The sequence below is a fragment of the Dermacentor andersoni genome, chromosome 3 (genome assembly GCF_023375885.2).
Source record: "Dermacentor andersoni chromosome 3, qqDerAnde1_hic_scaffold, whole genome shotgun sequence".
Lineage (NCBI taxonomy): Eukaryota > Metazoa > Arthropoda > Arachnida > Ixodida > Ixodidae > Dermacentor > Dermacentor andersoni.
The window spans coordinates 154,270,080-154,394,862 of record NC_092816.1 but is presented as its reverse complement, the minus strand read 5'-3'; the positions used below and the strand labels follow the sequence as shown (position 1 = coordinate 154,394,862).

The following is a 124,783-nucleotide window of genomic DNA, read 5'->3' as shown; positions in this document are numbered from 1 at the left end:
ATGGTCAGTGCCACTGGGATTGAGCTGCCTCTTCAACGAAAAAAAGAAAATACCTTCAATTTCACCATTGCTGAACAGAGTCTATTCACACAGGCACCCACACGTCAACTTCGTGGCAGCACCACTAGATGGCGCGGCATGTTCAGTCGGAAGTGCAAGAGAGAAGCCCAGCTGCATAAATGCCTCGTATGTGACACATTTCGGTGGTGGCAGTACAGTGCGGCACTACATTGTTCCAATGCTAATCGCATTAAAATCGACAGTCATCCCGGGATGGTTTCTGACAAATTTCTTTTTAATTTAGACATTTTTCAATGCTGGTCAAGTACTATAAGCTACACCCCTGAACTTGGCAGGCGACAAGTTTTACCCCTGTAATAGCCGCTTGCCGATATTTTGTGCAAAAATTCGGAAAAGGAAATTTCGGTGACAATGGTGATACTCCCTAATGCGAATTTTGAGTACAGCTGTTTAGATGTTTTGAATTCGCAGTATATTGTGGCAAATAATTTGGTTCTGAAGGAGCAGGTGCTCTCGGCGGCAGCGCTGAGCCTCTGCTCGGGCAACTCGTTCAGCAGCTGTGGCAGACGAAGCATTTCCACCGGTTGCATCGCTCATTGTTCAGAAAGAAAGTGGGAACACGGGAATGCGTAGATCGCACGGAATGCATTCTCTAGCGGCGGCGCCTTGCAGGGGAAGTGGCGCATGTGCAGTGGGTCCGAAGCCCATGCCAGCACTTTGTTTCCATGCTGGTCACATGCCTGGTCGTGCGGCACTCCGCTTTCCCCCTCGCCCTTTTGCCATACCCTCCTCTGCTTTCCACCTCCTGGTTGAGCTGCACCCTCCTCTCCACTTTCCTTTTCATGTCTTTCATCCCTCCGCTGCGCTGTGCATTCGCTTTGATTTTTCGCCGTGCTTGTTCACTCGGTTGCGGCGACGCCGAGGCTCGCCGCAGGAACGGCCGCCTAAGAGCTGTGCTCTAAAATAAATATTTTATTGCGACCAGTGATTAGGCAACGTGGACAAGAAAGAACAACAAGGACGAGTGCCTGTCCTTGCCGTTCTTCCTTGTCCTTGTCGTTCTTCTTTGTGTGCATCACCTAAGCGCTATGGTCCCAATAACTATCAAAACAACTAGCCCGAAAGTCTGTAAACAAATCTGTCCACCTTACAATTCTGTATTGGCTATCGTTCAATTATTGCAGTAGATAGCTATAGATGTGGGCTTGAAGATAAGCTCATTAAGCTGAAAGAAAATAGCATACTTAAGCAGCCTCCAGTGCAACTCCTATTGCAACAGCAGTTACTCCACCAAAGCCCCAAACTTCGTACAAAGCTCGTGATGACCTCTGTGAATGCACTCAACTCTGTACAGCAACGACGATGATGGTGGTAAAATGACAGTCACAATTGCGATGGCAGAATGACAACATGCTGACGATGGTGGCATGACAATGACACTTAATTGACCGACATCTAAGACAGCAGAAAGCCAACCTTTGTCTGAGGAAATGTTGAGAATTAGTGCAGCGCTGGAAGGCTGTGCTGCATACAACTGCTGCGTCATTTGCTAGTCATGATGCATGTGTGGGTTGCCTGCTGTCGCTTCCGAAACACGTGCACAAATAGCGCATTACTGACTAGAACGTGTCTCTGCGGCACACGCTGCAAATCGCACACCAATTGCCAAGCAAAAAAGTTGCACAATAGCGCCGTGGTTTGCGGGCTGAGCTCCCAACCGCATGTTGCTAGAGTTCCATTACTTTTATCTCCAGCTGCGGTTGTGAACCAAGCTTTTTTTTTTTTTGCCATATGATGAGGGGGCGAGGAGGTGGTGTGACAATGGCAGTGTGAAGCATGGACAACAAACAACAAGAATTTACAACGTAACATCCAGACAGACGGATCAGACCCAGTTACAGGCTCTTCTCCGCATATCAAAGTGAAGTTTAGCCAGACAGGTCTTTTAACTGCAGCCAATCCCCTGCAAAGACTGCAAGTAAGTATCAGGTACGATACTGGCCTTGTAAATGTCTCCAAGGGCTATGCACTACATATTCCTGCATTGAAAGTCACATAAGCTTCAAGCAGGACATGCACGGAATGGCTCTGTGCACAATCCCAACGTAATACTTCTACCAACAACTGTGTCTAACAAGGTAACGTCAGGCTCCAGCCTTCTAGCCGCCTTTTAGACAAGTTGCATGATGCACAAGAGGCTTCAGACAAAATGATACAGACCAGCGCAAATACTTTGTAAAGCTTGGAGGTAAAATTCTGTGTGACTACACGTGTCTCCTATTTGCAAGACTGTCGTGGACACTTGCTAGCAAGCTTGAAACGATTTGCAGGGAAACTATTTGCGGGATACTTTCAACACACCTCGGGGCACACATAACGCTTAACAGTACGAAATCTGAATTTTGATGCAATTTGAAATGTCGGCATAAAAAGAAGATGCTGGGCGTACAGACAAAAGTGCTCTGTTTATTGTGCAATTTTTGCAGCACTTCTTTTTGAAGTCTAAAATCATGCATACAGTAAAAATGTCATGTCACATTTCCACACACTAATCATTGTGATATATTAACAAGAAATCACCCACCGTAGTTGCTAAGTGGCTTTAGTATTGTACTGCTAAGCACGAGGTCCTAGGATCAAATACCGGCCAAAAAATGCAAAAACACCTGTGTACTTAGATTTAAGTGCACGTTAAAGAACCCTAGCTGGTCAAAATTAATCCGGAGTCCCCCTATTACAGCGTGCCTCATAATCAAATTATGGTTTTGGAACATAAAACCCCATAATTTAATTTTTAATTTCACAATAAATCCTTAACCAATGTACAATAATAACTGCAGGTGAAATATAAAAAAAGGTTGAAAAAAGGAAGGCTGACAACAAAATCACATGAGAGTAATGGTGCTATGTCCTTGTAGTGACTTGGGATTATGATTTTCACAGAAAAGTTTCCATCCTGAAGAATCCTTTTATAGTACGATCCTTATTAAACCAAAGGCCATTTGTAAAATCCAGACTAAAAGCCCTACACATAAACTGCTACGCTGAAGACTTGCAGTAGCAACTTGAGGTCTCGCTTGCACACTGCAACGCTGACTCTCATGCCTTTGTTCATCAGTCACTGCTTCAGGTGCGTGTTGACGAACTCGCATTAGTGAAGCTTGGAGACTGTAAGGCCAAGGTGAGCTGTTTGCAGCAGAGTGATATTTGGTGCTTCTAGAACGCATATGGCGAATGTTTATCATTACTCTAAGGACATATTTCATGCATACCTTAGTGTTTTTTTCCACATTTTCTTGTGATGTGACATGACATTCGAGAGGCTTAAGATAAGATGACAAGAACCAGAGAAGCAACTTAGTAAAGCTTGCAAGCAGGATTTTGTATGGTTAGACTTCTCGGAAACACTTATGACACACTTAAGAGGCCTCAGATAGAAGGCTTCATGAAGCAGTGCAAACGTCGAGTATAAAAATTAATTGTGATGGTAGATAAGAGGGGAACAAACAATAATACAATTTGAGGACAAAACTAGCGTAATCTTCACATGTTTAAAGTAGTTGGCAATTTAAACTTAATCAGCCGGTTCCGCATAGTTCGTGCTTGTGCGCAGTGTAAGCAATATTGAACTCAACTGAACAAAGTTAAAATTTGAATGAAAGTGGAAGGGATTAATAGAGGGATACTGACATAGAAACATGACTATGCTTTTTTTTGGAATAGTGCATATAGACAGCAAAATGGCAAGAAGAAGAAAATAATTTATACCCGCCGTGGTTGTTTCGTGGCTTTGCTGTTGCGCTGCCAGCACGAGGTTGCGGGATCAATTTTGTTCTTTATTCTATGGCCGCATTATCGATAGGGGCGAAATGCAAAAACACCCGCGTACTTAGATTTATAGGTGCACCTTATATAACGTACCCCAGGAGGTCAAAATTAATCCGGAGTCCCCCACTATGGCGTGCCACATAATCAGATCGTGGTTTTGGCACGTAAAACCCCATAATGAATTTCTTCTAATTAAAAAAAAATGTATATGCGCACATGGCGCAGACAAACATCGGTACATTTTTGCTTAGAGTGCTCGAGCGACATAAAATTTGTACCGCGGGCGCTTGCTTAAAACACACAATGTGCGTCGTGTTAAAGGGGCCGTTATAGTGTAATGGACAGCTGTGAGGTACAAATGTCATTCACGCTCGTAGCAGCTGCTTAATGATATACGCTCGGAGGTCGCGAGATTGTGAAGCGGCCCGTATTGTGAACTCTACACTCGCCGCTTCATATTGTTATCGGTGGTTGACAAAGAGATCGACAGAAACACAAATACCACGCCGCCAAAATAGGACAAAAAATAGCACAGCACAAAAAGTAACTGACATCTGCGGTGAACGCATCAGCAAGGCAGCTACATTCCAACTGCGTGATGGCTGCGCGGACCTTGATGAGCCCCGGACAAATCCTGTCTACTTTGGCGAAGCTAGTCCAAGATAGGCAGGGCACTCAATTGGGACAAAACTGATGAACTTGCTTATCAACAATTCGCACATGGAGCCCGAGTCAGGCGAGCCTGAATATCTCTGTATGCGTATATACGCGTACCGTGCGGCGCGTGTTTCGGTTTCGCATGCGCGGAACAAATCCGCGAGATGACGCCAGTGACGCTTTCTTTCTCCCACATTTGACATCATCATCATCATTGGCGAGTGTTTCGTTTTCTTTGTTTTTGTGTTTTTCTTGCTCCAGCGCGCAGCGCGCGCTGTCGCCATGACAGAGTTGGTCTGTTTCTTTTTCTCCGTCAGATTGGCCGGGCGCGCAGGCGGCGGCGATTTATTTTTCCTCGTTCTCACCTAGGATGTGGTCGGGCCGGTGAGAGGGGAGCCCGTTGCAGTAGCAAGCGAAACATCAGCGGCGGAGCGCTGCGGCAGAGCCTGCTCTGTTTTAAGTATATATAACGGCTTAATTTTTCTTCCGAGCGGCGCGATGAGTGCGGTGAAGAATTCGAACGTGCCCAATCCGCCGAGCTCCAAGAAGCGCAGCGGAGGCTTTCTCCGCCAGGCCAAGTCTCGAAAGGACCACCCGGCCGACTTGGAGCCCATCACCGAAGAGGAACTCGCCAAAAAGGACTCCATCTCCCCGGAGGACGTTCTCAGACTACAGAAGATCACCGAAGGTAAGGGTACCCGTGCACGTTCCCTTGGCGAACAGCGTTCGAAGGTGTGAACGGCGGCGCCTCTTTCTCGCAATGTAGTACCGTTGCAAAGCGGTGGCGCCCTGCTGACTACCTGACGCCGCGCTCTCATCAGCTGTTTGTTACCGTTTTGCTGCTGCCGTGTGACGACGCGCGCTGTGACGCGTGCTCGTCTGCTAATAGCAGTGGCGCGTGTACTGTACGTGCTGGTGCTGCCGGCTCGCGCGTTTTATCAGTATTATTGATCTGGCATCGGCCTTTCTTTTTCTCTCCTTTATTTGTGGTCGCGGCGGCGCTCGCGAAGGTCGCCGTTCCCTCCTGCCGTCCTTCTCTTCGCAGAACGGGTGTTGCGGTCGGCGTTCTATGTATTCCATTTGCAGCGATCTATACATCTCGCCGGCGCGTCTACTCGTGTTCTCGTATTGTCTTGATTTAGCCGCTACGTTCAGGGCCCTAGTCCAAACATATGGCGCAGCGAGTCTTGAGCTGCGGCCTTAATTCTTTAATTATTGCGGGTCGCCTGCATAAATAATTGATTTGAACGCCTGTCATAATGGAGCACGATCTTGGGACGGATGCCACGGTAAAGGGAGCTGCCATCCGAAACTGCTGCGAAGAGAATGGCGTTCCGTGAAGCCTGTGAGCAGACGCGCGAGATGTGCTGCTGCGAAGCCTTCTGGAGGGTGAATGCGAAACCGCGAAGAGGCGCAAGGTTGAGCTTACGCATATGTTTCGTGTCGAGAGTTGGCATATGTGCGACGTTTGCATCTCTTGTTGGACCTGGCACGACTTCGCGATTGCGTCGATTACTTCCTTTATGAAGAGAGAGCTATAGCGTGTTGCGAGAGATCTATGCGGCAGGTCCGGACCTCGCGCATCCTTCGTGTTTTTTCGTGCTTTAGTCCACCGATTATGTCCTTTAATTAAACGAGCACGAGGTCGCGCTTTAGAGGCGCTTCTGTGTAACGGCCGCATCTTTCGTCACGGCTATGCAATAGCGTGCACACGCACTGTCATTAGAGAGTTTTAGAATAGGGGCCCCAATATTTTGGGGCCCCAAAGAGCTTTGCGGGTGTTAGCGTTGGGGCACGCAGGTGTGAAGAGTTTTAGAATAGGGCTTTGCGTTTGCAGATAGCGTCTTGCGCTGACAGCGCTACTACGGCGTCTAAGAAAAACGATTAAAAATAATTAAATAAAATATACCATCTTATGATATGAATAGTAATATTGACTTGCGTGTATTCGCGTTTAATTACAATTTAGAGGTTATTCTTCAAGCAGCAAACAATTAGTTGTGCTTAGTTTGGAGCAACAAAACCAACTTTACGTGCCTTCACCAGCCAAGCTTAGCCGTGTTAGGCCTACGAGCCATAAAATCCACACTCGAATTCGGAATCAGCGGCGTCTAATGAATCAATCTTCATAACACACGCTAGTTGAGAGAAAGCGATAACTGCAGTCACTTCTCTTAGCTTGCGAACTTCACGCATTACCGCGAATCGAACCCAGTTTGGTGCTAGGTTAGAGCCGTCGCTTCGATGGGTGCCGCCATGTTTGTTGACGCAAAGCTTTTGGGAACGCTATTTGAGCTCCCGCTAAATCGGTGAAATAGCGTTCCCAACGCAAAACCCAAACGCAGTTTGCGTCTCGCGCATGCGCAGTGGCTTCGACGCTATTTCTTTGGGGCCCCAAAACGTTTGGGGCCCCTATTCTAAAACTCTCTATTGTGTGGATGCGCTTGCCGACCCTAAAAACGTTGTGGTTTCGACACCACTGCAGCGACGACCGACACGGTCAAGTTTCGCAATGCGATGATGCACCTCTCTCGCGCTTGCTTGCGTTCACGACAGTTTACGCCGCGGGATGTGGTGTGCGGGAAGAATAGGATGAGGGGCGTGTGACCGACCCGCGCTTCACGACGTCAGCGGTCGTTTCCCGTCAAAGGAATTCGCCCACCGCAGCGGAAAGCAGATTATTGCAAGCCGTCTTGAACGCGCGCGTGTGTTTCGGTCGCCACACGGAAGTCTCAGGTCCTTGCTTTTGTGCCTTCGGAGCTGTGCGCAGTAGGACCTGGCGAACGTGCGCAGGCGCGGGGCACCCTATTATATGTACCGTACTACGTGCCGCGAGGGCTGAGGAATACGGTAGTAGTGCGAGGAAACGGATGCTGGCTGATATGCCGTCTGCGCTGTTGTCGGGCGCTAATAAACCACACGTCGTAGCGGTGATGCGTTGTTGCGGTCGGCACGCGGTACGTGTCGCATTACTTGGAAGTGGTTTGGAGCGTTGCGTTCGACTGAAATGGTATAGCGCTAGGATTGCAGCGCTGGGGCAGGCTAGGAACGCGAATATATATATATAAAAAAAAGAGGTTCACCCACGAATATGACGCTGCGGAGATAATCACGCAATCCTTGTTGAAATGTCTTAATTTATATCCTAAATGTAGATAGAAATGTGATCGTTCTCCACGAGGCTTTGTAACTTCAAGACAGTAATGAACGGGTAAACATGAACGCCGTAAACGTATGCGGAATAATTTTGGAACATTGATGATGCATTTAGATAAAGAACAAGCAGAGTGATGTCGAGTAAAGATTGGCACATGTGGCCTCTGAGTTACGTAATCGTAGATTACAATAGACATTAGGTAGAGTGAAAATGAAATGACATATAAAAACAGTAAAGTCGCATATGAACTGAAATAATATACAGTCTAACGCCTTTACAACGAAGTGCCGAAGGAAATAGAGGAAACGCCGACTCAAAAGGGATTTGTGAAGTTTTTGAAGACGTTTCGGCTTCCGCAAGGATGGTAGCCGAAACTTCCTAACAGCGTTTTGACTTATCCTTTTTGGTAGGCATTATCATTATATATTTAGTTCAACATGCGTCCTCCCGACCAGACGACATGTCGACAAATCATTCGCTATATTGGTCACTTCGTTGTAAAGGTCGCGCACCGTGCCGCTGGCAATATAGCAGGGTATACGCACGTTCAGCAAAAGAAAACCTTTGTTTAGCATGAATTCAATAGAGATTTAGTGAAGTAAGTGAGGTAATTTTAGTGATGCTAACCCTGTACCGATGTCGTAACCCATGCTAATAACCAATAATTGGCTTCTATAAGCTAAGAAGCTTTCTTTTATAGCTGCCGCCATTTTCATGCATGAGTGCACGTGGCCACTCGGGGAAGGTTTCAAAATGCGGAAACCACGGAAGAACTTGTTTTTCTGGCAACGAAAGCCTACAAGCACAGAGCCAGTGCTGGCACAACCTCGGCGACGTCTGGTACAGGTTTTATCGGGCCTAGCGAGTGTGAGACGCGTCGCCGTTCAACCTCTTTTGTTCCGCAACGGTTTATGGTGGGGTGGCGTGCGACTAATTTATATGCGCGGTTTACTAACCAGTATTCTGTTTTTCTTTTTTCTTTTTCTCGCGTCGAAAGTAAGCTGGGAGAATTTGTACGGCTGCAGCGAGGAAAGTAGACGCTGTGGTACTGCATCGCAGCCTGTGTGAGAGCCGCCAGCCTGCCAAGGCCTGTGCACTCCGTTCCATATGACGTCTCGCTACCTGTCCGGACTGCCGCGCAATGTAATGTGGATGCTGCCAAGTAAGCCGCGCGCGGTGATTTTGACGCCACCGCTTTCGTCACGCCGAGCTTGGCGACGAAAATTTCGGGCCTAGTAGCGCGACGTCATAAATGAGTGCGCGGGCCTCGTGGCATGACACTATGGCGGAGAGGGCACAGACCTAGTAGCATGACGTCATAAAGCATGAGTGCACAGGCCCGCCAGCCACGACCGCGTTCGAACGCAGCAACTGCTGGTGCTTTCCAGCGAAGCCGTGAGTCAGCAGACATACCAGGACCGGACCCATACCGGACCAGGACGAATTTTTCTTCAACTCTGAGGCTTTTCTTTCAAGGAACCCGTATGGGTTTCGTTTGTAGCAATTGCTACGAACAGGTGGATGTCTGATTGTCCCTTTATTAATTACTTCTCTCCACCTTGCGGGTTTCCGCAGAACTATACGTCAGACATACCCGTATAGTACTTCAGACAGGCGTGAGAACTCGCTCGTATGGACGGCGCTTTGATGCATCAGTGGTGAGATCGGCATACATGAATGCAGGTTTTTTTTTTTTAATGCGATAGCGTTGTATGTAGGTGGACCTCTCCTCTCGCACGATTTGTGGGTAACCGTCTAGCGTAAAATACGGGCCGATACCGAAGGCAGCGCAGTCACTGCAGTCTAACGCAGTGCCCCGGAGCACTGTAGCTGTCACGGGGGAAGAATGCGAGAAAAGGCTGGGCACACGCGCCACACGTTTCAAAGAGGCAGGCACCGTCAAACAAGAGAACTCGAGGCGTGCGGAGCGTACGCGATGGCGTCACAGTACGCGCGAAATCGCAAAATAGATGCGAGGTACGCACGGAAACGTCACTTTGATGGATGCGAATAACGTGCAAGGTGGCACCTCTGACGCACGCGCGCGCAGCTGTCGAGGGAGTCTAGGCGTGGGATACACAGAGAGTTAGCGGTGCTAATTTCTGGCCTAGTTTATTATTATTATTATTATTATTATTATTATTATTATTATTATTTGCTCCATTCTGTACGGCTTACTTTAATTGTCCATGTCGTCAAAATTATTTGCATCGCGAAACTGCACGATTGGCGGGTTCATACCCCTCACAGCGAGCGAACACTTTTTCTAAAACAGGTTTCAGTGCCTCATAGACGGTATCATTGGAGGAAGAGACAGTCCTGCGTTACAAATCGCACAAAACGTGACAGTGGTGGAGGGTGTAAGACTATACGTATAGACACGCTATCGTACGCAAGAAAAATTTTGCGCCATTTATAGGGATAATCTTGTCCTCGGGCTAAGAATCGATCGTCGTCTATCTTGTGTGTGTATAAGTTTCTTTAATTAGGGCTGAGCCCTCCCGGTAACTTTTGGGTCACGAACGGCATGCGCGTGCCAGCGTGAAATTGCATTCCTGACAGGAAAGTAGGCGAGATCATTGATGATCATCGTCGCTGGACAAACTAAGCCATACGGGGTGCAGAATTCATTAGGGTTTTATGCTCGTAGAGAAATTTTGTTTGTTTTGCCTGTGGTACGCTCCTGAAACATTCCGAACATTTCGGCGTGATCGTAGTTCTTGCGGACGCTTCCACGAACGCCGTCTGTCCGGTGCCTCCACGAACAATGCGCACCTCCGAGCGTTCCGTGGCCAGAAAGGGAACGTGGCTCTAGCCCGGTATTTCGGCTATTTCCGTACGTTTGTTGGTCTGAAAAGGCGCGCGGGCTATATTTAGCGGAGAAATATCCGAAGGGGGGATATTTGTCGGGTGATTTCCCGGCCCTTCAATGCGACGACGGGGTCGCAGTATTCGCGTATATATCCTTAATTTCCTTTTGCCGCGTGAAAGACTGTCATGTTTTCGTCTATTTTGAAAATATGATGTTTTTGTTAATATAGCTATAGTCGACGGTTGCTACCGCCAGTCCATGATACCACTAACAACTTCTGCAGCAGTTTAAAGGCAATTGACGCCGCCCTTATTTTGCTTTTGTTGTCGTGGCGTTTTGCTGCTCAGCATTATGTCGCGAGTTCGATACCTGGCCGCAGCGGCCGCGTTCTCTAAAGGGGCGGAGTGCAAAGGAAAAGAAATGCTGGTCCACTTCTTATTTCGGTGCATGTTAAAGAACTCCAGGTGGTCGAAATTAACGTGGAACACGTGTTCCCGATTTATGTACGGGGTGATCACTTGTATGTTTTACGAAATATTAAAAAAAAATGGTTGTGACAGGCATGTCATAATTCTAGTCCTTGAGCTGGATTAGTCGGAGTGGCGGACATTAGTGCAAGAGAAGTCGAAACACATACTCAACTAATTAAAACGTAACTAATTAACTTCCCAGTTCATTACTTTACCATATGTTGCAATTTACCAATTGCAACCGGTGAGTTTGAAAGGCGTATTCACTTCGAATGGATTTCCAGAATGACACCAGTTTGGAGATATCCGCCCTCAGTCTTGCCGTAAAAATGTACTGTTCCATTCACGGTTTTGACAGAACGATGTTGTTTTATGTGTTCAAGCACAAAAGTAACTGTAACACGCATATGCGTTTTGTCCCACACTTTGAGAAATATCTCGACACTGTTGTCCTCCTGGAAATTAATTTCAAGTGGATAAATCTTGCAAGATCACCGCGGCTACAATTCGTAAATTGCAATATGTGCCTTAATGTAATGAAGAAGTTAATTAGTACCTTTATGTTAATTAATTGAATATGTGTTTCGATTTCTCGGGCTAGTAATGTCCGCGTCTTCGAATAATCCAGCTTTAGGACAAGGATTACGCCATCTTGCTGAGGGGATTTTTTTTTAGTTTCGTAAAGCTTAAATATGATCACCCCGCAGATACCTTGACGCATTGTTCACAGGGTGGCGAACAAGAACTCTTGAATAGAAAAAAACACGAGCACCAAGTTTCTGGCTTACTTTATTATGTAACCTTGTAACCCGCAGTATGCCATATTGACCAGCCTGTCCCACACCCTTCGCGTGAAGTCATTTGCGAAACGGCATTACATTTCACGGCACTCATTTGTTCTTCTTCTTCTTCTTCTTCTTATTATTATTATTAGTCCGTATTTCTCAAACAGCGCTATGTAGACAATGAGTTTTCTAGCAAGACGTTGTTGCGCTTTGACGATTGGCTGACCTCAATTCTTCAATTGTATTCATACCGGCCATGTTTTACGATTATATCGTAAACTTACGATATTTGATTTGCGTGGGGTTTAGTAAACATTTCTTTTTTTTTTGAAAGAATGCGAATGCAGACCCCTGGAGATCTTCAGAGCCTAATTTTTCGGACCCTCCCGATTATTAGGGCCCACCCGCAGCACCGCCATCTATACTCCACCAAATAAAATTATAGTGGCTACTGAAATTTCGGCCGCCGTTGCGTGAATATTTCATGAATTAACATGAATATTTTCGTTTGTTTGTGACACAGATCATTATAGCTGCGACTTGAACAGAGGAGGGCCTCTTCAAAGCATCCGTTCAGAACAAATGCGGTGGATTACCTTAACAAACAATGAATATATTGAGTAATAAAACAATTTTAACGTTTCTGACCAATAAATTGGTTTAAAAATCTGACTTTAGTATTTTTCCAGTTTCAAGGTTGGCTTGCCTGCAATTTCGCTTGGTCTGCAAGCAAGATGGCTGAAGAAAAAAAACATTTGGAATGCGTGTAACGCTGATACAGAAAGTGACACCAGAGAAAAAAAAAATGTTGAGCAACGCCGAAGTGGTAGGTTCCTGCTCAAGGTGCAGGGGCTCCGGAACGTTTTCGGAAGGGGGGGGGGGGGGGGGGGGCAAGTATTGTCGACTTTGTATGTTGTTTGTTATTTAGTTTTTTCTCAATATTTGTCAGTTCTCATTTGTTTACATTACATTTTATTATTTTGATAATCAGTACAATTTTATGACATCAATTATTAATGTTTTAATTCATTTTAACCGTATTAAGTTTTACATATTTGCGTATCCTCGCTTATTCTGCATTGGTTTACGCTTTAAAAATGATGGGAAATTTCAGAAGTACTGAAAACTTGCGCAGACCGCGCTAATGACAAAACAGGTTCGAAAGCTGCGAAAAATCATTTTTAATATTTCTCCATTCGCTCCCGCAATGAAGCAAATGGGAACCGACGCAAGTACACAAATGTTATACAAGTAGACAAGAAAGTAGGCACTCGGTACAAAGCTGTTATAGCAGATTGACGAGCTTCATGGCTGGTACGACAAGAAGGCGTTGGGCAGGAGAGGTTGTCTAAGGAGGCCGAAGGTCGCTGTTCTTTCTGCCGTTCTAGACACGAACTCTTTCACAACGGCATCCAAGTGCCGTTCCGCAGTTCTCTTCTTGTTCACGTGGAGGAGGAGAACGTGTGTCAGCCTCCTCTGCGTCATTCGATTGCGTAAAAGTGTTTCTACTCGCCTCGGAGCACCGAAAGATCGCTCTCATGGAGCAGCTCACGCAGGCACACAAAACACGAGTTGCAGGTACCGGACAACCTGGTCCATCGTCTCACGCATATCTGCAGACTTCCCGTGCAGAATTTGTAGGAATGCGCTCCCTTGCGGCCGGACCCTCGTCACGCAGGAGCGTTGGGAGAAGCACGAGTTGCGCTGAAAGCCGGCCGATGTCAAAATCTGCAGCGTGTGCTCCTAAAAGCTCATTTAGGTCGTTTGCCGCGAAGTTTCGACCTTCAGCAGCGTCATTCGAAATGCGCTCGAGGCTATTCAGCTGCTCCATGCCAGACTCTTCAAGTCGCCGTCGGTTCCCGCTGGTAATACGATCGGTAGCGGCAAAAAAACTCATTTCTCTGTCACGACTTGCCGTCATGCGCTGCAGGCTCCTCAGGCTTGCATGTGAATTGAAGCCTTCTGAGCGGCTGCGAAACTTTGGGCACACGAGGTTCCTTAAAGGGACACTAAAGTGAAAAATGATTTCTTCTGCATCAGTAAATAACCGTTCTACAACACCAAAAACACCACTCTTACAACGATAAGACGTTTGGTAAGCCAGAAAAAGCTCAAGAACGAAATACGGGTGGCGACGCCTACTTAGGTTCCCGCACCTGGGGGCTGTGACGTCTTGGATTTTGATGGCATCTTCTAGGGCCTACGAATTATATATAGCGGTACAGCTTGACTATATTGTGTTCTAAAGGAACCGAATATTAAACATGGCAAGTTTCGGGAACCTTTATTCAGCCAACGCGGCCCAAATGCGAAAACATACTTTGGTATCCCTGACGTCACGCTGTCGTACCGGCGCTGGGGTTTCGGCGCGAAATTCAAATACTGATACTTGGACCTTCATTTTCTCATCTAATAATCAAACTATTTTTTTAAATGACTGCCTGCAGGGTTCTCAGGCAATGCTTCATTAGTCTAAACTGATTTATTGTTTCGCTTTAGTGTCCCTTTAACTCTGTTGCTCTTGAGTTCGTCTGCTGCCATAGGACGTCAAATCAGGCGTCAGGCGGAGAGCATTTGCTGCTTCTTCTGCTCCTGCAACGCAGGAGCGAAATTTCAGCGTAAACGGTAGGAACCCTGCCCCCTCTGGGAAAATGTTGGGATATAAGAAAAGGTTTTGCGAGTGGTTTGTTACCGTAGCCGGTGCAACTGTGCAACACTGTGCTGTCGCATGCACTATATGGTGTACCAGCACTGGCTGAAAATTCGAATACCTCGCTGAGGTCCGAGGCTGCGGAGATATTCAGCGCTTTTTTCTCAGATCTCGCGGTCCGTAAACTTGTGACATTGACCGTGTACGTGACGGCCTCTGCAGGAATGAATGTGGCATTCTCGTCCACACTCATTCAGAGGAACAGTACATAAACAGCACGACGTAAATTTCGAAAAGCGAAACATTCTTTTATTTATTACGGGAAAGAAAGTTTCCTTACCAGCGGTAGCTTTAAAGACGAAGTTTACCGTTGTGACTTTCGCGCACAAAGGGCATCACTCGTAAGTCATCATGGTCACGTGACAGGCTCGTCGCTCGGAAGCGTTTCGCGTGTCAGACCGCATTTGGTCGGAAGAAGTTTCCAGTTCTCGCCAGGTCGAGTCCTTCGTTCTTTTGGGATGCAACGCATTCATTGTTTATCGATTAACTGTAGTTCCGTGCAGAAGCTGTCAAAATCCATGACGTCACGCACAGCTAGAGCGCGAAATTCAAGGTGGCTTCGCAACCTGTCTTTCGTTTTTTGCGTTTTTTATGGCTTACTTAGATTATGCTCACGGTGTAAGACTGACGTATTTTTGCTAGTGCTTAAGTATAATTTGTGTCGTCTTGAACTGCGCGAACAAACTTTCAATTTTGACGTATACTTGTGTCGTTCGGCATCCGGGATACCTAGCTCTGCAACAAAGCTTTGAACATCTTTTTTTTTTTTTTTTTTTTTCAAACCACGCGGGCAGTTGACTTGGAACTATGCGGCAAATAGCGTCATCGACATAAAGTGGATGTCGCGTGACGTAAAAGATATCGTGTGACGTACACTGTATTGGCTGTGGTAGAGCTTTCGTGGCGTTCAGCGAGCATTACTGACCAGTGACGTCACAAGCGAGTGTTTGGACGCGCGCCTGCGTGCAGTTCGGCAGGCTCAGCATTCTGCGCCTCGAAAGTGCATCGCTTGCGCACTTTGTCACTGCGCGCGTTATTCGGCGCGCAGCAGCAACAAACGTGATTCTTTGTGTGCCCCGCACAATCCTACCAGGAACCGCCTAGACAATGGAGGAGCGGTGACGGAAGCGCTGAATAATAATTATTAATATGAGCGCAGGGGATGCCGATTATCTTGCTTGACGTGTACATTTTTTTGAGCCAATTTACACCATCAGCTTTTTTTTTTATTTCTTCGGTAATCGCTCATTATTGACAGACGAAGAGCAAAATCTGCACAATATCAAATGAGCTGTGCTCGGCCGTGACGATAGCGTTGTCCAAAAAAGATTAGACCTTTAACAAGTGTAAATTTTCAGTATTTGACCATGCAGCTCGCGCCTAGGCACAGGTTAACTGGTTCAACAGCACACACCGCCTTTGACACCTCCGTAGATATCGCGCAATTTTAGCCTCGCGCGCGGGCACGATCGCTCCAATAATGATTGTTTGCGTCGTTGGTCTTGCGGATAATAAACTTCCAGGTTGAGCGGACAGCGTGGTAGCATCGGCGATATCGAAGTTTTTTTTGGAGGTTTAAAAGGCAACTTCGAAGTGGCGCACCATAGACAACATCAGATACCGGATGTATGCAATGTCCGTGCCAGATAAACGTGCAAATGAACCGGCCGGGATCGGGCCAGCAACCATTATACGCAAAGCCGGATGCACGTGACAGTTGCTCAATGAAACGTGATGCGCATTATGTACTTGCTCGCATGCGCGTCGCCAACGACTCGATGCAGCGTGCGCTGGCGTCGACGCGATCTATATATATATAGCTGCGCCTTTAATTCATTCTTTGATTGACGTCTGGTCGCATGCACTGGCAAAACGACATGTGCGACACAGATGCGTGCAGCGTAGGACTGTCGCGTGATGCTGAACCTTTGGACAAATGTCACAGCGGCAGGAACCAAGAGGTCTTTAAACCTGTATAGCTCCTTGGACGGATCACACTGCGCGCGCGCCGTAGCACGCCATGCTTCCGGCGCGAGGGAGTTTTCGCCATGAATCATTCACCGCTGTAGCCGCAGCCACGCAGTCTAGACGTCGGCATAGAAAGTTTGGGCGACCGCGGCGGGGGTCGGAGAAAGGCGCGCTCGTCATAAATTAACCGTTAATGCACGCGTCCTGCAACCGTCTTGGCGCTGGCTTTATTTTGGTACGAAGGCTCTCCCTCCCGCGCGACATCCATAATACTCTGGGCGCGCTAAAACCGTGCAGTGTAGCGAGAGCCGCGATGCGGCGCCGCTACCGGAGGTGAAAGTAGTTCCGGGCATTCGACGCCTACTTCGAGGGCGCACGTGTGTTGCTGCAATGCCGTATTCTCAGTATTCACAAAAGCGGAGTCATACAGGGCAGTCATAAGATCACTCGGATCACGTTAGCATGCCGCCGCACATTTTGCACCGTCGTCTGCGTGCCGATCTGGAGAGCTGCATCCTTGGCGCCGCGGAGGTACACAACGCGCTCGCTTCAGCGCCCACCGCACACTGCACGGTTTTAGTGCGCGGAAGCTGCGGCAGTTCGGTGGCGCGGAAACAATGGCCAGCTAGCGGCGTGCAGACTCCTGCAGCCTTGCGTGCTACGCTGCGACGGCTCGGTGAAGATAAGGAGCCGCGCGCCCTTTCTCGATTCACCCTCCCCTTTCCCAGTCCACCTCCATCTGGGTCACGGCCTACATTTCCGAGGGCCAGCGCAGTGCCCGCGAATTTCTTTTGCCATCGCTCGGCGCTCTCGCGAGACGCCTGTAAAAACCTTTTCGAGGTGTCATTGATAACTTGCAGTGCTGCCGTCGTCACGGACGGACGCGTTTTCGTGTCTGCAGCGAAGGAGGTAAATGCGCGGCCCGACCTTTCCGGCTTGACACGATTCCCAACGTATTATTTCCTTGCGCTGACGCGGCGCCGTGAAGGTAAAGTGCGATCGTGATAGCTGAAGATAACCAACGGAGGTCAACGCCCGTGGGCCCATGCAGCCTGAAGGCTTGGCTGCTTGCTATCAGTGATGGATCGCCTGTGAGAGACCAACCCACGTTTCAGAATCTGACTGCAGGACTTTAAGTGGCTGTTTCGTGGGGTTTGGCATCCTGAGCTGCCATTTATTTTTAACAGGTGTAAACGTCCCAAATGTGCTCTGGGTTGTGAGAGTTCTCGCAGTTTAGTGGTGACGCATAAAGAACATTATGGGAGTTTCTGAATACTGCCCACATAGGATATGCAGTCGTCACAGGCATAAGTCGAACTCACAATCTCGTGCTTATGCTGAATGCAGTAGCAGCCTTGTGTCAAAGTGAAAATTTCGTGTATGTTTCGCTGTATTGTTGTCACGTGTAATATTCATAATTTTTCACTTTCATTCACTTTTCTTTGGCATATTGGATACCTAAAGCTTTGTCATTTGTGCCTACATTTTTGCACATGGTGCTCCTAAAAGATATACAGCCTACACTGCACATAAAGTTCCTTCTAAAGTGCACCAAAACATACACCTCAGAACGTTGAGTACTTCTTTCGCATGTTACTTTAAAATGAAATGGTAGATATATATGCACCAAGTTGTACCTGCAGTGATGTATAGTTATTGCATGACTGTCGCATGTTCATGTGTCATACTAGGGGTCAAATTGCTGCCTTAAAAACTAAAAAAAAGAAACGAAGAGAAAGCTACTCAGCCCTGTGCTGTTACAGCAAGCTATGAAGATAGTAATTAAAACTGTAAGCAATGTTAATTAGTTTCACGAGAAAGTGTGTGCCTAACCAAATAACCAAGCAGTCTTCGTTATTAAGTTCAAAAGCCATGTAGCCTACAACCTTGACTTGAATACGTTCACAAATGTTCTCTAGTAGTGGGTCTTAATGTGAACATTTTGGCTATGTTTAACAAAATTATACATGGTTGACATGCACCCATGTTGTCAAATAGATTGTGCATAGGAAACTAAGGAGACGTATGTCCAGCATGCAGATGCCATGCGTCAATGACTCGCCCCGTACATATGGCACTCAAGAGGGGCACATTCATTCGTTCAGAGCATTATCAACTAGGCGGAGCCCAGCCATCCGCCGAGGTCATCGAGCACTTTCATTCTTCAGGTCGTTAGGGAGTGCCTCTAGCTCCTGCCAGATGCATTGAATTAATTAGCAGCTAGAAGCAGACATGTGGTAAGCGGGCGGCCCAGCAGAGGGTAGACTCCTCCTGCTGAATAGCATAATAAACTAAACTGTTGCAGTTATGAATGTGTAGTCTGTTCTGTAATGACTGTTTTGTATTTTCCTTTTTGGTGAGAAGCCGAGGATCAGGTGAATGCCTTTCTGAATTGATGAAAGCCTCTGCATCAAAGATAGCTTGTTGTATCACGAGCAAGTTTGGTGTTGTTCTTTTCTGCTATGAATCAGCTGTGAGTGAAATAACTGCCACAAGCAGCTGGCAGAGTCGTAGACTGTTGGCTTATATGCATTCTGCAAGCTCGCCTTTCCTTGTAGTTTTGAAAAACTGTGTGTTCCAGTGTTTCGCATCGAGAAGCATTGAAATAGTGCGAGACCTAGTTACAACAAAGACATGAAATTGTGTCAATGTGTGTTGACAGTGACACATGAACAACACATCACATTGTCGTTAGACAGTGCTTCACATAGCACTATTTCCTACAGATGTGGGATTTGAGTTACTTTCTTAAAGATGGAGACATTCCTATCTGTCTGTTCAACTTGAAGACAGTTCATTGTGCCCTGTGGGAGAAATTTCCTTTTTTTTAACTTTTTACTGGCTATAGCCAGTCCTCCGCATGTGCTGGAAGTGTTTCATTGTCTTCAAAGACCATTGTCCTGGCCATGCACGTACATATTCCACCTGTTAGAGCAGGGGACGTTGTGTGCTTATGCCTGCGATAGTTCACTTCTAGCTAGCAACAGCTGGATCCACCCTAGCAGCCTGCAAGCGATGGCCCTTTGTTTCTATGTACTCACTTGAGTTGCTGAATTTTCGAATCTGGCATGCTCTGTGGATAGTGCACCTTTGAGGTTTTAGAGGACGATGGGAGTGTGAAAATGACAAAATATCCTCAATAATTCTCATTGCTGATTCCCCCCCCCCCCTTTCATTGCATTGTTTGTGCACGCACTGTACTCTGATGTGGCAGAAATTGGAAGCAAATTTTAGGGAATGCAGTGAAAGGCACATTTAGGCCTGAATAAAATGCAGATTTTATTGTGCTTCAACACCTGCCTCTGAGCACAATCTGGTGCCACTGTCCATGGCAGTTGGTGAATAGACGAAGCTGCCTGCTATATTGAAATGGATCACCCATGAATTTTGTATTTTAACATGAAACAAAGGAGACATTTTTTTACGTCATCTTGGTATCTTCACATGATGTCCAAGAGCATTTTTTTTTTCCTTTCGTGATACTAGTTAGCATTGAGGAAAAAACTATACAGGGGTACCGAGGGGTTTGAATTTTTTCATTATTATTATAAGCATACGAAAGCCAATGGCGAGGGCCATTGAGTTGGAATTGAGGTCTTGTTCACTGTCCTTTGCATGCGTACTTGTTTTCCTGCAATAAAGTTTTATCATGTTGTTTGAAATGTGCTTAGTGTAAGTATCAGTTGCTTTATACAAACTCTTTAGAGTATATGTGACAAATAAATGAATAATTTGTTTTTAACAGGCAGTATTCAGTATTATCTTTTAAAAAAGCTTTGACATTTGTAGAAAAAGTTATATTGATAAATGGTAATTAATGAAACAAAGAAACTCCCAGGTGTTCTTGGCTATCGCCTAAGAGACGCAAAGGTGAAAGCCTTGTAAAGCCTACTGTAATTCTCCTTAATCCACCTTAGTAATCCTAAGTCCACCTTAATCCTTCTTGATCCACTCTAATCCTCTTTAATTGACCTTGCCTTAATCCACCTTAATCCAATCACTAACCACTAATTAACTTTGCTAATCCTTAATCATCCCTTATACACGGCTGGACATGCTTTGGTTTACTTGTGGCCTTCCTTGGGTCATGGGATATTTTCTGTACCTCATAACACGACCTTGAAACATAGTGAAATTATAACAACCTGTGAAAGAGCAGACAAAAGTAATGGAAAACGGGGGGGAAACGATGTGCCTTTTAGAAACCGAGCGGTCGAATTAAATATAGAGGAGCAATAACTTTGCAGTAGCCTTCATATTCTCATTCAACAACAAGATAAATGAAAGTGGAAGAAAACACAACTTGCCGCTGGTGGGAGCTGAACCCACAACCTTTGCAGGACATGCTGTGCTGTACCAAATTCAGATATGGCTGTGATTGTCCTTCTCTCTAGCTTTATCATATTTAGTATATACATGTATTTATAACCTTTTCCTGGAAGTATTAATCATCGCCACTCGCGGCACGTGTGGAACATACACTAAACTTTAGGCATTGCGCACTCTATTTTACCTTTGGCTAATAAGGCCTCTGCATGCTGAAGACATCAGGGTTGCCAAAATTTAAACACGCTTACCATGTGAAAAGTTGGAAGCTTACTTCAAACTTAAACTTAATTCAGAATGGACTCTGCATTCCACTTTTGCAAAACTGCTTTCCTTGTCTGTTGCGTTCATATTGTCCCAACTGTGGCCCAAGTATTTTTGGCCGAAACTCCCAGCCGCTGTTAAACTTCGTCGGAAACTGCAGGGACAAACACGCTAGTCAGCAGGAACAGTAACAAGAACAGACTACCGTGCGATAGTCACTTCTTCTTTGTCTTATTCTTTGTTATGTTTCCTTTAAATGCTGATTTATCCTCTTATCGTCATCGTCTTTGCCGCACTACAGACAACAATATGGTTGTTGCAAGATATGGTGTCCCTTTGTTCCTTTTATTTCATCTTACTAAGGAGGTGGTTGAAGCACATTTCACAGATAGTCGATAATTTGTATAAAAGATAGGTCTTGTGAATTATCTTCAAGGCCAGTTTTCGTAGTAAAGGTCCCTCAGTTAGCTCATGAAGACCTTTCTTTCTTTCTTTAGTTGATTCTTTCTGAACAGGAACTGGAAAACTAGAGCAAAATATCTTTTGAGTCAATATGGTGGCATATAATGAATTTGTTGAATTTAACAGAGCTTGTGGATTAATGGCCCTTGTAGTACTACAGTAAAATAATGTTTGGCGAATAAAGACAACTAGAGATTTTGAGTCTAATTTACCTAATTGCACATGTTCTTTCTTGCCTTTCTTTTTCACCAGGATACCTCTGCTCCCCTGATGCCAATGTCTACGACATTGACTTCACACGCTTCAAGATCCGTGACATGGAGAGTGGCATGGTGCTGTTTGAAATCGCAAAGCCGCCGCCGCCGTCTACACCTGGTGAGGATGGATTCATGATTGATCGATTCATATCCAAACTGTGTTGGGCCTATGAGACACTGTAGTTAAGGGCTCTGAATTAATTTTGACCACTGGGAAGTTTCTTAACATGCTCCTATACCTAAGCACACGTGCATTTTTGCACTCTGCCTCCATCAGAATATAGCTTCCTTGATTGTGAATTAAACCCACGACCTTGTGCTCGGCAGTAGAGTGCTGTAGCACTTGGCCACTGTGATGGTTATGCTTTGTGAGGGAGGGCGAGTTTGCTGTGCGTGTTTTTGATCCTGGGCATTTGTGTGTCGGACTGGAAGTGAGTCCGCATTGTTACTTGCCCGGCGCAGATTTGAACTAACCTGCAGGCTTCTAACGAACGGGGTCAACCTAATGCTGTTTCTCAGATGCTTACAAATTTACCGGCTTTTGCAACAATGGCACCAAGCAGTGTTTTGCTGGCAGTTTGCAGCTTGTGCACTTAATTTATTTACTGTACTGATGTCTCACAACTGGTGAACTTTTTTTATTCCTGCCATTTATTTACATTCATTCACACACTAGGCAATCCTTTTGAGGCAGTATCTTTTACCAAGGTAAAACCTCACCCAGTCACTGCCAAAAGCTGTAATACAATTGACATGACTGCTGACAACCAATTGAGTCATTGCACTTGTGGCTGTCCATTTAAGTTTCCTTGTGCATGTCCCATAAATGCGCATCAAGTGCATAGGTTCTGCGCTGAAGCTACTTTGATTCTGATGCGCGAGTGCTACGATTCTTTTCATGGCTGAAGCTTTTGCCTCTTGCGCTTGGGCATGCACTCGCAGCTCTGACGCGTGCATTTCATCAAGTCTGGCTTGACAGAATGTGTTTTCTGGTTGCTGGCAAAGCAGATAGCGCATACTTACACAGTAACCACTTAGGCAATTTGCTTGCTCCACGATATGGCTACAGATACTGTACGGTGTCAGGTGCGGCATGAGCTGTAGACCACGCAACAGTGATTGCTGTAGCTGTATGATCAAATGAGCCTCACACTATCCAATGCTGCAAAAGACTGGTTTATAGTCTGCGAAGACTTGTAGTGATTTGCAGTGGGGCCTTTAACACTGGGATGCCCACACACAGCACTACATCAAGGGAAATCGTAATAACTTGTTCACCTTTACTTTGGGCCATGGAGAGTGCATTAGTACAACATAAAACAACTCTGAAATGTTATTTGAGTTACTTAGCACAGTACAGTACAGTACAGTACAGTAGTTATTGCATTAGTAAGTGGCTTGCTGAACTATCTACAACTGTAGAGGGACTTTCTGTAGCATATCAGAAAAACTACTATATGCTATGCATTACGATTCCTGTGCTTAAATCATGATTTTGAGGTATAAAAATGGCTTAGCATGTATGATACATTGGACATTAAAGGGTCAAACTTTTGATGCAGATGGCACTGTGGCTTATTTGCACCTATTCAAGGTTTCTTTGGTGCAGCAGCCAAGCTTTGCTATGGTGCGCCAATGCACAGGATACAGGTATGACTGTACCATGGCTGGAAATGCCATTGGGGTTACTGAGCTTGGGTCAACCAGCCATTTAGGTGCTACTGGATTACAGCAGCTGATTTATAATCCATTGGCTTTTGTCACTGTCAGGCACCAGCCACGTGTTCTTGGTTAAATAATACACATACATTGATATCAAAGGCAACAACGAATTGTATCCATAACATGCACTTGTAACATGCCACTGATTCTTGTGTAGCTTCTACTAATGTAATGTGCAGCCTCTACTTATCGCACATATTTTGGCTCAGTGGACAATATGACCTGAAGCTCTATTAAACGTCGCAGAAGCCAAGCCATTACATTGAATTTAAGTTGCAGCTCAGACAGGTTGCCACTCTTGTTCACTGGACAGTGTGACAGAGTGTAGAAAATTAGGTGCCATGGGACAACAGGTACAGTCACGTCCAGTGTGAGCTGCAACACAGTGCTTGTGGTCCAAGAGGCTCCAAGGCAGCGCGACGGGGCCAACATATGAAAAATTGGTTTCACAAATTTCAGTAATTCGAATGGCTTTCTTCAATTTGTCGCATGTACCGTATTTACTTGCATAATGATCGCACCCCTGAATTTTGTCGTCAAAATTCAATTTTTTTTCTTTCTCGTGTAATGATCGGACCCTGAACTTGTCACAGCGATATGTCGTGCGCTAAGTCTAGCTAATGAGGATCGCACTTACCATCTGTTGAATGCTGTCGAATGCTACACGAATGACTCTCGAAGACATACCAAGCAGTCTGCACGCACCAAACATACTTAAGCAGATGCCCCATTCCATTCCTCACTTTCCGCACTTCCATGAAAAAAAAGCTGCAACCGAACTTACCTTGGCTTTATTATTTGTAGGCTTCATAAGGGTTTTGGTCAAACAACAACAATGATTCTTGTCGTCTGCACTCGTGGGCACGCAAGAAATCGCGAGCGGCAACAATAGTGGCCACGTTTACACTGATACGTTAGAAGTGTACCCTATATGTATGCCGACTCTTGTAACACGGTTAAGATATTCCTCCACCCTTAATGGAAAAGTGCCATATCAGCATAGCAGTGAAAACAAATGCCGCAGTTTCCGCAACGTGCCCGCCATGTGTTTCTATGTCACTGGCAGCTATGTGCGCCCATCTCCGTTTCTGTCCCCTCAAAGGGGACATGGCTACATTATTATCGCAGACTTGCCAATATTAACGATATTATTCAATGCTGATACGAAAGAAACAGTTTCAATGTGCGTAATGTACTCACGAGAAGAAAAACAATTGCGTTGGGTGCATTTGGCTTGCTCTGCCGGCCGCTATTTTTGTTTTAGTGTCCCTCACTGTTACAGCAGAAGCCGCCTGTTTGTTGACCTGTCGTCCTCACGCAGCAAAGGCGGGATGAAAAAAAAAAATCTTTTTTGCAGGAAATTTAACCCGTGTAATGATCGCACCCCTGAGTTTGCTTCAAATTTTTTTTGATAAGATAGTGCGATCATTATGCGAGTAAATACGGCAAGTGCCACTGTGTGGTGCTGGTGCCCCCTCAACCATGGGGACCGTGTTGCAGTACACATTGGATGCGTCTGTACATAACGTAAGCCTGGTGGTACAGTTGAACTCCAATATAACAAACATAAATAGCATAGCGGATTATATATAATGAAGCAAATATAACATTTTTGTCACTGATAATAGTGTGTAACGAATATATGCTTATAATGAATGTTATGGAGGTATTTCTGTATTGGATGCAACTTTGTTATAACGAGGTCTGACAGTTGTGGTAGTGAAGAGGGGTCTGATTGAGGGCTGTTGTGGGCAGCGCTGCACGCACATTGTCACTGCGCTGAGCGACCATGAACAGGCGCGCGAGGAACATTCATTCCAGCATCATACAATGCAGCACTACTTTGCGTTTCCATGCTAATCATTTAAAAAGATGTCACGCTTACCGCTGCTTCATTTTTCCTCAAATTTCGTAGCAAGATTGCATATCTTAGGCCCCATCATTCGACAAAGTACTTGGTGTCATTGTTTGCATGGTTCTTCGGGTCTTCTAGTTACGAACATGCAACGAAAGCCAGTCCACGTTCCTATAGCAGCCTCCATTTCTCGTGGCAAGATGCATGTAGAACAGTGGTGTATAATTTTTTTCTTCAGCAACTGGACAAGCAGAGATGCCAAGTGTTTCGTTGAATGATGCAGACCAAGATGTACGACCTTGCTGCAAAATTTTAGGGAAGATGCAGCAGCAATAAGCACAGAACCTGCTTTTAAAATTGTTAGAAGAAAGACACAGTCCACTGTGCACAGTGCCTTTATGAAAAGGGACGCACAAGCACATGTCCCGCATTCGGCAGGGGCCTCTTATTGCGCCATCGCTGGATGACTGCAAGAAGCTTTACAGATGTTAGCAACAACAGGTGGTGCTTCGAGCTTTCATTGCTCAACTGTAGCTGCGGCTTCACATTCGTAGTTCTTCCTGGTGCTCATTGGTGGCTCTAGTAGCTGTCGAACCTGTCCTAGTTGCAATTTGGTGGTTCCTAGGAAGCCGACGTGTGCACAGTACATTCCCTTTCATAAAGTCATTGCACGTACTTGTGTGCAGCTGTGCTATGGTAACTGCTGTTGGATCAGGAGCACAAGCCCTTTTGCATGGCCATGTTGCTCTTATTCTTGGGACAGTGTTGCATTGGGATTTTTTGTATGGGGTTTCATCATTAATTAAGTAAAGCTCCTTTCATGCAACAAGCAGACCTTCCTTGCCATAGGGGGAAGTGCCTTTGTGACGCAGAATTGCAGTGGGTTGTGTCAAGCTGCAAAAGCGAACTCACGTTCACATCCCGCTCTTTGTGCAGAGCAAGGCTGCTGGCAACTCGTTTGCAAAGTGCACCCAAGGTTTTCATAGTTTTGGCTAACGAGGAAACCCTGGGCTGTGTGCATCAACTTTGCATCTTGTACGCTTACAGATGGGGACGACGCAGGCGAAGAGCAGCAGCTCGAAGGCGAGTGCCAGGACCCCAACGCAGGACGCTTTGTCCGGTACCAGTTCACTCCACAGTTCCTCAAGCTCAAGACGGTGGGGGCCACGTGAGTCTCTCTTTTAAACGTTTCCTCATTTAGCAAAGTCAGCATTTGGCAAAGTATAGTGGAACAGTTGCTTGACTGGCTTATGGTTTACAGTGTATAAGGTGCATCAGTATGAAGAGGAACACAACTTAGTAATGTATCGCAATCTTTCAGCTCTAAATCATGTCACTGGAACATGAAATAAACTGTATTGAATGGAATTGAAGTCTGCCCCTTCTACAGTGCCACAAAGACAGCACCGGCACCTTCTTAAATTGCTAGCTACTTTCTGTGGTGATGGGGCCAGCTGTACTTGTTTCATACACTTTAACAAAGGCCATAGTTCAAATGACTAGTAATTTAAAGAAACATAATTACTGCTCCATCATAGTAGCAGTTGAAAAAGGGGCCAAGTTGTTCCCAAAAAGTTGGATCACATTAGTAAACACTCTTGCTTTTACGCGCAAGCATAACTAGCCACCTCGTGAAATTGGTGGTGTCTGTCTGAAGCATCGAAGCAAGCGAACGAGGAAGGTGCCCAGAGGGGAAGAGAATTGCGCACCGAGGAAAGTACAAAAGAGGGCGCTGAGTGCGCGGCAAAGTAACCCCACCTAGATTAATGTGTTGCTAACATTGAACAAGGTGGGGATGGAGAAACGAGGCGAAGTGTCACGGAGGAGCAAGGTGCATGCTGGGTTTGCCCTTTAGGTTGACCTCCTCTGGCATTCGCTACAGGTTTTCTTTGCGATGCATATGTGCCAGGTTCGTCTCGTGATGACGTCATCCTTGCACGCCGTAAGCTGTGTGTGCGAGTGAACGTGTGTGACGGTGAGCCGACGATAGCGGCTCAGTCTCGCATGCGCCAGGGCGGGCAGCGCACCATATTTCATTGGGTGCATGGCACTGAGGGAAGAAGGGGGACGTTGTGTACAGGTTTTACCTTGAAAGCGATCTGCTTTAGGGGTGCAGTCTAGGTGGGCCGATGGCTCATAGCATTGCGTGCGCTGTGTTCTCTCCGATAAGTCTGCCTTGAAGCTATAGACAGCACGAAGGTCACTTTGCTCGCTGCTGTTGCTGCGATTCCTCATGCCAGTGTTCTGACAGTGAGTGTCTGCAGTCGTCAAGTGTGGAGTGTTCATGTTTGCCTGTGCGTGCCGACATGTTAAACAATTAAGACAGTAAGCGAATGCTTGCTATGAGGCGTTCTACTCCGGCGGCTGCTGCATACGGTGCAGTCGCGCAAGCCCTGTCTTGTATACGATCTGCGATGGAGACAGTGCAGGCATCTAGGCGCACCGAAGGCCGATAGCGTCGTGTGTGCTATAGCACCCATAGGCTTGCACATCACCCGTGTTTACATGCAACGTAACTAACTTTTCACTTAAGTTTTGGTAAGTCTATAAATTTTTCCAGTTATATTATTACTTGCCCAACTAGACTAATTTCTAAAAAAAATAATAATTCTAGGGTATTACTTGTCAAAACCATAATCTGATTATGAGGCAAGCTGCAGTGGGGCACTCCAGATTAATCTTGAAACTCTGGGGTTCTTTAACATGCACTCAATGCAAGGTGGGTGGGCGTTTCTGCATTCTGCCCCAATCGGACTATGGCCACTGCGGCAGGGATCGAACCCATGACCTCGAGCTCAGCAGCACAACACCGTAGCCACTGAGCTACCATGGCAGGTCAATGAATTTCCAACAGATGTTTACATTTAACACTAAATGCTTATGTTTAACACTGAATTTGCATTTAAATTCACACGTTTTTGCTGTTCCTGTGCTGAAATAAAAGGAAGTTCCATGAGATAGATTTTTCTACAAGAGAACTACTGCATGTACTCATGTGAGGTCCACAGTTTTTTTTTTCGAGATATTTAAAAGGTGCGGGATTTACACGAGGCTGGCTTATGATTACTCGCTGAAACATGAAATTGCGCCCTGACTGCTATGCAGAGCAACACGACCATTGGTGGCTGACAAGGAACCAACCAATGTTTCGGACACAAACTATGCAGTGAAAATGTCAGAAAAAATTGCAAATAGAATTGTTTGTTTTTAGTGTGCCAAGACAGTTGAAAATTGGTTTACAGACTTTTGTTTGGTGTTGCATTTCATTCAAATAAAATTTGCTTGGAATTTCATGATGGACAACTCTGCCGGTACAGTTCACCCATCATGTAGCCCAACGTGCCTTGGGGGTCGTTGGGAGTTGTAGATACTGTGGATACTCCAGTGTGACACTGCCAAAGCTTATGGTTTGCAAGTGGTTGTCTGATTGGAGCATTTTCGTGTTTTGCATGTAGTATTTGAGTAAGCAAATCACAGTTTGCCTTGAGCTTTGTTTTATTTAGTGCAGTAGACAGCCTGTTGGCCTGCGAGGTAACATGTACAGCAGGAGCCCGGGCTCTTGTCGCCCATATAACTGATCCTGGCAAGCGCGACGCATTTCGCTCGTTTGGAATAGCCTGCAGAAATCCATAAGGTTGAAAAAGTTTATTGAAAGGAAAAATTGTCATCCACCTGAGATCAGCATTGAGCCACAAAGGCAACCCAAATGGGTTTAAATGGGCACTGCAACAACTTTTTGAACAGGGTAAGAAAACATTCACGATTTTAGACACGGTTGCCATGAACATGTCTGCCAAATATTATTCTTCTATATGCAGCAGGGAGCCCATAATCTCGCATAAAAGATCACTCATTCTCTTCGGTGGCTTTCAAGACTCTCTTTATTGTGCCCTATCTATGACTTCATAGACCCATGCGACAGTCCATAGATGCCAGCCATGGAGTGAATGTTTGCGATCTAAAGTTAATCCCAAGCAAAAGCTTGCACCCATCCGTGCGCACCACTCCAATCTTCTAGCAAATGAGGAAGCAGCACTGTCAACATGTCATACCAATACCGCTTCTTTGTCACTCTTGAGCACCTTTGTCAGACATCAAACATTAAAGTTTACCATTAAGTCTACCACGAAAAGACAAAAACTAAGGAAGGAGCAATAAGCAGGGCATTGCTATCAGCGCTGCCCCAGCTGAGAGGAAACATTGTGTAGAGGAGGAATGGGGTCAGTAAGCGCTGCAGTCTTCAAATCTCTATTATTAGGTCCCTTTCCAAAAATTTCTGTGGGAACGTATTCATCGAAAGGCATTTTGCTCACTCCAGTTTGTCAGTTTTGAAAAAGGGTGTTGCAAGACCCCTTCAGGGCATTGGTCTCAGGTTTGATATCTGGACCAGGACGAATTTTTCTTGAACTGCTACACTTTCTTCCCAAAAAGCCAGTTTCGGGCTTCCTTTGTTGCTTTATGCCGCTCTCGAATGAATGGCAGTTTTCCCTTTCATATGTGGAATGTGCTGCGGTGCATACAATGCAAATGTGCCTGCTGCGTGGTGCCTGGCATTGCATTTCATTGCCCTCTCTCGTATTTTTATTCCTGGCCTTTCAGAGTGGAGTTCACAGTGGGGAGCAAGCCCGTGAGCAAGTTCCGCATGATTGAGCGGCATTTCTTCCGTGACAAGCTGCTCAAGACATTTGACTTTGAGTTTGGCTTCTGCATCCCCAACAGCAAGAACACGTGCGAGCACATCTACGAGTTCCCCTCCCTCTCCCAGGAGCTGTGTGAGTGCTGCATGTATAAGTGAACACTTGCCTGATTGGCTCGTGTCACACCCAGTCACGCAACAGTGGTAAAAAATGCGTCTCCCATAACCGTGTATCCTATAATCTCGTAGCATCGTTTGGTATACCATATACAGTACACAAATGCCACAATCCTTCTTTTTATCCAGTACTCCCATATGATCAAATGGGACACAATACAAAAGCCCCTGTGTCCCCATATGGGTATATGGGTTTTTTTAATATGAGAGTTAAGAGGAAGCTTTAGCTCGGCAGTTCCTATCTAAATACATAAGAACAGGGAAACGGATTTTCTCGGCAACCACTGCACAAGTCTTGCTAAGGTTTGTTGCATTTAAAAAAATAAGCTAAAGTTAGTCACTGTAGGCAGTGGATTTGTGCCAATAATTAAAAAAGCTTTCTTGGAAATTGCAAAATTTGAACAAACTCACGTTTCATTTTTGCAACTCTAACTCTTTTCTAACAACTGTAAATCAGCAATTCTGTAAACCGCATCTAATAGTACTTCTGTACAAAGTTCATATATACAAGCTCTGTAATATAGCACTAATCTGTGACTAGGACTTTTACGAAACCCTCGTAAACATAGTAACAATTTCACATACACGTTAAGCTCATATATGAGATTTGTCCCGTTTGAAATTTTCTAACAGATGCAGTTTATGGAACTCCAATGTATGTTATTGGTGCGGAGTTACAGATTTTGAAACTTCATGCTTCTGCTTTTGTGAAATTTACCCACCGTATTTACTCGAATCCAGGCCGGCCCCGACTCTAAGCTGACCCCTGAATGTCCGAAGTCTGAAACATTCTTTAAAAACTTACCTCGAATGTAAGCTGAACAAAAAAAGTGAGGACAGTGTTCACAAAATGAAAACAGTATTTATTTAATATGAACATACCGAGCTCATTCTACGTGATCATCGCTGTTAGCCTTGTACGCTTGCAAGCTCACATGCGTGGACAGTGCGGGACGGCTTGTACGCGTCGAAATGCAGCATGATCACGGTGAACAGCACCTCTCTGTTAGTGCGCGCTTATCTTCCTTATCGCTATCATCTCCTCATTGCAGCACGCGCAAAAGGCATCTCTTGTTGCCCCCTCCAACGACGGACAGTTTTCTCATCAATGCTAAAGTCCCAGCCAGCTTGAACGTTTGACGAGGCCTCTGCGGCTAGCACAACTTTTCGTTTGTGGCATTTGCCTGTTTGGTGCCATTACGATAACGCCATGCTTAAAGCCATTTTAGCCACGGTACCGATACGACCACGACCTACTGAACGCCAGACCTGCATAGATGACGAGAAGTTCATTTGAGGGATCGCGAGCCATTTGTGCACAGGTGCGAGTAATAGCAAGTGCGAGAGAGAAAATCTGGGGGCTTTTGCTCCTTAAATATATGACTGTGCCTAGGCACTGCGGAGGAGGTTTCCTAGTGTGCATTGTATGAGTTTGTCCCTAGGCATGCTGGCATAGTAGTAGGCGTAGTAGGGTCGAGTTTACGATCGGATGCTGGCTGCCGGTGCGGTGAAATAGGTGAAGTGGCGGGCACTGATGCCCCATTTGGTGACCGCTGTGTGGGACAGACTGTCTCACACCTGCGGCTCTCATGCTGAGTCACTTGTGCCGGACCATTGCTTTCCCGCACCTTACAGCAATATACCTTGAAAATAGCATCACAGATGTTTCCATGGGAGCAGTATGGACCTTAGTAGAGGCCAGGCTGCATATAATGAAAATCTGGAAGTCAGACCACCTTAGCAAAAGCGTTTGAACGCAAGTGGCTGAAAGGCCGCCGGTGACGCTCGACGCCCCTGCAACCGCTATGAGAATACGCCATGGTGCCCTAACGTCTCTTACGCTAACAGAACCTAACATTAACCTAAGCAAATGTGGCCAAGAAGAAAAGACAGTAATCCTCACGGCATAACCACTGTGAGAATATGTCGCGGTACCCTAATGCTTTTACGCTAACCTAACCTAACATTAACCTAACATAATGTGGCCGAAGACGCAAAGACAAAAATCCGCACGGCGTAACTGCTGTGAGAACATGCTGTGCCATATTAACACCTTTTACGGTAACGTAACCTAACCTAAGGTAACTTAAACCTAACCTAAACCTAAGCTAACCTAACCTAACCTAATCTAACGTGGGCGAGACGCAAAGCCCATAATCCTCACAGCGCTACATCAGTCAGTGGCGTTCAACCTTGTTTGCTAAGGTGCCGTGCATTTATTTCACTCTAAGGGGGCCACTAAAAAATGCTCCTGAAAAATCGCGGACAGGAGCATACGAAAAGCCTGCCAAGAGCGAAGGTACTGCACCAGGAGAGTAGGCCGGGCCTCTGCTAAGCCCCTACTGCTCCCCCGGAAAAATCAGTGATGTTTTTTTGAAGCTAGAGCACCGTAAGGGGCAAAAAAGGTTTAATCCGGCATGACTGACTCAGCACCAGTGCTGCAGGCACAAGAAAGCCTGGCCGATCAAAGCCTTGTGACATCACTGTCACTGTGCTTGCAAAAATCTTCAACTATGCATGCAGTTTGTTATGACACAACAGCCACTGTACTAATTACAACGCCATACCAGTCAACCGTAGAGTAGCAGACGAACAGGTTATAAAAGCGACACCAACGACCAACGGTTGAATGAGAGTGCATGCAAGTGGCTCCCATAGATGCCGGATATCTGTGCAGGCCTGGAGTTCTAGTAGGCCGTGGATATGACTCAGGTCAAAATGACGACGTCTAGCTTGTACTTCGTTTGGCTACTGGCATGGTTACTAGCGGCTGCGATACTCACTTTTCCAGATGGTGTTGGCTGTGCACCATATATATATCATTTTCAATTACAAGCTGGCGCGCTTTTTAAAATCCTGTAATCTAAGTCGACCATAGAGTTTGGTATATGATTATTCGAAAAAAACTATCGGCCTAGATTTGAATAAATACGGTATTATCGGAACTTTTTGTAAAATAATTGAGGTCCTAAATAAGAAAATTGCTGCCTACAATTGCTCAGCTTTGTCTGAAATACAACAAATTTAATTCAAATAATTTCAGTGGTTGTCTCGTAAAAGTATTTGTGTTTCACATGTATTTGCATAGGGAAATCGGAGCCTAAAGCATCCTCTTAACCTAAAGCATCCTCTTAAAGGGGCCCTGAAACACTTAAAACATAGTAAGCAAGTGTTGCAGATCTGTGAAAAAGGCTGCTGTGAACATGTGAGCCAAATATCACACTTCGTGCAGCAGGGAATTTGCAATCTCCCGTAAAAGACTGAAAAATTGCTTGCTCTCACTTCTGCAATGTCGTCATGCAGCATCTTTGCAAGCAGCTGGACCCACCATTGGCTGATTTCATGATTGCGAGAACATTTTCACTAATACATAATTGCTCATTTTTGGATAAATAAATCAAATGTATTGTCGCGTAGTAGTGACGGTGAAGAAAGCAGCAAAACTGGGAGTGACGAAACTAGTGTTCTATTGGGTGAACTTGTGCCCTCAAAAACAGGCTACACTAAAAAAATGGCGACAGTGATGAACACAGTCGGCAATCATCGAAAATGTCATCAGTGCGTCAAGCGTGTCAGCTTTTATACACCAGCCATCGAAATTTCCAGAGTAATCGCTCATGCCCGCATGTCTTCTAGAAAGTTCTACACAATTCACGTCGCACATGCAATCAGATTACACAAGCTTGGGTGACAACAGACAGCAGAAAGAACAATCAATAACATTAGAGAAATTTCCAATACATGCGGGCACGTCCCGTGCTGAGCGATAACATTTGTTAGGCGGTGAAAAGCGGTCACCCGGAAAAAATATACAAGTGCACGTGTCAATGGCCCCTCTCAAAAAGCATCGTCCCGATGCTATAACCATAACAGGAAAGCAAAAAAAACAAAAGGACACTTATTAAACAGTAACAAAACAACGAAGTAATAAAGTCCAAAAAAAAGGAATTCCAAAGTTCAGCTATGCAACGTCTCAAAGTTCGTTAGCACCATCGTATAACATGGGCTATTTCCGGTCGTGAGCGTCGCCGCTGTGATAGTGAAATGCCGTCTGGCATGACCTAATAGTCGAGTGTGCCAATGTGTCAGATGATATTGTAGGGTCAGAAACCTCCTATATGAACACAACAATCAAACCCCGGCCCTCAGTCCCCAGCAGCTGCGAAGCAACTGACCACGGCGGCGGTCAGACCTGCGACGCTGCAGAGGGTGCTAAGAATCCCTGGCTCCGGACAGGCTGCCATTGGAATATGAACCTGGCAACGTTTAACGCTAGAACGTTATCTAGTGAGGCGAGTCTAGCAGTGCTATTGAAGGAATTAGAGGGCAGTAAATGGGATATAATAGGGCTCAGTGAAGTTAGGAGGCCAAAAGAAGCATATACAGTGCTAAAAAAAAGCGGGCACGTCCTGTGCTACCGGGGCTTAGCAGAGAGACGAGAACTAGGAGTCGGATTCCTGATTAATAAGAACATAGCTGGTAACATACAGGAATTCTATAGCATTAACGAGAGGGTGGCAGGTCTTGTTGTGAAACTTAATAAGAGGTACAAAATGAAGGTTGTACAGGTCTACGCCCCTACATCTAGTCATGATGACCAGGAAGTCGAAAGCTTCTATGAAGACGTGGAATCGGCGATGGGTATCGGTGAAACAAAATACAGTATACTGATGGGCGATTTCAATGCCAAGGTAGGCAAGAAGCAGGCTGGAGACAAGGCAGTGGGGGAATATGGCATAGGCACTAGGAATAGCAGGGGAGAGTTATTAGTAGAGTTTGCGGAACAGAATAATATGCGGATAATGAATACCTTCTTCCGCAAGCGAGATAGCCGAAAGTGGACGTGGAGGAGCCCGAACGGCGAGACTAGAAATGAAATAGACTTCATACTCTGCGCTAACCCTGGCATCATACAAGATGTGGACGTGCTCAGCAAGGTGCGCTGCAGTGACCATAGGATGGTAAGAACTCGAATTAGCCTAGACCTGAGGAGGGAACGGAAGCACCTGGTACATAAGAAGCCGATCAATGAGTTAGCGGTAAGAGGGAAAATAGAAGAATTCCAGATCAAGCTACAGAACAGGTATTCGGCTTTGACTCAGGAAGAGGACCTTAGTGTTGAAGCAATGAACGACAATCTTGTGGGCATCATTAAGGAGTGTGCAATTGAAGTCGGTGGTAACTCCGTTAGACAGGATACCAGTAAGCTATCGCAGGAGCCGAAAGATCTGATCAAGAAACGCCAATGTATGAAAGCCTCTAACCCTACAGCTAGAATAGAACTGGCAGAACTTTCGAAGTTAATCAACATGCGTAAGACAGCTGATATAAGGAAGTATAATATGGATAGAATTGAACATGCTCTCAGGAACGGAGGAAGCCTAAAAGCAGTGAAGAAGAAACTAGGAATTGGCAAGAATCAGATGTATGCGTTAAGAGACAAAGCCGGCAATATCATTACTAATATGGATGAGATGTTCAAGTGGCTGAGGAGTTCTATAGAGATTTATACAGTACCAGTGGCACCCACGACGATAATGGAAAGGAGAATAGTCTAGAGGAATTCGAAATCCCACAAGTAACACCGGAAGAAGTAAAGAAAGCCTTGGGAGCTATGCAAAGGGGGAAGGCAGCTGGGGAGGATCAGGTAACAGCAGATTTGTTGAAGGATGGTGGGCAGATTGTTCTAGAGAAACTGGCCACCCTGTATACGCAATGCCTCATTACTTCGAGCGTACCGGAATCTTGGAAAAACGCTAACATAATCCTAATCCATAAGAAAGGGGACGCCAAAGACTTGAAAAATTATAGACCCATCAGTTTACTGTCCGTTGCCTACAAAGTATTTACTAAGGTAATTGCAAATAGAATCAGGAACACCTTAGACTTCCGTCTACCAAAGGACCAGGCAGGATTCCGTAAAGGCTGCTCAACAATAGACCATATTCACACTATCAATCAGGTGATAGAAAAATGTGCGGAATATAACCAACCTTTATATATAGCTTTCATTGATTACGAGAAAGCGTTTGATTCAGTCGAAACCTCAGCAGTCATGGAGGCATTGCGGAATCAGGGTGTAGACGAGCCGTATGTAAAGATACTGAAAGCTATCTATAGCGGCTCCACAGCCACCGTAGTCCTCCATAAGGAAAGCAACAAGATCCCAATAAAGAAAGGCGTCAGGCAGGGAGATACGATCTCTCCGATGCTATTCACAGCGTGTTTACAGGAGATATTCAGAGACCTGGATTGGGAAGAATTGGGGATAAGAGTTAATGGAGAATACCTTAGTAACTTGCGATTCGTTGTTGATATTGCCTTGCTTAGTAACTCAGGGGACCAACTGCAATGCATGCTCACTGATCTGGAGAAGCGAAGCCGAAGGGTGGGTCTAAAAATTAATCTGCAGAAAACTAAAGTAATGTTTAACAGCCTCGGAAGGGAACAGCAGTTTACAATAGGTAGTGAGGCACTGGAAGTGGTAAGGGAATACATCTACTTGGGACAGGTAGTGACTGCGGATCCAGATCATGAGACTGAAATAATCAGAAGAATAAAAATGGGCTGGGGTGCGTTTGGCAGGCATTCTCAGATCATGAACAGCAGGTTGCCATTATCCCTCAAGAGAAAAGTTTATAACACCTGTGTCTTACCAGTACTCACGTACGGTGCAGAAACCTGGACGCTTACGAAAAGGGTTCTACTTAAATAGCGGCGTATTGGGGTCCAAACCGAAACACGGTCACTGGGCTGGTACTCGAGGTAGTGTCGTCGAAGGTTGTAGTGTCGGCTGTCGGTTCTCTGCAGGTTCTTGATCTTCAGGCGGGCGAGCCGTCGGGCTTCATCGGCGTGCTGGAGATAGGTGGCAACGTGAAGATTCTCTTCGTCAGTGATATGCGGCAGCATGGTGTTGAGAGTTGTAGGGTTCCTGCCGTAAACCTGCTTGAACAGCAGGATCTGTGTTGTTTTTTGCACCACCGTGTTGTAAACAAATGTCATGTACAGCAGGATGGCATCCCAGGTCTTGTGTTCAACGTCGACGTACATTGCTAGCATGTCAGCGAGTGTCTTATTCAGGCGCTCTGTAAGACCATTCGTGTGCAAGTAGTAGGCAGTTGTCCTCCTGTGGCTTGTCTAGCTGTATTGCAGAATGGCTTGGGTGAGCTCCGCTGTAAAGGCCGTTACTCTGTCGGTGATGAGGACTTCTGGGGCACCATGTCGCAGCAGGATGTTCTCCACGAAGAATTTGCCACTTGCCGACTTGCGTCAGGAATTGTGCAACACTCGCAAGATCAGCCGGCTGTGCTACCTTTCGGCAGAGCTTTCGTTTCAGCGAAACGGATGAGGTAGTCCATTGCCACGACGATCCACTTATGTCTGGATATTGACGTCAGAAACGGTCCCAACAAATCCATCCCAATCTGCTAAAATAGTCGGCAAGGAGGTTCGATTGGCTGCAGTAATGCCGCCGGCCTTGTCGGTGGTGTCTTGCATAGCTGACAGTCTCGGCATGTCTTGACGTAAGGGGCGACGTCGGCAGTCAGGCGGGGCCAGTAATACTTCTCGTGTATCCTCGATAGTGTCCAGGAGAATCCGAGGTGCCCAGCGATCGGATCGTCATGTAGGGCGTGCAGTACTTCTGGACGCAGCGCTGAGGGAACAAGAAGGTAGTTGGTGCGGACTGGTGAGAAGTTCTTCTTTACGAGTAGGTTGTTTTGAAGCAAGAACAAAGACAATCCTCGCTTAAATGCCCTAGCGACGTCGGTGTTCCCTTCCAAATACTCGACGAGGATTTTTAGCTCCAGGTCTACTCATTGCTGTTCAGCAAAGTCTTCTGCGCTTATTATTCTAAGGAAAACGTCGTCATCTTCGTCATCTTGCGGTGGCGGGTCAATGGGGGGTGTGATTAGCAGTCGGCATCAGTGTTTCTGTCTGGACTTGTAGATTACAGTGATGTCATATTCTTACAATCTGAGACTTTACCGTGCCAAGCGTCCTGAAGGGTCCTTTAAATTCGCTAGCCAGCACAATGCATGATGGTTGCTGACGACCTTGAATGGCCTGCCATATATAGGTAAGGGTGGAATTTTGCTGTAGCCCAAATGATGGCAAGGCATTCCTTTTCGCTCATAGAATAATTGCCTTCCGCTTTTGACAGCGACTGGCTAGCATAAGCTATCACCCGTTCAAGTCCCTCTTTCCTCATGACTAGGACAGCACCAAGGCTTAGGCTACTGGCGTCAGTGTGGATTTCGGTATTGGCATCCTCGTCGAAGTGCGCAAATACCAGTGGCGACTGCATGCGTCATTTGACTTCTTGAAATGCGTCGGCCTGTGGCATTTCCCAATTGAACTCGGCATCACATTTAGTTAGATGTGTCAGCGGCTCAGCGATGTGTGAGAAGTCCTTGACAAAGCGCCTGTAATAGGCACACAGGCCAAGGAATCTACGCACTGCCTTGTTGTCGATGGGCTGTGGGAACTTTGCAATGGCAGCTGTCTTCTGCGAGTCGGGGCTGACTCCAGATTTCCTGATGATGTGGCCTAGGAACAGCAACTCATTGTAAGCGAAACGACACTTTTCTGGCTGGAGAGTAAGCCCTGATGACTTGATAACCTCTAGTACTGTCATAAGCCGCCTCACGTGATCGTCCAAATTTCCAGTGAAGACGACGTCATCCAAGTAAACAAGACAGGTGTGCCACTTCAATCCTGCTAACACCGTGTCCATCACATGCTGGAACATTGCCGGCGCTGAGCACAGTCCAAATGGCATAACCTTGAACTCATAGAGGCCGTCTGGCGGGATGAAGGCGGTTTTTTCACAATCTCTCTCGTTGACTTCTATTTGCCAGTAGCCAAACTTGAGGCTCATTGACGAGAAGTGTTTAGCGTTGCAGAGCCGATCCCACGCGTTGTCTGTCCGTGGGAGCGGTATATGTCCTTCTTCGTGATCTTGTTCAGTCGACGATAATCGACGCAGAAACGTAGGGTTCCGTCCTTTTTCTTCACCAAGACTACGGGAGATGCCCACAGACTTTTCGACGGCTGGATGGTGTCATCATGCAGCATTTCATCGACTTGTTGCCTGATAGCTTCGCATTCTCGCGTCAAAACTCGATAAGGGCTCTGGCGGAGTGGTCAAGCGCCCTCTTCGGTTAATGTGCAATGCCTTGCAACTGGTGTTTGTCAAATCCTCGATGACGTCGAAAAGCAGTCTTTGTATCGTCGGAGCAGACTTCTGAGCTGTTGCTGCTTGATCATGGGAGACTTTAATTTATGTCGAAGTCTGGTTCGGGAACTATGGTCGTCGGGGTAGATGCGTCAAAATCCGAGAGGACAAACGCATTGCTGGTTTCCAGAATTTCCTCGATGTGCGCGATCGTCGTGTCCTTGTTGATGTGCTTGAACTCCTGGCTGAAGTTTGTCGGCAACACTTTTGTTTTTCCTCCGTGCAGTCGAATGAACCCTCTTGCGACGCAAATTTCACAGTCGAGCAGTAGACGTTGGTCGCCCTCGATGACGCCTTCTACGTTTGCGGATGTTTCGCTGCTGATGGAGATGACAATGCTGGAGCGAGGCGGGATGCTGACTTGGCCCTCAGGTACACTCAGGGCATGGTGACTACGACCGCTATCCGGTGGTATCGCTTGATCTTCGGATAACGTTATTCACTTCGACTTCAGGTCAATGACTGTGCCGTGTTAGTTCAAGAAGTTCATGCCGAGAACAATGTCTCATGAACACTGTTGGAAGATAACGAAGTTGGCAGGGTAGGTCCCGTCATGAACGGTAGTTCTTGCCGTGCACATTCCAGTTGGCGTTAATAGGTGTCCTCCAGCGGTCCGAATTTCAGGGCCGTCCCATGCAGTCTTAACTTTCTTCAATTGGGCGGCAAGGGGTCCACTCATTACGGAGTAGTCTGCTCGTGTGTCCACTAAAGCGGTGACTGTGTGGCCATCGAAAAGCATGTCGAGGTTGGTGGTTCTTTGTCTTGCGTTGCAGTTAGGTCCTGACGTCGGATCATGGCTGCGTCGTGTTAACGTGTGGCTGGAATGAGGTCAGGTCTTCTTTTGTTGGTGTATTCTTTGCTTCTAGGCTTCGTCAGGATGGCAGCATCTCGTTGATATAGCGTCGAGAAAGACTTCGACGTCTTCATCGATGGCGGAGTACCTTTGTCCGGTCAATGAACAGCAACCGCACCTCCATCAGTTGCTGTTTTTAGTTTTCTGGATATGGGCTCATAGACCGGCCCCGGGCTGGGCCAGTGTATGGTCGGTGCTACGGCGACAGGTAGCGAGCGCCCGGTGAAGGCGAACGGGACGGTCGTCGAGGGCTCCGCTGAGTGGCGGCGAGGTAGTCGGCGATATCACGAGGTCATACGCCAAGGTCTGTAGTCGCGGTGCGTTAATGGCAAACCGTCGCAATCCCATCTCCAGGTATGGGCATCGGCAGGAGGTGAGACCCGCTTCTCCGCAGTGGTAGCAGAGTGGGCGGTAGTCGGGAGCACGCTAGACATTGGTCTTCCTTGGGCAGTTTCACTGGACGACCGGTGGGTGTAATGGCGGCAGCGGTGGACGACGGAATTGCATTGTTACAGGGCCCTGACGTGGTCGCGGAGGGGGACCTTGATGGCAGCCGACGGTGGCGTAGGTCATCGCTTCTAGCTGGGGCTGCGGTGATTATGGTTGCACCTCATGAACTTCAAGCGATCGCTGAACCTTTTCTTTGACGATGTCAGCGATTGAGGCCACCTGAGGCTGTGACTTTGGAAAGAGTCTTTCCGCTGCTTTTACCTCAGTATTAAAATTTGTTCTAAGCTGCATTTACTATTGATAATTTACAGAGGATACCTATGAGCTTGCAGCAATGAAATGTTCCAGTATCTTGAGCTAACATTTTTTTTTTGTCGGTATCCCTTTGCAGGGACAGACATCCGCGAATCGCGATAGCCCCGTCGATGGAAAGATTGCCTATCGCATGGGCTAAAACGAGCCCTGTTTTGCTCATTAAATGTAAATTTATGTGTTTTATTCTTCACTGAAAGTCTTGAAAAATTACCTTTGTTGCCCCACGCAGCAAAAACATGAACGTGCATAAGTGGCCTATCACATGACCTTCTTCTAGTGCAAGCGGTTCTTGGTCATTTTATTCATATTGAAATGCAATACACTTTTTTCTATTATAAGTTGTTCTAACTTACAATGTACAAATAAGCCTTGGTTTGTAATGGGTAAAGTGGCGCTGCCTTCACTTGACGTTTTCGGTGAGTTGGCTTGGCGCGTCTATCGACAGAATAACGATGCCGGGGGACAGCCAGTCATGACGTAGGCGTGTACTTGGGGAAAGATGTGGTACAAATGTAAGGAAAGTCCGTACAACAATGCAAACTTGTGTACCAGCCTGTTATTTTTATAAGTGGTTGAGAAGGTATAAGTGCAGGTGATTAACCACAGTTGCACTCACTCCTGTAAAAGCAGAATGATGGGCCACTTTCACAATACGCGAGGCGGGTTATCAGCATCACTCCCACTTCTCACCTTTGCTGGAGGAGGGACTCCTTCTTTTTTAGAGGCTGCATAGATCGAAAAATTCGGCTTACTAAATATCCACGCATTTTTGGAAGTAACCACTGCAGGTGTAAACACTACAGAGGGTGAGCTTTTCGTTGTGCCATAAAAAACTGCATCCTTAGAAATTGGGAGTTGGTCCCTTTAAGGTTCACATGAGGTTTTTGCATAGTATCCCACGTGATCATGTGGATTATTGAATATGGGTTAAGAGGCACATGTGTACAGTAACCAATATGATTTTGTGGGATCATTGGATGTGAGAGTTATGGAGCTATGATGCTTTTGTATAGTACCCTGTATGATCTTATGAATCTCATGATCTTATGACCTAATGAATGTCCATGGGCGTTAAGAGGCACATGAGGTACAGTACAGTTTTGTACAGTACTTCATGTGGGCACATGAGGCTTTTCTGTGTATCCTGTGGTACCTTGTGGGATTATTTGTTTGTGCTGCAATGTACGCTTACACACTCTCACTCACTTGTACATTTCACTGCAGGTGACGAGATGATCGCCAATCCATTTGAGACCCGGTCGGACAGCTTCTACTTCGTGGACGACAAGCTGATCATGCACAACAAGGCAGACTACGCCTACAACGGGGGTCTCCAGCACCAGTAGAAAGCCCGGTGGCGGCCCTTCTTTCCTCATTTTCTCCGCTCTGCTGCCAGGTTCACACACCACTTGGCTGGGATCACCGGGGGCCACACGGTGACACCTGCATCTCGCCTGCAGACTCCCCGCGCCCCATCTAGAACACAGCCCGCGCACGCACACACACACATGTACACACACTCCTCCGCGCCTGCCATTAGGTCATCGCCACACGCACACGGCTTTGTTGCCGCACGGGAGGACGGGCTTTCCTCCTTTCTTCTCCATTTCGTGCCGGAAGCGGCAGCACAGTTGTAGCTGTCGACCATAAAAAGATGTGTACAGTCCTCGCACAAAAGCACGTTGGCATGTCTTGGCTGAGTAGGAGTTTCTAAAGGTGGGCACAGATCATTTCTCGTGTTAGCCTGCCGGTCTGCGGCACATGCCTTCAGGAAAGAAGCTTGAGATGGGCGGCTGCAGTTGGAAAAAAACTAGAGTTGATATTGTGTACGCCATCTTTTAGTCAATGCCTCACTTTTCTTTTTCTGGGTCCGTCTTTTGTTTGTTTGTTTGCTTGTCAGCATGTTTCACAACAGTATTTTGCGGGGAGCTTCAGAAGAAAAAGAGTTGAGTGAGAAAACTGTTGTCAAGGGGGAGGGACAAATGGTGGAGAATAAGATATGAGGAGGAATAAACACCTCCCACAGGGTCACCAATCATTTCCCGCATTTCATCAATTGGGCAGTATTGACATCTTAAACATAACGTCACATGCCAGTGCGACATGAAAAATATACAATAAGCTGTATCTGTTATTGCAAGTTTACTGCAATGTAGGCAACTTGAATGCTTCTCTGGGGTGCTAAGCTTTACATGGTTAGGGTAGGTATGGTGGGAGGGAGGATAGCCTTTTTTTTTCTGTACGAGTGGTCTCGTTCAACGCTTGCTGTGTTGAGCCATGCATGACCACATTCACTAGTCTGGTGCTTGCTGGCAGAAGCGCTTGTCCGAAATGACTGCCAGCTCAAGATTTATTTAAGGAGCGTTTGGGGGGTTCTCAATGGTCCCTGCTAGGCAAGAAGCTTAAAACTCGAGCTCAGCAAGTATCGAGAGCTATACGGCACATGGCGTGCGTTTGCAAAACGAGGGAATATTTGTTTCCTTGCGCTTTTCTGGTGCGCCCACAGTTTGAAAAATGATTGTAGTGCTGGCAAATTTCAGTGCTACAGCTTTAACCAGTGGCACATTTTGTGCATCATTTCAGTTTGGTATATTAGGGAACTTGAAATACTTTATAGCATTGCTACGCACACTTTCTTTTTGTTTTCAGTACCTGGTTTTCGTGGTGACCTCTTTGAAGTAACAGTGGAGACGAGTGTCCTTCGACGTTCTTTCGCTGTACAGCTATGTTTAATGGCTGTGGTCTGCTTTGGAAGCAAACTCATTACGTAGTGTCACAGATGCGGTGGTAATAATGCAAGCTCAAAAATCATCCGAGCGTGGCCAGTTTAACCACATCACCATAGTCTTGTTTCTGTTTTGATTCTGCTATGCTACTTTCTTTTATAAGCTTTCCTCGGTTCAGGTATTGTCATTAAGGAAGAAAGTGTAACTAACTTTAAATCAAGTTGTGGTGGGTCACAGAGATTGCTTTTCACTGTCACATCATGTGAGAAAAGAATGTGGTTTTATTGCAGTGGACAAGCATCGCTACAACAAATGCGAGTACATATTGCAAACTCTTGTTTCTCTTTACTGTCAGTTCCGGTGAACAGAATTGTTCGTGTAACTTACGGGCCCAGTGTGCTGAAGTAGCCGTTGGTGCAAAATAAGCCAGCTTTTGCAATAATATGATGAACCATCACTATCAAGCATACATTTCTGTCTAATAGGACTTCTCTTACTATTTCCGCTGCAAGAACTGCTTGTGCTAATGTCAGAAAATGCTTCCTACCTCAGTTTGACTAATAAATTTGGAGCAAAATCAGCGTCACCACCTTTCAGCAGAAACACAGGTCACTGAAACAGCGTAAGCAGGGTGATTTTTGTTAAACTCTTTTTTAATTTTTCCGAAAGGAGGTTACAGTCTAGCAATAAAAGACAGTTATGGCATAAGAAACAAGCAGCATGACTGTTTGGTAATTGGTATGTTGCTAACACAGAGCATAAGCATGGTGTTAAAAGTAGTGCAGGGATGGAAGAATTACAATGTCTGCAAACCAGAAGAGTCATTGCTATAGCTGCCAATAGAGAATGGTTGGGAACATACTCTCAGCGGTCGAAGCTACCATTGAGTCGCACAAAACTGGTGGTTGGAGATGTATACAGTCCTCGCACAAGAGCACGTTGGCATGTGGCACAGGAAGTGTGCACATGCGCGCAACGTAACGAAATTGCGTAAATTCCTTCCTAATTGTTTATTTCTCTCCTGTATTTTGTATGTGGATATCGTTTTGCATTGTCTTAAAAGAACACCAGCTGCGACACCTGTTCTTCAGTTTTTTTGTCAGCGTTTATTTAATTGTCTCAAGTTGTGCTTTTGCTTTTCATACAATAAAGTTTTAAGTTGCCGTAAGCTTGGGGCTATTTTTATTGCTTAAAAAGAAGGGCGAGCTTTTCGCCTGCTCTCGGCTTCCGCAGGGCTTCACTTCTGTGGAGTGAAAGGCCTGCTCTGGCTTGCCGAGTGATGCCATGGTGGTGCGTGACTTGGCATATTGTAGGGAAATACTATCGCTGCAAAACTTGCGGCACAAACAACCAACTGTTCTATGTACATGCGCTCAAGGTGGTAGTCGCTAACATGACACAGTATATGCCAGTATGCAATCTCAAGGAAAAACAGATCTCGTAAAGTAATAATATATATGTAGTCTGACATGACTCATGGAGCCACGTTTGGCATAGTTTAATAGTCTTAAACGAAAGCACTTGAACTGAGGGCAAATAATACCTTTTGAAATGTCATGTGCATGCAAATGAAGCTTTTGCTGCAGACTGCTTTCATAAACTGCTTTTGAACAATATATGTATGTGTGTGTTTTTATGTAGAAAGAAAAGAAGCGAGTTCGATGCTGGAAATAGGCACGTAGCCAAAATTCTTGGGGGGGGGCTAAGGTTGCATTATTCTCATGCTTGGTGCATAATAATACAACTATTACCTTGGACGACAACTGGCCTGCTTGAAGGCATGTAGCATCCTGTAGTTTTCTAGGGCAGGCGTTCGAAGGATATGTGCTTTCGGAAAAATTTGGGGGAGGGGGGGGGTGCTGAAACCCCATAGCCCCCTTCCCCCCTTGCTACGCCACTGGCTGGGAACCGATTGTTTAATAACATGCAAAGCACTTGCACTTTGCATTGGTACATCTGTCGCCATGCAGGATTGCCAGGTTCCAAACATGAAAAGTAGCCTCGAAGTGTCTGAAAGTAGAAAAAAAAAGTGGCAAGTAGCCAGCTCAGCCGTAGGTGACAAAAGAATCGAGAAAGGTAGCCAGGGTATACTTAGAAACATTGATATGTGACAGTTGCACTGACCTTGACACTTGGATGTAACCTGGACTGGTGCCATAAATGGCATTGCAGAGGCACGGACAGAATCAGTTTCAACATTGTGGTGTGGTTGGGCTTTGCTCTCTTCAACCCAACTTTCTGCTTTCTTACACAATGCAAGTACAACTGCTGAATTTGCAAGTTGTCAGGGTATGCTAAATGCGCAGGTCACGCTGAGACAACTGCATCATCTGTTGCACAGAGGGTGAGAGAATGCGCTGTGAGGTGGATCAAAGAAACTGTGCACACCATGCTAAATCTGTATGCAAGTGATCTGTGCCTGTTTATTTGTTGTAGAGGCACTGCGTAGTGGTTTGAGCAGTTTCAATAGGAGTAATGGGAGGAAGATGATAATGCCTCGTAATTTGTGACAAAACTTGGCAGTGTGCAACTGCCTTGCTTTTGTTGCAGCCATCTCGCTTCCCTCTTGTCATGAGGTGTTGGAAGGGATGCAAACGCAGCATTAATTTGTGGCAGTTTCAAGTGTCCGTGGGCCTGATGATCAGTGACTCCTGAGTAGCCCCCTGTACAATGGTGTTGAGATGCACAAGCTTGTGTGATTAGGCTTAAGTTTGCATGCTTGGGTCATGTGTGATCTGCGTATGACTTTCAGAGATGCTCCTCCTCGCACAGCATTTTGGTGACTGTGCTTCATTGCTCACAGTTTTGTAGTTTCACACTGCCTCTTATGGTTTTGTTTGCAGCAGTGCAGATTGTGTGATATTAAAGAGAGAGTGTGGAAGCAAAATAGGCAGTATAGTTTGCATGGCGCAGGACTAATGCAAGTGGCAGGGTTACCAGATGTCAAAATCAAGAAGCAGCCAGACAAGCTTGTTGATAAGAATAGTAGCCAAGGAAGTAGCCAAGCTGCAACTGAATGGTCACCTCAGGCATTCATGCTCTGTGCCAGTAATTGAGGACGCCTTACACCGATAGCAAAGGAATGAGGGTGATACGTACTAACATTAGCCCTGGAAAGAGAAGTTACAATTGTAGGGTAGCACTGGGCATCCTGTTGGTCCAGTGCAAAACATAAATGTGTTATATATTGCAAACTAATGTCTGCCGAAGTACTTGATGGTGATTGATTTTATGTGGGTTGAGCGATTGATTAATTCATTTTAAGAAAACTAACCCAGCTAGTAAGCAGCTGAGCCAGTTTGGTGCAATGTAGCTGAAGCTGGCAACCCTGCCTGTCGTTGTGTGCAGTGTGATGAAAGTCCAGTGGCATGCTTTATTAGTTCAGTTTGCATCTCCACAGGATCTTATCCGTATTGATGCACTCCCTGTCAAGAGTTTGATGATGAAATTGCTCTTCCGTGTGTTTTGTCTTAATGCTTTACAAGCCTGAGATGTGACCAGAATGCTTGTTTGTTTGCCTCGCGTTGTACACTTTCCAAGCTGTGCCTTTTTTGAGGCTGCTTCGATACACTATCTGTCTCTGTTTAAGAGCATCATCTTCAAATGGTACTTGTATCAACACTAGATATTTTGCTTTAGTCATGTTTGAGGCATAATGCTGATAATTTTGCCACACACTGTTGTGTGATGCACATTCTACAGTGGTTTTATATTAAGCCATTTAGCCTGTAACATAACCAACATTCAGCTATAGTTTGTCTCAAAGTGTACATTTTTAAGATAGATTGTTTATGTATGTATTATAAGTGATGACAAGTCATTGCACCTACAATATTTTGGATCTATATTGTTGCCTTGCCATTTTCCTATTCTACAGAGTGCTGCAATCGCATGGTGAAAAGGAAAACACTGCAGCGTGATGGCGAAGTGGGGAGTAATGCATTCTCAATATTGTGGTTTTGGAATCCAGGGACAAATTTATATGTGGACAGCCACAGCTTGCGTTGCAGGATGACAAACGTGAGCAACAAGATTTGTTGGCACCAGGTATGCTCACAGCAAAGATGCAGTACGTCTTGTGACAGTTCTGACCGTACAAGTGTTTAGTCCCCTTCAGCCAGCTAGTCTCGACACAGCGTGAAATACGGGCTTGGGGAGTCTGGCTTGTGTGACGTCAATTGGAAAGCAAAAGCACCTACCTCTCTTATCTCTGCAGTTTTTGCTTTAGAGCAGATAAGTGCATCTTCCTGTTTGGAAGGCCTACCCTACCTTCTTGCCCTCCCTTCACTAGCTGCGCCTGTTTCTGATTAGCTTTGCAATATAGGGCAAAAGGACATGGTGGTGTTACAATAGCCTCTGCACACGACGTAGACATGCAATAGCACTTCAGCCACTGCAGGTAGTTGCTGTTCTTTTTGTTTTAGGTGTGGGGGCTTCACAACTGTGGGCTGAGAAATTAAGCTGGCAAGTGGGTAAAATGTACTTGTGGAATTTGTGGGTGTAGAATTTGATCAACGTGAAGCATTTTGATCAATGCAAAGGGATTTTAACCGTGGCATTAGACTGCGAGGCATGACTTGGCACAGGTCATTGTTGTGTGGAAGTAGTTTCTTTATTGCCTTGCCCTATACACGCACAGCTGTTTTAAGATGCATAGCACTTGAGGACTGCATTGTTTTTGTATAATGGATTAGCACCTTGAGTGCTGGCCTTGGAGCACAAGCGTTATTTCTGCTTGCGCTTTTGCGTTATGCAGAGGAGGAGAAGCGCTGCTGACAATGTGTGCCAATGCGGTATTTATGCCTATTGCTTCTGCCTGTTTTCTTGAATATGCAAATAGTCTATTAAATGAATTGCGAATCCACAACTGGCTTGTTCTGTACAATCTACTTTAGCTTTTTTTTCACAATACAACGACGCACACCCTTGTCCTTGCACTGCTAGTCCACAATGTACTTGTTCTAAGATGCCTGTGCTGAAGACCTGAGCGTGGATATGTGCACAGTGCAATGATGCAAAGATGAGAGAAATATTAGGAGGCTTTATTTTAGGTTTAGCAAGATCACATTCTTTTGTTACAGGTGTTTGTGTCTCGTAAATATGTTATCTATTTCTATGACCATATTTGCAACTTCTGTTTACAGTTTATTTTGTTGTCATTGAGCTCTCTTGGAATGACAAAGCAAAGTTTTGTAAGTTATGATTTGCACAGTGTGCCTTGCTGCATAGCTGCACACTGCCAAGATCAGAAGATGTTTCAGTACTTCCTGTTTCACCAAGGCAGCACTGCTGGCTCTGTTCTGTACAATGTACTTTGGCTGTTTTTTCACATTGTCATGATGCACACCCTTGTCCATGCACTGCTGGTTCATCCTGAGCAGTGCAAGGTGTAGTCATGGTGACGTGCTTAAAACCCTTCTCACAGATTAACTGTGTTGAGTACCTTTTGGTACCAGTCACTGCAACTCACCTGTATGCATGCATGGGTTAAATACTGCTCCGGTATACACTGCACCTCTTACTGTTGTTGTAGTGCTGCCAGACTGAGACATTGCTCTTGCAAAGGCTGCTGAATCAAGATGGCCATTGAAAAAGTTGTGTGCACACTTGCTGTCAGAAATTGTACAGCCTCCCTCCTCAAAAGCACATGAACCACATCACAAAGCCCCCAACCCTCTGCAAAACATTTCTAGCCTCTCCTTTGCTTACCCACTTGCTGATATAGTGACTGCTACATTCACATGGACTTGGCACACTTTGGGCACCTACGAAAGGCTGTATGCCAGTCCATTCGCGATTTCCCAAGTTGATGTTTTCAGCTAGATTTCTCTCGTGGGTGATTGCAGTTGTCCTATTTGTCACTTGTCCTCATGGTATTAAACGCTGGTCCTTGTTGTGAATTCAGAATGCCTGCAAACAAAACTACTGCATTGAGTGTGGTGCTGGTTGCATTGTGTTGCTCGCATACATGCGCACTTTAGTCATAAGCTGTACTCAAGCACGGAACACAAACCTCTATGTGAAGGGGCAAGAGAACAGGAGCAATGGTTCGTGACCAATGCTGTCATTTGGTACAGTGCCTGTGTGGCATATTTAAGAGTTTGCTTCTGAGAATTCACTGAAAGTGTTTCAGTGGTTTCTACCTTTCTACACTGTGATTGCGACTGTGGAGATTTGTTGGAGCAAAGCTAATCATTCTCGCTGGCATGTTTACTCTCTACCATGTTATATTACGAGAATAACCATTATATATTATATACCATACATGAAAGCAGCACTGTGAATAATGAATTAAAGGCCTATGCTTCACCTGAATGTGTTGTCATCATTGCAGCAATCTCGCTTGAAAAATTAATTTCTATGCCGAAGGCATAGACTAACGGGAATGTAAACTTTCTGCTGACAAGACTTTCTGATGAATATGTATTTGTTGAGAAGCCATTTCTTTCTTCTTTAAATGAAATGAACATCAGCAAAACTGTCAGCTTTGGGATTGGCTGCATGGGCCTCATGGATGGATAGATGTGAAGGTTTTTAAATGTAACTGCATAAAATAGCCACATGTTGTGAAGGCAATGGCGTAAACAGAAGTGTGGACACAAAATGTGGGCCGACTCCTCCCCCTCCCACAGAAACACTTTGTGGAAGAATTCCACATGCACCATCAAGAGCTTCCTCACTTCATGCAGTCTGCTCCGGTCCTGATGCCTGTGGAGGTGTGCAACTAATCAAAATTTCTTTGTGAGTAATGCTGTATAAATTGCAACCCGCCGACTTAGCGGCTATGGTGTTGCACTGCTAAGCACAACGTCGTGGCATTAAATCCAGGCCATGGTGGCCGCATTTCGATGGGGGCGAAATGCAAAAACGCAGGTGTTCCGTGCATTGGGGGCACATTAAAGATCCCCTGGTGATGAAAATTAATCCGGAGTCCCCCACTACGGCGTGCCTCATAATTCGTGGTTTTGGCACTTAAAACCCCATAATTCTGTAAAAATTGTGCAATGGTTATTCAGTGTTCCAGTTCCAGCTATAGGGTCTTGCAACATAAGGAGTACTCCTTATGTTCTATTTACGTGTATTATGGAGTATAACCTAAATTTCCATTCTAAGGAAGCGCTTTTGGACCGTAGCAGTTGAACGCTGTGCTGTTTTCAGCGTTTCTCAGTTCACAACCCTACCGGCCATGTTGGGAGCGCATTAACTCGGCGGAGGTGTCTAAACGGCGTACAAAAGCATCACCTCCGCATTCGATCCCTCATTATGGCATGGCTTCAACAATAACTACCAGCCTTTATTTTGAGAAAATTGGGCGTAATTTTTTCGGTCTTTAATTCCACCTAAAAAAATTTACTTTCAGTAAATGTATTTCTTTATGTGGAGTTTCACCTGCCTTTTGTTCACTAATTTTGTATGTAGGCGCTGAAATGCTCTGTATGATTACATATCGCAAGTCAACACAAGTCTTGTCTGACATACCGAACAAAGTTTTTGAGAAGCAGCCTAGCAAGGGTGCGACGCCGTGCAGTACGCATGACTACTTGTGAGCTAACGGTGAGTGAATATGACATTCGAACACTCATAGGATGAGACCTGCTGTGGCGGTGTAGTGGCACTAGACGTTGCGCTGCTAAGCACAACGGCGCGGGATCGAATCCTGGCCGTGGACGAGGCTGCATTTCGATGAGGGAGAAATGCAAAAACGCCCTTGTATGCACGTACATTGTGTGCACGTTAAAGATCCCCCGGTGGTCAAAATTAATCTGCGGTCTTCCACCACGGTGTGCCTCGTAATCTTATCGTATTTGTAAGACGCCAGAATTTAATTTTAATAGAATGATACTCTAAACACTATGCGAATACAGTTCGTGCTCCAACAAATAATACGAAAAAGTCTCAGTTCCGCCCGAAAAGCGAGGCGTTGATTGCCATAGCAAATTAGCCATAAAAAGTAAGGTTTGTGGTTCTATCAGCTGCATAAACTGCTGTAAACATTCACTTACTAGTTTAACAAAAGTGCTGTCACGCCCCTATTGACAAAGATGAACAGATCACAATCGTTGACCGCGGACACTCGCTGTCGGAGCGCTGGAGTGACGAAGAGCAGCAGCATCGGTGCGCGAATTCCCCTTCGTTCTGCCTCTCACCTCAATGCGAACTAGGCGTGCGAGAACACAGCACGAAGCCATCAGCTATCTCGGGCGGCCTAGCTAGCCTTCGAACCCATCGCAGATTGGCTCCAAGATAGGGAGGCGGGTGGCTGCGCTCAATTGCCGCAGCCAGAGTAGAAGAGGAGGTGCGCCACTGACCAGCCCACTCCCCACCTTCCTAGCGCACACGAGAAGACCGTGCATCCTCCCCACCTTCCTTCCTTGCGCGTCCGAGAGGATGCCGCCGCGTCAAGTCTAATCAAGCCACCATCCTTCCCTACTCACCCTCGCAAGCTTCCCCTAGCACCTACAGTATAGCCTCTACCTGCACCACACGCGGCGCGGCCTGGATGTTATCGCACTTTGACTTTATATGGAACATCATGGCGACGGGAGAAATTCGTCTGGAGTGTCCGTATAGCTGCAATTGCAATAATAAAAAGACAATGACAAGCAGCTACGCTACTCTAGCTGTCCCTACTGCGAAGCGTATAGTCTCCCACAATAATTGTATAGAACTTTATGCTGCGTTGTGAACTTGCCCAGTTCGTCCACTGCAATGGCCCATCCCCAATCATTTCTGCACCTCCCTCCCATCTCCGCTTCTCGTTTTCCATGCAGCAATAGGCAGAATGGAAACAAATAAGAAAGAAAATATGCAGAAACCATCGGCAATGATTGTTAACGTAAGCAAATAGCCAAACGCTTCTAGAGAGCTATTCACTTTATGAAAGTAATGATGTGCCTGCAGGCATGCATTTGTTGCAGAGAGGACATTTAGGTAGCAGTGTTGTTTCAATGCATAATTCTGTAAAGAAAACCCACACAATGTAGCAGTGCCGAAGCCGCAGCTGCCAGAGGAGCCCATTGACAAGAAAACAATGACGTCCTGTGGATATTGTATATGGACATTCACTGCAAGGACATGGATATTTTGGGGATGTGTTGAATACGTCCTGCGGACGTCATTTGGCCACACTTCCCGTGTCCTGCGGACATGCGTTGCATAACCACGAGGGACATCATGGGGGTATGCAGCGTGCATATTACAGACATATGCCAGGACCATTTGCACAGTGTTTGCTAGAATGTCTGACTATTCCGTTTGCAACACGCACTGTATGACAGATGCAACGGGCATAAAAAATATATGCACCGCGTGCTCAGTGCACACGTTAAAAACGCACGCACACGTTCGGAAGTGTAGTATACTCCTGATTCTTCTCGGCCTTCCACCACGCGCAAGCGGCTCATTGAACTAACTTAAGTTTACAAAGTAAATTGCATCAGAAAATTGGCAAAGCACGATGTGCAAACAAACCGCAGACATGATAGCTACATATTGTAATTCGAACACGCGAGAGTGAGTGTGTAAAGACTATTGAAAAACAAGGTATTGAGAAGTGACCTTGTGGTTAGGCAGCCACAAGCCCCTGGGCCCGGGCGGTTTCTTCAGCTCTCCTGACTTTGGCCTGCAGGTCAAGGTCAAAGCTGAACAACACAGTTTCCCACTGCTCAGTATTACTTATTTCGTGATTCGTGTGATATTCCGCTGGGCACGACCACATATATAATGTGAAGCAGATCTGCTTTTTTGCTTGCAATGGTTACAGATATTAGGGTATTGGTCCAGGTAGTAGTAGTGATAGGCTACGGGGCTGGAGTAGGTGTTTGAAGTCGCCTCCAAGCTACTTCCTGTCGCTTGTTAAAGGGAAGCTGAAGCGGTCTTTAATTTCCATGAATTGCTGGGGTTGGGAAGAACAGACCTAATAATTTACGGTTCTGAATTTTTTTTCTTCGTTTTGTTAACATAAGGGGCGGAAATCGCTTTCTAAAATCCCCCCCCCCCCCCCGCGTACACGCCCCCGTCGCTTCCCCGAGCGCCGGGTGAGGAGGCAGCCGGAGGAGAGAACCGGCGACAGTGACGTCATTTTCGGGGACCCTGCTGCCGGACCGGCGTGCTGGCATGTTTCTTTCCGTCCTAGTCCTGCGCGTTACTAAACGACGCTACTAGAGATCTGCCGCCTCTCGCGTTTGTTTTCTTTTGCGATTTTCGTAAACTGTTCTTCCTTTCTGTGCTGCGTGAGTGCCTGCGGCCAAGGGCGCCCAACATGCCCTCGTCCTGTGCAGCATTCGGCTGCGGGAACACCGGCGGGCGAGACGACGTTGTGTTTCACGTGTTCCCTAAGGACAAGAAGCTTGCAGCGCAGTGGGTCCGTGCGGTGAGGAGAGATAATTTCGTGCCGACGAAATCAACTGCGCTGTGCTCGGACCATTTCCGCGACAGTGATTATTATCGGAGCTTGACAACGATGCGGGCAATCGGTATGCCTGTTAAATCGTCGCGACTGAAGCCCGGCGTTGTTCCGTCTATATTCTCCCACAAGAGAAACACCTCGCCACCTCCAAGAGCGGCCTTCGCCAATAGGGGAAAGCGTGAGGTAAGGGTTTTAATGTGCACACGGGCAATTTTTTGACAGATGATCACCTGAATGTCGAACAAAGGGCCTTGCAGCTGCCTATGACGAAGCGAGTTGGAGGCACGGCGGAGTTCTGACTGGTGTAATTTAAGTTTGTTGCCAGCTTTGCGGGTCAATGTTGCCAGACTGCCTGCCAAATTTGACGGGGAAGAAACCGTCAAATGTAGCGAATGCAACGACGCTATAGTGCACTAGAATAATGACATTATTCTAGTACACTATAAACGACGCCGTTTCCGAAGCGCACAGAGTTACTAGATCACATGCGCGCGGGCTCCCAGCTCCCGGCAGTACTCACTGTGTGTGTTGTGGGCCTCTTCGATTTTCGGAGTTCTGGCAGCCAGCTAGTTCCGGTTCTGATAGGAAGTCACGTGGGCTGGGATGCCAAGACCACGACCTACTGGAACTCCAGACCTGCACAGATATCCGGCTTCTATGGGAGCAGCTTGTGCCCACTTTCGTTCAACCGACGGCCGTAGGTGGCGCTTTTATAACCTGTTCGTCGTTGAAGTTCGTTGAAGTTGGTCGTTGGTCGCCGTGGTGGTTGGTCGTGGCTCACGGACGCTCCTGTGGACGAGGCTTCAGCGACTTCGTTCGTAGCTAAGTACTCTTTTATCTTTATTAGCTAGTGTTTTGAAGTGTTTTCTTTTGCATGGAGTAGGGGCGCAAATTTTGAATTTTTGGTAGGAGTAGGAAACGTACCGGCTTTGTCTAGGTCTAGTCTAGTCTTTGTCTAGTCTAGTCTAGGTCTGGCGGCTCCCTCGTTAGGCCTAGGGGGTATTTCTTTCAGCTAGCTCTTCGGATTCTTACATGGAGTAGGGAGTGATAATTCTTCGTTTTTGTTTGGGATAGCGGTCGAGGTCGGGTTTGCGTGAGTGATTTGGCGAACTTGCTCGTTGGGCCTAGGGACGTAGGCCTAGCGATGAAATCGAAAAACGTGAAGGCCGCGGGGGACGGGGAGCAAGTGCAGTGCGACGAGTGCCTGCGCTGGTGCTTCCTCGACGAGACTAAATTCCAGAATTTAGCAGACGCGGTGGGGTCTAGCTTCACGTGCAGGTCGTGCGAGGGTGTCAGGGAAGCCGTCCAAAAACTGGAAGGGAATTGGGCGGCTAAGTTTGAAGAGCTTAAGGCAAACCTGAGGGAGGAGCAGGAGAAGCGGGTAGCACTGCAGGCGAAGGTTGAAAATTTCGTCAAGGTGGAGGCGGCCCAGGCAGCGCAGTTGGTGAGGACTGTGGCCGAGCTTGGGGAGGCGAAAGAAAGGAACGCCGAACTGCAAAGGCGGCTCGACGCTCTTGAGACTCGGGCAGCGGATAATGTCGGGTCAGGACACCAAAGCGAGGGCGAAGTGGGAGGCAGGGAGCCAAAGCAAGCGGTCGCCAGCTCGCCGCCGGTGAATCGGCGTAGCTATAGCGAAGCAGCGCAACACGCCCCGAGTGAGGCGACGCTGCAGCCACGGGAAGCCGGGAAGCAGGGAGAGGTAGGAGAGAGTGAAAGAGTGATTATCGCTGGCGACTCAAACATGGCTGGGTGCTCAAAAGCAATTGTGGAGAGGGTGAAAGGCGACAAAAGAGTGGCGGTAGGGACATTTCCAGGGCAGACACTGGGTTCTGTCATGGAGCGAGCAAAAGAAAAGCTCACGGAAAATGCCCACGTGCGCAACCTTGTCGTAGTAGCAGGTGGGCTAAATGACGTCCTGAACAGGAAAGGGCCAGGACTAGCCCAGCGCTTGGCGAAGGGGGTGGACGACTTGCGCGAGCTATCCCCTCAGGTGCAGATCGTGGTTTGCACGGTGCCGGAGGTGCCTGTGCGTGACAGTCACGTACAAAGAGCCGTAATGGCTGCCAATGAGGCAATATGGAAAATGAGCCGAGAGAAAGGCTTTGAGTTTGTCGAAGTAAACAGGGAAGTGAGAAGTTGTGGTGGTTTTAAACGAGATGGGATCCACTTCAATTACAGGCTAGCACGAGAAGTGGGCTGGCGACTTGCGGGTCGCGCTGTTGCTTTTTTAGGCGGCCCGCGGGCGCTCAGGAGGTCAGAGTAGGTAGTAATAAAGAAGGTCCCCTAGGGGAACATCAGAAGAGCATCGCCGTCGATAACAGAAAAAGGAGGAAAGCAAGAACAAGAGCTCGCCATGCAATAGGCTACATAAACATGCAGGGCGGCAGAAGAAAGGAAAAGTGGGCAGAGATTGAGGAGCAGTTACATAGAGAACAAATAGGGGCGTATGCGGTTACAGAAACGCACCTTAGAGACTCAGAAGAGCCGCCAGTTATTGAGAATTATGTATGGGAAGGGTGCAACAGAACTAAGTCGGAAAGAAAGGGAGGGGGAGTCGGAATGCTCATCCATCAGGGAGCCAAATGGAAAAGAGTAAATTCACAATGTCAAGAGCATCTTTGGTTATCAGGTACAATGAGTGGGAAAGAAACTTGGGTTGGAGTTACGTAGTTGTGGACCGGAATAAATTGCACAGAGAATAAAGAGTTAGTGGAATGCATAAGCGCTGATATTAGGGGTTTCGGGAATGGTGCTGAGATAGTCCTATTAGGTGACATGAATGCCCACATACAGGATTTAGATGGCTATACCGACAATAACGGGAAGTCAATGCTAGACCTTTGCGAGCAACATAACCTCGTGATCGTGAATACAGGGCCTAAGTGTGAAGGACAGATCACGTGGGAAGTGGGAAACCGGCAATCGACCATTGATTACTGTCTGATGACAGAAGGAATTCATGATAAGTTGAGAGAAATGGTCATCGATGAGGAAGGGTTTAGCAGCATAGGGAGTGACCATAAACGCATCATTTTGAAAATGGGATATGTAGTTGGGAAAGAGAGCAACGAAAGCAAAATGGCCAGTCCAAATTTGAACGCTGAACAAATAGCAAATATAGTCACTAGAGTGGAGGAAGAAATTGGCAAGTCGCCAAGTAAGGGGTGGGAATATGGTGAGCTTCTAAGTGTAGTAACGACAGAAATACGGAAAGAGAAACAACATGTTCATTGGAAAGGAAAAAAGAAACCGAAAAGCTGGTGGAACAAGGAGATACGAGAAGCCATCGCCGAACGACAGAAAGCATCTCGAGAGCACAGGCAGGCAAAGAAGGCGCAGTTGCCACAGGATGAAGTAACCAGTAAATGGGAAATATACCGGGAGAAAAAGTCTATGGTTCAAATACTGGTGCAAGCAAAATTAAAAGGTGAAAGTGAACGTTGGTTGTCAGAAATACGTGAGAAAAAGAAGGCCGCACCTAGAATATTTTGGAATCACATAAAATTATTAGGCAGGAAGGCAACAACAATACAACAACATATCCTAGACGAAGATGAAAACAGACTGGAAGGAGAAGCAGCAATAAATTACATCCAAAAAGTAACAGCCGAATCTTTCCAAGGCAAGGACAAGGTTGTATTTGAAGAAAAAAAGAGCATGAAAGAGACCCAAGGGGGAAAGGAGCTGGTGCTTACAAATTTAAACTGGAAGAAAGCGGAAGAGAAAATTCCTAAGCGCACAGCCACAGGGCTAGACGAGGTTCCCGTTAGGCTGATAAATGAACTGGGACCAAAAAGTAAGGAAGCTCTCGTGAAAGCAGTTGAAAAAACTTTAAAAGATAGACGAATACCAGACAGTTGGCGACAAAGTAGAATGAATTTAATTTATAAAGGTAAGGGGGAGAAAGACAGAATTCACTCGTATAGACCGTTGGCCATTACATCGGTAATATACAGGCTAGCAATGCAGGCAATCAAATTAAAGCTTCAAGCATGGGCAGAAAATAATGGCATTTTGGGAGAGCTTCAGAATGGCTTTAGAATAGGTAGGCGTTTGGATGATAACTTGTTTGTTCATACACAGTGTATTGAAATACCAAAAGCAGAAAGCAGACCGTTGTATGTGGCCTTTTTGGACATTACAGGAGCATACGACAACGTAGACCGCAGCATTTTGTGGGATATTCTGGAAGGGGAAGGCTTAGGTAACGATTGTATACAGCTTTTGAGAGAGATTTACCGAGAAAATACTGTTTGCGTTGAATGGGAAGGGATGAGGAGCGCGGAGAAAGTTCATATCAACAAGGGACTGAGGCAGGGGTGCCCTTTATCCCCGCTGCTGTTTATGATGTACATGGTGAGGATGGAGAGGGCGCTAGAAGGAAGTAATATCGGGTTTAATCTCTCATACAAACAGGCAGGTACAGTAATAGAGCAGCAACTCCCAGGTTTATTTTATGCGGTCGACATTGTGTTGCTCGCAAACAAGCAAAGTGATTTGCAACGTCTGGCTAATATCTGTGGACAGGAAGGCAACAATTTAGGTTTGAAATTTAGTGTTAGAAAATCAGGTGTTATTGTATTCAATGAAAACAGTGAACAGACAGTGGAGATACAGGGCCAAGAAATACCTCGGGTAACAGAATATAAATACCTTGGTATATGGATAAACGAAGGCAACGGATATATGGAAACACAGGAAAAAACCATAGGTCAAGGGGAAGAGAAATGCAGCCATAATGAAGCACAGAGCGCTATGGGGATACAATAGGTACGAGGTCCTCCGAGGTATGTGGAAAGGGGTAATGGTTCCAGGACTTACTTTTGGAAATGCGGTCGTTTGCTTTAAATCAGGGGTACAATCAGGACTCGACGGGAACCAAAGGTCAGTGGGTCGCCTCGCATTGGGCGCGCACGGGAAAACTACAAATGAAGCTGTGCAAGGGGATATGGGCTGGACTAGTTTTGAAGTGAGGGAAGCTCGCAGTAAAATTGAGTATGAAGAACGGCTGAGGAATATGGAGGAAAGTAAATGGGCTGGGAGAGTGTTCAGGTATCTGTACAGGCAAAACATTGATTCACAGTGGAGGAAAAGAACTAGGAAGCTTACCAGCAAGTATGTGGCCTGTGGGGTGGGCAACACAGCAACAAAGGTCAAGCGGAAAGTGAGAGAGGCTGAATTAATCTCATGGGTGGCGGCAATGGAAAAGAAACCTGCCATGAGTAACTACTTAAGGGGAAAAAACGAAATTAGGAAAGAAACCATTTATGATAACTCAAAGGGAAGCTCATTACTTTTCGAAGCGAGATCGGGATGCTTTAGAACACGCACCTATAAAGCGAGATATAAGAAGGAAGAAGAAGCATGTGCTTGCTGCGGTAAAGCTAGGGAAACGACGGAGCATATTTTATTAGAATGTGAAGACGTCTATCCAGCGGTCGATTTAGGCACTGGCCTCCTTGAAGCCCTTGGGTTCAGCGGGAGCAGTGATAAAGCAAACAGGTCCGCAATAGACATCAGTAAGAGGCGATTGGAGGATTGGTGGAAGAAAAGTAGGGAAACGACAAAAGACGGAGACGTACAAAAGCACAGTTCGCAATAGGGTATCAGAAAATTTGGACGTGGTAGTTCATAGTGGGGTTTTTTTGTTTTCTCATTGGTTAACCTAGGTAGGATATTAAGCAGCATAGTAGCAAGAGCTTGGTGGCGCAAGCCACCGCCCCGTTCCAAAGGGGACGCTCATAACATCCATCCATCCGTCTGCTACGCGGCGGGCGACTGTGCGGCGTTGTAATTAGTACGGCAGCTGTTGTATTATGACGAACTGCTTGTCTAGTTGATTTTTGCTAACATAGTGACAGTTATGTCACAAGGCTTTGACCGATCACTTGGCTCCAAAAGTTGACTGCCCGAACCTAAAACATGTCGGAGCGTGTAATCCGCTGCTCTCTAAAATAGCGTTAAATAGCCGCTCCTATTGCCTTTTTCAAGCAGATTATTATAAATCACATTGTGTATGGAGTTCGCAACGTACACAACAGTTTCATTGTGCACGTTGTAAAATTCGCTTTTGCGCTCCTTAGAAACTGGAAACCACCGTAATGTCCGACGACAGAACGATTACCACTCATTTTAACTCTTAAAAGTTGCCCGTGAATGTGTCGTGAGTTCAAAAAGTGAATTACACACACAGCTTCACTGCGTACGTATCTTAAGCACCACCGTTATGCTGCCGCCGTACCACGCAGAAAAGCTAGCTTTACAGTTTCAAAAGAGTTCCGTGACACGATTTAAGGCCTGCAGTGCAGCGCGTTTTAAAGCACTGGGATCGCTTAATTTTTTGTAAGCTTTCTACTGAGCTAGACATCCAACGACATTAAAAACAAGATATGCTCACCTTCCCTTTGAAACAGAATCGATCAGCTATTGCACATATCGGGCGTAGTCGTGAATACTTTTGCTATAGTTTTATCAGATCATCTGCCTTTCACTACGGAACACAGCGGTAAATCCTAACGTCATCTACGACATTAGGCTACCTGTAATCAACTAAAAAAAGCTAGATTATCCTATGAATCTTTTTAAACAATTTTTCCAGTCTCTTACGGAGGCTAGGAAAGGGAAATTTATGCCGTCGATCTAGCATTGCAGCTGCCACCTATGCTCGTTGTTTACATTTCTTGCACCGCTCCTCCTCTTATAGTTTCGCTATTTAAACGCAAAGCATTCACAAATATGTTTTCTTTTGTATATTTCTGAATTTATTCATTTACCGCCAATACAAGCGTTTTGTGCCTGCCGAAGTGGCAGGACAAGCGCTGAACAGATCGCAGAAGCAGACGATAGCGAACAGGTTATAACTAAAACCCCTCAATCTCCCAAAGTAGTGCCATTCACTTCCCTCCTCCTCCGCTCGGTGCGGCCTCGATGGTGGCGCCGCCGGTGCTGGGCCTGCCGTAGCAGACGACGGCTAACACGCTATGGGAGGAAATCCGCAGAAAAGTTTGTTCGAACCCTGCAGAGCAGTTTTTTCAATCGAGATCTTTCTTTGTCAGTCAGTAACTGGCCTTTAGAATTTCGTGTTGGAATTGCGGAAGGAATAGAGAAAAGGACCATTATTCAAGGCGTACTTAAGGCGTAAAGCGCGCGACGTTGAGAGTTCATGTTGCTGAAACACGACGCAAGCACGCGGTGTACTCAAACACGCGCGTAATTACCAAAGTTTCAGGTGTTGACAGCGTGAAACTATGTTTACGTGGTTTCGTAGGTTCATTTGCGTACCTGCAGGATACTTTCGTTCGGCCGGCGCGTGAGAGATTCCGGCTGTGTGCGGTCAGCAACGCCTGGCAAGAGGGCCGTTTTTTTCATTGCGGGGTGATTTGGCAATCGTGACAATATAGTTTTTTTTTTACAAGTACTGCTCCAGGAGGGCAGATGTAATGGCTAACGGAGGCCTCTGAAGAGCACGTGACATTACAATAAATCAGGCGGCGCAGGGAGTGTTCGCATACAAAATTGGCTGTCCGCGATCTTATATCCCCTTGGCATGCACAGGCTTCGGCGAGCCCCATCCAGCCCTGGTTCTAGCCTTGGTGTTCCCGTTGGCGCTTTGGTGCCCTGGAGGCGCCGTCAATAATAAGAAATAATGACAAGTTGTTACGACTAGTAAATAAAATTAATTGAAGAAATACAATCGCGCCGAGGCGCCAACTTCTAAAGCAGCGCTAGCGCGCCCACGCGAGTATTATGAAACGCCAACGAGGAATTTACCGGCCCACGTACGACTCTACGATCAAAGTGCACGTTAAATATCCCCAGGCGAGCTAGATAAAGTTATCCGGAGCCATCCACTACGACCTCCATCCTAGCTTTAGTCGCTTCGGAACGTTAAAAACGTTAATCACCACAAACCAAATCAATACATGCGGGCGTACATTCGAAGCTAAAAGAGTGCATCGTAAGTCATAGTGAGTCTTGCAAAAGCGTCGAGAATGTGCTAACGTCTTGTGGAGCTCAAAACACAGCCTGATCAAAGTCGCTTTTATGTCACAGGCCAGCTGCAGATGCGTGCATTTCACCGCAAGACGAAAATACATGAACCAAGGAGAGCTCATTCGAAAAAAAAAAAGGAAGTCAACCAACGCGCTAAAAACCACGCACACAGCATGAACACACACACTTTTTCGAAGCGGAAGGCGTGAACTAGGCTGAAAAGAAGAGGTTGTGAGTAGCCGTGGCCCCTACTTCACAGAGCCGTGCGTTCTTTGCCACTTCCTCGAAGTCAGCCCGCCCGATCCTGCGAATCCACACTTCTTTTTGAGTTGCGCCCGCCGGATGGCAACGCAAAAGGCTTTTTGCCCTCGCTGTGTCTGTTGCGGCAGCCGAAGGCGCAGCAGCACGGCATCGCAATTAAGTTCTGGGCCTTACACATTCTATTACGCTAACGCACTCCGTCGGTCCGCCGGCCGTACTTTCGTCGCGCAGGCCCAATAATGGAGGTCGGCGCGCGCTGGAAAGAAAAAATATACAAAAGCGCGGCGCCTGCTTCCACGCGACACAGATTGGCCAATGGGAGAGCGGAGGAGGCTGGGGCGACAAGAGGCGTGGAGGAGGACGCGCCAGAGTGAGCGGGGTGGCGGAAAGATCTAAGAATGGCGCTAATTTTGAAAAATTGAGGGGCTTTAGTTATAACTAGCGCCACTCTGCTCGTACGTTCTTTCCCTAGCGGCAAAAGGGGCGAACTAGACCAGGCGTGCTGGAGGAGGGAGATCTGTGCAGGTCTGGAGTTCAGTAGGTCGTGGCCAAGACAACCCGAACCTGCCCGAAGTTTGCAAAATCGAACGCCGGTAGGGGTAGCCACCCTAACGCCGGTACAGCTGGCCAAACAGGGTTGCCAGATTTGGCTACTTTGCGCCAAATTGGCTGCTTTTTGAGGCTGTTGGCGGCGAAAAAAATGCTTTGGCTACTTGGCTACTTTTTTGGCTACTTTTGAAATAGCTTGACTACTGTAAAAATTGGATACAAACTTGTGTAGCTCATATTATGCAGCAACATTAGCAAATATTTAGGCCAACGCACGATGACGACACTTCAAATCTTTTCAAGCTGATCCATCATCATCGTCAATCTGACTCAGGCACTTTCATTTCATGCAAAGGATTTCGCACTGGTGACGTCACAGCGTGTTCGATCTTTGAATTGACGTTCCGCGTCAGGCCTTCCGCACATTGGGCTTCTTCGATTTTTGGAGTTCTGGCAGCCCGCTGGCAGCCAGACAGCAGCCAGCTAGTGGCGGTCCTGATGGGGAAGTCAACGTGAGGTGGGATCCCAAGACAACCCGAAGCTGCCCGAAGTTTGCAAAATCGAACACTTGGGACAGCTGGCCGCGGGATAAACGTAAACATGCTACCAGCAAGTATACTTTGTATAACAAAGTATTCAAACAAAGTATTCATGGATTCGCACCAACTAGCCCGCCAACGCATTGTACCAGCATGTCAGCGGCCGGTCTGGCAGGCGCGCTCTCGGCATAGTCGGTCCATTTATGTGTTCCCAGCTTGAAAAGATACAGCTGCATTCGGGAATACGATCACTTTCGCGAGATTTCGCGTGACTGGGCACCTCATGTTGCAGAGCGTAACAAAAGGCCTGCGACGCGTCCGATGCCCAGACGCAAAATCGCACATAAATAATCGCGAAAGCGATCGCTCGAGGATGCCTCGAGCTTTGACATTCTTCGAGAAATGTGTGCCAAGATTAACTCAAACATTTACACCTAAACTGGAGCTGTGATTCTGATTTGTGATAATATTCTAGTCATATTACATGCTGATCAAAGCACTCCTAGGTGTAGTCATTTATACATGCTTCATAATGTTTTTGGTATGTTCCTACATTTACTAAAAGCAGCTTTAAGTGTTGGCTGTGATAATGTCTTCAGAGTTGCATAATAAATGAAAATGCAACGTTTTTCCATAACGTGGCTACTTTTCTGGCTACATTTCTGTATGTGGCCGAAGTTGGCTACTTTTCTTGCTACTTTCCGAAATTTTTTGGCCACTTTTCACATTTTGGACCTGGCAACCCTGTGGCCAAATGTAAACATGCCACCAGCATGGCAGCGCCCGGCGAGGCCGGCGCGCGCTCTGTGTAGTCGGCCCATTTATGCGTTGCCAGCTTGAAAATATATAGTTGCAGTCAGGGATACGATCACTCTCGCGCGACTCGGCGCTGGACGCGCACTGGGCCAACTTCACCTTTCGCAGCGCAACAGATGGCCTCCGATCGACGCGTCCGATGACAAGACGCGAAATCGCGCGATTGTATACTCGAAAGCGATAGCTCGAGGATCCCTGCTCGCAGCGATCACGTCGCCCACCGGCGACATTGATGAGTTGGCGTTGTGTCATCACTTAAAGTGGTTGGGACACCAAATTTTGAGGCTATAAAAAGCATGTTGTAGGCTGCTTCCGTATGCAAGGACACCCAGAGCGAAGTATTGGACGCTGCAAACATTTTAAAATAATTTTAATTCAGCTCCAAAAAGTCATTAAAAACTCCTTCTCGTAGTCGAGACCCATCGCTAGCGCGGCAGTTACTACGTCACAGAGGAGGAACGAAAATATTGACGTCATAGCACACTAGCACAAAAACGTGACGTATGATGAGTAGCGATGAAATGCCGATTATGGTGTATCCACTCCACGGACGGCTCCGCGCAAATCTGTGCCGCGGACGCTTATTCCGCCGCCCGTCCGGCTGCGAAGCGCATCCAGACGACGGACGGACTGAGTAGACGACCGCGCCGGAAAAATAAAGATGGCGGCTACGCCCGAAGCGACTGCCGTCCGCCTCGAACCTGTCAAGTCGTCGTCGTCCACTGTGTAGCCCGTAACTTTCAAACTGAGGATTGTATTTGGTTTAAATTTGTGTCCAGAAGCTTCGACAGCAATTTATTCGTGATGAGTGGGCACCGTCTCCGAAAGCGATACTCAGATTCTCGGCGTGTAGGCTTAGAGTGGCTGTATTGGCTGAACATGGTCTCGAAGATGTTGCGGCGGCCCGGGCGGATCTCAGTGGCCGTAAGTTAATATAATTGCTTGTTTCTACTCACTCTAGATGGCGCCATCGGTGTAACAAAGACTTTGTCATGGGTGTTTTCACTCTGAATGAAAATGGAGATCGAAAGGAAACGACGGTTGGCCGCAATGGCTGTTGTTTTGTCCGAATTGGACACGAATGGTGTCAGCAGCGATGAAGCTGTTTCGGAAAGATCCCAAAGCCGCGCTCGTTGCCAGACTGTAGAGCATGCTAGGCTAAATGCGCAGCATTCGACCCCCAAAATCCGCATGCGAAAAATAGCTCGGCATTTTCCGTCCGTGGGAGTCGCGGACGACGCGCGGACGGCACAAATCCGTGACGCGTAGTCACGTGATGCGCAGTCCGTCGCGAAAAAGACGGATTTCGTCCGTCGTGTGGATCCACCATAATACGGAGCATGCTGAGCCGAGCGACCGAGCATAGCCTCCACTATGACCGAGCTACAGGCATATAGAAATCCTTTCTTAATGCAAAGAAAGAGTAAGGCGTGCAGGCACGGACACAAGAGGAGAGAAGTGGACAACACGAACGCCGCACGGCGGCCCGCGAACGGCAAACTGCGTGCGGCGAGTTGCCGAGCGGACGGGCCTACGTTTGAGCCGGCAGACTCCGAAAGAGACCAGGATATGCGGCGTTCGTGTTGTCCGCTTCTCTCTTCGCATAGTCGCATAGTTCGGCAGCTCGGAGCGGTCTCTCGTTCGCTTGGCCTTTCTCAATGTGAGGGCCTGTCCACGTTACCGGCACGGAAACTCGCCGCACGCCGTTTGCCGTTCGCGGGCCCCCGTGCGACGGCGGTTTTGCTCGCGAACGGCGAGATTTCCTTGCCGTAGAGAGGATGGGCCCGGGACCCATTTGTGCGGCAGCCGTACGGCGAAGCGGCCAATCAGCGACCAAGAAGTGGTCACTCTGGCACCGAGGGCAGCTTCACCGTCTCTGATCGTTCGGCGCCGCCGATATCGTCGCTAGGCCTTTTCCGGTTCACTTCAAAGCTAAAGCGTACGGCGCTTCGGAATGAATCACCGACTCTCACAAGCCGCAAGATTTTCTTACCGTTGTTGTCGCTCTTCGCAATAATTATAATAATCGCGACATGCACTTCGAATCGCCAGTTGTTGACATCTGCTGGCAGAGCACGCGTATGCGCGAGCAGACGACGCAGCATAGTTTTACGTCATTTTTTGTGGCCCACGTGACCAAGTCATGTTGCGTTTCCTCCTCTGTGACGTCATAGCATCCCCCCCGGAGCCCAGAAACCGAAACCGAAATTGCTCGGTATAATAATGCTATTATTAAATTATTTATCGGATATATATGAATCCCGCTGTGTGTATCGTGCTCCCTGAAGCATGACACAACGTTTGAATCAACAAACGCATGAACGAAAATTGTGATGTCTCCACCCCTTTAACAAGACATGAAAAAGCAGGACATCGGGTACGTCTCATACGCATAAAATTTCGTGCCGACCTGCTTGGGCTAGCTTCGATTTCAGAAAGTTTGTTGTGGTTGATGGTGCTTCTCATTTCGACTCTAAGGAGCTGGGGACGCGGTTGGCGCATGAAAATGCACGCCGCCTGTGACCAGCGAAACGTTTCACACGAAAAACAACATTGGTCGCGATCATGGGAGCATTAAGCCAATGTACGTGTGTCTAATGTACGTGTGTCTAATGTACGTGTGCCTATTACTCAATCAATGCATTTTTAGATCAATGGCCTGCAGTTCGAACACACATCGGTTTCGAGCTGCCACCCAAGCATACGACGGAGAGACGGAGCAAACACGGGTTAGCTGCGAAGCCTTCGCTAACTGCAGAAAAAGGAGATATCTCCGCATACATGCGCGAAATATGTGAAAAGGAACGCCACCAGAGAAAGACGAACCCAAAACGCACCGCAATGTGTGAATGAGCGTCTACTACTTGCGTGGAACACGATGCAGATAACATGCACGCATGAGAGCGCGGCGCGCTGATCACCACCGCGAAGAAGCCTTCAGGGGACACACACACATACACACACAAAAGCTTCAAACGGTTCACCACAGCTCGTATCACACTGCTCCGCAATGCGGAACGGAGCGTTAGCACCTAAAAAGATAACGCTAGAAGTAAGGAAATCCGAAGATGACCGTAGACAGTTGGCTGAGCGAGGTAAATTTAAGTCCTCAAGCGCCCGCGTTGCAATCCCGTGAAGTCCCCGCAAAGATGGCGGCGAGCACCCTTCGCCTCTTTTCGTCGTCTGATAGCCAGAGAACGTCCAGAGAGCAGCCAGACCAAAATCGTCCTGGCAGGTTCTGGCAGCCCGCGTGTAGCCAGAACCGTCCAGCCCGAGCAAAACGAACGGCGGAAAAAATTGCGGCGGTAACTGCGCGCGTAGCCGGAAAAAAAGCCCCGGGGGTTTTGCGTCGCGTTACAGAAAAATTCTTTACGCAGATAAAGGCACAGCAAACACTTTGCCCTGTTGCAGCGAAAGCGCGCAGCGATATAAAGCACCCCGAGTGTTATGCGACGCGTCCCTTTTTCCGAAAAGTGTATTGCGAGCAGCGTAAGCCCCAGGAGAGTGCCTGTGCAAAGCAAGGCTATGCAACCTTTTTCTACCGTTGTAGCGAGAGCGCGCAGCGATATATCGCGCCCCGAGTGTTATGTGACGCACTCAGTTTCAGATCCAGGGAAAGCCTCTTCCCTCGCGGACCAGCCACAACGTGTGCAGCGAAAGAAAGCTCTTCGTACCGTCGGAGAACAGGGCCCACAACAAGCAAGCGATTCGAAAGCGCGTGGGTTATGCAGCAACTTTCCGGTACTGTCGGGAGCTGGGAGCCTGCGCGCGTGTGATCTGGTAACTCCGTGCACTTCGGAAACGGCATCGTTGCATTCGCTACATTTGACGGTGTCTTTCCCCGTCAAATTTGGCAGGCCGTCTGGCAACATTGACCCGCAAAGCTGGCAACAAACTTAAACCACACCAGTCAGAACTGAGGCACAGCCGGGAATATGCACATGCGTGCAAAGTGCTTTCCATTTTCATACTGTTTTGCCACTCCGCTTTGTCACGGAACATTGTACTACAGCTGTTTGTTCGGCGCTGTTTTGATACGGTGAAATAACTGGCCGGGGGTACGCTTGTGCATTCAGTGATATTTGTTATTCGTCCTATCACGCGGTGCCCGCAGGTTTAGCTGTTCAGCACTGATGTTCAAATTCCACGACATGAGGTGTTACGGTAATATTTTCATGCTCGCTTTAGAGTAGTTGAACTCGGCGTGTAAAAACTTTGTTCCGTAGATTTCGCATTCACAGCTTGCTACCAGCAGCGAAATGCCACAAAAACGAGCGTCGGCACAGCCGCGCCCGTGGCAAGGCGAACGGGATCAAATAATGAAGTAACGTTGTGAGGTATTGAACTTGTCAGAGTGCGACGTGGTCTAGCCCAATACAGGCAACGCTGCTGGACAAAAAATGTTTTCTTGCCCTTGTACCTAGAGAACTAGCTGGCAAATGGCAAAATTATTATTTGAAAGTAACTATATTACATTACTCATTACTGTCTTATTACGCTCATTGATTTGAATTACATTACCAATTACCGCTTTAAGAAAGTAATGGTATTACTTTACGATTGCTTACAAAAAGTTTTCATGCATACAAGAAGGAAGACGCAAAGTATAAAGGGACGCCAACCTTTCTTCAAGATAACATACACTTGCCAACATTTCATGCCCTCCCCCCATGTTGCTCCACGACACCTCACCACACTACCAACGTTCTGGCGCCGTACACAGCTTACTGGTGCATATTTAACGCAATTAATAAATTACTTTAGCCATGAAACTACAGACGAAATAATTCGCATTACTGAATCACTAGACAACTAATCCAACACATATATTACTGAAAAAGTATTTCAATTATTGTAAGTAATCCAACTGCTGTCATGTATGCTGATATGCTGAAATTAATGACATCCATGCCTTGCACTCTTTCAGGTACTAGCAGAGCTCCTTGAGAACCTAGCCCCTGATGAACCTGTTCCACTACCATCACCAATCGAAGAGTTTGAAGCAGCCATTGTGCCACAGGCAGCTGGTGTTGAACAGAATTGCCCCGAAACTGCAGACAAGAGCCTTCAAGTTCTGATACAACCAGTAACATCTTGCACGGCGACACAAGCAGACATGAAAAAAAAGTGCAGCTTCATCTCATGTGGGACGCAGACAAAGCTTCGGGGTGTTTAAGTTGGTAAGATCACCTGACATTGAAGCAATTCATGTTTTCATGAAGATAATTTTATGAATAAGAATGTGCAGCATAGTTTTTCAGTAATAGCTTGAGTTGCAAATTAATTTGAAATGAATGGGTTCCTGGACATTCTGTACACCTTATGAGAATGATGGTGGGATAATAGTGGGCTATGAAATAATTGCATGAACGTTTCAAGAATTGTTCTTTTTTTTTTTCTTTTCAGGTGTCCAGTTTGGCAACTTCATGGTAGATGTTGCTACTCAGCTGATGAATGTGGCAGAGCCATGTTATGAGAGTGACAGCTTAAGTGACAATGAACCTGCTTCTGATTTCGACGACGATTACAGTCCTGACAATTTTGACAGTCCTCATTTATTTATATCTGCAAAATTCCTCTAATTTGAGACATCTCTTCCAGGTACTATCTGTAATCAGACAGTAAAGACGAAATATCAAGCAACATTAGTAGCTTTGTGGGCACCTACCAAAGCTGAATGATGCTTACTGGTATAATGTTTCAAGCTGCAATTTTCCAATAATGTTCCAAGCTGTGGAGGCTAGAAATACTTCTTGCAGTGGCTGCGTTCGCACTTAGAAAGAGTTCGGTGTTTCTTGATCCGATTTTTGTGAAAATTTTCGTTGTATAAGCTCAGTTCTGAATGAAAAAAACAAAAAGAATTTACCCATAGAAACAATTCGTGTACTTATATGGCTGCTAACACGTTTTAAATTAATTTGCTTTTCGGTATTTTTTAACTGCAGCCCGTCGTGGCAGCTTCACGTGCATGCTCGCGCGAGCAAACGCCGCTGGCACGTGAAGCATAGACGGAAACGCGCGGAGTAACGAATTTTGGTGACCGGACTTGCGTAGCTTCCACAGCGTTGCACCTGAGGTATGAAATGGCTTGCCTAGCGACATTCGACATACGGTTGCAGTTACCGTAAAGTTACCGTGTTTACCGGACGGCAGTGCTAAAACTGCCTAATATCTTTGTCAACACTAGCATGCAGCACGCATACTGATTCTTGATCGAGCCACAATCGCAAAGTCGTCGAACCATAGTATGAATGTTGCACATATAATCCCCCTGGCCATCTCTGCATGTGTATGATAACAGGGTTCATGCGGGTCATTGAAACCCTTGAATTTGAAAAGGTTGTTTTCAAGGCCTTGAGAATTCTGGAATTTTCGCAGATCCTTGAAAATCCTTGAATTTCCTAAATCTTTATTTTTAATAAACTTCCAGTGATCGCATTTGATAAAATTGCAACCCACCTGAGTTCCCGCTGCAATTTTGTTAAAAATAGGGTGCATGTTTCGTACAAAGTCAAGTAAGCACATGGCTAGCAGACGCTCGTGAACGTCTGGCCACAATGACGCTGGCTTGTCCAACGTTAACCTAGTCTAGTTACGTTGGGCTTGCCCTCCGTTTCCTCTCACCCATTTTCTGTGTTACTTTCCAGTTGGATGGATGGATGGAAGGTAGGAGCTATGGTGGCTATAGGAGCGTCCCCTTTGAAACGGGTGACGGCAGTTGCCACCATGCTCAGCTTTTTATTTTGCCTTTTATTTTTGTTTACCTGTGTTGTGTGTTATTAAAATTCGCGATTTTCTTTAAATACGTCTTCCTACCCTTTTAACCTTATGTCACCTCTCTGCTTTTGAGCCACCAATCCTCCAATCGTCTTTTGCTAATTTCCACCGCATATTTATTTACATGACTATTGTTATCTCTGAACCCTATGGCCTCAGGAAGCGTGACTGTGGCCGCATCGACATCGGGATTGATACCATCACATTTTAGTATGAGGTGTCCCATTGTTTCTACATATTTACCACACGCAGTACATGTGTCTTCTTCGTTAAATTTCTTTTTATAGCTCCGCGTTCTAAGGCATCCTGACCTAGCTTCAAAGAGTAGGGCACTGCCTCTTGAGTTATCATAAAACGCTTCCTTCCTGATCTGCTGTTTCCAGTATCGATATAGTTCCACACTATGCTTCTTTTCCATTGAATTTTTCCAATTTTTACCTTCCGCGTTTTTAACCTGTCGTTTAATGCTCTGTCTTTCTTCGTCCTCGTGCCTGGCAAACTTACTGGTTAGCTTCCTAGTTCTTTTCCGCCATTGTGAGTCAACGCTCTTTCTGTATAGCTATTTAAATACCTTAGCTGCCCACCTGTTATCGTCCAATTTCCTCAAACGTTTTTCGTATAGGATTTTACTCTGAGCTTCCCGTGCTTCGAACGATGCCCAGCCCATATCCCCCTGTACTGCTTCGTTTGTGGTTTTCCCGTGGGCACATAGTGCTAATCTTCCCACAGCTCTCTGATTTACTTCCAGTCTCGACTGAACCTCTGCCCTTAAACACAGGACCGCATTCTCGAAAGCAAGCCCCGGCACCATTACTCCCTTCCAAATACCTCTCAGTACCTCATACCTGTTGTACCCACACAATGCCCTATGTTTCATTATCCCGGCATCTCTTCGCCCTTTTGCTATGAGAGACCGTTCGTGCTTTTCCGTGTACATCTGCCCTTTGTTTATCCATACCCCGAGATATTTGTATTCGGCCACTCGGGGTATTTCATGTCCTTGTATTGTAAGCTCCTGATCAGTTGTATCGTTGAAAAACATCCCACCGGACTTAGCTGCACTAAAACTGAAACCTAAACTGTCTCCTTTGTCTCCACCGTAACTAACCAGAGTTTGCAAATCTTCCTGGCTATCTGCTAACTACAATATCGTCCGCATACATTAAACCCGGTAGTCGTTGCTCAACAACATTTCCGCCTAGTCTGAACGACAGATTATACTCTAGATTGCTTCGTTGTAACTTTCTTTCCATACTTATCATATAAGGCATGAACAGTAGTGGTAATAGAGAACAACCTTGCCTTAATCCTTTGTGTACCTCGACAGTTGTCGTACTCTTAATTCCTTCCACGTTATTTCAACTTTATTTTCTCGATATATTTCCTGTAGAAAATCAATTACCTCATGACCGATACCTTCATCTTTTAATATGTTCCACAGGAGTTCCCTGTTCACGTTGTCGTATGCACCGCGTATGTCCAGGAAGGCTACAGAGGTCTATTTTCCGCCTTAGCTATTTCTATGCACTGGGTAAGCACGAACAGGCTATCATCTAAGCGCCTACCACTTGTGAACCCGTTCTGAAGTTCTCCGAGTATTCTATTACTTTCTACCCATGACTGCATTTTTAATTTCATCGCCTGCATTGCCAGCCTATATATAACTGATGTTATCGTAATTGGTCGGAAGGATTTTATGTTCTTATCACCTTTCCCTTTATAAATCAAATTCATTTTACTCTGTTTCCAGCTGTACGGAATTTGCTTATTTGTTATAACTGCCTCCAATGCTTTTATCAGCGTTTCCTTGCTTTTTGGGCCAAGTTCATTAATTAACTTGATTGGAATTTCGTCTATCCCCGCGGACGTGCATTTTGGAACATTTGCTTCTGCCTTTTTCCAGTTAAGAATGGTCAGTTCTAAGCTGTTTTCAATTATGCTATCCTGTGTTGCTCCCTCATTTGGTGCAATTACCCTATCGTCTTTGCTAAATGACTCTGCTATAACTGAACCAATGTAGTTCACAGCGTCATCTCCCTCTAAACAATTTCCTTCGGCATCGTGAATCTGTTCCTGCTTTCTGTGATTCGCCTTACCCAGCCAGCTTATATGGTTCCAGAATTTTCCTGCCCCCTCCCCCCCCCTTTAGTTGCATCGCGAACTTCATCCAGCCAGCGATCAGAGGACTGCTTTATTTTAGCCTGGACAAGGACCTGCACTTGTTGTTTCTTTTGTCGATAAGATTCCCATTTTTGGCCTATTTCCTCTTCAGATAACTGCGCCCTCTTTGCTTCTCTGTGTTCTCGTGATGCCAACCGTCGTTGTTCGATGGCCTCTCTAATTTCCTTATTCCACCAACTTCGTGGTTTCCTCTTTCCTCTCCAGCGGTTTACTCCTTTTACTTCTTTTACTTTTGTACTAATGAGTAGCTCTAACTGATCATTATCCCACCTTTCCATGGGATGTTTCTATATTGCTTCCTCTATGCCGGCCGCTATTTGCGCTATTTGTTTGTTATTTAATTTTGCGTACTTTTTTTTACTTCCCTGCATTTCTCTTTTGAGCAGGGCTCCCAACTGTAGACTAATACGCTTATGATCAATTCCGAGGCTGTACTTTTCCTCTTCGTCTATTTCCATTATTGCGAGCTTGCTATACAACCACTGCGACATTAAGCAGTAGCCAATGGTCGTTTGTCTGTTACGGGACTCCCACGTGATTTGTCCTTCACACTTAGTTTCTCTATTTACTATAACTAGCTTGTGTCTCACACAGAAGTCTCGCATCAACTTCCCATTACAATCTGTGTATCCATCCAGATCCTCGATGTGGCCATTCATGTCACCCAGCAGACAAATATCGGCACCTTCTCCAAACTGCTTTATATCGTCATCGAGACACTTTACTAGATCCTTGTTCTCTTGCCTGCATTTGTCCCCTGTCCCTAAATAAACTACTTCTAGCCATGTCTGTTTACCGGCAATTGCACATGATACCCAGACAAGTTGAGTAGAGAAATGGCCGCCACTGAGTGTGCGGTTGCGCTGTCGAATCGTGACATTTTGTGCATGTTTAGCGCTTGCGTGTGCGGTTGTATCGTCACGTTTTGTGCACATGTAACGCTTATGCATGCATGTGCGGTTCCATCGTGACATTTTGTGCCCGCGTAGCGCTCATATGTATATGTGCGATTCTACGGCGAGATTTAGTGCACGTGTAGTGCTTGGGTGTGCGTGTACGGCGGTGTCGGGACATTTTGTGCATCTGCAGCGTTGTGTGTGCCAGTAAACGTGCGTGCCAACAATGCCTGGAAAATGCAAATTTCAGCGGTCGTATCTGAACAACGACAACTACCGAGAGTGGCTTGCGCCGGACATGTCAAATCTGCACAAGGTAAAATGCAAAGTTTGCTGTAAGTGTTTCGACATCACTGCCATGGGGGAGTCAGCACTAAAAAGCCACCTAAAGAGTGCAAAACAGAGAGAGCACATGCAAGCCGCCGGGAGTAGCTGCATGATGAGCTTCCTGACGATATCTGAATGTCAAGCGAATGAACCACAGCCAGCGCCATCGCAGTCGCCAAACTTGATGGATGCGTTCAAGAAGCATGAACTTGTGATGGACACAGAAATTCTGTGGACATAGAAGGTTATAACATCGCACTGTTCATATCATTCGTCATCACAGGTGAATGAATTGTTTAAGAGGATGTTTCCAGACGGTGGGGTGGCACAATCTTTCACATGCGGAGGGCAGAAGTGCTCGTATATCGCGTGCCATGGTTTGACGCCATTTTCTTTCCTCTCCACGGCGGGAGATAGAGAACAGCGAGTACTATGTTGTCTTGTTCGACGAGTCTCTGAATGAGAAATGCCAGCAAAAGCAAATGTACGTTCATCTAAGGTGCTGGGATGCATCACAGTCGGTCACCATACGGTATTTCACATCTGTGTTTATGGGCCATGCCAGGGCTGAAAACCTGCAAGAAAAACTACTTGATGCCTTTATAACCACTTCCATTACATAAAATAGTGCAACTATCAATGGACGGACCCAATGTGAATTTCAAGGTATTCAAAGGCCCGCAGGAGCGCCTACAGAAGAACTATCAGTTGAGGTGCTTAGTCTTGAGCAGTGTTAGGAATGGCCTGCCGAGGTGCCGACATGAAAAGTTTTGCCAGCCAGCTGCGGCAGCGGCGTCGATTTTTCTAGGAACCGACCGTCCTTCTCCAGCCTCTTGGCGTCACGATGTCTACTGTTGCGTCACGATGTCTACTGTGTCAGGAGGACAATACGCCGCGTCAGCGACTCTCCGTCGCGGAAAGGCCGAGATGAATTCGACGAATCAGACTTTGTTACTGATCCCGCCACCGCCGATCTGGTCTGCCGTGAGCGGGGGAGTTCCCGAGGGAAGGTATTTGGCGGCGCCTCCCCACGCGCCTTTCAAGATGTAAGCCCCGAGTTCTGCGAAGCCCGTCTCACCTCGGTGGGGGCAGTGAAACCAGCGCGGAAGGTGTGTAAGCCCTCCCGCTCAAAGGCGGCTCGGCTACGATGCCTGGTCGAACGTTTTCCCCTCATCTAGGGAGGACGGAGTGTTTATAAGCAGCTGTTTGTCGCTGCTAGGGTGTGCTCGTCATCGTGCTCGTGAGCTCTGTGCTCCGTGTTTGGAACTTCGTGCTCGTATGCTGTATGCTTCGTCGTGCGTGCTCCATTTGGGAGCCACGATCGACTGTCGAATGTACCTCTTGTTCTAATGTAAATATCTGTAAATAAACCCTGCACGCCTAGTTGCTCCCAAGTTCCTCCCTACGAACTACAACCCTTATAACTGGTGGCAGCGGTGAGATCGACCTCTAAAACCCTTACAGCAGCTGTAGCTTGCACACTATGCATAATGCCTACAAGACAGGTCTTACAGCAAGCAAATGGAGCTTGGACATTTTGCTCTCAAGTATGAATAGGTTGTTTCTTGGTGCACCTGCCCGAAGAGAAGACTTTGTAGCTGTCACCGGACAAACTCTGTTTCCTCTCAAGTTCTGTGCACATCGGTGGATTGAGAACGTCCTAGTGATAGAGCGGGTTCTGCTTCTCTGGCCTGACATCAAAGAGTATGTGGAAATGGCAAGAAGCAAGGAAGTGAACCTTCCCAAGTGTGCTTCTTTTCAGAATGTTTGTGACTTTTTCTGTGAACCACTAGTGGTAGCAAAGCTGAAGCTTGCACTTGCTATTGCGATGACCCTCCAGCCATTTTTGACACACTTTCAGATAGATAAGCCAGCTATGTTCTTTTTGGCAAAGGACCTTGAGAATATTGTCAGAAAATTGCTAACAAAGTTTCTCAAGTCTTCTGTTCTCTGTTCATCAGTGGAATTCACTGGCCTCCTGAAGATTGACTTTGAAGATTTAAACAACCATGTGCCACTCGAGTAGATGTTGGTCACACAGCCGAGCAGCTTCATAAAAGCCACAAGGTAAGTGTGAAAGCTGCATTTGCGTTTCGTATGCAGTGCAAGCAGTTTCTTCTAAGTGTCACAAAAAAGATCCTGGAGAAGAGCCCCCAGCGATATCCCATTGTGAGAGGCCTCTCTTCACTAGACCCCAGGCAGATGTCATCGAAGCCGGATGAGTGTTTGGAAGGCTTAAAGAAAGTTCTGGATGCACTCATTTCAGCAGAGAGAATCCATGAGCATTCAAGGGATACTGTGCTTGTACAGTTCATTGAGCTGCTACAGGAGCGCAAACATGAGTTGCAGCTATTTGAAAGGAGCTCGCATACACTTAACAAGTTCTTCTGTGAACTTTTAAAGGTTGGCTCTGCATATGCTGAGGTTTGGAGGGTTGTAAAACGGCTGCTTACACTTAGTCATGGCCAAGCAAGTGTAGAGAGAGGATTCACCGTGAATCGCCAGGTTTCAGTAGAGAACATGAAAGAAGTGTCTCACATTTCACAGCACATTATCTGTGATGCTCTACATGTAGCAGGTGGCATTTTCAATGTGCCCATCACAAAGGAATTGAGAGCATCTGTGGCTTCTGCGAGGAACCAATACCGTGCCTTTTTGGAAACACAGAAAAAGCAGGAGCGTGAAGATGCAAAACAGAGGAAGAAGCGCTGCATTGATTAAGAGATTGAAACTCTCAGAAGGAAGAAAAATAAACTAGAAGCCGCTGTTGCAGAATTGACAGCTTCAGCAGACTCATGCAGAAAAAGCGGAGGCAACCAGTGACCTGACTTGTATCATGAAGTCAAACAGCCTAAGGAAGACTGCCAAGAGCAAGCAGCAGGATATGTTGGACATTGACGAAAGAATTCAGAAGCAAAATGGGGCCGCCTAAGGGCTGAGTGAGTGTTTGCTTGGTTGATCTTCTTCAGCTAGTAAATGTTTGCATCTTCTAATACAATTGAAAGTGTTCATCCGTGTAATTCTAACAAACAATGATGAGAAGTGGTCGAAAAAGGAAATATCGCTGGAGCCATCGTTTTGTTTGAAGAAAAGTTTCTTTGTGAAACGTTGGCTCCAGCGACAATCCCCTTTTTCAGTGAATTCTCATCATTTCAAGCCTCTGTCTACCCCTGAACATCTGTCTTATATGGATTTCTAACAGGGAATGTGGTCCTTGAAAATCCACACACAGGGCCTTGAAAGTCCTTGAAAACCCTTGAATTTTTGTCATATACACCAGCATGAACACTGGATAAGCAACTTCCATGACTGTACCTCGCAGCACTCAATGTGCGTGCTTTGAAACGCGGCACTTATGTTCGCGATCGTGTATCAACACACAAAAAACCACGGGACTTAAGACAAGCAGCGGCAAGGTGCTTGACATCGCGGAATTGCACCCGTGTTTACAATCTAATGAGAAGTTAGTGCTTCGGCATTCTTTCAGCAGCAAGTTCACAGTGACACTATAGCACGTTTTTTCTCCCGTCATTGGAACGTGAAGCTTCATGAAAAAAAAAAACATACGTACCAGCTAAGATTTCCAACGCGCGAGAGGATGCACACATCGCGCTCGCTGTTGGCACACTCAACATCGTTTTCCGTATCGGTTGTCGGTTCGAAAATGTAGGGCGAAAATACAAGCTGTCCGAGACAGCGAGAACGTTCCATAATGCTTACAACTTGGCTGTGAAGCCAGACCAGAACAGCGTGCTACGCTCTGAAACGGCGGCGCCGACCGGTGATCCCCGTGAATGACGTCACAGCGGTCCCGACCAATCACGGGCAACAGCGGCGTTCGCGCGATGCCCTGAGGCGCTGGTGCGCGTTTTCTTGCAAAAAACAACCGCTTGCGTTTGTTTCCGCCCTTTTTAAACGAAATATTCGTGTTCAGTGGACTCAAAACTGTAGAATGCCGCAGGGAACTCTTTGTTTTTTCGAAAAGTGTTTCAGCTTCTATGTATGCTGGCGGGTACACCGTCCTGGCTAACCTGTAGTGCTGGGTTATTTCCTGGCAACTGACCATGCGATTTCTCTCTGATCCTAGCATGAGCCGCCCGGGTGCTCGGTCGCGTGCGCGAAGTTAAGCCGCGATCACCGGCTCACCCTCGCACGCTTTCATTCGCACATACGGCACACGGCGCACGGCGACATTATCGCCCTTGGACTTTATACGAAACCTCACGGCGACGCCGACGGCGATGGCAGAAATGCGCTTGGAGTCTTCATATAGTTGCAATAAAAAGCAAGGATGATTTTTTGTTCTCAAAGGTAGTTAGGTTAGACGGCCCCAACAAACACGGAATGACGCAAGCGAAGAAAGGTCAAACGCCTTTCGGACTACCCAGTGACAGCCTCCTCTGCACTGCAGGCGCGCAAGGCGGCTCCTTCAGGCAACCGGCACCGCAAAGAACCGCATCTGCTTAGTGAGGCCGACCGAGCGTCATCTGCTACAGCACGTCGAGGCGAGGCCCGAAGGAATCCTAGCTGCTCAAGCAAGGGAGACGTAATAAAGAAAAGCACATGCTTATGTGAGCGCTATTCTGAAAGAAAACTTGGCCTCAGCTGTTGTTTTGTTGGACTTGTTAGTACGCAACCGACACTGCCCACTTTCAAAAGTTAGGGGAGCAAATGGCCTACTCTTCCCTCCCTACACGCACACACACTTCTGACATTGGGGAGGGGGGGGGGGGGGGGGCAAGTGCTCCCCTTCCCTGTAGATACGCATATACATGCGTCTCAAAGAGCCACAGCAGTTTGCGAGCGGCAACGAAACTCGGTCGTGCAAGCACGCACCCTTTGCATCGTCGCCTTTGTGTCGGCGTTGAAAGTCAAGCCACCACTGACCGACAATAAAAATAATTAAAGAACGAAAGATCAAAGAAAGCTATTGGCCTAGAAAAGAAGTCACTACAAGGCACCTTGCGTTACGTTCAGAACCAATCTCCGAATATAAGCCGATATAATTTTGCCCTAAAACAGCGTGAAGCTGGGATTAGTTGGTTCACTGTCTAGAAGCACGGCCACTGGAGTGGAAAACGGGGACACAAAAGCACGAAGTGGTCACTTTGTGCTTCTTTGACCATGTTTTCAGAGATGGAGTGAGATTGTGAAGAGGAAGAGGCGCATTTTCTGCGGTCCTTTAAGGTGCACTTAGTGCCTTGGAGAAGGGGACAAGTTCCTCGCAGTCGCAGGAGCTGTGGCTGACAGCGCCAGGCAGGTGGCGTACTTACAGATTTGGCAGCCGCCCCGTGTCCATCCCTCTAGCCAAAGTGCGCGCCTGAAGGCAGAGCCGGGGTGCCGGCGAGGGGAACAGAAGTTGCGACGCCGAGACTGCTGGCAAGCTGAGGCGTCGAAGCGACGTGGATGTAGAAGCCCTCTCCTCGGAGTAGGCGGGGCAGAAGCAGAGCAGGTGCTCAGTCGTCTCTGCACACCGCACGCTTAGTAGGCCGCGGATGCAGGCTGCTGGCTGAGTAATCATGCCTCCTTTCACCTTTCCATTACCGGCAGCGCTGAACCACCAGACGACTGAGCTTTGCAGAAAAGCTAGCTTCTCGGTTTCGGATTAAGAGGAAGCGTTAGCTCCGTTGCTCCTATCTAAATCCATGTAGAAGGAGAATTCGTTTTTCTGGGCAACCACTGCACCAAATTTGGCGGGGTTTGTTGCATTTAACAGAAACATTTAAAATCTAGTGACTATTGGTTTCGAACATTTTTTATTTAGGGCGTCAATTTTTTTATTAACAAGTGGCAAAAATCGAAAATTTTCAGAAAACGAAACGATCCAAGTTTTCAACTCTGTAACTCAGCAAGGAAAAATTATGTAATAAATAAATATGTGAATTGTATCTGATAGTACATCTAAAGCGGACAAAATTGATATGTTGCACATGAATCTCAAAAAATTTCGTAATATGTAAATACAGGTTTAGCGGCACCCTTGTACACAAGGTAAGAAATTCACGTAAGATATCAAATGACGTATCAAATTTGTCCGCTTTCAGTGATCTAGTGGATACCGTTTACAGAACCGCTATATCCATTCTTGATGCAGAGATAATAACTTATAACATTCGTGCTTCTATTCTTTTTCAAACTCTCGAATTTTTGAAAATCTTTTTCGCAAAATTCAGGCCTTAAAGCGAAAACGCTTCCAACAATCACTAGAATTTGATTTTCTCTCTCAAATGCAACAAACTTAATTAAAATCGGTCCAGGCGTTATCTCAGAAAAGCTTTTTGCGTTTTACATGTATTTGAAAAGGCCGCGTCGGAGTTGGGCCCGAGCTAAAGCTAGCTCGAGGAAGCTTTAACTCGGGTGCTCCTATCTAAATACATGGAAAAAAAGAATTCGTTTTTCACGGAAACCACTGCACCAAATTTGACAAGGTTTGTTGCATTTAAAAGGAAACCTTAAAATCTAGCGACTGTTACTTTCGAATTTTTTATTTAGGTCGTCAATTTTTTATTAAAAGTTGGCAAAAATAGAAAATTTTCAGAACACAGAACTATCAAGTTTAAGATTGTGTAACTCAGCAATGAAAAATGATATCACAATTATGTGAATTGCATCTAATAGTAATATGGAAATACAGCTTTTGCAGAACCCTTGCACGCAACGTAACGAATTCACGTAAGGTATAAATTGACACATTGAATTTCTTCGCTTTGAATGATCTAACAGATGTCGTTTACGGAACCGCAATATCTGTTTTTGAGGCAGAGATATTAATTTGTAAACTTCGTGCTTCTATTTTTTTTTAGAACTTTCAAATGTTCTAAATTTCTTAAAACAAATTTGAGGCCCTAAGTCGAAATTCCGCTTCCAACAGTCACTAGAATTTATTTTTCTCCTCAAATGCAACAAATTTCATTAAAATCGGTCCAAGGGTTATCTCAGAAAAGCGATTCTACGTTTTACATGTATTTGAATAGGCCGCGTTTGAGTTGGGCCCGAGCTGAAGATTCCTCTTAAGAATAGATACGCTGTAGATCACGTTCTGACAACGGTGCGAAATAGTTACGATGCCCAGAAGGGGAACGAAGTCAATGGCGACGGAATATTGTGGAGGAATATTGCGACGGAATTTTCAAGTAGAGCCTGCGTTGACTTGCACCACGACAAGCGTGATTAGGGACCTCTGGGAGGGCTTTTGTCTTTCAGTGGAATTGATATACAGGGTGTTTCAGCTAGCTTTAGCTAGACTTGGACAGGCCGCCATTGGAATATGAACCTGGCAACGTTTAACGCTAGAACGTTATCTAGTGAGGCGAGTCTAGCAGTGCTATTGGAAGAATTAGAGGGCAGTAAATGGGATATAATAGGGCTCAGTGAAATTAGGAGGCCAAAAGAAGCATATACAGTGCTCCGAAGCGGGCACGTCCTGTGCTACCGGGGCTTAGCGGAGAGACGAGAACTAGGAGTCGGATTCCTGATTAATAAGAATATAGCTGGTAACATACAGGAATTCTATAGCATTAACGAGAGGGTGGCATGTCTTGTTCTGAAACTTAAGAGGTACAAAATGAAGGTTGTACAGGTCTACGCTCCTACATCCAGTCATGATGACCAGGAAGTCGAAAGCTTCTATGAAGACGTGGAATCGGCGATGGGTAGAGTGAAAACAAAATACACTATACTGACGGGCGATTTCAATGCCAAGGTAGGCAAGAAGCAGGCTGGAGACAAAGCAGTGGGGGAGTACGGCATAGGCGCTAGGAATAGCAGGGGAGAGTTATTAGTAGAGTTTGCGGAACAGAATAATATGCGGATAATGAATACCTTCTTCCGCAAGCGGGATAGCCGAAAGTGGACGTGGAGGAGCCCGAACGGCGAGACTAGAAATGAAATAGACCTCATACTCTGCGCTAACCCTGGCATCATACAAGATGTGGACGTGCTCGGTAAGGTGCGCTGCAGTGACCACAGGATGGTAAGAACTCGAATTAGCCTAGACTTGAGGAGGGAACGGAAGAAACTGGTACATAAGAAGCCGATCAATGAGTTAGCGGTAAGAGGGAAAATAGAAGAATTCCAGATCAAGCTACAGAACAGGTATTCGGCTTTGACTCAGGAAGAGGACCTTAGTGTTGAAGCAATGAACGACAATCTTGTGGGCATCATTAAGGAGTGTGCAATAGAAGTCGGCGGCAACTCTGTTAGACAGGATACCAGTAAGCTATCGCAGGAGACAAAAGATCTGATCAAGAAACGCCAATGTATGAAAGCCTCTAAGCCTACAGCTAGAATAGAACTGGCAGAACTTTCGAAGTTAATCAACAAGCGTAAGACAGCTGACATAAGGAAGTATAATATGGATAGAATTGAACAAGCTCTCAGGAACGGAGGAAGCCTAAAAGCAGAGAAGAAGAAACTAGGAATTGGCAAGAATCAGATGTATGCGCTAAGAGACAAAGCCGGCAATATCATTACTAATATGGATGAGATAGTTCAAGTGGCTGAGGAGTTCTATAGAGATTTATACAGTACGAGTGGAACCCACGATGATAATGGAAGAGAGAATAGTCTAGAGGAATTAGAAATCCCACAAGTAACGCCGGAAGAAGTAAGGAAAGCCTTGGGAGCTATGCAAAGGGGGAAGGCAGCTGGGGAGGATCGGGTAATAGCAGATTTGTTGAAGGACGGTGGGCAGATTGTTCTAGAAAAACTGGCCACCCTGTATACACAATGCCTCATGACCTCGAGCGTACCGGAATCTTGGAAGAACGCTAACATAATCCTAATCCATAAGTAAGGGGACGCCAAAGACTTGAAAAATTATAGACCGATCAGCTTACTGTCCGTTGCCTACAAAGTATTTACTAAGGTAATTGCAAATAGAATCAGGAACACCTCAGACTTCCGTCAACCAAAGGACCAGGCAGGATTCCGTAAAGGCTACTCAACCATAGATCATATTCACACTATCAATCAGGTGATAGAGAAATGTGCGGAATATAACCAACCATTATATATAGCTTTCATTGATTATGAGAAAGCGTTTGATTCAGTCGAAACCTCAGCAGTCATGAAGGCACTGCGGAATCAGGGTGTAGACGAGCCGTATGTAAAAATACTGAAAGATATCTATAGCGGCTCCACAGCCACTGTAGTCCTCCATAAAGAAAGCAACAAAATCCCTATAAAGAAAGGCGTCAGGCAGGGAGATACGATCTCTCCAATGCTATTCACAGCATGTTTACAGGAGGTATTCAGAGACCTGGATTGGGAAGAATTGGGGATAAGAGTAAATGGAGAATACCTTAGTAACTTGCGCTTCGCTGATGATATTGCCTTGCTTAGTAACTCAGGGGACCAACTGCAATGCATGCTCACTGACCTGGAGAGGCAGAGCAGAAGGATGGGACTAAAAATTAATCTGCAAAAAACTAAAGTAATGTTTAACAGTCTCGGAAGGGAACAGCAGTTTACGATAGGTAGCGAGGCACTGGAAGTGGTAAGGGAATACATCTACTTAGGACAGGTAGTGACTGCTGATCCGGATCATGAGAGTGAAATAATCAGAAGAATAAGAATCGGCTGGGGTGCGTTTGGCAGGCATTCTGAGATCATGAACAGCAGGTTGCCATTATCCCTCAAGAGAAAAGTTTATAACAGCTGTATCTTACCAGTACTCACGTACGGGGCAGAAACCTGGAGGCTTACGAAAAGGGTTCTACTTAAATTGAGGACGACGCAACGAGCTATGGAAAGAAGAATGATAGGTGTAACATTAAGGGATAAGAAAAGAGCAGATTGGGTGAGAGAACAAACGCGCGTTAATGACATCTTAGTTGAAATCAAGAAAAAGAAATGGGCATGGGCAGGACATGTAATGAGGAGGGAAGATAACCGATGGTCATTAAGGGTTACGGACTGGATTCCGAGGGAAGGGAAGCGTAGCAGGGGGCGACAGAAAGTTAGGTGGGCAGATGAGATTAGGAAGTTTGGAGGGTCAACATGGCCACAATTAGTACATGACCGGGGCAGTTGGAGAAGGCCTTTGCCCTGCAGTGGGCGTAAAACAGGCTGATGATGATGATGATGATGATGATGATGATGATGATGAAAAATATGCCGATGCACTCTAAGACGACGCGACCAAATGCATATTGCTCACTTTTGTATGTAGTTCGTCACGCTACTTTATGTATATTACTTAATTCGATAATTAATTAGTCACGATTAATTAACAAATTTCTGAAGCAACTAAGCTAGGAAAAAGATTCAAATTAGAAAGTTGCAGAGTGCCCAATCAACGAAAATTAGAGAACAAGTTGTTCAGGTTTATTTCTGGCCATGGAGAGTGCATCTAAAGAAAAATGAAACTTTACTCGAGTCATGCCTTAATTAATACCATAATTGATTTACTGGACTATCCACATCTTAAATCTTTCCGAGGTATGAAAATCGCTACTGTAGGCTAAGTGGCAAGTTTCTCGTGCTTAAATAATAATTTTGAGGTATCAAACCAACACAGCGTGTGTGAGACTGGGGATTACAGGGTTACAAAAATTGGAGGACGCTTAAGCTTCACCTTTAAGAGTGGAACGCTTTAGCGTTCAAAGACCTCTTAGTGCTTTGAAACCCCTTAAACTTCGTAAAGTAGTGACACTCCTCCTCCGCCTTCACTCCTCCTCGTTTCTCCTCTCTTTCACGCTCCCTCCTCGACCGTGGCGCCGCCTACGATGCTCGAGCGCAGCAGACGACCTTTCGCAGAGTGAATGCACGCATAGCAAGGCAGTGCTCTTTAGGCGTTCACGTTGGCTTTCCAGCTCCGCGTAACTTCTTATACAGCATAGAATTTCTAGTCGGATGGTTATGCAAATTCAGTAACGGCAGCTTTTGTTTAATTTTTTTATAACTATTTCTTTAAAAAAGTATCTGAAGGCGTGTTAACGCTGTGCGTTGACGACTGCGAATGTATCGCGTGCCCTACAATTAGGTACGCAACATTTGTCAAGGGCGTGTTGCAAGATCTTGTTGCGAATGGTTGTAAATAACACGTTTACGATCGAATGACAACATCTTGACTTCCAGCAAGCCCTCAGCCTAAAGAATCCGCGCCGCCCTTACCATGTGAATTCGCGGCGCGTATCAGCTATGACGTACAAAGGCTGACGGAAATCACTGCTCTGAAGGTTGGAAAGTGTATTAGAAGCTACAGTGCCACCAACGTGCATGCTTGCCAATCTAAGCGCGCGCAAACGCTGAGGTGGGCGCTGGTGCTATTATGTTTCTCGTGTCACAACGTTGACAGAAATGCCGCGGCCGATCATCGAGTTGGGACTCTGCATACACAAGAAAATGAAATAAGTTTTTAGCATTCGTGCGCGAAGCGGGAGCGCGATAACAATGCTTGACTCAATCTCAAACAAGACCACTCTGGGCTTCAGTAACTTTTTCAGGTTAATGACTTATCACGAATAACACTTCATCGTACGTTGGCTCGTCCGTTTACTAAGTGACGTACTTGTCGCGAACCGAGTTGCACTGAGGTGCATGCATTGAGGACGGTTGCACTCCCTCCGAAGTAACATTTGCGAGACATGACTTTATTAGTGAAGTCATGATCGCGCAAAGAATCCCCCCGCCATGACGCGGCCGAAATTGCGGCAAGTGAAATGATGTTTTATCTATAGGTCAAAATGATATGAAACGGCATTCGAGTTGCAAGTTAATAGTTTACTTTCAGCATAAATGCATTACGGATTCGCCTTTGCAGTCACAAGTCCGTGTGCGCCATTTATTGTCTCATTGCTTAAACAAACGCACCAGCCTAAGAGTCCTACAGCAAGCGCATCTCAACTAGGCATAGTGACTGTAGAAACTAATAGTGGAATGAACGAGCAAGCGAACGGCTATACGAGTGCGCGAACTAAACGAACGACTAAACGAGCGTGCGAGCGAACGAGCACGAACGACGACTAAACTAGCCAGTGAACGGGCCGGCGACCGCACGTTTTCTTTGCGAGTGCTCCACCGCTGCATCTTAAGCTTCGCACACTTTAAAGCGCACGCGAATTAGCACATACGTCTCAATTACCTATGGACGTCTTGTGCTGGAGCTTGAGGTATAGTGGCGGCGCCTGGTGGCGGCGCGCTAAACGTTATCTGGGTAGTACCAGCTTGGGTAGTATTGAGCCCTGGCTGTGGCGAAGCACGTTTCTAGTCCGAGTTTTGCGTCGATTCGCACTTTCTACCGCCCTGTTGCGAGCGCGAGAAGGCTCGTCACTTCTCACAGACCACGCTGCGAGCTAGCCGCAGCCTATAGTTTAACGAAAACGGACTCTCCGTGGGAAGTAATTCTGGAAGCAGAAGGAATCGGCGACGCCGATCCGGAGAGACCTAGCTCAGCCTCGAAAAAGCGTCCCCGTCGTTACTGCTGCGTCGTGGGCTGCCATGAACAAGAAGGCCTAGCTGAATCCCAACATCAGATTCCACCGTTTTCCTTCAAGGCCTCGCGAAGCGGAGCGTGGGGTGAGCTGGATGGCTGCAGTCCGTCGCGGTGGGTAAGCGAAACTTCGCGCCATGCTGACTGCTTCGCCTGTCTTGAAGCTTGCTTATCTGCGTTCGAAAATTCGGTCTTTTGCACCTACAGTCCTGATGGCAGACCGACATAGGAGCAGGCATGGCTGGTGATTCACGATTCGAGACCCGACCACAGCGACAATTAACAATTCGACCGGTGCGAAGTGATGAAGTGACCAGGTGTGTGCAAATGACCACAAATGGTCGGGCTGATTCGGTGACAATTCACTACCCCACTGCGAGCAGCACAGGTTAGAGAGTTAAATGTGTTCATTCTTGACCTCAAGCCAGCACGTTGAGGCAGCGCAGCAAGGTAGTATTGATTGCAGCACATCGATGTTCGAGCGCTGTCATTGAAAGCTACTTCAAGCGAGCAGCGCACGAGCTCGCGCTGCAGCGCGATTCGCACGTACGTTACTGCGAGCTCATATGCATTGCATCAGTTATTTATCAGTTGCTAAAGGGACAGATGGCCGCTACTACATTGCTGTGAAGAGTAAAAGAAGTATCTTTGAACATGGGGGAAAAAAGTGGTTTTATTTCCATTCAAGGCGACAGTGGAAAGAACGACAAGACCCTCGAGATACGAGGCATTTCAACTCTAACAGCCAGTAACATTGGATGAAAGGCACTCTTCTGGGGGGAGATATATGTAAGCACAACCGGGAAGAGAAAAAAAAAATCCGATGGACACGAACATGCACGCAACATCTGTCCGGCCTCCTCCGAGTTACGTGCTGTAGGTAAAACGACAGCCCATTTGACGCTTCCGGAAAGGCGCATGCAGGCCGCTTCTTTTATTTCTCCCCCTGTCTTTCGTGAAAACGCTGAATGGTCGTCGTTTGTTAGAGGTTCCGTGTTCCTAATGTGTATATACTACACGCATATACTAGATATACACTGTCGTGCATAGTTCCGAAACAAATTCGCGTAGAGAGAAGGGAAGAACATGGTAGTGTGTATAATGTATGTATATATATCTATACAAACGCGGTTATAAATGGAATGTTAGAGCTCGCGCCTATACACTTCGCGCCTCTTGGACCAGCCACGAGAGGAGCGAGAGCGAATGACGTCACCGAGCACGCGAGTTTCACTTTTGTTTCTCCTCATAAACCTCGGGAACGCTGCGCATGCGCGGAGGCGATGATTTGACTGCGCGCTCGTTGCGCGCATAACGTCGGACTGAACCGCGGGTTGTATATTGTCCCGTATTATCCCGTACAGATTCCGCACTTCGGCGCGCCGAAAACTCCGGCGTATACCGGCCACGGGTGTCGTTGCAGGCAGTAGTAGTAGTAGTACAATCTAGTGCGTTGTCTTAACGCTCATTTTGTTCGCGTCAGTTGCTGTTATAGTGATTAACGGGTCCAGAAAAGCGTCGGATGTCTTACCAGCACGAATAAAAAAAAAAATAGAGTCCTGTTTTGTCCGCTGGTCTCTGTATCTCAAGGTCGTTAGAAGTGACTGTGTACGTGTCGAGCGGTAAACGGTGCTTACTGGTAAACAATGCGCGTCTCGTTGGACAAAAAAAAAATGTTCGAGGCTGCTGCTTCTGCAGACAGCGGTCGGTGAACGCTGTCTTTGGGTCCTTTGGCTTTGTAGCACCAGCCTGTCCATTCCGTGGGGCGCTTGCCGAGTGTGACGCGTCGGTGAACAGTGTTGCGTAGGCTTCGCGTCGTCTTGTCTTTGTCACTCTGTGTGTCCATGTGTGTGTTAGAGGTTCTCGATACGTAACAACGGAAAATTCCAGGTCAAGACCTAGCGTGTCACGACGGGGATGTATCGATCAGATGAGATTACGTGCCGTGTGCTGCACAATAACCAATGCTAATGCATCGCTGCGTAGACGAAGTGCGCGGCGAACTTCCTGGATTTGGACCCGGGAACACAGACCGCATCAAGCCTTAACATCGTTCTAGGAGAGCGCACGTCTGGAAAAAAAAAAAAAAAAGAAAAGCTGGTGCCTTGACTGACAACGAACACTTGAATGTCAGTAGTGGTACGTGTTATTGACACGGTCGAGGACAGTTTTCTTTCTTCCTTCGTTGTAGAATGAACATGAAACTTTCATACGGTGATCTTCGTTTCTATAGTTACCGCCGCAATCTCTTCCGACGTCGTAGGTTATAAGCGGATGAAACTCTGGCTCAAACTGCTCCGTCTAAAACGCACACGTGATCTGTGAAAGACAGCAATTCTCTGCGAGAAAGCACCGTTTGTAACGGCACAAACATAGCACTGAGTACGTCAAATAATAATAATGGCGTGCCATTATAAGTGAAGAAAAAAAAACAGCACAAACAAGCTTCCCAGCACGTCACTCGAGGGATCTGGCATTAGTTAACATTGCAGGTTAAACGTCAAAACATAAGGGGACACACGGATATGTTACGGGACGTGTACACAAACAATTAACGAGCACTGTACATGTGATAACGCGCCATTTCCTTCCTTCAACGTAGTTTTCGTTTCTCTCTCAACCACCGTAAACAGGACAGGTTAGCAACACTCTGCTTTCTTGAGCACGCGCGCGCATTGTGACGTAGGCTAGCAGCTTTCGGGCAAGACGAAAAAAAAAGTAAGTAGTGCAAACGTAAGTCCTCTTTTTCTGCGCTGCGCCCACTGCTGGCGGAAAGGTTAAGTAACAGGCAACAGCGATCAAAGGGAAGACCGCGGTGACGAACTCGAAGTCGCACAGCAGCGCGGCAGTTGGGCGGGCGCCCGCTAGGCGGCGATGACGGCACTGGCGGAAAGCGGAAGCCCACCCCGCTAGCCCGATGCTCGTTCGTGAATCAGGCGCCCGCCGCGCCCTCTGGCACACAACTTGTGACCGGCTTGTGGGGGAATTAGGAGGTCTTGTAGGAGGTCCTGAGGAACTAGTAGGTCAGCCTGGGCGACCTCACCTGCGGTTGAAGAAAAGTAAGAAAGAAAATGCTTTAGCAGATCTATGCATACCCTTTGTATAGGTACCACTAAAATACGAACATCAAGAACAGCGTCAGGTGAAGACCTAGAGGCTTACAAGAAATTTTAAATTCATGCCAAGATTTCTTGCGACTTTGAAGATTACGGACTTCAGAGTTCTATGCGACAGTCTTTAAAGGTCGCACCAATATGTATCTACACAGGGTCTACTCACTATCTGCAAAGTTCCGTATCTAGTTCCCTACTCTCCTGCCTGTGAGGCAGGAGAGTAGGCAAATGTGGGTACCTGCAAAACCTTCGGTGACATTAAACAAGACTTAAAAAGCGGGTTAGCTGGCCTTCCATGCATAACTAATAAACTTGAAGCGCAAATGCGAAAACAGGGACGATAGGAACGTTCTTTTCTTTTTTTTCAGTCGAGCCATCGCGATTCACTTGTAGCAGTACCTTCGTTTTCCCATAGCGACCGAGATGCCATCAATGCTTGGCCAAAGAACCATGCAGGCAGCAGCCCTTCAAAGAAAGTTGCGTACGAGTGGACTGGCAGAAAGCACTCGCAAGCGGCTACTGATAACGTCCCTGTCTCACACACACTCCATCTGCTGCCAGCAAAGCTGCGCAGAGTACGTCTTTCAACTCTGTACACTTGCAGTTCTAAACTTTACTAACGTGACAATGAGTTCTACATTACGGCGCGTATAGATAACGCAACGTGAAACGAGGAGTACCTTGCGTATGCGACGTTGTCGTCGAGCATCATCATGCTCCCGTAGAGTGAGCTGGGCGGCTGGAACTGGCTTCCTCCGTCGTACATCTCCAGAGGGTAAAGGTCAGCACCCTGCACCTGCACCGAGCCTGACCCGTCCGAGGCGAGGTCGTCTGTCGAGAGGCGAGAGAACTGGCCGTTCAGCTTCTTGCTCGTCGTCAGCGTGCCCTGAGAACCTGCGGGACGGTCACCGGTCGGGTTATGGGTTGGACGTATCCACTACGATTTGCTCGTCTGCTTCGCCTGCTTATGACCATACGTGCAGAAAGGCGTCAATACAACACGAAAAGTCACAGTATCGCCCGAAAGGCGAAGCACTGATTGCGATAGCAAATAATTAGACAGCCATACAAAACAAGGCCAGCAGTTTTATCGGCCGTATAAATTGCAGTGCACATTCGCTCACTGACTGAATAAGCTGACATGCTGTCACGCGCTCACAGGTAAAAATGAACGGATCTCGCTCGATGACCGCCGACCAACGCTGGCATGATGAAGAGCGGCAGCAGCGGGGGGCGATCGCTTCGTGTTGCCTATATATCTTCAACGCGTCTTCGAAACGCGCACGAGAACGGAGCACACACGAAGACAGAAGACATTTTGCAGCCTTTGTACCAGTCGCAGATTACTTCCAAGATTAGGCGTGCGCGACACTCCCACCGTCTTTTTCGCGAACATAGCGCGAGCGGGAAGACGGCGTGCATCAAGTCATTACCATGCTTCTCGTCTCACCACCTCACGCTTTGCCTCGCGCCTAGAGCATATGGAGCCGCTAGGCGCGATAGGACCTTATGGTACTTGGACTTTAACCGAAAGGCGACGGCGGCGGAAATTCGCCTGGAGTGTCGGTATATCTGCTATCGCAATAAGAAAGGTATACCGTAAAATGTTGAAGTGGTCAAAATATAGACACTCGAGCGCTTGGGTTGTGTAGGAAATGCCATCTGCTCCACAAGCTACAGTTCTGACTAAGCGTAAACTAGCAGATGCTGTGAGGCCAATGACAAAGAAACTGCTGTAACACCAGGTGTACGCCCAACGCAACGTATACCACAGCCAGTTGAATCATGCAAGCTCAGAAACTGCACTTAGTAGGTAGCTTAGGTAGCTGGCCCATGCCCTCGTCCAACTTATCCATGCTGAGGACGTTGTTGAAGGGAAGGACTGCTTCTCATCGAGAACGAGGAATATGGGTTTATTTACAGTATCTACATAAGGGCGTTGCAGTTCATCAGTCTAGCATGACTGCGAGAGAAAGTACCCCGAGCAGCCGCACAACAGCGGTTTATAAACACTCGGTCCTCCCTCGATCCCTAGGTGAGGGAAACGTTCGATCAGTAGACGAGCCACCTTTGAGCGGGAGGGATTCCGCACCGGTTTCACGGTCCGGAACACGCTTCCGCACCGGTTTCACGGACCCCACCGAGGGCAGACGGACTTTGCAGAACTCGGGGCTTACGTCAGGAACGGTGCGTGGGAAGGGGCCTCCAAAGACGTTCCCTCGGGAACTCCCTTGCTCACAGCAGACCGGATCGGCGGTGGCGTGTTCCGTCATAAAGCCTGGTTCGTCGAACTCATCTCGGCAATCCCGCGACGAAGGGTCAAGGACGCGGCGTATTGTTCTCCGCACACAGTAGACTTAGTGACGCCGTGTGGCTAGAGGGTGGCGGTGGCTTTCCAGGAAAAGTCGACGCCGCTGTCGCACCTGGCTGGCAAAACTTGCACCTCAGCAGGCCGTTCTTAACAGGGCCAATTCCGGAGTCAGTGCACTTGGTGTCCATACCGACTCACACCGCGATCCTTCCACAAATATAGGCTCGGCTAATAAATGAGGTGTTTTATACTTAGTTTTGTTGTCTATAGGTGACGCGACAGTGGGCAGACGACTGCGCTTTTCGATATCACTGGGGTCGGTTTTTGCAACATGGCACCTATGATGAATTCAAAACACTCGCCAACAGTATAATGAAAAGACGAACTCTTGACGTCTGGGGGGCTAGTACGGGTCTGTTGTTCACAATGACAGCAGCAAACGCAATGGCTCTTATATTAAGTATAGGTGATATGGCGCAGTGCGCGTGCGTACATTTCGGGCAGATTACAACGTGTCCTGTTAACCGCTTGGTGCGTCGTCCGAATGTGCAGTGAATATAAGAGTAATCGCGACGGTAGTAGCTGACAAAAACTTGACGTTTCGGAGCCTCACCACAGGTAAACAAGAGCCATTGCATTTGCTGTCATTGTGAACAAAGGACCCGTATATGGGAAACGTCAAATTTTTGTCTTTTTATTACAGTGAAGCTGCATATGGCTAGGGTTCCATGCATGTTCTCCATGAACAAAAACTATAATCATCAATGGCTCATACCCCTGTAAGCATTCTTACTCCCGCAAGCAAGCAAAAAATGCAATGACTCACTGTCCCGTAAGGTTCATGACTACTCGCTTTGCGTGAATTAGCTGCGATGACACTACCCCTGCTGTCATTGTCGGTGACTTCATTGCGGATGTGTCGGTACCGAAAAGGGAGCTGTTTACGCATTCCGTGTTGCAGACATATCCCTTGCGATGCCACACCGTTTGCGGCCCAACCGACCACCCAGCGGCGTACGCGCATCAATTCGACATTAATGGATTTGATTGCAGTTGCGAGTTAAATAACGACCGCCCATCAAGACAATGATTGGCTTCGTACTTTTGTTCAAAATTGTGTCACCTCTGTGTCCTGTGCTAAACAGCTTTGCTGGTCAACCACCTTCACAGCGTGGAATGGCTCATGATTTTTTATACTCTTCGCGAGTGTTCGTTTTAATTTCATCATGTTCCTCCCTCGCTATGTAGCCGCGGACAGAGGCTCGAATGAATTAAACGTTTCTCTCTTTTCCTCGCCAGACGGGTCTCCCCCGAGCTCCTGATTACGGGGACTATGGGGAGTTTCACGGCCGGTATGACTGAAACGTTCCTACAAGAATTACTGGAGGGAAATCTGGTGCCGGTGTCTACACGGGAGCTGCAAGTACGGCGGTACAGCCAGCGTGAGAATGACAGCAATATGCTTCTAGCCACCACAACAGTAGGGTGACGGACAGTGCACGGATTTGGCTAAACTTCGTTCTTTTTGGCTTCAAAGGACTCTGTGGCTTTGCAAATCGACCATATTCAACAAAATATTGTTTCATAAATGCAGGAATTCGCATTGATCATCTATGTTTGCACAGAGTTGTTGCCGTCATGCGTTTAGAAATATATGAATGCTTGGAAACTTAAAGAAAAAACAAAACCGCAGTAAACATCGCCACAAGAACAAAGCTTATACGAATTCGCGTGCAGTGCTCGCCATTAGCATATCAGCTGAAGGATAGCGGGGCCGGAGTAACTAGCAGCAATTAATTTGTAGGAAACGCGGCCATGGTATACGCGAGGATCTTCACAGTCCACGCAGCGTCCGCGCAGGCCATCTGGCAGCGTCGCCGCGACCGACCACACTCACCGTAGAAGACGGGCGCCACCGTGGGCGCCGCCTTGTGGAGCGTGCCGTAGACGGAGGGCGTGTAGGGCGGGCCCCTGGGCTGCAGGCGCGCCTTGATCTCCTGGTCGCGGGCCTGGCGTGCCAGCTTGTTGTACAGGTAGACCTTGCGCAGGTACAGGCACAGCATCACCAGCGTGGCGCACACCAGGTTCGCCACGGCGATGGTCGCGTCCCGGTAGCGCGTCGGCAGCTGCAGCGACACGCGTCAGTGTACACGAGGCCAGTGAAGACGAGCACGCTTGTGTGCCAGGTTGTTTTCTTACTCGGTCCAGTGTATGTAATTGATATCTGCGGGCTAGGTATGTGCTATGATCGTTTCCTTTCTTTACGATCCTACTTTTGAAAATCGCAGTGCTGTTGCCAGACCCGTCCGGTAATAGAATTATACATAAGGGGCTAGAGTCTAGGCCTCATAGAGCTAAAGGTGAAAATAAAATGCTACAATCAAAGCACTAGAAGAACGCTGATGGAGAGTGGAAACCAAAGAACGATGCAGACGTACCGGCATCCAAGGATATATGCAAACGTATACACAACTCAACCGCAAGCGGACATGTTCAACCAGAGGACTGCTAAGAAGAGAGCATAATTTTACTAAATACGGGAATAGCAGTGAAATTCGAGCTTTATAACACTGGGCATTTCATTTCAAACAGAGGTTGCGCCGAACTTGACAAGTCCCTGCGCACAAACACCATGATACGGTGCTGAATTATTCTGGACGATATTGTTTAACGTGTTAAATAATGCTATATAAGTAAGTTGCATTGTGCTGCCACATGGAAGGCTGTACCTTCAACGCAAGTGTCATACAGGCGAAACCGAAAATATGCGGTGGCAGAGGGCACTCCACACACGTATGCGTCGATCTAGTTCGACTACTGCCAACGCACGTAGTGACATAGTTTCATCACGATTTGAGGTGTAAACCGTAAGCTGACTGTAGATTAGTGCTTCCAAGTCGCACATATTACGTTGCGGACAGGTCACGTGCTTCATAGCAGATGCATTAGAAGAAAGCGGCAGTCGAAAGAGAGGTACAGAGAAACAATCGGTTGCTGTCGAGGAAGGCTGTTGCGGCGGTCGAACCTTGGCCTGCCTGATGAGTGATTGCAGGACTTGATCAAAGACTCTCAACCACTACGACTTTCACTAACTAAACGAGCATGGTGTCACGTGCACACATACAAACAACAAATTTCACTCGAGGACGGCGAGCACTCGTGGTCACAACGCTGACGTTATGAAAAGCGCTGACAGCGGAAGCACGCGTGCGTGTCTCAAATCGAAGGTTTCGCCTTGCCGCTCGCTTCACCGTTTCAACTGTGCCGAGTCTACAAAACCCAGCTAACCTCCAACTCTACAAGCGAGCGGGAATAAAGCGCGCACGAAGACAACAGCTATCGCGCCTCGCCCTTGCAGGCTCACCATGCATACGGCTCCCAACACACGGCGCGCGGGCCGCGCGGCGGCCAGGGCCAGCCACGGCAGGGCTAGAGTACGAGACGCGCGCTCTTCTCCTCTAGCCCCGCCGAGGGGCAATGGGGGCTCGATCACGTGGCCTTCAACATTGGGCACGCGGGACGCTCATTCTCCTCGTATAGTCAACACTTTATCCGGGACAACGCGGCGGCAACGCGCCTGGAGCGTCCGTATGTATAGCTTTTGTAGCAACGGGAAGCGCGACTGACCTGCGTGCCCAGCACAGTCCACGCGAGCCAGGCGAGCGCCACGGAGACACAGCAGGCGAGTATCCACCGGGACTCGCCGTTGTTCTCTCGGCAGGGCCACGTGAGCACCGAGAAGAGGATGGTGACCGCGAGCAGGAGCATGACGTAGACCATGGAGACGACCAGCTCGTCCTCGAACGAGGCAGGCGGCGCGCAGCGCCACACGCGCTCGTACAGGCCGATGCGCGGGGGCATCAGCACCAGCCACGCCGCCGTCAGGACGACCTGCGAGTACAAGAGCAGAACATGCGGCAACCATTGGGTGTGGCGTGGGAGCTCACAGCGCGGATACGGCTTGGTCTCTCGCGGTTGTGGGATTAGTAGAAAGGAAAGCTAAGTTAAGCCGTACTAGCCATTCGCGTTTAAAAATAAAAGTAGATAAAGTTGTCGCCATTCTTCTAGCGACGACTACAATAATATGTAGGTTCTTGCAATGGGTAATGTTTAAGTAAACCAATTATATGTATCGAAAGTTCGCTTCCCTGCAATGGCACGACGGCCGCTCTTAACCGCCAGAGGAGGCTTGGTAAGCCAGAAGAAACGGAAAAACAAAAGCCGGGTGGCCGTAAACTTCAAAAACCAGTCTTTAGTGGCGTCACAAGCCTTGCCAGTATCTTGTAGGGTCTGCGCTTTGTACATTTACATGAAAGTACTTGCGTAGTATCACGAAGGTACTTGCAAAAGCTTTTTCAAAGAGAATCATAACTTACTCCCATCTTCATGAACAGCAGCACATCGTGCAAACTTCGGAGATCGCAGGTGACTATCCGGCATGATCCCGTACACACCCGTCATCGGCTCTCGTATAGTCTTTTGAAAGAGCAACTAGGAGGAATGCGAAAACAAAAGTGACGGTACCTGTATGACGACTAGACCGCAGGCGATGACGAGCAGCCCGGCGGGGCTGCTGAGCTGCGTGGTGTCGTGGTGCATGCGCTGGTGGTAGCCCATGAGGCGCCATGTGTTCAGAACCTTGACGAGCATGCCCGAGAAGATGATGGAGTAGGCGAGTCCCATCAAGAAGCGGCGCACGCCGCAGCTGGCCTCGGTAGCGCCCACCACGAAGGCGAAGTTCACCGCGTACAGGGCCAGCAGGCCGACCTGAATTTACACATCGGTGCACGCATGCGCTGTAGTGCAAGAGTGCGCAGAGCCACGGGAACTCAAACGGATAGCGACATTGTTTATGGTGCTTTCCTTCTTAGCGTAATGCTCGTGCACTCACTAGTTACGGGTCAGCTCAGCACCAGCTAACGGGGCTAGTGACAAGTTGTACAGCAGCTATAGTTTCGATTTCTCAATTCAACGTGATTTCCAACCGAGACGTTACTTGCAGGGCATAGTTTCGGTTTCTAAAGATGTCAAACCTGGCACAATATTAACAGGTTGGACCTAGCATGAAGCCCTCGATCCCCATGGAAACGATGATCCTCTGATCATTGGCTCCACGATATGAATAACGAAATTGACAAAGTTTTTTTTTTTAAGATAGAGTTCCCTTTGCAGCATATTTCGATTTGTTAACGCATACAGTCTGGTGTACAGTGGCGTAGCCAGGCGGTGGTACACCGGACACGTTTTGCGGCACTGCACTGTGAATGCTATCGCTGCTGTCGTTTTTGTACTCGCACCATCGACCCAGCGTGTACAGTGAAGATGGGCACCTAGCTCCAGGGGAGTAGAATGTGGATCGAGCTATACTGAACAGAAATTGCCTTAAACGAATCTGCGGAACTGCAGATATGCGAGTGTACTCCTGAACTCTTTCCCCGTACATTACGCGACCTGAAGCCGGCGCTACGCCTTCAATATCGCTCAGTGCACTTCGGCAATTCTACATTAGCGTCCCCCTCCTTAACTCCTAATGGTTGGTATAATATTTCATAAGCGAATTATTCTTCGTTGGCGCGCACACTTTTTAAGAACATCTGTTGGTCATGTCCACACGATGTGTGTTCACATGCAAGCTAGCGAGTTATATAACACACAAGTGACACATATGTGGCCCAGACAGAGAGAACTGGCATAACAGCGGCTGAGGCATAATAGCGGCCATCTGGGGCTCTTTAACGCACAGTTAAATCTAAGTACATGAGCGTTTTTGAATTCCGCCCCTATCGGAAAGCGCTACCGAGGCTGGAGTTGAACCCGCTACCTAGCGCTCAACAGCAGAACGCCAGAGTCACTGAGCCACCGCATGGGGGGTGGGGGGCATCCGCTTGCCTAAACGTCGTTTCCGTCGCCGAACTACATGCTCACCAAGATCATATAGCCGAGGACGGTGGTGCCCACGGTGACGGGGAACGCCATGAGGAAGTAGAGGGCGCAGATGATGACCAGTACCATGCCGAGCAGGGACAGGGCCGTGACCACGATGCCCCACACGGTGCGGAAGTTGGCCGCCAGGGACTCGCGGTGCTGGCGCAGATACTCGTTGTCCGCAGCCCCCGCAGCACCCGCCGCGCTGGACGCCGGGCAGCGTTCGTCGCAGTCGCGCACGCAGGTCGACATGGGCGCCACGCCGCTGAAGAAGTCCACCTGGCCATCGTCCACGAAAAGCACGTTCTTGAAGAAAGAGCCCACCTACGGGAAGCAAAGAGGATTACTTGCATTGTAGTGTAGCGCAACATAGATGAACTCGAAAACTGCAACACCGCGGAGGCGCAGGAATTCCGGGGAGGTCATTCGTGGTCGTTCACTTTGGGGCATGCCATGACTCTCGCAAGATTTCGCGTGAGCAGCACCGGAGGCATCGGCGTCTACGGGCGACATCGTTCCTGGCATGGTGCTAAGACAGCGTGTGTAACACTGTGCAAGGAGAATGCTGTCACATAATGTAGTCGAAGCCGAAACTATACAAAGGATCATTCCGCTAGTCTGATTTTTGCTCCCGTATCACTGCCACTCGTGGCCGGCGAAAAACACATAAATCAAGGTTTTCTTTATATGTATTCCAGCGTATACATTATATTTTACAATTCCTCGAGAATAATCGGACGCTAATCTAATCAAAACTAAACAAACCTGAACTTAACGATTCGTTGAGTGGGCTGTAAGCAAAATTTAGTACAGACCCGTCACAGTAACGATTGCGACAAATACTCGACGGACTCGTAGACAAGCAAAACGTACGTTCTGGTAGGTGTAGTTGCGGGCGCTGCTGCCGTTCAACTTGAGGACTCGGTAGCCGAACGTGGTGAGGGTGGACGGCTGGCACTCGGAGCAGCTCTCGAGGTCCGTGCCGACCAGCATCACGCCGACCTCGCGCCGCAGCGCGCTCCTCTTGCACCCTTCGAGGCTGTCGAGCCCGCCCGCCAGCGCCGACGGGCAGTTCCTGGACACGTGGTCGCGCACCGCCGCCGCGATGCGCATCACGGTGTCGACCGTGTGGAACACGTAGCGGTCCTGGCGCACCTCCAGCTTCTCTCGGCCCGTGCAGATGCGCCCGAACTGCTCGTGGACCCGGTGCGCGTTGGGCAGGCGACAGCCGAACTCGAGCTGCCAGAACTCCTCGAACCAGGCGTCCGGTATGGGCTCGTGCCTGCCCAGCGTGAGCGCGGACACGAAGCGGACGTAGTCCGGAAGCGGCTCGTTGTCCAGCTTGAGGGCGAAGACGTCCACATCGGCGCCGTGAAGCGTCTCCAGCAGCTGTTCGTTGTCGCTAAAACCCTCGGTGCCGACCCAGACGAAGCGCTCGAGCAGCGAAGCCCTCCGCGCGGCGGACACGATCCGATTGCTGACCAGCTTGTCTTCGGCGAGCACGACGACGACTCGGACGTCCGAGTCCGTGAGCTTCAGCACGGTGGCGAGGACTTCCTCTTCGGTGGCGTCAGGGTCGACCCTCTGCGAATCGGCGACGCACAGACCCAGCCTGGCGAGAGACTTGGTCACGTGGTAGTAGGCGTCCTGGCCGAACTCGTCGCCGGCGTACAGGAAGTACGCGTAGCTCCAGTCGTAGTGACGCAGCAGGCCCAACGCAGCTTCCACTTGCCAAACGATGGGCGGCAGAGTCTGGATGCCCACGGGGCGGCTTTCCTGGGTGAATCGCGATGTCCTGCTGGTCAGGATCAGCGGAACTCCGGCATCCTTCAGCACGGGCTCCACTTCTTCGGCAACCTGCGGTGACAAAGCGAAAAGAAAAATTCGGCTTGGTTAGGGAAAAAAAATTGGAGCAAAAGCAACCAGTATGCATAATATATTTTCCTTTTTTTTGCGTGTTTTAGTTCTCACCATGAGATGTGTTAAGTGCACGGAAATCATTACAATACAAAAGAAAAACCTTTTTACCAGGGGAAGGCTTATACGGAGTTACCACAGTTTGTAAACAGTCACATCTATAAAACTTCATCTTAAATTTCGCCCCACATCACATAATGAAGAAAAGAGCGCGGAGACGGGACATAGAAAGGAGACACAGACGTACGGAATCCTGTAATCGTTCTCGCCCCCTCGCCCCCCTTCCTTGTTCTCCGTGTGTAGTTTGCGAACTGCCTCACCTATCCATACTTCGGCATCCCAAACATGATACTAAAGCGAAGCATTAAATAACATTATTGATTCTACGCCATACACTTGTATGTCCACTATAGGCAAACCTGTACACGCTACATAATTACGACGAGTCTCTAGTAAGCACCGGCCAAGGCGTTCCAATTGGTGAGTTGGCGCTCGTCCTTGTCTTGTCTTGGCTTGTCCTCGTGTCTCCACGCCAACTTTTTCAGTATGTGTTCCAATTTTTCTTGTATGGGGCCAAAATAAAACGAAGAAGGCAAAGTTCATCCACGCTTCACTTCTCGTTACTATGATACGACACTGAAAGTTATTCGGTAACGGCGATATTTAGAATAGCGAAATAAACTGGCTTGAAGAAAACGGCCCGAAGAGGTAGCGTCCGCGCCGTTGCACGAGCGTCGACATTTGTGTTCCTCTGTACAATGCAGTGAACGAGAAGGGGAACCGAGGGGCCCAATTTTTGTCCATCGATACCAACGCAGGACCGACAGCGCCTGTCAATCTCGTGTCGGCTACTTCTAAGACTAATCAGAAGCGCGTCCGGTGCTACAACCTCGCGCAGGAAACAGTCTAGAGAGAGCGGTCAGAACGAATACATAAATCACGGAGTTCGGAGAGCCGAAGTGACGGCTATATAGAATTAGACACCATCGTACATAGCCGTCGCGCACAAATCTACAACGAGACGTACGCGCTCAATCAACCGACCTTGTTTTCAAACGTGAGCATGGACACGAGCGGCTTGGCCTTGGCCTCCCGCAGCGCCGACGTCATGTAGCCGTACACGAGGGACTCGGCGCGCTGCGGAGTGCCGCACGAGTCGAAGACCACGGCGTCCAGCCGGAGGTCGTCGGTGCGGTTCCGGTTGGCGCGGTCCAGGGCGTAGGCGACGGCGAGCATGCTCTGGAAGGCGCCCCCGTCGTGCAGGCCGCCGCAGGAGAACATGTCGGCGCCCCTGCGATGCACGGGCAGCACGGCGCCGATGGCGAGGCTCGGCCCGTCCTCGCCCGACAGCATGGGCTGCACCGCGGGGTCCCGGAACAGGGCGTCGCTGGGGCGCGGAGCGCGCCGGCAGTCGCCGTCCGCTTCGCACGACGAGTTGACCGTGTACGGCGAGCGGCCCGGGGAGACCTCGGGCAGGCTGGCGTTCATCTGCAGGCCTTCGTCCCGGTTGTAGGTGCCGATCTGCGGCGTGGCGAGCGAAGCCAGTTCTGACGGGGCTGCTATCGCAATAAAACGCTTACAACATCGCGGAACTGGCTGTCGCGATAGCTGCACTGGCAGGCGTACTTATTTCAAAAAAAGAAACAAGAAAGAGCTGACATTATTTTCGAAGGTACTCCGCGCATACATCCTCTCTCAATGGCAAACCAAGGATAAATATCTAGTAAGTTGAAAGCAATTCTAGAGTTTGAGGTATCCAAGCAACGATTTGATTACGAGGAACGCCGTAATGGAGGACTCCGGAATAATTCCAACCGCCTGTGGTTCTTTAACGTGGACTCAATGCACGGTACACGAGCGTTTTTGCATTATGCACGCGCCGCGACCGGGATCGGGCCCGCGGCTTCCAGCCGAGCAGCGCAACGCGATGGCCACTCGGTGTACTCACGGCGGGCAAGCGCCGAGTTCTTTCCAAACTGCACTCGCCTGCGAGAACTCTCCCGCCATGCCACCCGGAGTCCGGTAGTAGGTGACCTGGACGCGGCCGTTGCCGCTGTTGCCATCGGCGAACTTGAAGACCGAGCCGTCGTGACGAGTGATGCGCACGTTTCGGGTGAAGTTCAGCACCAGGCCACGGTACGCGTCGTCCATGACCAGCTCGCAGGGCTTGTTGTCCTCGCCGGTACACCTGACCGAAAACACGGAAGAACAGCAGCCACCGAGGAAGACGTTATGCGCAGAAAATTTGCAATGAATGAATGAATGAATGAATGAAATAGGCAATGAATTTTTCTTTGTCAGTATCTGGTGCGACACATGGGACAACCTATCAATTTCTTTTCTTACTTTACTGCGAAAAAAAATATGAAGGACGATAGTAGCGGGGCATATGTCTTCGCGCAATGTCTGCACTGCGCGATGCACGCTGTAGTTCAGCATTTGACCGAGCGACTTTACAGATGTTCTGGCAACGTCCGCTGTGATTTGAAGTTCGCGTGTTGCCGGTATGTAGTGCTTTGACTATGCACAGAGTACGCCAAGCTATGCTGTCATTGTTTCTCTTTCTTTTTTTTTTGTCTCTTGACAACTAGTATATAGTAGCTGTGGTTTATTGCCGTTCGGCACATAACCGGCCCATAGGTGTGTGTGTGCATTTTTACATTTTTTACCCGACCTCATTAACAGATCTGGAGAGGCATTAGCCCAACAGCTTTCAAATGACCTCCTGCCATGCCTTGAAGGAGCTGTATTCATACACGCGTTTCTGGTAAAAACCATAGAGTTTCCTACAAAAATTTGTAGGAAACTATGGTAAAAACGACCAAGGACGAGCTGTGTAGATGGCAGCACGCAACCCGCGGGACAGTGCAACGAGGAGAGAGTTTATCCTGGTGGGGAAAGTAATACACGTTGGCAACTGGGACTTTTAAAACAATGCATCGTTGGCAGCTCGAGTTTCGTCGTTTTCTTCGTGAAACAGAAAGCTTACTTCAGCGATGAATCAAGTGATTTAAAACATGAAGTGTACTCTTCTAGTAAAAAAAAAGAGACACAGAGATTCTCGCTCAGCTCGTCTTCTGAGAGCGAGAGTAAGTATCGCATAGCAGTAGTATAGTGCTGTTAAACTTCAGTCTTGCGATAATGGTTTAGATTTTGAACAAATGAACACTTCAACATTGCCTGCAGTGTTCCGGGCAAAAGAGAAATATGCAACAAGAAACTGTCAATTTTCGGCCAGAATTGGGGACAATAGCGTGGCACAGAAGGGGTTAAGGCAACTTTGTTCTCAGTTGAGACTCTAAAGCCTTAAGATAGGCTGAGAGAAAGAGTTGAACAAAGGAAAGTGACAATTAAGAAAGAATCGAGGAAGTTTAACCAGGCTGCAGCACTAACCGGTGAGAATTTTTCATACAGGTGCAGCGACAGCTGAGCGCAGTGCGCGTGATGGAGCTAAGTTTCATTTCGTATCCTGCCTCCTGCCCTCAACTCATGATGTTGGACATGCCCAAACAGCCACAGTTATCAGACAGTTTCATCACGAAAGCCGCGTCTACATTTTCCGCGTCATAAGACAATCGGACTGTGCTCGCACACGCTGGTGGCAAAGATGACTACGACGCCATTAGGCATCGCAAACTGCATCGAGGGAAAGCCACCTTTACGACTGCGAGATGAGCCGTCATGGGAACAAGTGGGCCCGTTTGTTCCCAAGCCGGCGGCTCGTCTCACATTCTCATCACATACGGTCTCACCTCGTCTTGCGCGCCTGGTCGAGGCCGCTCGCCAGGGCGAACACCGCGGTGACCGTGGACTCGGCGGCGCCCGCGTCGTCGAGCGGAGGAGACGCCGCCCCGCTGCCGGCGCCGACCAGCGGCGGTGCCAGCGCGTTGGCGCAGGCGGCAGGACCGCGGCAGTCGGTCTTCTGCTCGACGTAGGCGCGGTACCAGGGGTCCCGGCCGTTGCCCGCGTAGCTCAGGTGCTGCAGGTGGTCGCGGAATCCCGGCACGTCGACCGACGCCAGCCGGAGCGACAGCGAGCCCAGCGCCACGTCCGGGTGCCGCGACAGGATGTCGCGGAGGCCCAGCGCGACGAAGGTCAGGTCCGCGGGCTGGGGCGACGCCGCCGAGGACGATGCCTCGTGCAGCGCGGTCAGCAGCGCGTCGGCCGCCTTGTCCTTGAGGAACAGCACCACGACCCTGCGCGGGAACACGTCGGGCGTTGCGCAAACGAGCGAGACAAGCTCTTTGGCGAAGACAGTTTGGCAACCCCTTCGGTGTACACAGCACAAGCGAAGAATTGCAATGAGAATAACACGCCCGCACTGCTGCGCGTGTCTCCGGGTATGTCATCTAGAACAGTCTACAAAGCCATTGATACCTTGTTGACACAGTGCCGGAAGCAAACGTCAGGTCACCGCCATATAGCGGCGCACAACCTGGTCTGCAGTACATCATACAAAACGACAACTAGCCGTCTATATAAGTGATGCCTTGTTAGGTAGCGCACCCACACGAACGCGTCAACGCTGCAATCGGACCCCACTACTTCCTTCCCTGACGTTACAGCGGGCAACACCATGAAAAAAAAAAGATTTTTTAGACAGCGCTCAAAACGAATTTACAAATGCAAGTCGAAAGCACAACGTCAAAGATAATGTCATTTCTTTTTTTGTTGTTGGTGCTGGGTTAAGCTGATTCGTTATCAACACAAGAAAGTTGTACACGGCCGGCGGGACACGTTTCAACAAATGTTAGTGACAACGAGACTAGTATAGGCACCGAAACAATGTCTCGGCGGCGTATATAGTTCTCACCGGGCGCCCTCCCTGCGCCTCCTGAGCAGCTGCGTGGCGGCGGCCCGTACGTCGTCGTCCGACGTGCCATCCTTGAGGCGAAGCGTGGCGGCCAGGCGCAGCGGTCCGCCTTCCAGGGCTCGTTCGAACTGCTCCCACACGTCCTGCAGCTCGTCGTCCCGATCGTCGTACACCGCCGACACGTAGGTCCACTTGAAATGCCTGAGAGCACGAAGGCAGCGCGCACGTCTTATAACACAGCGCACTACATAGGTGAGCAGGTTGCAGGCACGTGCGTATCATGTGTTTACTAAGCGTCCACGCAATTAGTAAAACAAAGCCTGAGCAAAGCTAATTCAAATCATGGCTTAAATGCAAATTTGTACCCCGCAACGCTGTCCACATTCAAGGAAATCTTTCACGACCGATGTCTTGCTCTATTACTGCGCCACCTCTTTAAGCTGGCGGCCACCCAGCTCTGCGGTCGGCCTCGATAGAGAGCACTTGGACTATACTTCAGGGGTGTGTTTCCAGATGTGTCCAGAGCTTTCTAGGCTGGGCAGGTATAGGCTCGTTCTTGGAAATTGACGATAACATAGATGTTTGTGTGTTGAATAAATCCGGAGCGGAAATCTCTCGGCGTAGTGCACGAAGCTATCGAGCGACACCAAAACATTAGGTGGCGAGGACCACAATAGCAACACAGAGCAGAAGAACCTGACCTTAGACGTATTCCGGAGAGATATAATATATACATATATACGATCGAATGCGCGCGATCAGCGATCGATGCGTACCTGAGGACACGCAGGACTGCCTGGGCCACCTCCGCGTTGGACGGGAGAACTCGCAGGAGACTCGGGTAGCGACGGACACCCAGCTTCGACAGCGACGAGTCCGAGGCGACCGTGGGCACGCCGGCCGCCGCAGCGAGAACGTCGGCCGCGGGCTTGACCGTGCACTGACCGGCGTTGTTCCTGCCAGAGGCGACAAAGCCGAACACGTGCCGCAGAGTGGGCAGCCGAACGTCCGTGGCGATGGAGGCGAGCGAGTCGCTGGCGAAGTTGGACAGGTCCCGGTAGGTCTTCTCGCGGCTGCCGCACACGTCGAAGACCACCGCCCCGACCTTGACTCCCGGCAGCACCGAGGGGCTGGCGTTGATCTGGTCCAGTGCCCACAGGAAGGCCTCGACGCGTCGCACGCCGGACTCGGTGACTCGGTGCGAGCAGCGGAACGGGGCGTCTCCGCGCTCGTGCACCGAGAAGGCGGCGGCCAGGTAGACGTTGTCGGGCGACGGCACCACCAGGAAGTCGACCGCCTTGCGCGCGCAGTGCGCCTGGCACGAGGAGGCCTGGCACGCGGACCGGAGCTCGGACAGCGCCACTTCCTTGCCGTCGCTGCCGCCGCCGTAGGTGACCACGGGCATGAGCTCGGTGAACTGGTCGTCAGCCAGCCGGCCCGCCTGCCGATGGCGAGGTGGATGAGCGACGTGAACGACACACGATTCGTCGGTAGCGCACATGACGAATCCAGGAATGCTGACGTCTCGCGAGTTCAAATAAATTTCAGCGGCCCGACTACGGGAGTTTGGCTGTTGATGCGCGGGATGTTCTGCGCCAGCGGAGAAACATTACTTGCGCTCTGAGCACCACGAAGGAGGGCTACGGGACTGAGTGCCCCCCCCCCCCTCCTCCCGCAAACAGATGAGATGGGTGCGCGTGCGCGAGATTCTACCGTTTGTGCGTGAGTATGTGTACGGTGCGCATCGCGTCATCTTTTGTGCTGCACCTGGAATAGCATAATAGGCCCTCCCGGCTGGCATCGAGCACTTTCTCTCCAGAGCCAGCATCTCCGGCAGTTGCCGTATACCCCATACATTTAGCAGTAACCCTACTTTACAAAGTCGCTTATCAGTTACGCACTACAACGGACATACCGTAAAGCCACGCTTTACTATAGACGGCTAGCACTTTCGGCGCAACGAGGGAACTGAGCGGCGCCTGCCCAACCAGGACAGACCTCCAGGGGCCTGTAACTTAAATGTTGCGTACTGCGCGAAGGTTTGTTGAGGTGTGCACTGGCAATGCACGGGAAAGTTGTATCAACGAAAGCCTTTCGGAAGGAGTTCCCCTATGCTATTCGTAACCCCGAGAAGCCAGGAGTGGCTACACCTCAGCGCACACTCACCCTCTGCGGCGAGATGCCGGCGGCTGACCTGCGGACGTTCCAGAGGTCGACGGCGATGTCTCCGTGGCCGTGTTCGGTGAAGACGAACATCTGGTCCTTGTCGCCCACGCGCATGGTGGTCGCCCGACGAACATGCTCGTCCAGCGCCTCTCCCACGCCCATGGCGTTGGACAGGAGCCGAGCGCAGTAGGAGGCGTCCGTTACCTGCCGGGAATTCATATTATTGCGCGCGAACCTGAAGTGTCTCCTGGAGAGGTGATGGTGGACCGGCACAGCTACGAGAACACCCACGCGGCATACGCGAGGTTTGCTTGTTTGTTGCGCCTGTCGAGAAACTATAGCAGTGTTTATAGGGAACCGAGTTTTAGTGCAACGCTCTTATTTTAACCTGGTGACAACGCTGTGATGTGACACTGAAAATTGTGTAAATACCATTTGACTAGTTTCGTAAGGAAGCTGAAAGATCGACAGAGAGGTAAAGTTTGGAAAGGTGAGAGTACACGAACTTGACATGAGAGTTGCAAAACTTTAAGGCTGTGGAATAGTTGGCATAGTGCTAATTAACTGCTCGATAAACGACGCACAACTTTGGCACGGTCACTAGCAGCGCGGATTACAGCACTGCAGTCATTCTTTGTGAAGCAGTTGCTCTCACAAGTACATCTCTTCGTTGTCTCAGATGTCAGTTCATGAACTGTCATCGTCATGCCGTCGTGTTCATAGTAGCGATAGCTACCGCCGTTGTCAACGTCATGGATACCGTACATTCCACATTCCAACCCTGAAATGTACGTGCCTCCTGTGCTCGCGTTTAAACAAAGTGAGGAAAACCAATTATACATTGTTAACTGCACTGTGCAGTAAATTATTTAGGGACGCGAAATGTCCTCCTTCCTGTCGTTGGAATTGTTGCAGGGTTATTTCTATCCCGGCTGCGGTGGCCGCATTCCGGTAAAGGAGGAATGAAGGCGCGCGTTTGCATGCATTCAGACGAACGCTAAGTGACTATCTGAATATTAATGCGTAGCCCTCCACCATGCATATTCCACAACCAATGTGTTGCCTTGGGACATTACAATCAATCAATCAATCAATCAATCAATCAATCAATCAATCAATCAATCAATCAATCAATCAATCAATCAATCAATCAATCAAACGAAGGCGCCGTTCCTCACCTCCCGCGATCCTCCGCACACCTGGTCGCGGAGGTCCCTGAGCGCCGTGGCAGCAACGAGCACAGCTTGCATGACGTCCACCACCGAGCGGCTGGGGAGCAACGGCACCGAGCACTCCTGGCCACCCTGAGTCTGGTGGCACGTCCTCGTCTGAGACCACAGGTCGCCGAAGAAGCGGTCCTGGTCGGGACGCAGGCGCTCGTAGTAAGACTCGAAGTCCAGAACCTGTGCGTGGCCCGCAGGCATGGCGATGAATCAGTCTCAAGCGCGCATGTCTCACACTTGAAGCGGCAGCTTGTATCGAACATCATCCAACGGAGGCAAATACACTTGTCCTTTTGGAACACTAGCAGGAGTTCGCTGTGTGCACGCTAACATGCGTAACGCTCCTATAAGTCGAACTGAGGTGCGTCGAAAGCTTCGAACAGTATGCAAGTAGTACAGTAGAATTCGTTTTTTGCATGCTCGATGTTAGTACCGCTTAGAGGGTTCTCGATGCGATCTTCAGAATAAAGCATGCGCTGGTTTGCCGGACGCGGGTCTGCGCTGGTTCAGCAATGAACGTCGTACCTTTGAATCAAAGAGCATCCTAATGGTCATTAACTCTAACACCGTACATTCTGCGAAGAGGCGGCATTGGAAATTATGTAGACTGTAAACATCGAAATGAGCATTAGCAGGCAATTTCGGCGGAGCTTCATGGTGGTTTTCTGCGCTACCCAGGATTGCGAGGTTCGCTACGCGGGCGTTACTATACCTGTCCGTACTGGGGCCGCAGAAGCACGGCCCCGAGAGCGTCCTCCTCGTGACCGTCGAAACTGACGGGCTGTCCGCCGCCGTGAATGAGAACCAAGTCGGCGTGGTCCAGAAGTCCTTCGGAGCGGGCCCTTCGCAGCGCCGACAGGAAACGCAGGGTGTCTTCGGAATCGGTCCAGAGGACGACAGCGCGAGCACCATTGGCAGCAGCCGTCGTGAGCCGCGTGATGAGGTTGGCATCCAGCTGGCGGCCCGCGCTTAATGTAGCCTGGATGGCGAGACAGATGCCCTCGGCCTCAGCACGCTCCTTGAAGGCGTCGACGGCGCGGGACTCGCTCTGGCTCGACACGACGGAGACGTAGCTCCAATCCAAGCTCTGCAAGTAGGCGACTGCGGCCTCGGCGATCTTCTCGATGGGGAGCGGGATCTGGTAGAGGTAACCGCGGCGGGCATCGTGCGAGGCGGCGAGATCCGTCGTGGACACCAGGGTGACGTTGACGCGAGACAAGAGGGACGCGGCCACCCTGGTGTGCTCGGCCGACAGGGAAGAGGACACGAAGACGGTGGGCACGCCCAGTTCCGAGAAGTGCTCCAGCACGGCCGACGCGTCCCGGGCGAGGACGGACGCCGAGGAGCAGGTGTCGATGACGCGCAGGTCGAGCTTGAGGCCCGGTAAGAGGACGCCGTTGGAGTTGATCTTGCGCACCATCCAGGAGGCGGCCTCGAGGTCCTGCACTGCCAGCCGGTCGACCGTGGCTCCGCAGCCGAAGGCGCCGTGGCCGGCGTTGTGGAGAGGAAGCAGAACCGGAAGAACGATGTCGGAGGCAGAGATACCAGCCTCGCCGCTGGCTGGCAGGGACGAAGCCGACGCGACAGTCGCGTCGGCTTCCTCCAGGCGAGTGGTGCGGAACCTGCGGGTATTGGAAACTTCTTAGAACACTCAGTAATAGAAAGCGGGATTTACGAATACAAGCGCGTTGCCTGCTAATCGTGCGCAGCTACCATCACAGCAGGCCGGGTGCCAGTCGTCTCTGCTATAGGTGATAAACCGAGTGCACAAAAATGACGAAGCAATGCCGCGACATGGCACTGCATGTCACCGCGTATTTGCTGCTTACCTGATGCAGTTATGGCACGTATCAGATGAGCAAAGTGCCGGCATAAACCGAGTGTCCTTCTGCAAGAGCTTGGCCTCTTGCGAGTCGTAAAGTATCAGCTGCGCAGAAAGGGAAAACAAAGTATATGAAGCAAAGTTCTCCAAAAAGCAACCAAACGTCGCTGCTTCCATACAGCACCGAACGAAATTATTGAACGGTAAAAATGAAGACTAGAAAAGCTGAAGAAGTAAATGATGATTATACGAAAAGTTCAGGTTCCACGAGCTCTAAGAGATCTTCACATGGCGTTAGGCGCGTGGAATACGAAAGGGGTCGATCCATATCAAATCCGTGCCTTCGAGCTCTTCAAAAAGTTTCGATAATAAGCGGTGATTTCGATGCTTCGTGGTGGTGGTCGCGGAATACATGACAGAACGCTCAGCATCAATGTAAGTTCGTGAGCATGCACGCTCTTTCAGCAGTGCGCTCACTCGCCACGCTCTCGTTTATCTGAATCTCTGTTTGAATCCATACCAATTCGCTCGCCCTTCAGTACACTTGTATGCCTGTTTGAACGAGCATCGAAAAACTGTTCGCTGACGCACTCGTGAGTGCAACTATCGTCGACCGGAGAGACACCCCCAGATAGCCAAACAGAGAACGCCGGAATTTGTAGGAGAACCAACCTGCTTGAAGTCTGTTCCCTTGACGGCGTCGTAGAGGAACCGGGTCAACGCCAGGTGACTGCCGCCGAGTTCTCCCAGGACGTCAGAGGCAGCGCGCGCTTCGCGGCTCGCAGCTGCCGCTCCTGGCGCCGCGGGCAGCTGGTCAGCTCCGGCGCGAGACTGTGCCATGGCCGCGGCGCCGGGCTCGAGGAAGGAGCCGGCGAACTGACGCCTCGTGAGGCGCCGAAGCTCGGGACAGAGTCCGGGCTGCCCTCGGCACAGCGCCTTCCAGGCCGAGCGCAGAGCCTGAGCCAGCGTGAACACGCCCCGCGCGGCCGGCAGGGCCCGGGACGTCCGCACGACGGCTTGCGCGGGCTCGTGGCTCAGGGTCAGGTCGGGACACGGCGCCGCGTTCTCCAGGCCAGGGACCCTGCGACGCGGGGGAGGGACGCGGCTCAGCGCGAAGGCGCGGTGGGCCACCCGGTAGCCATATACGGCGTTCTGCTAAATGAGCACCATATGTCGCGAGTTCGGCTCCTGCAGCCACAGCGGCCGCATTATACGGCGGAGGCGGAATGCAAAAAAAAAAAAAAAAAAAAAAAAAACCTGGTGTGCCTGGAGTAAAGTGCACGTTAATGAACCCCGTGTAGTCCAAATCGATCCGACGTCCACCTTCTCCACCCCCAACTGCGACGTCGCTCAAAGCGCCAGTGTCGCATTGGGACGTTAAGTCCCACAATTTGATTTGGTTAGAGTAATTAGGTTTGAGAAATATAGCATGTTCGGAAGCTACTCGATCGTGTTATTCGCAGGTCCTGTCGTGGACCTACATTATACCTTGGTGTGTATACGTCTGCAACTTATGTGTTCTATTATGCAGTACAACGGCTTGGTGCCGATGACCACAATCAGACAACTATTTGTTCTTAGTTTATAGTGTTGTTCCTGTCGAGTGTTGGCTCTCTTCTCTTTACTCACTGCAAAAGACGTTCATTGCCCAATTAATTTGTTGTATAACTTTCGCTCGTTTAGTGCATTGTGTTCAGCTATGATTTTTCGATAACGGGCTATATAGCAGACTAACTTTCAAGTTTGTTCTAGTTAATAAATAACCATAACCATCGACAGAAGAAGGCATCGCAGGCGGCTTCTAAAGTTCTACGTCAGGTGTAGAACTAGTAGTTGGAGTAGCAGAAATAATAATAATGTAGCGAAGACAGGCGTGTGCTTCAGGAGCATCGTCAACGCCTCGCTCGAGAGCAGAGCTCGCGCGCTCGGTGCCCGACGCTTGATCAACAGACCTGCCTTCGTATCGTGCAACGTTCTGGCTTGTTAATTAAACCGCCTTACGTATTTGGTGGAGGTTGCTGTAAGGCGCTTTAATTAACAAGCCAGAACGTTGCACGATACACAGGCAGGTTTGTTGATCAAGCGTCGGGCGCCGAGCGCGCGAGCTCTGCTCTCGAGCGAGGCGTTGACGATGCTCCTGAAGCACACGCCTGTCTTCTTCGCTACAACAACAACAACAGTAATAACAATAGCAATAATGGGCTGGCACCTGACACTCTGAATCCTGCAACGCTTCTGCGTGGCCACGAGCTCCAGGTACCAGCGGTCCTGGGCCTTCTTGGGGTCGGCGGCCAGGCTCATGTTGTTCCAGTGGTCCTCGAACGATCCCACGGTGGGCGGGTACGGGGCGAGCGCGTAGAAGCCACCGCGGTTGAGCAGCGGGCCCAGCCGGCGCAGAGCCTCCTCTCCGGGCACCCAGGCGAAGAACCACTGCCGGTGGCGCAGGAAGGTGTCCGGGTCCGAGGCGATCAGTTCGGCCAGGGCCTGGGCGACGTCGGCCGACGCGGACACCACGAACACGGGCGTCGCGTCCTCCAGCTGGACGAGCAGGTTGCGTAGTCGCATCCGGGCCCTGTCGCCGTCGTGGGCCGCCATCTTGGGCAGGGCCTCGATGAGCGTGACGCAGGGCGAGGCGGCCGACACCGCGCGCTGGCTCAGGGCCTTCACCACGGCCACGCTGGGCTCGTCGAGGGAGTGGAGCACGGCGAAGTGCTCCCACTTCATGTCGAACGCGGCCTCAAGCAGCAGCTGCAGTCCCGGCAGTGGCGTCGGAAGAGAGACAGCGTGAGCAAGGAGCGGAAATTGGCGAATACGCAGAAATATTGCAGATACAGTCGCAATGTTTACAGATACACTGCTGTCTGAGTTAGGGGCGTAGCAGGAGCACACGAATAGAACATGAACATGTACCATCAAAGTGTCGCACGTCAAGGAAGATCCTTCGCGAAACGCTCGCGCGGCAATTTCCGCAGGCGACAAGCATGCAGGTTATTGCACATTTCAACGGTAAATGGCAAGAAAGGAAATTTGAAGTTGTCCAAATGAGAGCTAAGGGGAACGATATTCTGAGCATCAGTTGTTCAAAAATAAGGTTCTCAGACTTATTTATGTGTCTGTACGTCTTGCAAAAAATACAAAAAAGGAGTGTCACGGAGTGGTCGCTGCTTAACATAAAATGGTATACGCAGTGAGTGTAATTGTTGTTAGATGGGTGTCGTTAAATCTATGCCTTCATGATGTGTTCCACAACTTATTAGATTATCTTCACTATGTTGCTGAAGCGGCGTCGTTAGTGACTGTCAAATGCCACGTCTGTTTGCAGGAGGTAGGCCTTCGTCAGGCACATTGCCTGTTGCCCTCATCTTGAAAGTGCACCTGCATTCTTACACCTTTGTAATCTTCACTTCACAATGTTTATTAAAGGGGTATACTGTTGAGAAACAGCTAGTGTTTACCGTGATAGGCTGTATGCATGTAGCGCGGTGTGCCAATGCGTTAGCACTAGGAGTGTCGAAGTGGTAAAAAGTGCATGTGTGTGTATGTATGTAAGTATATATGTATATATGTATGTATAAATAAATAAATATAGTGCTACTGACGGTGATCTGCACCGCACCACCGTCAGTTGTGCTTCGCTCCTCTAAGAGTGAGGGTGAGGACTTGTGTCGAGTGATCTCCTAACCAACACTTTGTAACGCGGTTAACGCGGTTTAAATCATGAATCCGAGACCTCACAGAGGTTCGACGTAATGCTAACGCATTTCTCTCGCATTTACCGCTAAATCGTAACTGAATTTCTTGTTTTAAGTTTCATTTCTGTTTTCACACGATCAGTTTCATACGAGCGGGACCGGACGTTAGTGGAGTCCGAAAAAAATATTTCCGAGAGCGAGCGCGTGTTTACAAAATTTGCGATGCCACATCTGGCCACTATGTTGACCTTCGATAGAAAACAATCGCAAAATTGTTCTGACGCAGCAAAAGCTCGGTTCGAGTTAGATGACTGCTCAGCGTTTTACACCGGGGTTGTGGCTCAAACAAACAAGGACGAAGAAAAGCTCGGAGGACAGCGGATACAATATATCAGAGTTAACAGATCGAACGCCATTAACAAGTGGTGCATTCTTCTAGATATTCTTTCAATCCGAAAACGAAACAATGCGAAACTGACCAGCTTTTAGTACAGGTTTCCATGTGAGAATGCCACAGTATATATACTCCGTCCACTAACTAGGAAGTAGTCTTGCTGAATTGTGCACGCGCACAGCATATTGAGGGACCTTTTTGTCCCTCAACCTACTTGCCCGAACTTTTCTTTAAAAAATATTGACACGCGTGACGCTTACATTGTTTGTTTTTTCGGTGACAGTTTACCGCCACAAAACCAGTGCTATTAAGTTATCGCTCGGCAAAAGACGCGCCTGCGCATTTCGGAACTTTCCCGAATGTTGGCGCGCCAATATTCTACACGGAGAGAATCTTATCTAACCAGATTACATGCACGCCTTGCCTGGCATATATGCTCGCAACGCAAATTGGACACCGTCGGTGAAAGAAGGAAATGCCGTGGAGTAAAAAGAAATAAATGTACAAGTACAACTCTCTATTCATGGACACGCAATAATTTCATACTGCATATAATCGCAATTTCTGCACGTCAATTAACACTAGAGCAGGCTCACCTTCTCTGTAAAGCGTCGTGATCTATTCCTCAGGCATGTGCGTAATAACTAGGAACTCGTTAAAGCTTATACCCTGTGTCTTTCCTGTAAATCACATAAGGGCGCCAGCAGTGCCCCAGTGTTGATTTTACTCGTTGAATGAAGTAAGTATATTCATTATCAAAAAGGAGGGGCCTCAATTGGTTTGAGAGACGCTATACCAATGACGTATCAATCGAAGAGCACGTACGTACAGCGGCAGCGCCGAGAAGATTCGTGATGCATACAGATTTACCGAGACTCGCGAATGTAGCGATAGCATAATAGCGATACTGCCGACCTAAAGGAAACACACGCGCGGTCTGTGACTTGAGAGAGCGATGCAAGTTTCCCTCACCCGGTAGCAAAGTAGATATTAGAAGCTCCGGTTGACGCACTCACCTTGGCCAGGTACTCGGGCGGCGCGATGGCGCTGCTCTCCAAAGGGATGGTGGGGACGTCGTGCTCCCGCAGCAGGCTAGCGATGAGCTCTTCGTTCCTCAGGGCGCTCGTCATGAGAGTGCCTGGTGGAGTGTTACACACGAGAATGCACACGCGGGTTAAAATAGGCGGCCGTCGGTCGCAGCAGCTGCAGAGTATACGGACAGGCAGTCTATGCGTTTTGGTTATGGACTTATTCGTTGAACATTTCGGATAGGGAAAGCTCGAAGACGGAAGAGGGACTCAGTGTAGCGCGGACAAACAGGCGGCACCGTTTGTCCTTCGCCCGCCCTGGCGTGACTCTTTTTGTGTCCGTGGTTTAGGTGATAACACGGCTCGTATAGACGACCCAGAAAACAAATAAAGTTTGTTTCATATTAACTGCAGCGCCCCAAGCTCAGGGCGCACGCATGTAGAGTCCGCGTGCACATTTTTTTGACTATGGCGGACTCACCTATAACTCTGGAACTGTTGGCGGTACTGACGCAAGTCTCAGAGTTTCCTCGTAGAACGGGCAGGAGCGCATCCAGTTGCAGGTAGGCCCTCGCCTTGTGGCCGCAGGAGTCGAACACCCGCATTCCTGGGAGGTGCAAAAGTCACAATGATAGCGTGTGTTAGTCATTTGCTATATAGTTCTGCAGTGCCGCGAGAAAGACACATCCTTACAGGGAGAACAAGTCACCAGATAGATATCTACTAGTCGCAGTACGCTAGCGTTGCAGCGTAGCTAAACTACCGCTATCAGGTTTTTTATTTTATTTTTATTTTTGCAGCAGCAGCGGTGCAGCGCACACTTGTCCCACCAAGAGACCCGAAGACGCAAAGTATGACGGCGATCATTCGTAGAGAAGTCCTGAACGTTATACTTGAAATATTGATTGTCACATTGACGATCTGATTTCGCGAAAATTTCTTCAAGAATACTTACCACGCACATCGTCGAGTATCTATAACTGTGAACCACTAATGAGAGTTTATGGGCGTTGATAGCCCTGCAGCTTTAAATAATCTTTAAGTAAGCTGTCATCGACCTGGTTGAGCGCACCTGCTTGCTTCATCTTAAAACGGTGGGCAACAAGGAATAATTCAGGCAGCAAGATTCGCAGAGGCCGATGGAAGACAGCTCTTTGCGACAACCAATACAGCGGCTCCGGCAAAGCTCATCCAGACTTGCAGATTCCACGAATGCACATATATATTACCGAAGGAGCGCAGACATACCTAAAGTTCAGAGTCTAAAGAAAATGTACGGATCCCACGCGCTGTGCGAATCGGTTCAACCGAATATGTCAACGGTGTTTGTAAAGAACGCTCTTCCAGCTTAACGACAGTTTGCAAGCGAGATCATACGGCCCAGTTGGACACATTTTCACGAGGAACCGCCTGCCTCGACACAAGCTTGTTGCCCTCCCTCGATCATGCACATGCCACGCAAGACGACGACCCGACCACGCTAGCATGAAAAACACTGCATGAGGACGATCGAAAGACAACGACGACGGCACGACGGCAATGGCGTGACGACACTGGAACCACTATGACAAGAAGACAACGTAGAACGACCCTGACGGCACGGCGATGACTGCATGGCGACGACGGGATGACGACGACAGCGTAACCATCAGGGGATGACGACGCTGAAGTGAGGACGATGTTGTGACGACGACGACAGCGTGAGGTCGACAGCGTCGCGAAGACTGTGTGACGACGACGTGACACGGATGCTGGAATGATGCCGAAGGTATGGCGACGAAGGCATGACAACGACGGTGTGACGTTGATGGCGACGGAGCTGGAATGACGACGAAGGCCTTACGACGACGGCATGACGACAATGGGCTGACGATGCTAAACTATGTACAGTGGCATGTCGACAACGGTGTGACGATGCTGGAATGACGCCGACTTTATCGGACGACGAAGGCATATGACAGAGTGAACTGGTGGACAAAATGACGACGATGGAATGACGACGACGGCATGACGGCGACTCAATGGCGCCTACGGGCTGTTAAACCTCACTATATCAGGTGTTCGTTTGCACTATGTCCGGCACTGCGCAATATTTAAGACTGTAGCCAGCAGCCAGCAAAAATGACAATGGCACGAGGACGACGGCGCGAAGAGAACGACATGACGAAGAGAACGACATGACGACAGACGTATGACGACGCTAGAATGTCGACGACTGTACATCGACGTCATGTCGACAACGTGATACCGATCCTGGCCGGTACAGACTGGCCAGTGAATTTTCCGTGCCTAGCTTACCTTCTCAACGTACAAGCCGTGGGCTTGCCGATAATGTGATGACGTCAGTGGAATAACTACGACGACGACGACAGAAGGGTCATGACGACATGACAACGCAGGAGTGATCACAAGTAAGGCTATAACGATAGGAGTGCTGCCCTGTGCATGAGCTATTCGTCAAGACAACAGCCAGCCAGCAGCAGCGGGAAAGTCAAATGCAGAGGCAAAGCAAGCTTCGCTATAAGAAGTGTCGCTTTACTTGTCCCAAACCTAAAGGACAGTGGATGGGAAGTGCAGTGGGCCCTAGTGTAACCTTAGTCACTAGCGCTTTTCCAAGGGCGGCAAGACATCGATGTCGCAGAAGACTTTTGTGCGCGGATCGCAGACCAAGCGACTCGTCCAGATCCTCCAGCCCGAGCTGACGTCCCCCATTCCCGTGATTGCCGCATGGACCTTCCTTTTACAATGGAGGAGCTCGAAGCGGCACTAGCTCTCTGCAGGCGCTCATCATCTCCGGGTCCAGATGGTATATCATACCGGGCCTTGTGCTATCTCGGAGAGTCCGCACGGATAGAATTGTTGAACCTTTACAACTCCTCATGGCAGGAGGGAAATGTTCCTGACGAATGGAAAGTAAGCCGCCTGGTGCCACTCTTAAAGCAGGGCAAATCCCCATTAGAACTCACCTCTTACCGCCCAATAGCACTGGCCAGCTGTGTAGGAAAGATAATGGAACGGATGATCCTTGGCCGCCTGGAATGGTACCTTGAATTTTACAAGATTTATCCGCTTTCCATGGCTGGTTTCCGACGTGACCGCTCTTCCATCGACAGTGTAGTTGATCTCGTTTCATATGTCCAGCACGAAAGGTCCCGTAAGCGTTTATCTGCAGCTTTATTCTTAGATGTGAAAGGGGCATATGATAACGTATTACATGAGGCCATTCTCGACGCTCTTGCGACGGTTGGCCTAGGTGGTCGAGTTTTCTTGTGGATTGCAAGTTACCTGTCTGCAAGATCATTCTATGTGTTAACTGACGATGGCCCAACTACGCGACGCTATACCAGCAGGGGCGTTCCTCAAGGCGGTGCTCTCAGCCCGACGCTATTCAACCTCGCTCTTGTTGGACTTGCTGAATGCTTGCCAACTACCATCAAGATTTCAACATACGCTGACGACATCTGTGTCTGGACTTCGGCAGTCACACGTCCTCAGATACGTGCGCGACTTCAAAGAGCGGCCACTTTGACAGCGAACTACTTGTGTAAACAGGGTCTCAGCATTTCACCTGAAAAATGCGCACTAGTCGCATTTACTCGGAAACCGATGACGCCTTATGTCATCTCAATCAATGGGCGGACCATTTCCTATGTCCGAAACCACAGATTCCTTGGCGTCATTATTGACCGAGACCTCTGTTGGAGCCCACACGTGGCCTACATGAAACGGCGCCTGACAGCTACTTCCCAGTTGTTCAAATACTTGACAGGGAAGACGTGGGGGATGTCAGTAGACGCAATGCTTAAACTCTACAGAGCTCTCTTTCTCGGTTTTTTAAGATACAGTCTACCTGTACTGAACAACACCTGCAAGACAAATATTCGTGTTCTGCAGGCAGTACAAGCTCAAGCACTCAGAGTCTGCCTTGGTTTGCCCAGATGTACGTCAACAGAGGCGACTCTTGCGATTGCTCGGGACCATCCAATGCGAACTCACATTACGGTGGAAGCCCTGAGAACGCACATCAGACATTTTGCACGTGCCCCCTATCACCACCTTGCAGCACTACCTTCAGACAGGCACCAATCATCATTCTCTAAAACTATCAACAAGTACAACGACAAACTTCCCTCGGGCTTCACCGCTGCATCTAAACCATCGATACCCCCTTGGTGTCTTATCAGCCCCACAGTACATCTCAGTGTACCAGGAATCGGAAAAAAGTCTGAACTGTCGTCGCCTGTCCTCAAACAACTGTCTCTGCTTCTTCTGCACGAGAGGTACGCGGACAGTGAACACATTTATACTGATGGTTCCACAAACACCCAGTGTTCGTCCGGTGCTGTGGTTGTCCCAGCAAAAGCTATTACCATCAGCTTCAGGACTGACCACCCGACAACGTCGACATCTGCTGAACTAGCTGCTCTTCGCGCTGCACTCCGTTTCGTCAGTCGGGAGCCACCTCGACAATGGTCCATCTTCAGCGACTCAAAGGCAGCCCTACAATCTATACTATCAGCTCTGCGTCGCGGGCCATTCGAACAGCTCGTATTCGATATTAGATGCCTACTCCATACATCACAGGAGAAAGGACACCACGTGATGTTTCAGTGGCTGCCAAGTCACTGCGGCGTCACTGGAAACGAAGACGCCGATAATGCCGCTCGGGCAGCTCTTGAAGACGCACAAGAAGAGGCCATACCGCTTTCACGATCCGACGCAGCTAGCAGACTTCGAGTGCTTGCACAGGAGATGACGCTCTCTTCATGGTGCACACCAAACAGCCAGACCAACCAGAGCAACCGTCAATACCACCTGCCCTCTTTGATGCATCTCTATATGCCAACTGGACTCCGCCGAAGCGAGGCGACTCTGCTTTATCGCTTATGGTTAGGGGTGGCTTTCACGAAATCTTACTCATTCCGCATTGGAATGGCCGACAACGCTCTCTGCAATGCCTGTCTTTGCGAGGAGACGCTGCAACACATTCTGTGCGACTGTCCTGAATATAATGTTCAGCGACAGTCCCTGGCATCCGTTCTCGCGCACCTTGACACTAGACCATTGTCCCTCGACACGATTTTCACATGCCGCCGACAGAAGACATCGCAGGTGAAGGCGACGAAGGGACTACTTCAGTTTTTGAAAGAGACGGGATTGGACAAGCGGCTCTGACAGTGTTATCACGTACAATGCCAGATTGATGGACTCTACCGGACGATGTTTGTGTGCTGTGCTATGTGCTCTCTCTCTCTCTCTCTCCCCCTTCCCCATCTTTCATCGCCCCCATCCCTCTCCCATGTGTAGGGTAGCAAGCCGGTTACGCTAAACTGGTTAACCTCCCTGCCTTTCCTTCTCTACGTTTTCCTTCCTTCCTTCCTTAGTCAGCTACACTCGTATATCTGGCTTCCTGAAGCTGATGGATGGGTAATTATAGAGACTGTGGGAGTTCTCGAGTTTGCAGGTAGTACATCGGTGGCGGCCTCTTTCTTGGCCCTCAGAATGCCCAGACTCCACTGCTGGTCCTCCGCGAAAGCGCATTCCACACCCCAACCAGTTCATCCTTTGCTTCAGACACCGGCCCATCACAAGAACCTTCGACCACGTTCGGCACAGGGGGTCATCGCACGAGCCCGCAGTGCTTCAGCCACAAGAGCGCTGTAGACGCTTAACGAAGAAGCTACTGACGAAAACAAACTGCTCACCGATCTTGACGCCGGGCACGAATCCCTGGTCCCTGTTGAGGAGGCCGATGGCCCACTTGAAGAGCTCGAGGGTCTCGACGCCCTGGGTCAGGGGCATGTCGCATCCCAGCAGGGCGTCCTTGGCCGGCTCGTGGGCCTGCACGAACGCGCCCAGGAAGACGTCGGCGTCTGGCTCCAAGACGACGCCGTCGTCGCCGCGCCTCGTCGCCGGGCAAGCCGGCTCCGATGAAGTGTCGGCGGCCGCTGCAGGAGACGCGACGGTCACGGCGAGGACTGCGCCCAAGAGGACGACCGTAGACAGCGGAGACATCACGCGCGAGCCGGTGAGGCTGCGTGGCCTAGAGCTGCTCCTGTGTAGGTGCATGGCAGTGGCGGCGTGGAAGCCCTGCGGGTTGCGGAAAGAGAGAGAGAACGGGTAAAAAAAAAAACAGAATAAAGAGAAGGGGGGCAAGTAGGAGCATGGGCGTACGTTACAGTCGCTTCCTTCGCGCCAAGTCGTTCCTCAATTCTTTACCGCGTTCCGAGAAGAGCTAGGAGCGAGACACGAAAGCATCAAGAGACCGGACAAGCGTCGCTCCCGTCTCCCAGCTGTTTCCTTACCTCGAAGTCTCTTGTTTTCTTTTGACGCGCTAAAATATGCGAGAGACGGCAACTGCAGTGCAGAGAGCGACGGAACCGAGGCTTGTCGCCGTGCACGACAAGGGGACATCGCAGTGAAAATTGTCACAGAGAAATTAAGAAACTACAGTCGCGAATCTTTTTATTTAAAGTCGGTGCTCTGCACGACGGATTTACCACGTACTTAGAGTGTCCTTTGCTTGAAGAGGCAGCGCAACGCCTCTGTTTATTACACTGGCTCCCACGGAGACGATATATCTGTCACTTGAAGCCGTGATAGATAACGCTTTATGGCACAAGAGCATCTAGGCCTAAGGGCGCCAAGGACTTGAAGTTATCACGAACCGTGGGTTACATGTAGATATCGCATTGGATTTCATCTGCCTGGGAGCGCCAATGGAGATTACTGCGTAGCAAACTGAAAAGTGAAGGCCGGCGACGAGGGCTCGGCGATGAAATCAAATCAAATCACGGGGTTTATTGACGTACGCGACCGGGCACTGCACAGGGGTTTATGGGAGATGTAGCGGTGGGCTTCGGATTAATCTTGATGACTTGGGTTTCTTCAACGTGCACCTAAATTTAAAGTATACACGGGCGTTCTCATTTTTTCTTTTTGCATTTCACACCCATCTGAATGCGGCCAGCGCGGCCTATAGGAATCGCAGCCGCAACCTCGAACTTAGCAGCAGGGCGCCATATGCCACTGATACTTCACGGCGGGTGCTGTGGCAAGACATTGCATTTTAATCCCTCGACCTAACCTGACCTAACAATTATTTTCCCCAAAGCATTATTGTTGTCTGTTTTCTTCACGATCATGCTTCCGTTGTCTTCGGGTTCACTGTTTCTTCACGAGGCTTCATTGTTTGTCTCGACAAAGTTGTAACTGACAGAAATAGAGCACCTCGCTTTTCCTTAAGCCTTCTCGCTCACCGTAATACAACGAAGTGCAGGACAGAAAAAAAAAAAGGATGAAGAGACACGATTTGAATCTTTCGCTGGCTTGTCTTTTTAATTATTATTATTATGGGGTGTTACGTGCTAAAACCACTTTCTGATTATGAGGCACGCCGTAGTGGAGGACTCCGGAAATTTCGACCACCTTGGGTTCTTTAACGTGCACCTAAATCTAAGCACACGGGTGTTTTCGCATTTCGCCCCCATCGAAATGCGGCCGCCATGGCCGGGATTCGATCCCGCGACTTCGTGCTCAGCACCCCAACACCATCGCCACTGAGCAACCACGGCGGGTTGTCGCTCGCTTGTTGACGCCCGATGTGCTTATTACAAAACGCTGCGCTTGCTTTTCCCGTCACTCGTCGCTTTAGAGAGAGAGAGAGATGCGACATGAAAGAGCGGGAGGTTAACTATAATCGACGACCGGCTTACTAGAATGTACTGAAAAGGAAAAAACGGCAGAAAACATGAGGGGAGATCATGGAAAGATGTGAAAAAAGCACTGTCCCCGACCGCGACTTTGTCCCTGTACTATAGATATAGATCCACCTTCCGCGCGGCTTGTCACGGTGTGACTGACTTTTTTTTTACCGACATCGGCGAATTACCGTCGACATTCATGTCGGCAATCTGCTCGCGAGACGTGACTAGCGATGCAGAACTATCCATAGTACTAGGGCTACGATCACAGTTGAACCGTTAGCGAAGTGCACACGGCAAACCTATCAATAGTAATAGCATCGATAGTAAAAAAAAAAAAAAAAAGGAGACAAAAAAGCAACGTAAGCACGTCATCACTGCAACGCAAACTTGGCGATGTTTTCATGCGTATCCCTGGCCACGCGCTACTGCAGACTACGCGTTAACGAGCATGATAGCGGTCTTCGTTCTTGCAGCACGCGCCTGCACGTGTCACTGAGCACTAGAGAGGGAGATGCACCATGTCGGCGGGTCTTTTACGCGATATATAACTCTCCATGCGGATCGGATAAGATCACGCGATACTGTTCGCCGGTAGCTAGAGTTCTAACCACAGGCGACAAACAGCCACTCTTAAGAATCCTGGAGCCAATAGCCCAACAATTAACGCCGCTGCCCAAAGTTGCTGTGAAGTATAGTTGTGCGCTCTTGCAAGGTCAGTGTACACCGGCAGAGCGCTAGGCCTCAGCCTCTCAGTGTACGCAATTCGAAACAGGAAGAGCAGACTGAACGGCAATGATGTTGACGCTAAGTTACACACGCAAACGTTCAGTTAGAAGAAGGAAAAAAAATCCGTTATAAGTGTGCATACGTATGACTGCGCTGCAACTAATTGTAATTGAATGAATGAAGCTTTACTTCATATTGAACAATGGAGGAGGGTGAGAAAGAAAAGCCGTAAAGAGATGGCTTGACTGCCCTCAACCCCCTCCCATATTTAGATTCGAAAATACTGGGGGGGGGGGACGGATTTTTTTAGGTGTGGTGTAATCTGTTAAAGTTCAAGTTAACAAGCGATAGCCATATTTGGAATTTTGACAGGGAAGCCAATTATTGTATTTCGATGACCAAAAACTGCTGCAAGAAATGCATGTACTGAGTGTTACTGAATGAACCTCAGCTATCCCGAAGCATTTAGTAATGTCACTATCCAAGAACTGCAAAGCTAACAATAACACTATTAATGGCAAACTTTATTTAAAACACGTTGGCGGGCTAGTTGGTTAGAATCCATGATAGAGTGTATAAGCGCGACTGAATGAGGACGTAGAAAGAAACATACACAGAGACAGCGCTGTCTCCGTGTATCTGTTTCTTTCTACGTCCTCGTTCAGTCGCGCTTACACGCTATCACGGAAACTTTCACTACTGTGGTTCTATAGATACTATAGACAGTTGCTTTTTCGAAACTACCATAATACTATCCATAAACCTACTGATACTAGCGATATGTGCTGCCGACAGTATTAATTTCTTAAAATTTCTTTAGTTTGTTTAAACTATAGATGGTCAATTCACCGACAGTCTTGCATCACTACTCGTGAGTCGAGATTCAGCGTAGGTACGCTCACTGTATAGTCAGCACCTTGTATGCCTCAGCTCGTGACGTCACAGGCAGTTAGCTGGCTCTTGTCACCGAGGAGGCGGTAGTCGCAGGTTTAACAACAGCACTGCATGACGTGCGCACACAACAACAACAACAACAAAAGATAACCAAGAAATCGCGCTTTACAAAAGAACCCCGGACTACA

At 48.1% G+C, this 124,783-nt stretch overlaps 2 protein-coding genes, 1 long non-coding RNA gene and 1 pseudogene across 3 annotated transcripts in view; 3 read left to right on the top strand and 1 right to left on the bottom strand.

The window, feature by feature from the left end:
- Positions 1 to 4,818: 4,818 nt before the first annotated feature.
- On the top strand, positions 4,819 to 50,001 carry unc-119 (unc-119 lipid binding chaperone). The gene is made up of 5 exons (XM_055067387.1): positions 4,819 to 5,194; positions 21,713 to 21,835; positions 26,342 to 26,462; positions 29,894 to 30,066; positions 42,185 to 50,001. Exons 1-5 carry the CDS (start codon positions 5,005 to 5,007, stop codon positions 42,304 to 42,306), a joined length of 729 nt encoding a protein of 242 aa, XP_054923362.1. The 5' UTR covers positions 4,819 to 5,004; the 3' UTR covers positions 42,307 to 50,001.
- Positions 50,002 to 53,772: 3,771 nt separating this feature from the next.
- LOC126524603 (uncharacterized) lies at positions 53,773 to 69,894 on the top strand. The gene is made up of 3 exons (XR_011893135.1): positions 53,773 to 54,277; positions 69,179 to 69,431; positions 69,658 to 69,894. It is a non-coding gene; the product is annotated as an uncharacterized lncRNA (long non-coding RNA).
- A 4,893-nt stretch (positions 69,895 to 74,787) lies between these two features.
- On the top strand, positions 74,788 to 78,877 carry LOC140216456 (uncharacterized; annotated as a pseudogene).
- Positions 78,878 to 87,520: 8,643 nt separating this feature from the next.
- LOC126524600 (uncharacterized) overlaps positions 87,521 to 124,783 on the bottom strand; it is a 244,933-nt gene continuing 207,670 nt past the window's right edge. The window contains exons 5-25 of the mRNA XM_050172901.2: positions 120,975 to 121,359; positions 115,751 to 115,876; positions 115,258 to 115,379; positions 112,365 to 112,903; positions 110,828 to 111,236; positions 110,163 to 110,260; positions 109,046 to 109,955; positions 108,289 to 108,513; positions 107,111 to 107,314; positions 105,721 to 106,385; positions 104,945 to 105,145; positions 103,884 to 104,327; positions 102,118 to 102,319; positions 101,176 to 101,652; positions 99,088 to 100,071; positions 98,215 to 98,538; positions 96,814 to 97,056; positions 95,917 to 96,180; positions 94,187 to 94,415; positions 90,659 to 90,872; positions 87,521 to 89,908 (exon numbers count right to left, since the gene is read on the bottom strand). Of these exons, the coding sequence (XP_050028858.1) occupies positions 89,905 to 89,908; positions 90,659 to 90,872; positions 94,187 to 94,415; positions 95,917 to 96,180; positions 96,814 to 97,056; positions 98,215 to 98,538; positions 99,088 to 100,071; positions 101,176 to 101,652; positions 102,118 to 102,319; positions 103,884 to 104,327; positions 104,945 to 105,145; positions 105,721 to 106,385; positions 107,111 to 107,314; positions 108,289 to 108,513; positions 109,046 to 109,955; positions 110,163 to 110,260; positions 110,828 to 111,236; positions 112,365 to 112,903; positions 115,258 to 115,379; positions 115,751 to 115,876; positions 120,975 to 121,359 (7,269 nt within the window). The 3' untranslated portion in view covers positions 87,521 to 89,904. The remainder of the gene's footprint in view (positions 89,909 to 90,658; positions 90,873 to 94,186; positions 94,416 to 95,916; positions 96,181 to 96,813; positions 97,057 to 98,214; positions 98,539 to 99,087; positions 100,072 to 101,175; positions 101,653 to 102,117; positions 102,320 to 103,883; positions 104,328 to 104,944; positions 105,146 to 105,720; positions 106,386 to 107,110; positions 107,315 to 108,288; positions 108,514 to 109,045; positions 109,956 to 110,162; positions 110,261 to 110,827; positions 111,237 to 112,364; positions 112,904 to 115,257; positions 115,380 to 115,750; positions 115,877 to 120,974; positions 121,360 to 124,783) is intronic.

Bases quoted from the DNA above. Each gene is read 5' to 3' on its own strand.
- unc-119 (XM_055067387.1), top strand. From the start codon at position 5,005: ATGAGTGCGGTGAAGAATTCGAACGTGCCCAATCCGCCGAGCTCCAAG. The intron at 21,836-26,341 runs GTGAGGATGGAT...GTACGCTTACAG, and splicing joins GCCGCCGCCGTCTACACCTG to ATGGGGACGACGCAGGCGAA. The intron at 26,463-29,893 runs GTGAGTCTCTCT...CTGGCCTTTCAG, and splicing joins CTCAAGACGGTGGGGGCCAC to AGTGGAGTTCACAGTGGGGA.